This window comes from Dipodomys merriami, unplaced genomic scaffold (genome assembly GCF_024711535.1).
Source record: "Dipodomys merriami isolate MVZ:Mamm:240054 unplaced genomic scaffold, mDipMer1.0.p SCAF_65, whole genome shotgun sequence".
NCBI classification, from domain to species: Eukaryota; Metazoa; Chordata; class Mammalia; order Rodentia; family Heteromyidae; genus Dipodomys; species Dipodomys merriami.
Window position 1 is genome coordinate 1,538,824 of NW_027206235.1, and position 133,350 is coordinate 1,672,173.

Sequence of the window (133,350 nt, forward strand, 5' to 3'; positions counted from 1 at the left end):
AGGGTGAGAGTGAGGCTGAGGATTAGATTTAGGTTTAGGGTTTGGCTTATGTTTAGGTTTAGGATTAGGTTTAGGGTTAGGGTTATGGTGAATGTTAGTTTTAGAGTTACGGTTAGGGTTTGGCTTAGGGTTAGGCTGAGGGTGAGGGTGGGGGTGAGGATTAAGGTTAATGTTAGGGTTAGGATTATTTTTAGTATTATGGTTAGAGTTAAGTTTGTGGTGAGGATGAGGCTGAGGGTGAGGGTTATGGTTATGGTTAGGGTTAGTGTTATTGTTAGGTTTAGAGTTAGAGTTACTTTGAGGTTTTGGGTGAGGGTGAGGGTTAGGGTTAGGGATAGGTTTAGGTATAGGATTAGGGGTAGGGAGAGGGTGAGTGTATGGGTTAGGTTTAGGGTTAGGGTCAGGATTAGGGTTAGGGTGAGGGTTCGGTTTAGTGTTTGGGGTAGGGTGAGGATGAGGCTGAGGCTTAGGGTTAGGTTTAGTGTTAGGGTTAGGGTTAGGGTTAGAGTTACAGTGAGGGTTATGGTTAGGGTTAGGGTTAGGGTTAGGGTTAGGGTTAGGGTGAGAGTGGGTGTGTGTATTAGGGTTAGGGTTAGGATTAGGGTTATTGTTTGTGGTATGGTTAGAGTTAAGTTAGTGGTGAGGGTTAGGCTGAGGTTGCGGTTTATGGTTATGGTTAGGGTTGGGGTTAGTGTTATTGTTATAGTTAGGGTTAGAGTTACGGTGAGGTTGAGGATGGGGGTGAGGGTTATGGTTAGGTTGAGGTTTAGGGAGAGGTTTAGCGTTAGGGTTAGGGTTAGGGTGAGGGTCAGTGTGACGTTTAGGGTTAGAGTTAGCGTTAAGGGGAGGCTTAGGATGAGGATTAGGGTTAGGATTAGTGTTAGGGTTAGGGTGAGTGTGAAGTTTAGGTTGAGGTTTAGGGATAGGGCTAGGTTTAGGATTAGGGTTAGGGTGAGGGTGAGTGTGGGGGTGAGCATTAGGGTTAGGGTGATGGTTGAGTTAGGGTTAGTGTTATTGTTAGGGTTAGGGTTAGATTTACGGTGAGGGTGAGGGTGCGGATGAGGGTTAAGTTTAGGGTTATAATGGGGTTTAGTGTTAGGGTTAGGGTTAGAGTGAGGGTGAGGTTTAGGGTTAGATATACGGATAGGGGGAGGGTAGGGTGAGGGTGAGTGTGATGGTTAGGGTTAGGGTTACGTTTAGGTTTGGGGTTATGCTGAGGTTTAGGGTTAGTGTGAGAGTTAGGATTCGGATTAAGTTTATGGTTAGGGTGAGTGATAGGGTTAGGGTTAGGGGGAGGGTGAGAGTTAGGCTTAGGGTTAGGGTTAGGTTGAGGGTGAAGTTTAGGGTTAGAGTTAGGGTTATGGAGAGGTTAAGGGTTAGGGTTAGTGTTAGGTTTAGGGTGAGGGTGAGGTTTAGGTTGAGGTTTAGTGATAGGGTTAGGTTTAGGATTAGGGTTACTGTTAGGGTGAATGTGAGGGTTAGGGTGAAGTTTAGAGTTAGGCTGAGATTGAGGTTGAGGGTGAGGGTTAGGTTTAGGTTGAGAGCTAGGGTTAGGGTTATGGGGAGGTTTTGGATGAGCTTTAAGGTTAGGATTAGGTTTAGGGTGAGGGCTAGGTTGAGGGTGAGGTTTAGGGTTAGGTTTAAGGTGAGGGTTAGGATGAGGTTTAGGATTAGGATTAGGGTTAGGATTAGGGCTAGGGTGAGGGTTAGGGTGAGGGTTAGGTTTAGGGTTAGGGTTAGGTTTAGTATTAGGGTTAGGGTGAGGGTGAGTGTGAGGCTTAGGGTGAGGATTAGGCTTAAGGTTAGGGTGAGGGTTAAGTTTAGGGATTGGGCAAAGGTGAGTGTGAGGATGAGGATTAGGGTGAGGTTTAGGGTTAGGGTTAGGGTTAGGTTTAAGTTTAGGTTTAGGATTAGGGTTAGGCTGAGAGTGAGTGTAAGGGTTAGGTTGAGGGTTAGGCTTAGGCTTATGGTTAGGCTGAAGGTGAGGGTGGGGGTGAGGATTAGGGGTAGGGTGATGGTTCCGTTTAGGGTTAGTGTTACTTTTATCGTTAGGTTTAGAGTTACAGTGAGGGTGAGGGTGCGGGTGAGGGTTAGGGTTAGGGTGAGGTTTAGGGTTTGGGTTAGGGTTAGAGTTAGGTTTAGGGTGAAGGTGAGGTTTAGGGTTAAAATAACGGTTCGGGTGAGGGTTAGGTTGAGGTTTGGGGTTAGTGTTAGTGTTAAGATTAGGTTTACGCTGAGAGTTAGGGGGAGGGTTAGGGTTAGGATTAGAGTTAGGGTGAGGGTGAGTGTGTGTGTTAGGGTTAGGTTTAGTGTTAGGCTTAGGGTTAGGCTGAGGGTGAGGTTGAGGGTGAGGGTTAGGATTAGGGTGAGGGTTAGGGTTCGGGTTAAGTTTAGTTTTAGAGTGAGGGTTAGGGTAAGGGTTATGGTGAGGGTGAGGGTTAGGGTTAGGTTGACGGTTAGGTTTAGGTTTAGGGTAAGGGTGAGGATGAGTGTTAGGCTTATGGTGAGGGTTAGGATGAGGCTTAGTTTTAGGATTAGGGTTATGGTGAGGGCTATTGTGAGGGTGAGGTTTAGGGTTAGCGTTAGGGGTAAGGTGAGGATGAGTGTGAGGTTTAGGGTTAGGGTTAGGGTTAGGGTGAGGCTGAGGTTGAAGTTTAGGTTTAGGGTTAGTGTTACATTTATGGTTAGGGTGATGATAAGGGTAAACCTTTGAGTTAAGCTGAGGGTGATGTTTTCGGTAAGGTTGAGGGTTAGGGTTCGGGTGAGGGTTAGTGTTAGGGTTAGTGTGATGGTGAGGGTTAGATTGAGGATTTGTGTTAGGGTTAGTGTGAGGTTTAGGGTGAGGATGAGGGTTAGGGTTAGGGTTAGGGTAAGGGTGAGGATGAGGTTTAGGATTAGATATAGGGTTAGGGTGAGGGTTAGGGTGAGGGTTAGGTTTATGGTTAGTGTTAGGATTAGGTTGAGGGTGAGGATTAGGTTGAGGTTTAGGGTTAGGGTTAGGGTTAGGGTTAGTGTGAGGGATAGTGTTAGGGTTAGTCTTAGTTTTAGGGGGATGGTAATTGTTAGGGTAAGGGTATGGGTTAGGCTGAGGGTTATGGTTAGGATGACGGTTAGGATTAGGGTTAGGGTTACTGTTAGGGTTAAGTTTAGGGTCATGGTTGTGGTGAGGGTGAGGGTGAGGGTTAGGGTTAGGGTGAGGTTTAGGGTTTGGATTAGGGTTAGAGTGAGGGTGAGGTTTAGGGTTAGGGTTAGGGGTAGGGTGAGGGTCAGGTTGAGGGTTAGGGTTAGGGTTAGGTTTAGGTGAGAATTAGGGAGAGGGTTAGGATTAGGGTTAGGTTTAGGGATAGGGTTAGGGTTAGGGTGAGGGTGACAGTGGGGTTGAGTATTAGGGTTAGGGTGATGGTTTGGTTTAGGGTTAGTGTTATTCTTAGGGTTAGGGTTAGAGTTATGGTGAGGGTGAGGGTGTGGGTGAGGGTTAGGTTTAGGGTTAGGGTGGGGTTTAGGGTTAGTGTTAGGTTTAGGGTGAGGGTGAGGTTTAAGGTTAAATATAGGGTTAGGGGAATGGTTAGGGTGAGGGTTAGGGTTAGGGTAAATGTTAGGGTTAGGCTTAGGGTGAGGGTTAGATTGAGGATTAGGTTTAGGGTTACTGTGAGTTTTAGGGTGAGGTTTAGGGTTAGGTTTAGGTTTAGAGTTAGGGTGAGGATTAGGTTTAGGGTTAGAGTTAGGGTAAAATGGAGGGTTAGGGTGAGGTTTAGGGTTAGTGTTAGTGTTAGGTTTACGGTGAGGGTGAGGGTTAGGTTGAGGTTTAGGAATAAGGTTAGGTTTAGTATTAGGGTTAGGGTGAGGGCTAGGGTGAGGGTGAGGTTTAGCTTAGGATTAGGGTGAGGTTTAATGTTAGGGTTAGTGTTAGGGTGAGGGTGAGATTTAGAGGTAGCTTCAACTTTAGGCTGAGGTTGAGGGTTAGGGTTAGTGTTAGTGTTAGAGTTAGGGTTAGGTTGAGGGTTAGGTTGAGGTTGAGGTTTAGGCTTAGGGTTACTATTAGGATTAGGGTAAGGTTTAGGGTGAGTTTTACAGTTACGGTTAGGGTTAGGCTTAGCCTTAGGGTTAGGCTGAGGGTGAGGGTGAGGGTAAGGGTTAGAGTTAGGGTTCGGGTTAGGGTTAGGGTTTGGGTGAGAATTAGGGTTCGGTTAAGTTCAGAGTTAGGGTGAGGGTTAGGGTTAGGTTGAGGTTTAGGGTTAGGGTTCGAGTGATGGTTAGGGTTAGGGTTGGTGTGCGGGCTAGGATGAGGATTAGGGTTAAGATTAGGGTAAGTGTGAGGTCTAGGATGAGGGTGAGGGTTAGGGTTAGTGTTAGGTTAAGGTTTAGGGTTAGGGTTATGGTTAGGTTGAGGATTAGGGTTACAGTGAGGGTGAGGGTTAGGGTTAGGGTGAGGGTTAGGATTAGGGTGAGGGTTAGGGTTAGGATTAGGTTTAAGGTGAGGGTGAGTGTTAGGATTAGTGTTAGGGTTATGGTTAGGTTTAGGGTTAGGATTAGTGTTATTGTTAGGGTTAGGGTTAGAGTTATCATGATGGTTAAGTTGAGGGTGAGGGTGAGGATTAGGGTTAGCTTTAGGGTGAGGTTTAGGGTTATAGATAGGATTAGGTTTAGGGTGAGGGTGAAGTTTAGCGTTAGATTTAGGGTTAGTTGGAGGGTTAAGTTGAGGGTTAGTGTTAGTGTTAGGGTTAGGGTTAAGGGTAGGTTGAAGGTTAGGTTGAGGTTTAGGGTTATGGTTAGGGTTAGGGTTAGGATTAGGATTAGGTTGAGTGTGAGTGTGAGGGTTAGGGTTAATCTTAGGCTTAGGCTTAAGGTTAGGCTGAGGGTCAGGGTGGGGTTGAGGATTAGGCTTATGGTGATGGTTAGGGTTAGTGTGAGGGTTAGGATGAGGGTTAGGGTTAGGATTAGGTTTCAGGTGAAGGCTAGGGTGAGTGTGAGGGATAGGGTAAGGTTTAGGCTTAGGCTGAGCGTGAGGGTTAGGGTTAGGGTTAGTGTTAGGGTGATGGTTAGGTTTACTCTTAGGGTGAGGGTTAGGATGGGACTTAGGGTTAGGGTGAGGGTTAGGGTGAGGATGATGGTAATGGTAAATGTGAGGTTTAGGCTGAGGGTGAGGTTTAAGATAAGGGTGAAGTTTAGTTTTAGGTTTAGGGTTAGGATAAGGGTTAGGGTGAGCTTTAGATTGAGGATTAGGTTTAAGGTTAGTGTGAGCTTTAGGGTGAGGATGAGGGTTAGGTTTAGGGTGAGAGTGAGGGTTAGAATTAGGGTTAGGGTGAGTGCTAGGGTGAGGGTGAGGGTTAGGTTTAGGGTTAGGGTTAGGGTGAGGTTTAGAATTAGGGTGAGGTTTAAGGTTAGAGTGAGGGTTATTGTTAGGGTTAGGGTTAATGTAAGGGTGAGGATAAGTGTTAAGGTGAGGTTTAGGGTTCGGATGATGGTTATGTTTATGGTGAAGGTTAGGCTTAGGTTTAGGTTTATTGTTAGGGTTAGGGTTACTGTTACGGTTACGGTGAGAGTGTGAGTGAGGGTTAGGGTTAGGCTTAGGGTGAGGTTTAGTGTTAGGGTTAGAGTTAGTGTTAGCATGAGGGTGAGGTTTAGGTGTAGAGCTAGGGTTAAGGTGAGGGTTAGGGTTAGGGTTATGGTTATTGTGCGGGTTAGGGTCGGGGTGACGTTAACGGTAAAGTTGAGGGTTAGGCTGAGGGTGAGGGTTACGGTAAGAGTGAGGGTTAGGGTTAGGGTGAGAGTTAGTGTTAGGGTTAGGGTGAGGGTTAGTGTTAGGGTTAGGGTGAGGGTGAGGGTTAGATTGAGGATTAGTATTAGGGTTAGTGTGAGGTTTAGGGTGAGGATGAGGGTTAGGGTTATTGTTAGGTTTAGTGTTAATGTGAGGGTAAGTGTTAGGGTGAGGGTTAGGGTAAGGGCGAGTGTAATGGTTAGTGTGAGGGTTAGGGTTAGATTTAGGGATAGGGTGAGTGTGATATTTACGGTTAGAGTTAGAGTTAGTGTTAGGGTTAGGGTTAGGGTGAGGGTTAGGTATAGGGTTAGGGTTAGGCTTAGGCTTAGGCCGAGCATGAGCGTGAGGTTTAGAGTTAGGGTTAGGGTGAGGGTTAGGGTTAGGTTGAGGGTTAGGATGAGGTTTAGGGTTAGGATTAGGGTTGGGTGAGGCTAGGGTGAGGGTTAGGGTGAGTGTTAGGGTTAGGAAATGGGTTAGGTTTAGGATTAGGGTTAGGGTGAGGGTGATTGTTAGGGTTAGGGTTAGGGTTAGGGTTAGCCTGAGAGTTAGGGTGAGGGTTAGGGTGTGGGTTAGGATTAGGGTTTGGGTTAAGGTGAGGGTGAGGCTGAGCATTAGGCTTACTTTTAGGGTTAGGGTTAGGCTTAGGTTGAGGTTTTAGGTTAAATATAGTGTTAGGGCGACGGTTTGGGTAAGGGTTAGGCATAGGGTTAGTATTACGGTTAAGGTGAGGGTGAGGGTTAGGTTGAGGTTTAGGGTTAGGGTTAAGTTTAGGGTTAGTTTGAGGGTTAGTGTTAATGTAGGGTTAGTGTTAGGGTGAGGGTAAGTGTTAGGGTGAGGGTTAGAGTTAATGTGAGGGTTGGGTGAGGGTGAGGTTTAGTGATAGAGTTAGGTTTAGGGTGAGGTTTAGGTTGAGGTTTAGGGTTAGGGTGTTAGGGTTAGGGTTAGGGTGAGAATTAGGGGGATTGTTAGGGTTAGGGTTAGGGTTAGCGTTAGCGTTAGGGTGTGGTTGAGGTTTAGTGTTAGAATTAGGGTTAGGATGAGGCTGAGGGTGAGGGTTAGTTTTAGGGTTAGGGTTAGGGCGAGGGTTAGGGTGAGGGTTAGGGTGAGGGTTAGTGTTAAGGCTAGGATTAGTATTTGGATTAGGGTTAGGGTTAGGGTGAGTGTGAGGGTTAGGGTTAGGCTTAGGGTTAACCTTAGGTTTAGGCTGAGAGTGAGGGTGAGGGTGAGGGTTAGGTTTAGCCTGAGAGTTAAGGTTAGGGTTACGGTGAGTTTTAGTTTTAGGGTTAGGGTTAGAGATAGCTTTAGGGTGAGCATGAGATTTAGGGGTAGATTTAGGGTTGGGGTTAGGGTTATTTTAGGGTTAGGTTTAGGGTTAGTTTTAGAGTTAGAGTTGCAGTTAGGGTTAGGGTGAGCGTGAGGTTTACAATTAGAGTTAGGGTTAGTGTTAGGGTTAGGGTTAGTGTGAGGGTTAGGGTTAGGATTAGGCTAAGGCTTATGCTTAGGCTAAGGCCGAGCATGAGGGTGAGGGCTAGGGTGAGTGTTATGGTGAGGGTTAGGTTTAGGCATACGGTTAGGGTTAGGATTCGGATTAGGGTGAGGGTGAGTGTGAGGTTAGGGTTAGGGTTAGGCTTAGGGATAGGGTTAGGTTTAGAATTAGGGTTAGGGTTAGGGTTATGGTGAGGGTTATGGTTAGGGTTAGGGCTAGGCTTATTGTAAGGATTATGGTTAGGGTTAAGTTTGCGGTGAGGGTGAGGCTGAGGGTTCGGGTTAGGATTAGTATTATTTTTGGGGATAGGCTTAGAGTTACAGTGAGGTTGAGTGTGAGGGTGTGGGTTAGGGTTAGGCTGACGTTTAGGTTGAGGTTTAGGGCTAGGGTTAGGGGTAGTTTGAGGGTGAGGTTTAGGGTTAGAGTTAGGGTTAGGGGGATTGTTAGGGTGAGGTTTTGGGTTAGGGTTAAGTTTAGGATTAGGGTAAGGCTGAGGGTGAGTGTGAGGATTAGCGTGAGCGTTAGTGTGAGGGTAAGTGATAGGGTGAGGGTTAGGGTTAGGGTGATGGTGAGGGTGACGTTTAGGGTTAGAGTTACAGTTAGGGTGAGTGTTAGGGTGAGGTTTAGGGTTATGGTTAGTGTTACGGTTAGGGTTAGGGTGAGAGTTAGGGGGAGGGTTAGGGTTAGGGTTAGGGTTAGTATTAGGGTTAAGCTGAGGGTGAGGTTTAGGGTTAGAATTAGGGTTAGGGTTAGGCTGAGTTTGAGGGTGAAGGTTAGGGTTAGGGTTAGGGTTAGGATTAAGGTTAGGGACAGGGTGAGTGTGAGGGTTAGGATTAGGGTTAGGGTTAGCCTTAGGTTTTGGCTGAGGGTGAGGGTGCGGGTGAGGGTTAGGCTTAGGCTTAGGCTTAGGGTTAGGCTGAGAGTGAGGTTGAGGGAGAGGGTTAGGGTTAGGATTAGGGTGAGATTTAGTGTTAGGGTTAATGTGGGGGTGATGGTAAGTGTAAAGTTGAGAGTTAGGCTTAGGGTGCGGGTTAAGTGTCAGGGTTAATGTTAGGGTGAGGTTTAGGGTTAGGGTGTGGGTGAGGTTGAGGGTTAGATTGAGGATTAGTGTTAGGGTTACTGTGAGGTTTAGGGTGAGGATGAGGGTTAAGGTTTAGGGTGAGGGCTAGGGAGAGGGTGAGGTTTAGGGTTAGTGGTAGGGTGAGGTTTAGGGTTTGGGTGATGACTAGGGTTAGTGTGAGGGTTAGTGTTAGGGTTAGGGTTAGTGTTAAGGTGAGGGTAAGTGTTAGGGTGAGTGTTAGGTTTAGGGTGAGGGTTATGGTTAGGGCGAGGGTTAGGGTTAGAGTTAGGGTTATTGTTAGCGTTAGGGTTAGGGTTATGGTTACTGTGAGGGTGATGGTGAGGTTTAGGGTTATGGTTCGGATGAGGCTTAGAGATAGGGTTTGGGTTAGGGTTAGGGTCAGGTGAGGTTTAGGGTTAGAGTTAGGGTTAGGGTCAGGCTGACGGTGAGGGTTACGTTAGAATTAATGTTTGGTTTAGGCTTAAGGTGAGGGTTAGGTTGAGGGTGAGGGTTAGGGTTAGGATTAGGATTAGGATTAGGATTAAGGTTAGGTTTAGGGTGAGTGTGAATGTTAGGGTTAGGGTACGGGTTAGGCTTAGGGTTAGGCTGAGGGTGAGCGTGAGGGTGAGGGTTAGGGTTAGGGTGAGGTTTAGGGTTAGGTTTAGGGTGAGTGTGATGGTTAGGGTTAGGGTTAGGGTTAGGATTAGGGTTAGGCTTAAGTTTAGGCTGAGGGTGAGGGTGAGGGTTAGGGTTAGGGCAAGGGTTAGGATTAGGGTTATGGAGAGGGATAAGATGAGGGTTAGGGTTAGGATTAGGGTTAGGGTGAGGGCTATGATGAGGGTTAGGGTTAAGGTGAGGTTTAGAGTTTGGGTTAGGGATAGGGTTATGGTGAGGGTGAGGTTTAGGGTTAGAGTTAGGGTTAAGTTGAGGCTTAGGGTCAGGTTAGATTTAGGGTAAGGATTAGGATTAGGGTAAGGGATAGGGTGAGTGTGAGGTTTAGGGTAACATTTAGGGTTAGGCTTAGGGTTACGTTGAGGGTGAGGGTGAGGCTTAGGGTTAGGGTGAGGATTAGGGTTAGGGTTAGGGTGAGAGTTAGGGTTCAGTTTAAGTTTAGGGTTAGGGTGAGTGTTAGGGTTAGGGTTATGTTTAGCGTGAGGGTGAGGGTTAGGGATCGGGTTAGGTTTAGGGTGAGGTTAGGGTTAGGATTAGTGTGAGGGTTAGTGTTAGGGTGAGGATTAGTGTTAGGGTCAGGGTAAGTGTTAGGGTGAGGGTTTGGGTTAGGGTGAGGCTGAGGGTGAGGGCGAGGCTGAGGGTTAGGGTGAGGGTGAGGGTGAGGGTTATGGTTATGGTGAGGGTTAGCATTAGTGTTAGGGTTATTGTTAGGGTTAGGTTTAGAGTTACGGTTATGGTGAGGGTGAGGGTGATGTTTAGGGTTAGGTTTAGGGTGAGGTTTAGGGATTGGGTTACTGTTAGAGTTAGGTTTAGGGTGAGGGTTAGGTTTAGATTTAGAGTTAGGGTTAGGGTGAGAGGTTGAGGTTTAGGGTTAGGGTTAGTGTTAGTGTTAGGTTTAGGGTGTGAGTTAGGGGGAGAGTTAGGGTAAGGGTTAGGGTTATTGTTAGATTTAGGGTGAGGGTGAGTGTGTGTGTTAGGGTTAGGTTTAGTGTTAGGGTTAAGGTTAGGGTGAGGGTTTGATTGAGCATTAGGTTTAAGGTTAGGGTTAGTGTGAGGTTTAGGGTGAGGATTAGGGCTAGGGCTAGGGAGATGGGGAGGTTTAGATTTAGGGTTAGTGTGAGGGCTAGGGAGAGGGTGAGGTTTAGAGTTAGGGTTAGGGTTAGGGTGAGGTTTAGGATTAGAGTGAGGGTTAGGGTTAGTGTTAGGGTTAGGGTTAGTGTTAGGGTTAGTGTTAGGGTGAGGGTAAGTGTTAGGTTGAGGGTGATGTTTAGGGTGAGGGTTATGGTTAGGGTGAGGGTTAGGGTTAGGTTTAGGGTTATTTTTAGTTTTACGGTTATGGTTACAGTGAGGGTGAGTGTGAGCGTTAAGGAAAGGGTGAGGCTGAGGTTTAGTGATAGGGTAAGTGTTAGAGTTAGGTTTAGGGTGAGGGTGAGGTTTAGGTGTAGAGTTAGGGTTAGGGAGAGGGTTGGGGTTAGGGTGAGGTTTAGGGTGCAGGTGACGGTAAGGGTAAAGGTGAGGGTTAGGCTGAGGGTGAGGGTTACGGTAAGTGTGAGGGTTACAGTTATGGTGAGGGTTAGGTTTAGGGTTAGGGTGAGGGTGAGGTTTAGATTGAGGATTAGTGTTAGGGTTAGTGTGAGGTTAGGGTGAGGATGGGTGAGGTAAATGTTAGGGTGAGGGTTATGGTTACGGTGATGGTTAGGGTTAGGGTTTGCGTTATTGTTAGGGTTAGGGTTATGTTTACGGTTAGGGTGAGGGTGAGGGTGAGGGTTAGGGTTAGGGTTAGGATGAGGTTTAGGTTTAGGGTTAGGGTTAGACTGAGGGTTATGGTGAGGGTGAGATTTAGGGTTAGAGTTAGGGTTAAGGTTAGGGTTAGGGATATGGTTAGGGTTAGGGTTAGGTTTAGGCTTAGGCTTAGGCTTAGGCTTAGGCTGAGCATGAGGGGGAGGGTTAGGGTTCGGGTTAGGGTTCGGGTTAGGGTTAGGTTTAGTGTGAGTGTTAGGATGAGGTTTAGGGTTAGGATTAGGTTTAGGGTGAGATCTTGGGTGAGGGTTAGGGTGAGGGTTAGGGTTAGGGATAGGGTTAGGTTTAGGATTTGGGGTAGGATAAGGGTGAGGGTGAGGGTTAGGCTAAGGGTTATGGTTAGGCTTAGGGTTAGGGTGAGGGTTAGGGTTAGGGTTTGGATTAGGGTGAGGCTGAGGATTAGGTTTAGTTTTAGTGTTTGGTTTAGGGGTAGTGTTAGTGTTAGTGTTAGTGTTAGTGTTAGGGTTAGGGTTACAGGGAGGGTTAGAGTTAGGGTTAGGGTTAGGGTTACGGTTAGGCTGAGTGTGAGAGTGAGGGTCAGTAATAGGCGTAGTGTTAAGGTTAGGGTTAGGGTTATTTTTAGTGTTATGGTTAGGGTTAAGTTTTCAGTGAACGTGAGGCTGAGGGTGAGGGTTATGTTTAGGGATAGGTTTAAGGTTAGAGTTATTGTTAGGGACAGGGTTAGTGTTATGGTGTGGTTGAGGGTGAGGTTGAGGGTTAGGGTTAGGGTGTTTTAGGGTTAGGGTGAGGGTGAGGTTTAGGGTTAGAGTTAGGGTTTGGGGTAGGGTAAGGGTGAGATTTAGGGTTACGGTTAGTGTTTGGGTTAGGGTGAGGGTGAGGGTTAAGGTGAGATTAAGGGACAGGTTTAGGTTTAGGTTTAGGGTTGGGTGAGCGTGAGTTTGAGGCTGATGGTGAGGGTGGGGGTGAGGATTAGGGTTAGGGTGATGGTTAGGGTTAGGCTTAGTGTTATTTTTAGGGTTAGGGTTAGAGTTACGGTGAGAGTGAGAGTGCGAGTCAGGGTTAATGTTAGGGTTAGGGTGGGGTTTAGGGTTAAGGCTAGGGTTAGAGTTAGGTTGAGGGTGAGGTTCAGGGCTAGATATAGGATTAGGGGAAGGTTAGGGTGAGGGTTAGGGTTAGGGTTTGTGTTAGGGTTAGGGTGAGGGTGAGGGTTAGGATTACGGTTAGGGTTAGGGTGAGGTTTAGGGTTAGGTTTAGGGTTAGGTTTAGAGTTATTGTGAGGGTGAGGGTGCGGGTGAGTATGAGGGTTAGGGTTAGGTTTCTGGTAAGGCTTGTGGATAGGCTTAGGGTTTGGCTGAGGGTGAGGGTGAGTATGACAGTTAGGGTTAGGGTTAGGGTTTCAGATAGGGTTATAGGGAGTGTTAGGATGAGGGTTAGGGTTAGGATTAGGGTTAGGGTGAGGGCTAGGGTGAGGGTGAGGTTAAGGGTTAGGGTTAGGGTGAGGTTTAGGTTTAGGGTTAGGGTTAGGTTTAGGGTGAGGGTGATTTTTAGGGTTAGAGTTAGGGTTAAGGTGAGGCTGAGGTTGAGGGTTAGGGTTAGGGTTAGGATTCGGATTAGGGTAAGGTTAGGGTGAGTGTGAGGGTTAGGGTTAGGTTTAGGCTTAGGTTTTCACTGATGGTGAGGGTGAGGGTGATAGTTAGGGTTAGGGTGAGGGTTAGCGTTAGGGTTAGGGTGAGAGTTAGGGTTCAGGTTAAGTTTAGGGTTAAGTTGAGGGTTAGGGTTAGTGTTAAGTTGAGCGTGACAATTAGGGTTAGGTTGAGGGTTAGGTTTAGGGTTAGGGTTAGGGTGAGGTTTAGGGTTAGGGTTTGGGTGAGGCTTAGGATGAGGATTAGGGTTAGGATTAGAGTTAGGGTGAGGGCTCGGGTGAGGATGAGGGTTAGGTTTAGTGTTAGTGTGAGGTTTAGGTTTAGGTTTAGGGTTAGGTTGAGGGTTAGGATGAGGGTTAGGGGTAGGTTAAGTGTGAGGGTTAGGGTAAGGGTGAGGGTTAGAGTTAGGATCAGGGTTAGTGTGAGGTTGAGGATTATGATTAGGGTTAGGGTTAGTGTTATTGTTAGGGTTAGTGTTAGGTTTAAGGTTAAGGTGAAGGTGAGGGTTAGAGTTAGGATTAGGGTGAGGTTTTCAGTGTTACGCTTGGGCTTAGAGTTAGGGTTAGGGTGAGGTTATTGTTTGGGTTAGTGTGAGGGTTAGTGTTATGGTTACGGTATGGGTTACAATGAGGGTTATGGTTACAGTTAGGGTTAGGATTAGGGTTAGGGTTATTGTTATGGTTAGGTTTACTGTTACGGTTAGGGTGAGGGTGAGTGTGAGGGTTAGGCTTAGGGTTAGGGTTAGGCTTAGGGTTAGGGTGAGGGTTAGGGTTAGGATTAGGGTTAGGGTTAGGGTGAGGTTTAGGGTTTGGGTTACTTTAGAGTTAGGTTTAGGGTGAAGGTGTGGTTTTGGGTTAGATTTAGGGTTAAGGTGAGGGTTAGGGTGGGGGTTAGGGTGAGGGTTAGGATTAGGGTTAGGGTTAAGGTGGGGGTGACCATAAGGGTAAAGGTGAGGGTTAGGCCTAGGGTGAGGGTTAAGGTAAGGGTAAGGGTTAGGGTTAGGTGAGGGTTAGGGTTAGGGATAGGCTGAGGCTGAGTGTTAGATTGAGGATTAGTGTTAGGGTTAGTGTGAGATTTAAGGTGAGGGTGAGGGTTAGGTTTAGGGTTAGGGCTAGGGTGAATGTGAGGATTAGGATTAGTGATATGGTGAGGTTAGGGTTAGGGTGAGGGTTATGGTTAGGGTTAGGGTGAGTGTTTGTGTTAGGGTTAGGTTTAGGGTTAGGCTTAGGGTTAGGCTGAGGGTGAGGTTGACGGTGAGGGTTAGGGTTAGGGTGAGTGTTAGGGTTAGGGTTAGATGGGGGGTTACGATGAGGGTTAGGGTTAGGATTAGGTTTAGGTTAAGGGCTAGGGTGAGGGTGAGGTTTAGAGTGAGGTTTCGGTTGACGTTTAGGTTTAGGGTTAGGGTAAGGGTTACGGTGAGGGAGAGATTTAGGGTTAGAGTTAGGGTTAGGGTGAGATTGAGGGTGAGGGTTAGGGTTAGGCTTAGTGTTAGGGTTACGGTTGAGGTTAGGGTGAGGGTTAAGGTGAGATTGAGGGTTAGTGTTAGGGTTAGGATTAATGTTAGGGTTAGGTTTAGGGTTAGTGTTAGTTTTAGGGTTAGAGTTAGGTATAGGCTTAGGGTTAGACTGAGGGTGAGGGTGAGTGTGAGGGTTAGTGTTAGGGTTAGGGTTAGGGTGAGGTTTAGGGTTAGGGTTAGGGTTTGGTTTAGAGTTATGGTGAGGGTGAGGGTGCAGGTGAGTTTGAGGGTTAAGGTTAGGTTTCAGGTAAGGCTTGTGATTAGGCTTAGGGTTAGGCTGAGTGTGAGGGTGAGTGTGAGGGTTAGGGATAGGGTGAGGGTTTCGGATAGGGTTATAGGGAGGGTTAGGATGAGGGTTAGGGTTAGGATTAGGGTTAGGGTGAGGGCTAGGGTGAGGGTGAGGTTTAGGGTTATGGTTAGGGTGAGGTTAGGTTTAGGGTTAGGGTTAGGGTTAGGGTGAGTGTGGGGTTTAGGGTTAGAGTTAGGGATAAGGTGAGGCGGAGGTTGAGGGTTAGGGTTAGGGTTAGGATTAGGATTAAGGTAAGGGTAAGGTGAGTGTGAGGGTTAGGGTTAGGGTGAGGGTTAGGGTTAGGGTTAAGGTGAAAGTTAGGGTTCAGGTAATGTTTAGGGTTAGGGTGAGGGTTAGAGTTAGTGTTAAGTAGAGAGTGAGGATTAGGGTTAGGTTGAGTGTTAGGTTTAGGGTTAGGTTTAGGGTGAGGTTTAGGGTTTGGGTTAGGGTGAGTTTTAGGATGAGAAGTAGGGTTAGGATGAGGTATAGGTTGAGGTTGAGGGTTAGGTTTAGTGTTAGGGTGACTTTTAGTGTTAGGTTTAGGCCTTAGGGTGAGGGTTAGAATGAGGTTTAGGGTTAGAATAAGTGTGAGCGTTAGGGTTAACTTGAGGTTTAGGTTTAGGATTAGCGTTAGTGTGGGTTTGAGGATTATGATTAGGGTTAGGTTTAGGGTTATTGTTAGGGATAGGGTTAGGGTTATGATTATGGTGAGGTCGAGGTTTAGGGTTAGGGTTAGGGTGAGGTTTTTATTATTATGGTTAGGGTTAGAGTTAGATTTAGCGTGAGGTTCGGGTTACTGTGAGGGTTATTGTTAGGGTTAAGTTTTGGGTTATGGTGAGGGTTATGGTTATGGTTATGGTTAGGGTTAGGGTTATGATTAGGGTTGGGGTTAGGGTGAGATTTAGTAGTTTAGGGTGAGGGTGGGATTTAGGGTTAGAGTTAGGGTTAGGGGGAGGGTTAGGGTGGGGGTTAGTGTTAGGGTTCAGATTAGGCTGAGGGTTAAGGTGGGGGTCATGATAAGGTTAAATGTGAGGGTTAGGCCTAGGGTGAGGGTTAGGGTTAGGGTGAGGGCTAGGGTGAGGGTGAGGATTAGGGTTAGTGTTAGGATTAGGCTGAGGGTGAGGTTGAGGTTAAGGGTTAGGGTTAGGGTGAGTGTTAGGGTTAGGGTTAGTGGGAGGGTTAGGATGAGGGTTAGGGTTAGGATTAGGGTTAGTGTAATGGCTAGGATAAGGGTAGGTTTAGAGTTAGGGTTAGGGTCAGGTTTAGGGTTAGGGTTAGGCTAAGGGTTATGGTGAGGGTGAGGTTTAGGGTTAGAGTTAGGGTTAGGATGAGGCTGAGGGTGAGGGTTAGGGTTAGGCTTAGTGTTAGGGTTAGGGTTAGGGTGAGGGTTAAGGTGAGATTGAGGGTTAAGGTTAGGGTTAGTTTTAGGCTTAGGATTAGGCTGAGTGTGAGGGTGAAGCTGAGTGTTAGGGTTAGGTTGAGGGTTAGGGTTAGGGTTATCGGGAGGGTTAGAATGAGGGTTAGGGTTAGGATTAGGGCTAGGATGAGGGCTAGGGTGAGGGTGAGGTTTAGGGTTAGGTTTAGGTTGAGGTTTTGTGTTAGGGATAGAGGGAGTGTTAGGATGAGGGTTAGGTTTAGGATTAGGGTTATCATTAGGGCTAGTGTGAGGTTGATGGTTAGGGTAAGAGTTAGGCTTAGGCTTAGGTTTAGGCTGAGCATGTGGTTGAGGGCGAGGATTAGCTTTAGGGTTCGGTTGAGGTTTAGTGTTAGGGTTAGGGATAGAGTTCGGATTAGGGTGAGGGTGAGGTTTAGGGGTAGAGTTAGGGTTAGGATGAGGGTTAGGTTTAGGGTGAGGGTTAGGGTGGGGGTGATGGTAAGGGTAAATGTGAAATTTAGGCTGAGGGTGAGGGTTACGGTAAGGGTGAGGGTTAGGGTTAGGTTGAGGGTTAGGGTTAGGGTTAGGGTGAGGGTGAGGCTTAGATTGAGGATTAGTGTTAGGGTTAGTGTCGGGTTTAAGGTGAGAATGAGGCTTAGGGTTAGGGTGAGGGTAGGGTGAGTGTGAGGGTTAGGGTTAGTGTTAGGGTGAGGGTTAGTGTTAGGGTGATGGTTAGGGTTAGTGTTAGTGTGAGGTTTAGGGATGGGGTTAGGGTTAGGATTAATGTTAGGGTTAGGCTTAAGGTGAGGCTTAGGGTGAGGGTGAGCGTCAGGGTTAGGGTTTGATTGGGATTTGGGTTAGGTTGAGTGTGAGGGTTAGGGTTACGGATAGGGATAGGCTTAGGTTTAGGCTGAGGGTGAGGGTGAGTGTGAGGCTTAGAGTTAGGGTGAGGGATAGGGTTAGGGTGAGAGTTAGGGTTTGGGTTAAGTTTAGGGTTAGGGTGAGGGTTAGGTTAGGGGTTACAGTGAGGGTGAGGGTTAGGGTTAGGTTGAGGGTTAGGGTTAGGTTTAGGGTTTGGGTGAGGGTGAGGATTAGGGTTATGGTTATTTTTAGGATGAGGTTTAGGATGAGTGTCAGGGTTAGGATTAGGGTTAGGGTGAGGGCTAGCATTAGGGTGAGGTTTAGGGTTAAGGTTAGGGTGAGGTTTAGCGTTATAGGTTAGGTTAGGGTGAGGCTGAGTGTGAGGGTTGTGTTAGGGTTAGGTTTCGGTTGATGGTGAGTGTTAGGATTAGGGTTAGGGTTAGGGTTAGGGTTAGGTTTAAGGTAAGGATTAGTGTTAATGTTAGGGTTTGTGTTAGAGTTAAGGTGAGGTTGAGGGTGAGGGTGAGGGGGAGGGGTATGTTTATTGTTAGGGTGAGTGTTAGGTTTAGGGTTAGTGTTAGGGTGAGGGTTAGGATGACGGTTAGGGTTACGGTAAGGGTGAGGGTTAGGGTTAGGCTGAGGGTTAGGGTCAGGATTAGGGTTAATGTGAGGTTGAGGGTTAGGATTAGGGTTAGGGTTAGGGTTATTGTTAGGGTTAGGGTTACCGTTACAGTGAGGTTGAGGGTTAGGGTTAGAGTTAGGGTGAGCTTTTTCGTGTTAGGGTTAGGGTTAGAGATAGGATTAGGGTGAGGGTGAGGTTTAGGGGTAGAGTTAGGGTTAGGGTGAAGGTTAGTGTGAGGGTTAGGGTTAGGGTGAGGGTGAGGGTGATGGTTAGATTGATGATTAGTGTTAGGGTTAGTGTGAGTTTGAGGGTGAGGATGAGGTTTAGGCTTACGGTGAGGGCTAGGGTGAGGTTGAGGATTAGGTTTAGTGTTAGGGTTAGGGTGAGGGTTATGGTTAGGTTTTGGGCTAGGTTTAGGTTTAGGTTTAGTGTTACGGTTAGGGTTTGGTTTAGGGTAAGGTTAGGGTAAGGGTTTTTGTTAGGGTTATTATTAGGGTTAGGGTTAGGATGAGGTTTAGGTTTACATTTCGGTTTAGAGTTAGGATTAGTTTTAGACTGAGGTTTAGAGTTAGAGTTAGGGTGAGTGTTAGGGTTAGAGTTAGGGTTAACGTTAGTGTTAGGGTTAGGCTTAGGATTTGGCTTAGACTTAGGCCCAGCATGTGGGTGAGGGTTAGGGTAAGGGTTAGGGTGAGGGTTAGATTGAGGATTCAGTTTAGGGTTAGTGTGAGGTTTAGGGTGAGGATAAGGGTTAGGGTTAGCGTGAGGGTGAGGGATAGAATTAGGGTTAGGGTGGTTGCTAGGGTGAGGGTGAGGTTTAGGTTTAGTTTAGGGTGAGGGCTAGGGTGAGTGTTAGGGTGAGGTTTAGTGTTAGGGATAGGGTTAGGTTTAGGATTAGGTTTAGGGTGAGGGTGAGTGTGAGGGTTAGGGTGAGGGTTAGGATTAGGCTTAGGGTTAGGGTGCGAACTAGGGGTAGGGTTTGGGTTAGGGTTACAGAGAGGGTTAGGGTTAGGGATAGGGTTAGGCTTTGGGTTAAGCTGAGGGTGAGGGTGGGGTTTGGTTTAGGTTATTGTTAGTGTTATGGTGAGGGTTAAGTTTGCAGTGAGGGTGAGGCTGAGGGTGAGGGTTATGGTTAGGGTTAGGGTTTGGGTTAATGTTATTATTAGGGTTAGGGTTAGAGTTAAGGGGAGGTTGAGGGTGAGGGTGAGGGTTAGGGTTAGGGTGAGGTTTAGGGTGAGATTTAGGTTTAGGGTTAGGTTTAGTGTTAGGGTGAGGGTGAGGTTTACGGTTTGATATAGGGTTAGGGGGAGGGTTAGGAGGAGGGTTAGTTTTAGGGTTAATGTTAGGCTTAGGGTGAGGGTGAGGGTTAGGTTGAGGTTAAGGGTTAGGGTTAGAGTGAGGTTTAGTATTAGGGTTAGGGTTAGTGTTAGGGTTAGGGTAAGTGTTAGGGTGAGCGTTTGGGTTAGGGTGAGGGTTATGTTTAGGGTGAGGGTTAGGGGTAGTGTTAGGGTTATTGTTAGGGTTAGGGTTAGGGTTACGGTTACAGTGAGGGTGACAGTGAGGGTTAGGGTTAGTGTTAGGATGAAGTTTAGTGTTATGTTAGGGTTAGAATTAGGGTTAGGCTGAGACTGAGGTTTATGTTTATAGTTAGGCTTAGTGTTAGTTTTAGGTTTAGGGTGAGGGTTAGGGTTAGGCTTAGGCTTAGGCTTAGGCCGAGCATGAGGGTGAGGGTTAGGGTTAGGGTTAGAATGAGGGTTAGGGTTAGGGTTAGGTTGAGGGTTAGGATTCGGTTTAGGGTTAGGATTAGGGTTAGGATGAGGGCTAGGGTGAGGGTTAGGGTAAGGAATAGGGTTACGTTTAGGATTAGGGTTAGGTTGAGGTTGAGGGTGAGTGTGAGGATTAGGGTTAGGGTTAGTGTTATTGTTAGGGTTAGGGTCAGAGCTACGGAGAGGTTGAGGGTGCGGGTGAGGGTTAGTTTTAGGGTTAGGGTGGGGTTTAGTGTTAGGGTTAGGGTTAGTGTTAGTGTGAAGGTGAGGTTTAGGGTTAGATATAGGGTTATGGGGACGGTTAGGGTGAGGCTTAGTGTTAGTGTTAGGGTGAGGGTGAGGGTTTGGTTAAGGTTTAGGGTTAGGGTTAGGGTTAGGGTTATTGTGAGTGTTAGTGTTAAGGTTAGGGTTAATGTTTGGGTGAGGTTAAGTTTTAGGGTGAGGGTTTGCGTTAGGGTGAGGTTATGGTTTTGGTGAGTTTTAGTATTAGTGTTAGGGTTAGGGTTAGGATGAGGGTGAGGCTTAGGGTTAAAGTTAGGGTTAGAGTGAGGCTGAGGTTGAGGATGAGTGTTAGGGTTAGGGTTATTGTTAGGGTTAGGGTTAATTTGATGGTTAGGTTGAGGGTTAGGTTTAATGTTAGGGTTAGGATTAGGATTAGGCTTAGGGTTAGAATGAGTGTGAGGTTTAGGGTTAGGGTAAGAGTTATGCTTAGGGTTAGGCTGAGGGTGAGGCTTAGGTTTAGTGTTAGGGTGAGTTTTAGGGTTAGGGTTAGGGTGAGAGTTAGGTTTCCGGTTAAGTTTAGGTTTAGGGTGAGGGTTAGGGTACGGGTTAATTTGAGGGTGAGCGTTAGGTTTAGGTTGAGCTTTAAGATTAGATTAGGGTTAGGGTTAGGATTACGGTGAGGGTGAGGTTTAGGTTTAGGGTGAGGTTAAGGGTTAGGGTTAGGGTTAGGGTGAGGGTGAGGTTTAGGATTAGAGTTAGGTTTAGGGTGAGGCTGAGGGTGAGGGTTAGTGTTAGGGTTAGTGTTGGAGTTAGGGGAGGGTGAGGGTTAGGGTTAGGATTAGTATTAGGGTTAGGTTTAGGGTTAGGATGAGGGCTGGGGTGAGGTTGAGGGGTAGGGTTAGTGTTAGGGTGAGGTTTATGGGTAGTGTTAGGGTTAGGGTGAGGGTTTGGATGAGAGTTAGGATTACAGTGAGGGTGAGGGTTAGGGTTAGTTTGAGGGTTAAGGTTAGGATTAGGGTTAGGGTGAGGGTGAGTGTTAGGATTAGGGTTAGGCTTGGGTTTAGGGTTAGGATTAGTGTTATTGTTAAGGTTAGGTTTAGATTTATGGTAAGGGTGAGGGTGAGTGTGAAGGTGAACGTTAGGGTTAGGGTTAGGGTGAGGTTTATGGTTAGGGTTAGGATTAGGTTTAGGGTGAGGGTGAGGTTTAGGGTTAGATTTAGGGTGAGGGGGAGTGTTAGTTCGAAGTTAGTGTTAGGGTTAGTGTGAAGGTTAAGGTTAGGTTGATGGTTACGTTGAGGTTTTGGGTTAGGGTTATGGTTAGGGTTAGGATTAGGGTTAGGGTGAGGGTGAGTGTGAGGGTTAGGGTTAGGCTTAGGCTTAGGCTTAGGGTTAGGCTGAGGGTGAGGGTGGGGGTGAGGATTAGGGTTAGGGTGATGGTTAGGGTTAGGTTTACTGTGAGTGTTAGAATGAGGGTTAGGATTAGGATTAGGGTTAGGGTGAGGGCTAGGGTGAGGGTGAGGATTTGGGTAAGGCTTAGGCTTAGGGTTAGGCTGAGCTTGAGTTTGAGGGTGAGGGTTTCGGTTAGGGTGAGGGTTAGTATGAGGTTTAGGGTTAGGGTGTGGGTTAGGGTGAGGGTTTGGATGAGGGTTAGGGTTACAGTGAGGTTGAGGATTAGGGTTAGGTATAGGGTTAGGGTTAGTATTAGGGTTAGGGTGAGGGTGAGTGTTAAGATTAGGGTTAGGCTTAGGTTTAGGGTTAGGTTTAGGGTTAGGATTAGTGTTATTGTTAGGGTTAGGGTTAGATTTATGTTGAGGGTGAGGGTGAAGTTTAGGGTTAGAGTTAGGGTGAGGTTTATGGTTAGTGTTAGGATTAGGGTTAGGGTGAGGGTGAGGTTTAGGGTTAGATTTAGGGTTAGGGTGTGGATTAGGGTTAGGATTAGGGTGAGAGTTTGGGTTCCGCTTAAGATTAGATTTAGGGTGAGGGTGAGGGCTAGGTCGAGGTTTAGGTTTAGGGATAGTGTGATGGTTAGAGTTATGGTTAGGGTTACGGTTATGATTAGGATTAGAGTTAGGATTAAGGTTAGGGTGAGGACTAGGGTGTGGTTGAAGTTTAGTGTTAGGGTTAGGGTGAGGGTTTGGATGAGCGTTAGGGTTACAGTGAGGGTGAGGATTGGGGTTAGGTTGAGGGTTAGCATTAGGATTAGGGTTAGGTTGAGGGTGAGTGTTAGGATTAGGGTTAGGCTTAGGGTTAGGTTTAGGTTTAGGGTTATGATTAGTGTTATTGTTCGGGTTAGGGTTATATTTATGGTAAGGTGAGGGTGAGGGTGAGGGTGAAGGTTAGGTTTAGGGTTAGGGTGAGGTTTATTGTTAGGATTAGGATTAGGGTTAGGGTGAGGGTGAGATTTAGGGTTAGATTTTGGGTTAGGGGGAGTGTTAGTTCGAGGGTTAGGGTTAAGTTTAGGGTTAAGGGTAGGTTGATGATTATGTTGAGGTTTTGTGATAGGATTAGGGTTAGGGTTAGGATTAGGGTTAGGGTGAGGGTGAGTGTGAGGGTTGGGGTTAGGGTTAGCCTTAGGTTTAGGCTGAGGGTGAGGACGGGGGTGAGGATTAGGTTTAGAGTGATGGTTACGTTTCGGGTTAGGTTGAGGGTTAGACTGAGGGTTAGGGTTAGGATTAAGGTTAGGGTGAGGGCTTGGGTGAGGGTGAGGATTAGGGTAAGGCTTAGGCTTAGGGTTAGGCTGATCTTGAGTTTGAGGTGAGGGTTTCTGTTAGCGTGATGGTTAGGTTTACGGTTAGGGTGAGGGTTTGTATGAGGTTTAGGTTTAGTGTGATTATGATAGTAAGGGTAACGGAGAGGTTTTGCCTGAGCGTGAGTGTTAATTTAAGGGTGAGGGTTAGAGTTCGATTTAGGGTTAGGGTAAGGGTTAGTGTTAAGGTTAGGGTGAGGGTTAGATTGAGGATTCAGTTTAGGGTTAGTGTGAGGTTTAGGGTGAGGATAAGGGTTAGGGTTAGGGTGAGGGTGAGGGATAGAATTAGGGTTAGGCTTAGGTTTAGGGTTAGGATTAGTGTTATTGTTAGGGTTAGTTTTAGATTTATGGTAAGGGTGAGGGTGAGGGTGAGGGTGAAGGTTAGGGTTAGGGTTAGGGTGAGGTTTATGGTTAGGGTTAGGATTAGGTTTAGGGTGAGGGTGAGGTTTAGGGTTAGATTTAGGGTTAGGGGGAGTGTTAGAAGTTAGGGTTAGTGTTGGTGTTAAGGTTAAGGTTAGGTTGATTTTTATGTTGAGGTTTTGGGTTAGGGTTATGGTTAGGGTTCGGATTAGGTTTGGGGTGAGGGTGAGTTTGAGGGTTAGGGTTAGGGTTAGGCTTAGGCTTAGGGTTAGGCTGAGGGTGAGGGTGGGGGTGAGGATTAGGGTTAGGGTGATGGTTAGGGTTAGGTTTAGGGTGAGTGTTAGAATGAGGGTTAGGATTAGGATTAGGGTTAGGGTGAGGGCTAGGGTGAGGGTGAGTATTAGGGTAAGGCTTAGGCTTAGGGTTAGGCTGAGCTTGAGTTTGAGGGTGAGGGTTTCGGTTAGGGTGAGGGTTAGTATGAGGTTTAGGGTTAGGGTGTGGGTTAGGTGAGGGTTTGGATGAGGGTTAGGGTTACAGTGAGGTTGAGGATTAGGGTTAGGTATAGGGTTAGGGTTAGGATTAGGGTTAGGGTGAGGGTGAGTGTTAGGATTAGGGTTAGGCTTAGGATTAGGGTTAGGTTTAGGGTTAGGATTAGTGTTATTGTTAGGGTTAGGGTTAGATTTATGTTGAGGGTGAGGGTGAAGTTTAGGGTTAGAGTTAGGGTGAGGTTTATGGTTAGTGTTAGGATTAGGGTTAGGGTGAGGGTGAGGTTTAGGGTTAGATTTAGGGTTAGGGTGAGGATTAGGGTTAGGATTTGGGTGAGAGTTTGGGTTCAGCTTAAGTTTAGATTTATGGTGAGGGTTAGGGTTAGGTTGAGGGTTAGGTTTAGGGACAGTGTGATGGTTAGAGTTAGGGTTAGGGTTAGGGTTAGTATTAGGATTAGAGTTAGGATTAAGGTTAGGGTGAGGACTAGGGTGTGGTTGAGGGTTTGTGTTAGGGTTAGGGTGAGGGTTTGGATGAGGGTTAGGGTTACAGTGAGGGTGAGGATTAGGGTTAGGTTGAGGGTTAGCGTTAGGATTAGTGTTAGGTTGAGGGTGAGTGTTAGGATTAGGGTTAGGCTTAGTTTAGGTTTAGGTTTAGGGTTAGGATTAGTGTTATTGTTAGGGTTAGGGTTAGATTTATGGTAAGGTGAGGGTGAGGGTGAGGGTGAAGGTTAGGTTTAGGGTTAGGGTGAGGTTTATTGTTAGGATTAGGATTAGGTTTAGGGTGAGGGTGAGGTTTAGGGTTAGATTTTGGGTTAGGGGGAGTGTTAGTTCGATGGTTAGGGTTACGGTTACGGTTAAGGCTAGGTTGATGTTTATGTTGAGGTTTTGTGATAGGATTAGGGTTAGGGTTAGGATTAGGGTTAGGGTGAGGGTGAGTGTGAGAGTTAGGGTTAGGATTAGGCTTAGGCTTAGGGTTAGGCTGAGGGTGAGGGCGGGGGTGAGGATTATGGTTACAGTGATGGTTACGTTTCGGGTTAGGTTGAGGGTTAGAATGAGGGTTAGGGTTAGGATTAAGGTTAGGGTGAGGGCTTGGGTAGGGTGAGGATTAGGGTAAGGCTTAGGCTTAGGGTTAGGCTGAGCTTGAGGTTGAGGGTGAGGGTGTTGGTTAGGGTGATGGTTAGGTTTACGGTTAGGGTGAGGGTTTGTATGAGGTTTAGGGTTAGGGTGATTATGATGGTAAGGGTAAAGTTGAGGTTTTGGCTGAGCGTGAGTGTTAATTTAAGGGTGAGGGTTAGGGTTAGGTTTAGGGTTAGTGTAAGGGTTAGTGTTAGGGTTAGGGTGAGGGTTAGATTGAGGATTCAGTTTAGGGTTAGTGTGAGGTTTAGGGTGAGGATGAGGGTTAGTGTTAGGGTGAGGGTGAGGGATAGAATTAGGGTTAGGCGTAAGTTTAGGGTTAGGATTAGTGTTATTGTTATGGTTAGTTTTAGATTTATGGTAAGGGTGAGGGTGAGGGTGAGGGTGAAGGTTAGGGTTAGGGTTAGGGTGAGGTTTATGGTTAGGGTTAGGATTAAGTTTATGGTGAGGGTGAGGTTTAGGGTTAGATTTAGGGTTAGCGGGAGTGGTAGTTCGAAGTTAGGGTTAGGGTTAGTGTTAAGGTTAAGGTTAGGTTGATGGTTATGTTGAGGTTTTGGGTTAGGGTTATGGTTAGGGTTAGGATTAGGTTTAGGGTGAGTGTGAATGTGAGGGTTAGGGTTAGGCTTAGGCTTAGGGTTAGGCTGAGGGTGAGGGTGGGGGTGAGGATTAGGGTTAGGGTGATGGTTAGGGTTAGGGTTAGGTTGAGGGTTAGAATGAGGGTTAGGATTAGGATTAGGGTTAGGGTGTGGGCTAGGGTGAGGGTGAGGATTAGGGTAAGGCTTAGGCTTAGGGTTAGGCTGAGCTTGAGTTTGAGGGTGAGGGTTTCGGTTAGGGTGAGGGTTAGTATGAGGTTTAGGGTTAGGGTGTGGGTTAGGGTGAGGGTTTGGATGAGGGTTAGGGTTACAGTGAGGTTGAGGATTAGGGTTAGGTATAGGATTAGGGTTAGGATTAGGGTTAAGGTGAGGGTGAGTGTTAGGATTAGCGTTAGGCTTAGGTTTAGGGTTAGGTATAGGGTTAGGATTAGTGTTATTGTTGGGGTTAGGGTTAGATTTATGGTGAGTGTGAGGGTGACGTTTAGAGTTAGAGTTAGGGTGAGGTTTATGGTTAGTGTTAGGATTAGGGTTAGGGTGAGGGTGTGGTTTAGGGTTAGATTTAGTGTTAGGGTGAGTATTAGGGTTAGGATTTGGGTGAGAGTTTGTCTTTCGCTTAAGTTTAGGGTTAGGGTGAGGGTTAGGGTTAGGTTGAGGGTTAGGTTTAGGGATAGTGTGATGGTTAGATTTAGGGTTAGTGTTAGGGTTAGGATGAGGATTAGAGTTAGGATTAATGTTAGGGTGAGGACTAGGGTGAGGTTGAGGGTTAGTGTTAATGTTAGGGTGAGGGTTTGGATGAGTGTTAGGGTTACAGTGAGGGTGAGGATTAGGGTTAGGTTGAGGGTTAGCGTTAGGATTAGTGTTAGGTTGAGGGTGAGTGTTAGGATTAGGGTTAGGCTTAGGGTTAGGTTTAGGTTTAGGGTTAGGATTAGTGTTACTGTTAGGGTTAGGGTTAGATTTATGGTAAGGTGAGGGTAAGGGTGAGGGTGAAGGTTAGTGTTAGGGTTAGGGTGAGGTTTATGGTTAGGGTTAGGATTAGGGTTGGGGTGAGCGTGAGGTTTAGGTTTAGATTTTGGGTTAGGGGGAGTGTTAGTTCGAGGGTTAGGGTTAGGGTTAGGGTTAGGGTTAAGGTTATTTTGATGGTTATGTTGAGGTTTTGGGTTAGGATTAGGGTAAGTGTGAGTGTGAGTGTGAGTGTTAGGGTTAGGCTTAGGCTTAGGCTTAGGGTTAGGCCGAGGATGAGGGCGGGGGTAAGGATTAGGGTTACAGTGATGGTTAGGGTTAGGGTTAGGTTGAGGGTTAGAATGAGGGTTAGGGTTAGTATTAAGGTTAGGGTGAGGGCTTGGGTGAGGGTGAGGATTAGGGTAAGGCTTAGGCTTAGGGTTAGGCTGATCTTGAGGTTGAGGGTGAGATTTCGGTTAGGGTGATGGTTAGGTTTAAGGTTAGGGTGTGGGTTTGTATGATTTTTAGGGTTAGGGTGATTATGATGGTAAGGGTAAAGGAGAGGTTTTGGCTGAGCATGAGTGTTAAGATAAGGGTGAGGGTGAGGGTTAGGTTTAGGGTTAACGTAAGGGTTAGTGTTAGGGTTAGGGTGAGGGTTAGATTGAGGATTCAGTTTAGGGTTAGTGTGAGGTTTAGGGTTAGGATTAGGGTGAGGGTGAGGGATAGAATTAGGGTTTGGCTTAGGTTTAGGGTTAGGATTAGTGTTATTGTTAGGGTTAGGTTTAGATTTATGGTAAGTGTTAAGGTGAGGGTGAGGGTGAAGGTTAGGGTTAGGGTTAGGGTGAGGTTTATGCTTAGGGTTAGGATTAGGTTTAGGGTGAGGGTGAGGTTATGGGTTAGATTTAGGGTTAGGGGGAGTGGTAGTTAGAGGTTAGGGTTAGGGTTAGTTTTAAGGTTAAGGTTAGGTTGATTTTTATGTTGAGGTTTTGGATTAGGGTTATGCTTAGGGTTAAGATTAGGGTTAGGGTGAGGGTGAGTGTGAGGGTTAAGGTTAGGCTTAGGCTTAGGCTTAGGGTTAGGCTGAGGGTGAAGGTGGGGGTGAGGATTAGGGTTAGGGTGATGGTTAGGGTTAGGGTGAGGGTTAGAATGAGGGTTAGGATTAGGATTAGGGTTAGGGTGAGGGCTAGGGTGAGGGTGAGGATTAGGGTAAGGCTTAGGCTTAGGGTTAGGCTGAGTTTGAGGTTGAGGTTGAGGGTTTCGGTTAGGGGGAGGGTTAATATGAGTTATAGGGTTAGGGTGTGGGTTAGGGTGAGGGTTTGGATGAGGGTTAGGGTTACAATGAGGTTGAATGTTAGGCTTAGGTATAGGGTTAGCGTTAGGATTAGGGTTAGGGTGAGGGTGAGTGTTAGGATTAGGGTTAGGCTTAGGTTTAGGGTTAGGTTTAGGGTTAGGATTAGTGTTATTGTTAGGGTTAGGGTTAGATTTATGGTAAGGGTGAGGGTGAGGTTGAGGGTGAAGTTTAGGGTTAGAGTTAGGGTGAGGTTTATGGTTAGTGTTAGGATTAGGGTTAGGGTGAGGGTGAGGTTTAGGGTTAGATTTAGGGTTAGGGTGAGAATTATGGTTAGGATTAGGGTGAGAGTTTGGGTTTTGCTTAAGTTTAGTATTAGGGGGAGGGTTAGGGTTAGGTTGAGGGTTAGGTTTAGGTATACTGTGATGGTTAGAGTTAGGATTAGGGTTAGGGTTAGGATGAGGATTAGAGTTAGGATTAATTTTAGGGTGAGGACTAGGGTGAGGTTGAGCATTAGTGTTAGGGTTAGGGTGAGGATTTGGATGAGGGTTAGGGTTACAGTGAGGGTGAGGATTAGGGTTAGGTTGAGGGTTAGCATTAGGATTAGGGTTAGGTTGAGGGTGAGTGTTAGGATTAGGGTTAGGCTTAGGGTTAGGTTTAGGTTTAGGGTTAGCATTAGTGTTATTGTTAGGTTTAGGGTTAGATTTATGGTAAGGTGAGGGTGAGGGTGAGGGTGAGGTTAGGGTTAGGGTTAGGGTGAGGTTTATGGTTAGGGTTAGGATTAAGGTTAGGGTGAGGGTGAGGTTTAGGGTTAGATTTTGGGTTAGGTTGAGTGTTAGTTCGAGGGTTAGGGTTAGGGTTAGGGTTAGGGTTAGGGTTAAGGGTAGGTTGATGGTTATGTTGAGGTTTTGGGTTAGGATTAGGGTTAGGGTTAGGATTAGGGTTGGGGTGAGGGTGAGTATGAGGTTTATGGTTAGGGTTAGGCTTAGGCTTAGGGTTAGGCTGAGGGTGAGGGCAGGGATGAGGATTAGGGTTACAGTGATGGTTAGTGTTAGGGTTAGGTTGAGGGTTAGAATGTGGGTTAGGGTTAGGATTAAGATTAGGGTGAGGGCTTGGGTGAGGGTGTGGTTTAGGGTAAGGCTTAAGCTTAGGGTTAGGCTGAGCTTGAGTTTGAGGGTGAGGGTTTCGGTTAGGGTGATGGTTAGGTTTACGGTTAGGGTGAGGGTTTGTATGAGGTTTAGGGTTAGGGTGTGGGTTAGGGTAATTATGATGGTAAGGGTAAAGGAGAGGTTTTGGCTGAGGGTGAGTGTTAAGATAAGGGTGAGGGTTAGGGTTATTTTTCGGGTTAGGATAATGGTTAGTGTTAGGGTTAGGGTGAGGGTTAGATTGAGGATTCAGTTTAGGGTTAGTGTGTGGTTTAGGGTGAGGATGAGGGTTAGGGTTAGGGTGAGGGTGAGGGATAGAATTAGGGTTAGGTTGAGGGCTAGGGTGAGGGTGAGGTTTAGGTTTAGGGTTAGGGTGAGGGCTAGGGTGAGTGTTAGGGTGAGGTTTATTGTTAGGGATAGGTTTAGGATTAGGTTTAGGGTGAGGCTGAGTGTGAGGGTTAGGGTTAGGGTTAGGATTAGGCTTAGGGTTAGGGTGCGGACTAGGGGTACGGTTTGGGTTAGGGTTACGGTGAGTGTTAGGGTTAGGGATAGGGTTAGGCTTTGGGTTAAGCTGAGGGTGAGGGTGGGTTTGGTTTAGGTTATTGTTAGTGTTATGGTTAGGGTTAAGTTTGCAGTGAGGGTTAGGCTGAGGGTGAGGGTTATGGTTATGGTTATGGTTTGGGTTAATGTTTTTATTAGGGTTAGGGTTAAAGTTATGGTGAGATTGAGGGTGAGGGTGAGGGTTAGGATTAGGGTGAGATTTAGGTTTAGGGTTAGGTTTAGTGTTAGGGTGAGGGTGAGGTTTAGGGTTTGATATAGGGTTAGGGAGAGGGTTAGGTTGAGCGTTAGGGTTAGGGTTAATGTTAAACTTAGGGTGAGGATGAAGGTTAGGTTGAGTTTAAGGGTTAGGGTTAGTGTGAGGGTTAGTATTAGGGTTAGGGTTAGTGTTAGGGTTAGGGTTAGTGTTAGGGTGAGCGTTTGGGTTAGGGTGAGGGTTATGTTTAGAGTGATGGTTAGGGGTGGGTTAAGGGTTATTGTTAGGGTTAGGATTAGGGTTACGATTACATTGAGGGTGAGAGTGAGGGTTTGGGTTAGGGTTAGGATGAGATTTAGTGTTATGTTAGGGTTAGAATTAGGGTTAGGTTGAGACTGAGGTTTATGTTTACAGTTAGGCTTAGTGTTAGTTTTAGGTTTAGGGTGAGGGTTAGGGTTAGGCTTAGGCTTCGGCTTAGGCTTAGGCCGAGCATGAGGTTGAGGGTGAGGGTTAGGATGAGGTTTAGGGTTAGGATTAGGGTTAGGGTTAGGTCTAGAGTGAGGGTGAGGTTGAGGGTTAGGGTTATTGATAGAGTCAGGTTTAGGATTAAGGTTAGGGTGAGGTTGAGTGTGAGGGTTAGGGTTAGGGTTAGGATTAGGCTTAGGGTTAGGGTGAGGGTTAAGATTAGGGTTTGTGTTATGGTGAGGGTGAGGCTGAGCATTAGGCTTTGGTTTAGGGTTAGATTTAAGGTAAGGTTTAGGATTAGGGTTATGGTTCCGGTGAGGTTTTGGGTTAGAGTAAGGGTTAGGCTTAGGGTTAGGCTGAGGTTGAGGGTCGGGGTGAGGGTGAGGGTTATGGTTAGTGTTAGGGTGAGGGTTAGGATGAGGGTTAGGGTTAGGATTAGGGTGAGGGTAAGGTTTAGGTTTAGGGTGAGGTTTAGGTTTAATGTTAGGGTTAGGGTGAGGGTGAGGTTTAAGATTAGAGTTAGGTCTCGGGTGAGGCTGAGGGTGAGGGTTAGGGTTAGGGTTAGTGTTAGAGTTAGGGTTAGGGTGAGGTTTAATGTGAGGATGAGGGTTAGGCTTAGGTTTACGAGTAGGATTACGGTAAGGGTTAGGGTGAATGTAAGGATTAGGGTGAGTGTGAGGGTTAGGGTTAGGGTTAGGCTTCGACTTAGGTTTAGGCTGAGGGTGAGGGTTAGGGTTAGGGTGATGGTTAGGGTTAGGGTTAGGGTGAGGGTTAGGCTGAGTTTGAGGGTTAAGCTCAGGTTTAGGATTAGGTTAAGATTTAGGGTGAGTGTGAGGGTTAGGGTTAAGGGTAGGCTTCGATTTAGGGTTAGACTGAGGGTGAGGGTGAGGGTGAGGTTTAGGGTTAGGGTGAGGGTTAGGGTTAGGTTTAGAGTGATAGTTTGGGTTCGGGTTAAGTTCAGGGTTAGGGTGAGTGTTAGGGTTAGGTTAAGGGTTAGGGTTAGGGATAGTGTGATGGTTAGGGTGAGGGTTAGGTTTAGGATGAGGATTAGGGTTATGTTTAGGGTTAGGATGAGGGCTAGGGTGAGGATGAAGGTTATAGGGTTAGTGTTAGGTTGAGGTTTATGGTTAGCGTTAGGGTTAGGGTGAGGGTTTGGATGAGAGTTAGGATTACAGTGAGGGTGAGGGTTAGGGTTAGTTTGAGGGTTAGGGTTAGTATTAGGGTTAGGGTGAGGGTGAGTGTTAGGATTAGGGTTAGGCTTAGGTTTAGGGTTAGGATTAGTGTTATTGTTAGGGTTAGGTTTAGATTTATGGTAAGGGTGAGGCTGAGTGTGAGGGTGAATGTTAGGGTTAGGGTTAGGGTGAGGTTTATGTTTAGGGTTAGGATTAGGTTTAGGGTGAGGGTGAGTGTGAGGGTTAGGGTTAGGGTTAGGCTTTGGCTTAGGGTTAGGCTGAGGGTGAGGGTGGGGGTGAGGAATAGGGTTAGGGTGATGGTTAGGTTTAGGGTTAGAGTGAGGGTTAGGATTAGGATTAGGGTTAGGGTGAGGGCTAGGGTGAGGGTGAGGATTAGGGTAAGGCTTAGGCTTCGGGTTAGGCTGAGCTTGAGGTTGAGGGTGAGGGTTTCGGTTAGGGTGAGGGTTAGTTGAGCTTTAGGGTTAGGGTGTGGGTTAGGGTGAAGTTTTAGATGAGGATTAGAGTTACAGTGAGTTTGAGGATTAGGGTTAGGTATAGGGTTAGGGTTAGGATTAGGGTTAGGGTGAGTGTGAGTGTTAGGATTAGGGTTAGGCTTAGGTTTAGGGTTAGGTTTAGTGTTATTGTTAGGGTTAGGGTTAGCTTTATGGTGAGGGTTAGGGTGAAGTTTAGTGTTAGAGTTAGGGTGAGGTTTATGGTTAGTGTTAAGATTAGGGTTAGAGTGAGGGTGAGGTTTAGGTTTAGATTTAGGCTTAGGGTGAGAATTAGGGTTAGGATTATTGTGAGAGTTTGGGTTCCGCTTATGTTTAGGGTCAGCGTGAGGGTTAGGGTTAAGTTGAGGGTTAGGTTTAGGGATAGTGTGATGGTCAGAGTTAGGGTTAGGGTTAGGGTTAGGATGAGGATTAGAATTAGGATTTAGGTTAGGGTGAGGAATAGGGTGAGTTTGAGGGTTAGTATTAGGGTTAGGGTGAGGGTTTGGATGAGGGTTAGGGTTACAGTGAGGGTGAGGATTAGGGTTAGGTTGAGGGTTAGCGTTAGGATTAGGGTTAGGTTGAGGGTGAGTGTTAGGATTAGGGTTAGGCTTAGGGTTAGGGTTAGGTTTAGGGTTAGCATTAGTGTTATTGTTAGGATTAGGGTTAGATTTATGGTAAGGTGAGGGTGAGGGTGAGGGTGAAGGTTAGGGTTAGGGTTAGGGTGAGGTTTATGGTTAGGGTTAGGATTAGGGTTAGGGTGAGGGTCAGGTTTAGGCTTAGATTTTGGGTTAGGGGGAGTGTTAGTTCGAGGGTTAGGGTTAGGGTTAGGGCTAGGGTTAAGGTTAGGTTGATGGTTATGTTGAGGTTTTGGGTTTGGATTAGTGTTAGGGTTAAGATTAGGGTGTAGGTTAGGGTGATTATGATGGTAAGGGTAAAGGAGAGGTTTTGGCTGGGGGTGAGTGTTAAGATAAGGGTGAGTGTTAGGGTTATTTTTCGGGTTAGGGTAAGGGTTAGTGTTAGGGTTAGGGTGAGGGTAAGATTGAGGATTCGGTTTAGGGTTAGTGTGAGGTTTAGGGTGAGGATGAGGGTTAGGGTTAGGGTGAGGTGAGGGATAGAATTAGGGTTAGGGTGAGGGCTAGGTTGAGGATGAGATTTAGGTTTCAGGTTAGGGTGACGGCAAGCGTGAGTGTTAGGTTGAGGTTTAGTGTTAGCGATAGGGTTAGGTTTAGGATTAGGGTTAGGGTGAGGGTGAGTGTGAGGGTTTGGGTTAGGGTTAGGATTAGGCTTAGGGTTAGGGTGAGGATTATTGTTAGGGTTTGGATCAGGGTGAGGTTTAGGTTAGGTTTAGGGTTAGGATTATGGTGACTGTGAGATTTAGTGTTAGATATAGAGTTAGGGGTAAAGTTAGGGTGAGGGTTAGGTTGAGGGTTAGGGTTAGGGTGAGAGTTAGGTTTAGTATTAAGGTTAGGGTGAGGTTGAGTGTGAGGGTTAGGGTTAGGGTTAGGATTAGGCTTAGTGTTAGGGTGAGGGTTAAGATTAGGGTTTGAGTTATGATGAGGGTGAGGCTGAGGATTAGGGTTTGGTTTAGGGTTAGATTTCGCGTTAGGTTTAGGGTTAGGTTTAGGGTTATGGTGAGGGTTAGTGTTAGGGTTAGGGTTAGGCTGAGGGTGAGGGTGCGGGTGAGGGTGGGAGTGAGGGTTAGGGTTAGGGTTAGGGTTAGGTTTAGGGTTATTGTTAGTGTTATAGTAAGAGTTAAGTTTGCAGTGAGGGTGAGGCTGAGGTTGAGGGTTATGGTTATGGTTAGGGTTAGGGTTAGTGTTAGTGTTATTGTTAGGGTTAGGGTTAGAGTTACTGTGAGGTTGAGGGTGAGGGTGATAGTTTAGAGTTAGGGTGAGGTTTAGGGTGAGGTTTAGGGTTAGGTTTAGGCTGAGGGTGAGGTTTAGGGTTAGAGTTAGGGTTAGGGGGATGCTTATGGTGAGGTTTAGCGTTATGGTTAGTGTTAAGATTAGGGTGAGGGTGAGGGTTAGGATGAGGTTTAGGGATAGGATTAGGGTTAGGATTAGGGTTAGGGTGAGGGTGAGTGTAAGGGTTAGGGTGAGGGTTAGGCTTAGGCTTAGGGTTAGGATGAGGCTAAAAGTGGGGGTGAGGATTAGGGGTAGGGTGATGGTTAGGGTTAGGATTAGTCTTATTGTTAGAGTTAGGGTTAGAGTTCCGGTGAGGGTGAGGGTGCAGGTGAGGGTTAGGTTTAGGGTTAGTGTGAGGGTTAGTGCTTGGGTTAGGATTAGTTTTAGGGTCATGGTAAGTTTTAGGGTGAGGTTTTGGGTTAGTGTGAGGGTTATGGTTAGGGTTAGGGTCAGGTTTAGGGTTTGGGTTAGAGTTAGGTTTAGGGTGAGAGGTAGGGGGACGTTTAGGGTTAGGGTTAGGGTTAGGATTAGGGTTAGGTTGAGGGTGAGTGTGTGTGTTAGGGTTAGGTTTAGGATTAGGCTTAGGTTTAGGCTCAGGGTGAGGTTGAGGATGAAGTTTAGGGTTGGGGTGAGCATTAAGGTTCGGGTTACGTTTAGGTTTAGGGTGAGGGTTAGGGTAAAGGTTATGGTGAGGGAGAGGGTTAGGATTAGTTTGAAGGTTCGGGTTAGGGTGAGGGTGAGGATTAGCATTAGGTTTAGGGTGAGAGTTAGGATGAGGGTTAGTTTTAGGATTAGGGTTAGAGTGAGGGCTATTTTGAGTGTGAGATTTAGGCTTAGGGTTAGTGTGACGTTTAGGGTTAAGGTAAGGGTTAGGGTTAGGGTGAGGTTGAGGTTTAGGGTTAGAGTTAGTGTTACGGTTAGGCTGAGTTTGAGCATTAGGATTAGGGTTAGAGTTAGATTTAGGGTTAGGGTGAGGGTGAGGTTTAGGCTTAGGGTTAGGCTTAGGGTTAGCATTAGGATTAGGGTAAGCTTTCGGGTAAGTCTGAGGGTTAGGGTTAGGGTTAAGGTTAGGTTTAGGGTTAGGCTGAGTGTGAGCATGAAGGTGAGAGTTAGGGTTAGGGTGAGGTTTAGGGTTAGGGTTAGGGTGAGTGTTAAGGTTAGGTTGAAGGTTAGGTTTAGGGTTATGGTGAGGGTTAGGGTTAGGGTTAGGGTGAGGGTTAGGTTGAGGATTAGGGTTAGGATTAGGGTTAGGGTGAGGGCTAGGGTGAGGGTGAGTATTGGGGTTAGTATAAGTGTGAGGTTTAGGGTTAGGGTTAGGGAAAGGGTGAGGGTTAGGATGAGGGTTAGGGTTATGGTGACATGAGGGTTAGTGTTAGGGTGGGGCTTAGGGTTAGAATTAGGGTTAGGTTGATGCTGAGGTTTAGGATTAGTGTTATGGTTAGGGTTAGGTTTAGGGTTACGATTAGTGTTATTGTTAGGGTTAGGGTTAGATTTACTGTGAGAGTGAGGGTGAGGGTGAGAGTGAGAGTTAGGTTTAGGGTGAGGTTTAGGGTTAGGGTTAGGATTAGTGTTAAGGTGAGGGTGAGGTTTAAGGTTAGATGTAGGTTTAGGGGGAAGATTAGATCGATGGTTAGTGTTAGGGTTAGTATTAGGGTTAAGGTTAGGGTGAGGGTTAGGTTGAGGTTTAGGGTTAGGTTTAGGGTTAGGGTTAGGGTGAATGTGAGTTTAAGGGTTAGGGTTAGGGTTAGGCTTAGGCTTAGGGTTAGGCTGAGGTTGAGGGTGGGGGTGAAGATTAGGGTTATGGTGATGGTTAGGATTAGGGTTAGGGTGAGGGCTAGGATGAGGGTGAGGGTTAGTGTAAGGCTTAGGCTTAGGGTTAGGCTGAGCGTGAGGTTTTGGGTGAGGGTTAGGGTTAGGGTGATGGTTAAATTTACGGTTAGGGTGAGGGTTAGGGTGAGGTTTAGGGTAAGGTTGAGGGTAAGGGTGAGGATGATGGTAAGGGTAAAAGTGAAGTTTACGCTGATGGTTAGGGTTAAAATAAGTCTGAGAGTTAGGGTTAGGATTAGGTTTAGGAAAAGGGTTAGGTTTTGGCTTAGGGTGAGGGTTAGATAGAGGATTAGGGTTAGGGTTAGTGTGAGGTTTAGGGTGAGGATGAGCGTATGGATTAGGGTGAGGGTGAGGGTTAGAGTTAGGGTTAGGGTGAAGGCTAGTGTGAGGGTGAGGGTTACGGTGAGGGTGAGGTTTAGGGTTAGATATAGGGTTAGCGAGAGGTTTAGGGTTAGAGTCAGTGTTAGGGTTAGGGTGAGGGTGAGGGTTAGGTTGAGGTTAAGGTTTAGGGTTATGGTTAGGGTTATTGTGAGTGTTAGTGTTAGGGTTAGAGTTAGTGTTTAGGTGAGGGTAAGTGTTTGGGTGTGGGTTTGTTTTAGGGTGAGTGTTATTGTTAGGGTGAGGGTTAGGGTTATGGTTAGGGTTATTGTTAGAGTTAGGGTTACGGTTACGGTTACAGTGAGGGTCAGAGTGAAGTTTAGGGTTACGGTTAGGATAAGGTTTATGGTTAGGGTCAGGGTTAGAATAAAGGTTAGGCTGAGAGTGAGGTTTAGGTTTAGAGTTAGGTTTAGTGTTAGTTTTAGGGTTAGGGTGAGGGTTAGGGTTAGGCTTAGGCTTAGGCTTAGGCTTAGGCTGAGCATGGGGTTGAGGGTGAGGGTTAGGATGAGGTTTAGGGTTAGCATTAGGGTTAGTGTTAGGGCTAGGATGAGTGTTAGGTTCAGGTTAGAGTTAGGGATAGGGTTCGTTTTAGGATTAAGGTTAGGTTGAGGTTGAATGTGAGGATTAGGGTTAGGTTTAGGATTAAGCTTAGGGTTAGGGTGAGGGTTAAGGTTAGTGTTTGGGTTAGGGTGAGGATTAGGGTTTGGTTTAGGGTTAGGTTTAGGTTTAGGGTTAGGGTTAGGGTGACGGTAAGGGTTAGGCTTAGGCTTAGGTTTAGGGTTAGAGGTATGGTTAGGGGGACTGTTAGGTTGCGGTTTAGGGTTAGGGTTAGTGTTAGGTTAGGGTGATTTGTGAGGGTTAGGTTGAAGTTTAGGGATAGGGTTAGGTTTAGGATTAGGGTTAGGGTGAGGGTGAGTTGAGGGTTAGGTTGAGGTTTAGGCTTAGGCTTCGGGTTAGGCTGAGGGTGAGGGTGGGGGTGAGGATTAGGGTTAGGGTGATGGTTTTGTTTAGGGTTAGTGGTATTGTTAGGGTTAGGGTTAGATTTCCGGTGAGGGTGAGGGTGCGGGTTAGGGTTAAGGTTAGGGTTATTGTTAGGGTTAGGTTTAGGGTTAGCCTGAGGGTTAGCCTGAGGCTGATGTTGAGGGTGAGGTTTATGGTTAGGGTGAGAGTTAGGCTTAGGGTTAGGGTGATGTTTAGGGTTAGTGTGAGGGTTAGTGTTAGGGTTAGGGTGAGTGATAGGTTGAGGGTAAATGTTAGGCTGAGGCTTATGGTAAGGGTGAGGGTCAGGGTTAGGGTTAGAGTTATTGTTAGGATTAAGTTTAAGGTTATGGTTAAAGTGAGGGTGAGGATGAGGGTTAGGTTTAGTGTTAGGATGAGGTTTAGGTTTAGGGTTAGGGTTAGAGTTAGGGTTAGGGTGAGAGTGAGGTTTAGCGTTCGAGTTAGGGTTAGTGTTAGCATTAGGGTTTGGGTGAGAGTTAGTGTTAGGACTAGGCTTAGGCTTAGGCTTAGGCTTAGGCCCAGCTTGAGGGTGATGGTTAGGGTTAGGGTGAGGGGGAGGTTTAGTTTAGGCTTAGTGTTAGGATTAGGTTGAGGTTAAGGTTTAGGGTGAGGGTTAAGGTTAGGTTAGGGTGAGGGTTAAGATGAGGGTTAGGGTTTCAGTGAGAGTGAGGGTTAAGGTTAGGGCGAGGGTTCGGGTTAGGGTTATGGTTAGGGTGAGGGTGATGGTTAGTATTAGGGTTAGGGTTATTGTAAATGTTATGGTTAGGGTTACGTTTCCAGTGAGGGTGAGGCTGAGAGTGAAGTTTAGGGTTAGGGTAAGGGTTAGTTTTTGGGTTAGGATTAGTGGTAATGTTAGGGTTAGGGTTAGACTTACGATTTGGGTGAGGGTGAGGTTGAGGGTGAGGGTTATTGTTAGGGTTAGAGTGAGGCATAGGGTAAGGGTTAGGGTTAGGGTTAGATTGGGGATTAGGGTTAGGTTAGTGTGAGGTTTAGGGTGAGGATGAGGGTTAGGGTGAGGATTAGGGTTAGAGTTAGGATTAGGTTGAGGGCTAGCGTGAGGGTGAGTGTTAGGGTTAGGGTTAAGTTTATGGTGAGGTTTAGGGTGAGGGTTAGGTTTAGGTTTAGGGGGAGGCTTAGGTTTAGTGTGAGGGTTTCTGTTAGGGTGAGAGTGAGGGTGAGGGTAAGGGTTATGGTGAGGGTTAGGGTAATGGTGAGGGTTAGGGTTAGCATTAGGGATAGGTTTAGGGATAGGCTGAGGTTGAGGGTGAGGGTGAGGGTCAGGTTTAGGGTTAGGGTTATGGTTAGGGTGAGGTCTAGGGTGAGGGTGAGGGTTAGGGTGAAGGTGAGGGTGAGGGTGAGGGTCTTGGTTAGGTAATGGTTAGGGTTAGGGTGAGGATTAGTTGAGGGTTATGGTAAGGGTGAGCTTGAGGTTTAGGGTGTGGGTGAGCGTTAGGATTAGGGTGAAGGTTCGGGTGATGGTGAGTGTTAGGGTGAGGTAGAAGGTTAGGGTTAGGGCTAGGTGAGTGTTAGTGTTAGGCTTAGGATTATGTTGAGGTTTAGGATTAGGTTTACGGTTAGGGTGAGGTTTAGGGTGAGGGTGAGGGTTAAGGTTAGGGTTAGGTTTGTGGTGTGGATAAGTGATAGCAGGAGGGTTAGGGTGAATGTTAGACTTAGCATTAGGGTTAGGGTGAGGGTGAGGGTGAGGATTAGGGTGAGTTTTAGGGTTAGGGTGAGGGTTATGGTTAGGCTTAGCGTGAGGGTGACGGTTAGAGTTAGAGTTACGGTGAGGATTTGGTTAAGTGTGAGGTTTAGGGTAAGGATGATGTTAAGTGTTAGGATGAGGGTTAGGGTGAGGGTGAGGGTTAGGGTTAAGGTTTGGGTTAGGGTGAGGGTTAGGGTGAGGGTTAAGGTTAGGGTTATGCTTAGGGTTAGGGTGAGGGTTAGGCTGAGGATTAGGGTTATGAATAGGGTGAGGGTTAGGGTGAGGGTGAGGGTTAGGTTTCGGGTTAGGGTCAGGGTGAGTTTGAGGTTTATGGTTAGAGATAGGTTTAGGGTGAGGGTTAGGGTGAGGGTTAGGTTTAGGGTTAGTGTTAGGGTTAATGGTTGGGTAAGCGTTAGGGTGAGGGTTAGGGTTAGGGATAGTGTTAGGTTTAGGATTAGGTTTAGGGTTAGGGTGAGTGTGAGGGTTAGGGTTTGGATAAGATTTAGGCTTAAGGTTAGTCTGAGGTAGAGTGTAAGTGTGAGGGTTAGGGTTAGGGTGCGGGTTAGGGTTAGGGTTAGGTTTAGAGTTAGCCTTAAGTTGAGGTTTCGTGTTAGGGTTATGGTTAGTGCGAGGGTTAATTTTAGGGTTATGGTGTTGCTTAGGGTTAGTCTTAGGATTAGGCTTATGAATAGGCTGAGGGTGAGGGTGGGAGTGAGGATTAGGTTTAGGGTTAGGGTTAGGGTTAGGGTTATTGGTAGTTTTATGGTTAGGGTAAATTTTGTGGTGAGGTTGAGGTTGAGGGTGAGGGTTAGGTTTAGGGTGAGGTTTAGGGTGAGGTTTAGGGTTAGGTTTAATTTTAGGTTGAGATTGAGTGTGAGAGTTAGGATTAGGGTTAGGGTTAGTCTTAGGGATAGGGTGAGGATTAATGTTAGGGTTTGGTTTAGGGTGAGGTTGAGGCTGAGGATTAGGGTGAGTTTTAGTGTTAGGTTTAGGTTTAGGGTTAGGATTAGGGTTAGGCTGAGGGTGAGGGTGGGGGTGAGGATTAGGATTAGGGTTAGGGTTAAAATTAGGGTTATTGTTAGTGTTATGGTTTGGGTTTAGTTTGCGGTGAGGGCGAGCCTGAGGTTGAGGGTTATGGTTAGGGTTAGGCTTAGTCTTGGGGTTAGGCTGAGGGTGAGTATGGTGGTGAGGAATAGGTTTTGGGTGATGAATAGTTTTAGGGTTAGGTTGAGGGTGAGGATGAGTCTTAGCATTAGGATTAGGTTTAGGGTGAGAGCTAGGGTGAGGGTGAGGGTTAGGGTTAGGGTTAGGCTTAGGGTTAGGCTTAGGGTGAGGGTGAGGGTGAGGGTTTGGGTTAGTGTGATGGATAGGGTTAGGTTTAGGGTGAGTGTTAGGATCTGGTTTAGGGTTAGGGTGAGTGTTAGCATGAGTGTGACGGTAATAATAAAGTTGAGGGTTAGGCTGAGGGTGAGTGGTCCCCTAAGGGTGAGGGTTAGGATTAGGTTGAGGTTAGGGTAAGGGTTAGGATGAGGGTTAGGGTGAGGGTGAGGGTTAGATTGAGGATCAGGGTTGGGGTTTGTGTGAGGTTTAGGGTGAGGATGAGGGTTTGGGTTAGGGTGAGGGTTAGGGTTAGAATTAGGGTTAGGGTGAGGGCTAGGGTGAGGCTGAGGGTTAGGGTTAGGGTTAAGGTGAGGTTTAGGTTTCGGGTGAGAGTTAGGGTTACTGTGAGTATTAGTGTTAGAGTTAGGATTAGTGTTAGGGTGAGTGTAAGTGTTAGGGTGAGGGTTAGGGTTAGGGTGAGTTTTATGGTTAGGGTGAGGGTTAGGGTTATGTTTAGGGTGATTGTTAAGTTTTGAGTTAGGGTTACGTTGAGGGTGAGCGTCAGGGTTAGGGTTAGGGTGAGGTTTAGGTTTAGGTTTAGGGTTAGAGTTAGGGTGAGGGTGAGGGTGATGTTTATGTTTACAGTTAGGATTCAAGTGAGGGTGAGGATGAGGGTTAGGGTTAGGGTTAGTTTTAGGTTTAGGGTTAGGGTGAGGTTTAGGGTTAGGGTTATGGTTAGGATTAGGGTTAGGGTGAGGGTTAGGGTTAGGGTTAGCATGAGGGTTAAGAAGAGGGTTAGTTTTAGGATTATGGTTATGGTGAGGGCTAGGGTGAGGGTGAAGTTTAGGGTTGGGTTTAGGGTGAGGTTTAGGGTTAGGGTTAAGTTTAGGGTCAGTGTGAGTTTGAGGTTTAGTGTTAGAGATAGGGTTAGGTTGAGGGTTAGGGTGATTGTTAGTGTTAGGGTTAGCGTTAGGGTTAGGGTGAGGTTTAGGGTGAGGTTGTGTGTTAGGGTTGGGGTTAGGATTAGGATTAGGGTCAGGGAGAGGGTGAGTGTGAGGGTTAGAGTTAGGGTTAGGCTTAGGGTTAGCCTCAGGGTGAGGGTGAGGGTGAGTGTTAGGGTTAGGGTGAGGCTTATGGTTAGGGTTAGTGTGAGAGTTAGGGTTCGAGTTTAGGGTTAGGGTGAGGGTTAGGTTGAGGGTGTTAGTAATGTTAAAGTGAGGGTTAGGCTGAGGGTGAGGGCTACGGTAAGGGGGAGGGTTAGGGTTAGGGTGAGGGATAGGGTAAGGGTTAGGGTTAGGTTTAGGGTGAGGGTGAGGGTTAGATTGAGGATTAGTGTTAGGTTTAGTGTGAGGTTTAGGGTTTCGCTGAGGGGTAGGATTAGTGTGAGCGTTAGTGTTACGGTGAGGGTAAGTGTTAGGGCGAGGTTTAGGTTTAGGGTGAGGGTTATGATTATGGTGAGGCTTAGGATTAGGGTTAGGGTTATTGTTAGGGTTAGGGTTACAGTTACGGTGAGGGTGATCGTGAGGGTGAGGGTGAGGTTTAATGCTAGGGTTAGGGTGAGATTTTGGGTTAGGGTTAGTGTTAGAGTTAGGGTTAGGGTGAAGGTCAGGTTTAGGGTTAGTGTTAGTGTTAGGGTGATGGTTAGTGTGAGGGTTAGGGTGAGGGTTAGGGTCAGGGTTAGGGTTAGGGTGAGGGTTAGATTGATGGTAAGGGTTAGGGCTCGGGTTTCTTTTAGGATTAAGGTTAGTGTGAGGGTGAGTGTGATGGTTAGGGATAGGGTTAGGTTTAGGCTTAGGGTTAGGCTGAGGGTGAGTGTGAAGGTGAGGACTAGGGTTAGGGTGCCAGTTAGGGTTAGGGTTAGGGTTAGAATTAGCCTTAAGGTGAGGTTTATGGTTAGGGTTAGGTTTAGGATTCTGGTGAGTATGAGGGTTAGAGTTAGCTTGAGTGTTAGGCTGAGGGGTAGGGTTAGAGTTAGGGTGAGGGTTAGGGTTAATGTGAGTTTTAGGGTTATGGTTAGGGTTAGGGTTAGGTTGAGGGTTAGGTTGAGGTTTAGGGTTTGTGTTAGGGTAAGGGTGAGGGGGAGGTTTAGGGGGAGGTTTAGGTCAGGCTTAGTGTTAGGATTAGGGTGAGGTAAAGGGTTAGGGTGAGGGTTATGTTTAGGTTAGGGTGAGGGTTAAGATGAGGGTTAGGGCGAGTGTTAAGGTTAAGATTATGGTTAGGGTGAGGGTGATGGTTAGGATTAGGGTTAGGGTTATTGTAAATATTATGGTTAGGGTTATATTTCCAGTCAGGGTGAGGCTGAGAGTGAAGGTTAGGGTTAGGGTAACGGTTAGTTTTAGGGTTAGGATTAGTGGTAATGTTAGGGTTAGGGTTAGACTTACGATTTGGGTGAGGGTGAGGGTGAGGGTTAGGGTGATTTTGAGGGTGAGGGTAAGGGTTAGGGTGAGAGTGAGGTTTAGGGTTAGGGTTATGGTTAGTGTGAGGTCTAGGGTGAGAGTGAGGTAATGGTTAGGGTTAGGGTGAGGATTAGCTGAGGGTTAGGGTAAGGGTGAGCTTGAGGTTTAGGGTGTGTGTGAGCGTTAGGGTTAGGGTGAGGGTTCGGGTGATGGTGATGGTTAGGGTGAGGTAGAAGGTTAGGGTTAGGTTTAGGTGAGGGTTAGTGTTAGGGTTAGGGTTAGGGTGAGGGTTAGGATTAGGTTTAGGGTTAGGGTGAGGTAAAGGGTGAGGGTGAGGAGTTAGGTTAGGGTTAGGTTTGTGGTATGGATAAGTGATAGAATGAGGGTTAGGGTGAGTGTTAGACTTAGCATTAGAGTTATGGTGAGGATTAGGGTGAGTTTTAGTGTTAGGGTGAGGGTTAGGGTTAGGCTTAGCGTGAGGGTGACGGTGAGGGTGACGGTTAGGGTTAGAGTTACGGTGAGGATTCGGTTATGTGTGAGGTTTAGGGTGAGGATGAGGTTAAGGGTTAGTATGAGGGTTAGGGTGAGGTTGAGGGTTAGGGTTAAGGTTTGGGTTAGGGTGAGGGTTAGGGTGAGGGTTAGGGTTAGGGTTATGCTTAGGGTTAGGGTGAGGGTTAGGCTGAGAGTTAGGGTTATGATTAGGGTGAGGGTTAGGGTGAGGGTGAGGGTTAGGGTTGTTATTAGTGTTAGGGTCAGATTTAGGGTTACTGTGAGTTTTTGGGTGAGGGTTAGGTTGAGGCTTAGAGTTATGGTTAAGATGAGGGTTAGGGTAAGGGGTAGGGTTACGGTTAGAGTGAGGGTTAGGTTTATTGTGAGAGTTTGGGTTAGGGTTAGAGTTAGGATTAGTGTGAGGGTAAGAATTAGGTGACTGTTAGGGTGAGGGTGAGGTTTAGCATTAGTGATAGTGATAGGATTAGTGTAAAGCTGAGGGTGAGGGTGAGGTTTAGGGTTAGGGTTAGGGTGAGGGCTTGGGTGAGGGTTAGGTTAAGGTTAAGGGTTAGGGTGAGAGTTATGGTAATGGTAAACTTGAGGGTTAGCCTGAGGGTGAGGGTTAAGATAAGGGTGAGGTTTAGGGTTAGGGTGAGGGTTAGGTTAAGGGTTCGGGTTACGGTTATGGTGAGGGTAAGATTGATGATTAGGGTTAGGGTTAGTGTGAGGTTTAGGGTGAGGTTGAGGGTTAGGGTTAGGGTGAGGGTTAGCGTTAGAATTAGGATTAGGGTGAGGGCTAGGATGAGGGTGAGGTTGAGGTTAGGGTTAGGGTTAAGATTTAGGGTTACTGTGAGGGTTAGGGTTAGTGTGCGGGTTAGTGTTAGAGTTAGGGTTAGTGTTAGGGTGAGGGTAAGTGTTAGGGTGAGTGTTTGGGTTAGGGTGAGGATTATGCTTAGGTTGAGGGTTTGGTTTAGGGTTAGGGTTATTGTTAGGGTTAGGATTAGGAATAGGGTTAGGGTGAGGGTGAGTGTGTGGGTTTGGGTTAGGTTTAGGTTTAGGCTTAAGGTTAGGCTGAGGGTGAGGTTGAGGCTGAGGGTTAGGTTTAGGTTGATGGTTAGGGTTAGGGTTAGGGTGAGGGTTAGGATGAGGGTTAGAGTTGGGATTAGTGTTTTGGTGAGGGCTACGGTGAAGGTGAGGTTTAGGGTTATGTTTAGGGTGAGGTTTAGTTTTAGGGTTAGGGTTAGGGTTAGGGTTAAGGTGAGGCTGAGGCTTAGGTTTAGAGATTGGGTTAGGGTGAGGGTTAGGCTTAGGGTTAATGTTGGGTTTACGTTTAGGGTGAGGGTTAGGGTTAGGATGAGGGTTAGGGTTAGGGCTTGGAGTAGGATTAGTGTTATGGTGAAGGTGAGTGTGAGTGTGAGGGTTAGGGTTAGGCTAAGGGTTAGGCTTAGGTTTAGGCTGAGGTTGAGGGTGAGGGTTAAGGTGAGGGTGAGGGTGAGGTTTAGGGTTAGATTTAGGGTTAGTGTGAGGGTTAGTGTTAGGATTGGTGTTAGGGTTAGGGTTAGGGTGAGGGTTAGGGTCAGGGTTATGGTTAGGGATCAGGTTAGATTTAGGATTAGGGTTAGTGTGAGTATGAGTGTGAGGATTAGTGTTAGGGTTAGGCTGAGGGTGAGGGTGAGGGTTAGGGTTAGGGTGAGGGTTAGGGTTAGGGTTAGGGTGAGGGTTAGGATGAGGGTTAGAGTTAGGATTAGGGTTTGGGTGAGGGCTAGGGTGAAGGTGAGGTTTAGGGTTATGTTTAGGGTGAGGTTTAGGGTTAGGGTTAGGATTAGGTTTAGGGTTAAGGTGAGGGTGAGGTTTAGGTTTAGAGTTAGGGTTAGGGTGAGGGTAAGGTTTAGGGTTAATGTTCAGTTTAGGGTTAGGGTGAGGGTTAGGGTTAGGGTGAGGGTTAGGGTTAGGGCTGGGAGTAGGATTAGTGTTAAATTGTGGGTGAGTGTGAGTGTGAGGGTTCGGGTTAGGGTTAGGGTGAGGTTTAGGATTAGAGTTAGGGTTAGTATGAGGGTTAGTGTTAGGATTTGTGGTAGGGTTAGGTTTAGGGTGAAGGTTAGGGTGAGCATTATGTTTAGGGATCGGGTTAGATTTAGGATTAGGTTTAGCGTGAGTGTGAGTGTGAGGATTAGTGTTAGGGTAGGTTTAGGGTTAGGCTGAGGGTGAGGGTGAGGGTTAGGGTTAGGGTGAGGGTTAGGGTTAGGGATAGGGTGAGGGTTAGGATGAGGTATAGTGTTAGGATTAAGGTTATGGTGAGGGCTATGGTGAGGGTTAAGGTTAGGGTTAGGTTTAAGGTGAGGATTAGGGTTCAGGTTAGGTTTAGGACTAGTGTTAGGGTGTGGGCTAGGGTGAGGGTGAGGGTTAGGGTTAGGGTTAGTCTTAGTCTTAGGGTTAGGCTGAGGGTGAGGGTGGGGGTGAGGAATAGGGTTTGGGTGATTGTTAGGGTTAGGGTTAGGGTGAGGGTTAGGATGAGGGTTAGGGTTAGGATTAGGTTTAGCGTGAGGGCTAGGGTGAGGGTGAGGATTAGGCTTAGGCTTAGGCTTAGGCTTAGGGTTAGGCTGAGGATGAGGGTGTAGGGGTGAGGAATAGGTTTTGGGTGATCGTTAGGGTTAGGTTTAGGGTGAGGGTTAGGATGAGGGTTAGGGTTAGGATAAGTTTTAGGGTGAGGGCTACGGTGAGGGTGAGGGTGAGGGTGAGTGATAGGGTTAGGCTGATGGATAGTGTTAGGTTTAGGGCAAGTGTTAGGATGAGTGTTAGGGTTAGGGTGAGGGTTAGGGTGAGCATGACGGTATCATTAAAGGTGAGGTTTAGGCGGAGGGTGAGTGTTCCCCTAAGGGTGAGTGTTAGGATTAGGGTGAGGGTTAGCATCAGGTTTAGGGTGAGGGTTAGGGTGAGGGTGAGTGTTAGATTGAGGATTAGGGTTAGGGTTAGTGTGAGGTTTAGGCTGAGGATGAAGTTGAGGGTTAGGGTGAGGGTTATGGTTAGAATTAGGATTAGAGTGAGTGCTAGGCTGAGGGTTAGGGTTAGGGTTAGGGTGAGTGTGAGGTTTCGGGTTAGGGTGAGAGTTAGGGTTACTGTGAGGGTTAGTGTTTGAGTTAGGGTTAGGGTAAGGGTTAGGGTAAGTGTTAGGTTGAGAGTTAGGGTTAGGGTGAGTGTTATGTTTAGTGTGAGGGTTAGGGTTAGGTTTAGGGTTATTGTTAGGTTTAGGTTTAGTGTTACAGTGAGGGTGAGGGTGAGGGTTAGGGTTAGGGTGAGGTTTAGGGTTAGGGTTAGTGTTTTAGTTAGGGTTAGGGTGAGGGTGAATTTTAGGGTTAGAGTTATGGTTAGGGTGAGGGTTAGGATGAGGATTAGGGTTATGATTAGGGTTAGGGTGAGGGCTAGGGTGACGGTGAGGTTTAGGGTTTGTGTTAGGGTGAGTTTTAGGGTTAGGGTTAGGGTGAGCTTTTGGACGAGGGTTAGGGTTTCAGTGAGGGTGAGGGTTAGGGTTAGTTTGAGTGTTAGGGTTAGGATTAGGATTAGGGTGAGGGAGAGTGTTAGCATTAGGGTTAGGCTTAGGGTTAGGGTTAGGTTTAGGGTTAGGATTAGTGTTATTGTTTGGGTTAGGGTTAGAGTTACTGTGAGGGTGAGGGTGAGTTTGAGGGTGAGGGTTAAGATGAGGTTTAGGGTTTCAGTGTGGGTGAGGGTTAAAGTTAGGGTGAGGGTTAGGGTTAGGATTAAGGTTAGGTTGAAGGTGATGGTTAGGATTAGGGTTAGGGTTATTGTAAATGTTATGTTTAGGGTTACATTTGCAGTGAGGGTGAAGCTGAGGGTGAAGGTTAGGGTTAGGGTAAGGGTTAGTTTTAGGGTTAGGATTAGTGTTAATATTAGGGTTAGGGTTAGATTTACGGTTTGGGTGAGGGTGAGGGTGAGGGTTAGGGTTAGGGTTAGGGTGAAGTTTAGAGTTAGGGTTAGGATTAGGGATAGGGTGAGGGAGAGGTTTAGGACTTGAGTTAGGTTGAGGGGGAGGGTAAGGGTGAGTGTTAGGTTTAGGGTTAGTGTTAGGGTTAGCGTTAGGTTTAGGGTGAGGGTAGGGTTGAGGTTTAGGTTTAGGGTTAGGTTTAGGGTGAGGATTAGGGTTAGGGTGAGGGTGAGGGTGGGGGTCAGGATTAGGGTTACAGTGATGGTTAGTGTTAGCATTAGGTTGAGGGTTAGAATGAGGGTTAGGGTTTCGATTAAGGTTAGGGCTCGGGCTCTGGTGAGAGTGATGTTAGTTCGAGGTTTTGGGTTAGGGTTAGTGTTAGGGTTAAGGGTAGGTTGATGGTTATGTTGAGGTTTTGGGTAGGGTTAGGGTTAGGGTTAGGCTTAGGCTTAGGGTTAGGCTGAGGGTGAGGGCGGGGGTGAGGATTAGGGTTACGGTGATGCTTTGGGTTAGGGTTAGGTTGAGGGTTAGAATGAGGGTTAGGGTTAGGATTAAGGTTAGGGTGAGGGCTCGGGTGAGGGTGAGGATTAGGGTAAGGCTTAGGCTTAGGGTTAGGCTGAGCTTGAGGTTGAGGTTGAGGGTTCCGGTTAGGGTGATGGTTAGGTTTACAGTTAGGGTGAGGGTTTGTATGAGGTTTAGGGTTAGGGTTTGGGTTAGGGTGATTATGATGGTAAGGGTAAAGGAGAGGTTTTGGCTGAGGGTGAGTGTTAAGATAAGGGTGAGGGTTAGGTTTAGGTTTAGGGTTAGAGTAAAGGTTAGTGTTAGGGTTACGGTGAGGGTTAGATTGAGGATTCCGTTTAGGGTTAGTGTGAGGTTTAGGGTGAGGATGAGGGTTAGGGTTAGGGTGAGGGTGAGGGATAGAATTAGGGTTAGGGTGAGGGCTAGGGTAAGGATGAGGTTTAGGTTTTGGGTTAGGTTGAGAGCTAGGGTGAGTGATAGGGTGAGGTTTAGTGTTAGGGATAAGGTTAGGTTTAGGATTAGGTTTAGGGTTACGGTTAGGATTAGGCTTAAGGTTAGGGTTAGGATTAGGCTTAGGGTTAGGCTGAGGACTCAGGGTAGGTTTTGGGTTAGGGTTATGGTGAGGGTTGGGGTTAGGGATAGGGTTAGGCGTAGGGTTAGGCTGACGGTGAGGGTGGGGGTGAGGATTAGGGTTAAGGTTAGGGTTTGGTTTAGGTTATTGTTAATGTTATGGTTAGGGTTAATTTTGCAGTAAGGGTAGGCTGAGGGTGAGGGTTATGGTTAGGATTAGTGTTTGGGTTAATGTTATTGTTAGGGTTAGGGTTAGGGTTAGAGTTACGGTGAGGTTGAGGGTGAGGGTGAGGTCAGTGTTAGGGTGAGGTTTAGAGTGAGGTTTAGGGTTAGGGTTAGGGTGAGGGTGAGGTTTAGGGTTTGATATAGGGTTAGGGGGAGGGTTAGGATTAGGGTTAATGTTAGGCTTAGGGTGAGGGTGAGGGTTAGGTTGAGGTTAAGGTTTAGGGTTAATGTAAGGGTTAGTGTTAGGGTTAGGGTTAGTGTTAGGGTTAGTGTAAGTGTTAGGTTGAGCGTTTGGGTTAGGGTGAGTGTTATGGTTAGGGTGAGGGATAGGGGTAGGGTTAGGGTTATTGTTAGGTTTAAGGTTGGAGTTACGGTTACAGTGAGGGTGAGAGTGAGGGTTAGGGTTAGGGTTAGGATGAGGTTTAGTGTTATGTTATTGTTAGAATTAGGGTTAGGGTGAGACTGAGGTTTATGTTTACAGTTAGGCTTAGTGTTAGTTTTAGGTTTAGGGTGAGGGTTAGGGTAAGGCTTAGGCTTTGGCTTAGGCTTAGGCTGAGCATGAGGTTGAGGGTGAGGGTTAGGATGAGGTTTAGGGTTAGGATTAGGGATAGGGATAGGGATAGGGTGAGGGTTAAATTGCGGGTTAGGGTTAGGGATCAATTCAGGTTTAGGATTAAGTTTAGGGTGAGGTTTAGTGTAAGGGTTAGGGTAAGTGTTAGGATTAGGCTTAGGGTTAGGGTGAGGGTTAAGTTTAGGGTTTGTGTTATGGTGAGGGTGAGGCTGAGGATTAGGGTTTGGTTTAGGGTTAGATTTAGGGTTAGGTTTAGGTTTAGGCTAAGAGTTACGGTGAGGGTTAGGGTTAGGGTTAGGGTTAGGCTGAGGGTGATGTTGGGGGTGAGGGTGAGGATTAGGGTTAGTGTTAGGGTGAGGGTTAGGATGAGGGTTAGGGTTAGGATTAGGGTGATGGTGAGATTTAGGGTTAGGGTGAGGTCTAGGGTGAGGTTGAGGGTTAGGGTTAGTGTTATGGTGAGGTTTAGGGTTTGGGTTAGGGTGAGGGTGAGGGTTTGAATGAGGGTTAGGATTACTGTGAGTGTGAGCGTTAGGGTTAGGTTGAGGGTTAGGGTTAGGATTAGGGTTAGGGTGAGGGTGAGTGTTAGGATTAGGGTTAGGCTTAGGTTTAGGGTTAGGATTAGTGTTATTGTTAGGGTTAGGGTTAGATTTATGGTAAGGGTGAGGTTGAGGGTGAATCTTAGGGTTAGGGTTAGCTTGAGGTTTATGGTTAGGGTTAGGATTAGGTTTAGGGTGAGGGTGAGGTATAGTGTTAGATTTAGGGTTAAGGGGAGTGTTAGTTCGAGGTTAGGGTTAGGTTTAGTGTTAGGGTTAAGGTTAGGTTGATGGTTACGTTGAGGTTTTGGGTTAGGGTTAGGGTTAGTGTTATGATTTGGGTTGGGTGAGGGTGAGTGTGAGGTTTAGGGTTAGGGTTAGGCTTAGACTTATGGTTAGGCTGAGGGTGAGGGTGGGGGTGAGGATTAGGGTTAGGGTGATGGTTAGGGTTAGGGTTGGGGTGAGGGTTAGAATGAGGGTTAGGATTAGGATTAGGGTTAGGGTGAGGGCTAGGGTGAGGGTTTCGGTTAGGGTGAGGCTTAGTATGAGGTTTAGGGTTAGGGTGTGGTTTAGGGTGATTATGATGGTAAGGGTAAAGGAGAGGTTTTGGCTGCGGGTAAGTGTTAAGATAAGGGTGAGTTTTAGGGTTATTTTTCGTGTTAGGTTAAGGGATAGTGTTAGTGTTAGGGTGAGGGTTAGATTGAGGATTCGGTTTAGGATTAGTGTGATTTTTAGGGTGAGGATGAGGATTAGGGTTAGGGTGAGGATGAGGTTTAGGTTTAGGGTTAGGCTGAGGGCTATGGTGAGTGTTAGGGTGAGGTTTAGTGTTAGGGATAGGGTTAGGTTTAGGATTAGGTTTAGGGTGAGGGTGAGTGTGAGAGTTAGGGCTAGGGTTAGGATTAGGCTTAGGGTTAGGGTGAGGATTAGTGTTAGGGTTTGGGTTAGGGTGAGGGTGAGGCTGAGGATTAGGGTTAGGTTTAGGATTAGGGTTAGGTTTAGGGTTAGGGTTAGGTTTAGACAGGGTTAGGGTTAGGGTTAGGGTTATGTTGAGGGTTATGATTAGGGATAGGGTTAGGCTTAGGGTTAGGCTGAGGGTGAGGATTATGGTTAGGGTTAGGGTTTGATTTAGGTTATTTTTAGTGTTATGGTTAGGGTTAAGTTTGCGGTGAGGGTGAGGCTGCGGGTGAGGGTTATTGTTAGGGTTAGAGTTAATGTTATTGTTAGGGTTAGGGTTAAAGTTACGGTGACGTTGAGGGTAAGGGTGAGCATTAGTGTTAGGGTGAGGTTTACGGTGAGTTTTAGGGTTAGGTTTAGGGTTAGGGTTAGGGTGAGGTTGAGATTTAGTTTTAGATGTAGGGTTAGGGGAAAGGTTAGGGTGAGGGTTATGGTTAGGGTAAGTATTAGGCTTAGGGTAAGGGTGAATGTTAGGTTGAGGTTAAGTGTTAGGGTTAAGGATAGTGTTAGTGTGAGGGTTAGTGTTAGGGTTAGGGTTATTGTTATGGTTAGCGTAAGTGTTAGGTTGAGGGTTTGGGATAGGGTCAGGTCATGGTTAGGGTGAGGGTTAGGGTTAGGTTTAGGGTTATTGTTAGGGTTAGGGTTAGAGTTACGGTTAAAGTGAGGGAGAGAGTGAGGGTTAGGGTTAGGGTAAGGATGAGGTTTAGGGTTATGTTAGGGTTAGAATTAGGGTTAGGGTGAGAGTGAGGTTTAAGTTTAGAGTTAGGCTTTGTGTTAGTTTTAGGCTTAGAGTGAGGGTTAGGGTTAGGTTTACGCTTAGGCTTAGGCTTAGGCCGAGCATGAGGTTGAGGGTGAGGGTTAGGATGAGGTTTAGGATAAGGATTAGGTTTAGGGTTAGGGCTAGGTTGAGGGTTAGGTTGAGGGTTAGGGTTAGGGTGAGAGTTAGGTTTAGTATTAAGGTTAGGGTGAGGTTGAGTGTGAGGTTTAGGGTTAGAGTTAGGATTAGGCTTAGGGTTAGGATGAGGGTTAAGATTAGGGTTTGTGTTATGGTGAGGGTGAGGCTGAGGATTAGGGTTTGGTTTAGGGTTAGATTTAGGATTAGGTTTAGGGTTAGGGTTAGGGTAATGGTGAGGGTTAGGGTTAGGGTTAGGTTTAGGCTTAGGGTTAGGCTGAGGGTGAGTGTGGGGGTGAGGATTAGGGTTAGGGTTAGGTTTAGGGTTATTGTTAGCGTCATGGTTAGGGTTAAGTTTGCGGTGAGGGTGAGGCTTAGGTTGAGGGTTATGGTTATGGTTAGGGTTAGGGTTAGTTTTAGTGTTATTGTTAGGGTTAGAGTTACTGTGAGGTTGAGGGTGAGGGTGAGGGTTTAGGGTTAGGGTGAGGTTTAGGGTGAGGTTTAGGGTTAGGTTTAGGGTTAGGGTGAGGGTGAGTTTTAGGGTTAGAGTTAGGGTTGCGGGAGGGTTAGGGTGAGTGTTAGGGTTCGGGTGAGCGTGAGGGTTAGGATGAGGTTTAGAGATAGGTTTAGGGTTAGGATTAGGTTAGGGTGAGGCTGAATGTAAGGGATAGGGTGAGGGTTAGGGTTAGGCTTAGGGTTAGGATGAGGGTGAGGGTGGGGTTGAGGATTAGGGTTAGGGTGACGGTTAGGGTTAGGATTAGTGTTATTGTTAGAGATAGTGTTAGAGTTCCAATGAGGGTGAGGTTGCGGGTGAGGGTTAGGTTTAGAGTTAGTGTGAGGGTTAGTGTTAGGGTCATGGTAAGTGTTAGGGTGAGGGTTTGAGTTAGTGTGAGGGTTATGGTTAGGGTTAGGGTGAGTTTTTGGGTTTGGGTTAGAGTTAGGTTTAGGGTGAGAGGTAGGGGGAGGTTTAGGGTTAGGGTTAGGTTTAGGATTAGGGTTAGGGTGAGGGTGAGTGTGTGTGTTACGGTTACATTTAGGATTAGGCTTAGGTTTAGGCTGAGGGTGAGGGTGAGGGTGAGAGTTAGGGTTAGGGTGAGTGTTAAGGTTAGGTTGAGGGTTAGGTTTAGGGTTATGGTGGGGGTTAGTGTTAGGGTTAGGGTGAGGGTTAGAATGAGGATTAGGGTTAGGATTAGAGTTAGGGTGAGAACTAGGGTGAAGGTGAGTATTAGAGTTACTGTTAGTGTGAGGGTTAGGGTTAGGGTTAGGGAAAGCGTGAGTTAGGGTTATGGTGACATGGGGGTTAGTGTTACAGTGGGGCTTAGGGTTAGAATTAGCGTTAGGGTAATGGTGAGCTTCGGATTACTGTTAGGGTTAGAGTTAGGTTTAGGGTAAAGATTAGTGTTATTGTTAGGGTTAGGGTTAGATTTACTGTGAGAGTGAGGGTGAGGGTGGGGGTGAGAGTTAGATTTAGGGTGAGGTTTAGGTTTAGGGTTAGGATTAGTGTTAGGGTGAGGGTGAGGTTTAAGTTTAGATGTAGGGTTAGGGGGAAGGTTAGATCGAGCGTTAGGGGTAGTGTTAGTGTTAGGGTTAAGGTTAGGGTGAAAGTTAGGTTGAGGTTTAGGGTTAGGGTTAGGGTTAGGTTTAGGGTGAGGGTGACTGTGAGAGTTAGGGTTAGGGTTAGGCTTAGGCTTAGGGTTAGGCTGAGGTTGGGGGTCAGTATTAGGGTTATGGTGATGGTTAGGATTAGGGTTAGGTTGAGGGCTAGGGTGAGGATGAGGGTTAGGTTAAGGCTTAGGCATATGCTTAGGGTTAGGCTGAGCATGAGGTTTTGTGTGAGGGTTAGGGTTAGGGTGATGGTTAAGTTTACGGATAGCGTGAGGGTTAGGATGAGTTTTAGGGTTAGGGTGAGGGTAAGGGTGAGGATGATGGTAAGGGTAAAAATGAAGTTTACACTGAGGGTTAGGGTTAAGATAAGGCTGAGGGTTAGGGTTAGGTTTAGGGTTAGGTAAGAGTTAGGCTTAGGGTGAGGGTTAGATTGAGAATTAGTGTTAGGGTTAGTGTTTTGGGTTAGGGTGAGGATGAGAGTCTGGGTTAGGGTGAGGGTGAGGGTTAGAATTAGGGTTAGGGTGAGGGCTAGGGTGAGGGTGAGGGTGAGGGTGAGGTTTAGGGTTAGATTAGGGTTAGGGAGAGGGTTAGGGGTAGGGCTATGGTTAGGGTCAGTGTTAGGGTTAGGGTTAGGGTGAGGGTTAGGTTGAGGTTAAGGTTTAGGGTTACTGTTAGGGTTAATGTGAGTGTTAGTGTTAGGGTTAGAGTTAGTGTTAGGGTTAGGGTAAGTGTTAGGGTGAGGGTGAGGGCTTGGTTTAAGGTGAGGGTTATAGTTAGGGTGAGGGTTAGGGTTAGGGTTAGGGTTATTGTTAGGGTTAGGGTTAAGGTTACGGTTACAGTGAGGGTTAGAGTGAGGTTTAGGGTTACGGTTAGGATGAGGTTTAGGGTTAGGGTTAGGGTTAGAATTAGGGTTAGGGTGAGAGTGAGGTTTAGGTTTAGAGTGAGTGTTAGTGTTAATTTTAGGGTTAGGGTGAGGGTTAGGGTTAGGCTTAGGCTTAGGCTTAGGCTTAGGCCGAGCATGAGGTTGAGGGTGAGGGTTAAGATGAGGTTTAGGGTTAGGATTAGGGTTAGGGTTATGGCTAGGGTGAGGGTTAGGTTGAGGGTTAGGGTTAGGGATAGGGTTAGATTTAGGATTAAGATTAGGTTGAGGTTGAATGTGAGGGTTAGGGTTAGGTTTAGGATTAAGCTTAGGGTTAGGGTGAGGGTTAAGGTTAGGGTTTGCATTAGGGTGAGGGTGAGGCTGAGGATTAGGGTTTGGTTTAGGGTTAGGTTTAGGTTTAGGTTTAGGTTGAGGGTCAGGGTTAGGGTAACGGTGACGGTTAGGGTTAGGTTTAGGCTTAAGAATAGGGTTAGAGTTATGGTTAGGGGGACTGTTAGGTTGAGGTTTAGGGTTAGGGTTAGTGTTAGGGTTAGTGTGATTGTGAGGGTTAGGTTGAGGTTTAGGGATAGGGTTAGGTTTAGGATTAGGTTTAGGGTGAGGGTGAGTGTGAGGGTTAGTTTGAGGATTAGGCTTAGTCTTCTGGTTAGGCTGAGGGTGCGGGTCAGGGTTAGGGTTAGGGTTAGGGTGGGGTTTAGGGTTAGGGTTAGGGTAAGGATTTGGGTGAGGGTGAGATTTAGTGTAAGATATAGGGTTAGGGGGAGGGTTAGGGTGAGGGTTAGGGTTAGGGTTAGTGTTAGGGTTAGGGTGAGGTTGAGGGTTAGGTTGAGGTTTAGGGTTAGGTTAGGGTTAGTTTGAGGGTTATTGTTAGGGTTAGGGTTAGTGTTAGTGGGAGGATAAGTGTTAGGGTAAGTGTTTAGGTTGGGGTGAGGGTTATGGTTAGGGTGAGTGTTAGGATTAAGGTTAGAGTTATTGTTAGTGTTAGGTTTAGGGTTAGGCTTAGGGTTAGCCTGAGGGTGATGTTGAGGGTGAGGTTTATGGTTAGGGTGAGGGTTAGGCTTAGGGTTAGGGTGATGGTTAGGGTTAGTGTGAGGGTTAGTGTTAGGATTAGGGTGTTAGGTTAAGGGTAAATGTTAGGGTGAGGCTTATAGTAAGGGTGAGGGTTAGGGTTAGGGTTAGAGTTATTGTTAGGGTTAAGTTTAAGGTTATGTTTAATGTGAGGGTGAAGGTGAGGGTTAGGTTTAGTGTTAAGATGAGGTTTAGGGTTAGGGTTAGAGTTAGGGTTAGTGTGAGAGTGAGGTTTAGGGTTAGAGTTATGGTTAGTGTTAGGGTTAGGGTTAGGGTGAGGGTTAGGGTTAGGACTAGACTTAGGCTTAGGCCTAGGCCCAGCTTGACGGTTAGGGTTAGGGTTAGGGTTAGGGTGAGGGTGAGGGTTAGGGTGAAGGTTAGGATGAGGTTTAGCGGTAGGATTAGGGTTAGAGTTCGGGTTAGGGTGAAGGTCAGGTTTAGGATTAGTGTTAGGGTTAGGGTGATGTTTAGGGTGAGGGTTAGGGTTAGGGTTAGTGTTAGGGTTAGGTTTAGGGTGAGGGTTGGGTTGAGGGTAAGGATTAGGGATAGGATTAGGTTTAGGATTATGGTTAGTGTGAGGGTGAGTGTGAGGGTTAGGGTTAGCGTTAGGTTTAGGCTTAGGGTTAGGCTGAGGGTGAGGGTGAAGGTGAGGATTAGGGTTAGGGTGCTGGTTAGGCTTAGGGTTAGGGTTAGAATTAGCCTTAAGGTGAGGTTTAGGGTTAGGGTTAGGTTTAGGTTTCTGCTGAGGGTGAGGGTTAGAGGCAACTTGAGGGTTAGGGTGAGGGGTAGGGTTAGGGTTAGGGTGAGTGTTAGGGTTAATGTGAGGTTTATGGTTGGGTTTAGGGTTAGGGTTAGGTTGAGGGTTAATTTGAGGGTTAGGGTTTGTGTTAGGTTTAGGGGGAGAGGGAGGTTTAGGTTAGGCTTAGTGTTAGGATTAGGGTGAGGTTAAGGGTTAGGGTGAGGATTAAGGTTAGGTTAGGGTGAGGGTTAAGATGAAGGTTAGGGTTTCAGTGAGAGTGAGGGTAAGGCTAGGGCGAGGGTTAGGATTAGGGTTATGGTTAGGGTGAGGGTGATGGTTAGGATTAGGGTTAGGGTTATTGTAAATGTTATGGTTAGGGTTACGTTTCCAGTGAGGGTGAGGCTGAGAGTGAAGTTTAGGGTTAGGGTAAGGGTTAGTTTTAGGGTTAGGATTAGAGGTAATGTTAGGGTTAGGGTTAGACTTAGGATTTGGGTGAGGGTGAGGGTGAGGGTCAGGGTTAGGGTTAGGGTAAGGGTTAGGGTTAGGGTTAGATTGGGGATTAGCGTTAGGGTTAGTGTGAGGTTTAGGGTGAGGATGAGGTTTAGGGTGAGGGTTAGGGTTAGAATTAGGATTAGGTTGAGGGCTAGCGTTAGGGTGAGGGTTAGGGTTAGGGTTAAGTTTAGGGTGAGGTTTAGGGTGAGGGGTAGGTTTAGGTTTAGGGTGAGGGTTAGGATTAGTGTGAGGGTTACGGTTAGGGTGAGAGTGAGGGTGAGGCTAAGGGTTATGGTGAGGGTTAGGGTGAGGGTGCGGGTTAGGGTTAGGTTGAGGTTTAGGGTGATAGTTAGTTTTAGGGTTAGGGTTAGTGTTAGTGTTAGGGTTAGGGTGAGGGTTAGGTTGAGGGTAAGGGTTAGGGCTTGGGTTAGTTTTAGGTTTATGGTTAGGGTGAGGGTGAATGTGAGGGTTAGGGTTAGGGTTAGGGTTGGGCTTAGCGTTAGGCTGAGGGTGAGGGTGAAGGTGAGGATTAGTGTTAGGTTGCCGGTTAGGGTTAGGGTTAGGGTTAGAATTAGCCTTAAGGTGAGGTTTAGGGTTAGGGTTAGGTTTAGGGTTCTGGTGAGGGTGAGGGTTAGACTTAGCTTGAGGTTTAGAATGAGGGGTAGGGTTTGGGTTAGGGTGAGGGTTAGGGTTAATGTGAGGTTTAGGGTAGGGTTAGGTTTAGGGTTAGGTTGAGTGTTAGTTTGAGGGTTAGGGTTTGTGTTAGGGTTAGGGTGAGGGGGAGGTTTAGGGGTAGGTTTAGGTCAGGCTTAGTGTTAGGATTAGGGTGAGGTAAAGGGTTAGGGTGAGGGTTAAGGTTAGGTTAGGGTGAGGGTTAGGGTTTCAGTGAGAGTGAGGGTTAAGGTTAGGGCGAGAGTTAGGGTTAGGATTATGGTTAGCGTGAGGGTGATGGTTAGGATTAGGGTTAGGGTTATTGTAAATGTAATGGTTAGGGTTACATTTGCAGTGAGGGTGAGGCTGAGAGTGAAGGTTTGGGTTAGTGTAAGGGTTAGTTTTAGGGTTAGGATTAGTGGTAATGTTAGGGTTAGGGTTAGACTTACGATTTGGGTGAGAGTGAGGTTGAGGGTTAGTGTTAGTGTTAGGATGAGTTTTAGGGTTAGGGTTAGGATTAGGGATAGGGTGAGGTTGAGGTTTAGGGTTAGACTTAGGTTGAGGGGCAGGTTTAGGGTGAGGGTTAGGGTTAGGGTTAGTGTTAGGGTTAGGGTTAGGATTAGGCTTAGGCTTAGGGTTTGGCTGAGGTGAGGGTGGGTGTGAGGATTACGCTTAGGGTGATGGTTAACCTTAGGGTTAGGGTGAGGGTTAGGATGAGGGTTAGGGTTAGGATTAGGTTTAGGGTGAGGGCTATGGTGAGGGGAGGGTTGAGGATAGGGTTAGGCTTAGGCATAGGTTTAGTCTGAGGATTATGGTGAGGGTGAGGGTTAGGGTCATGATGATGGATAGGTTTAGGGTTAGGGTGAGGGTTAGGATGAGGGTTCGGGTTAGGGTGAGGGTTACGATGAGCGTGATGGTAAGAGTAAAGTTGAGGGTTAGGCTAAGGGTGAGAGTTAGGGTAAGGGTGAGGGTTAGGGTTAGGGTGAGGGTTAGTGTAAGTGTTAGGGTTAGGGTTAGATTGGGGATTAGGGTTAGGGTTAGTGTGAGGTTTAGGGGGAGGATATGGGTTAGGTTGAGGGTTAGGGTTAGAATTAGGGTTAGGGAGAGGGCTAGCGTGAGGGTGAGGGTTAGGGTTAGCGTTAAGTTTATGGGGAGGTTTAGGGTGAGGGGTAGGTTTAGGTTTAGGGTGAGTGTTAGGTTTAGTGTGAGGGTTATGGTTAGGGTGAGAGTGAGGGTGAGGTTAAGGGTTATGATGAGGGTTAGGGTAATGGTGAGGGTTAGGGTTAGGATTAGGAATAGGGTTAGGGATAGGTTGAGGTTGAGGGTGAGGGTGAGGGTGAGGTTTAGGGTTAGGATTATGGTTAGGGTGAGGTTTAGGGTGAGGATGAGTGTTAGGGTGAAGGTGAGGGTGAGGGTGAGGGTCTAGGTTAGGTAATTTTTAGGGTTAGGGTGAGGATTAGTTGAGGTTTATGGTAAGGGTCAGCTTGAGGTTTAGGGTGTGGGTGAGCGTTAGGATTGGGGTGAAGGTTTGGGTGATGGTGAGGGTTAGGGTGAGGTAGAAGTTTAGGTTTAGGGTTAGGTGAGGGTTAGTGTTAGGGTTAGGATTAGGGTGAGGGTTAGGATTAGGTTTAGGGTTAGGGTCAGGGTTAGGGTGAGGTTGAGGGTTAAGGTTAGGGTTAGGTTTGTGGTGTGGATAAGTGACAGCATGAGGGTTAGGGTGAATGTTAGACTTAGCATTAGGGTTAGGGTGAGGGTGAGGGTGAGGATTAGGGTGAGTTTTAGGGTTAGGGTGAGGGTTAGGGTTAGGCTTAGCGTGAGGGTGACGGTTAGGGTTAGAGTTACGGTGAGGATTCGGTTAAGTATGAGGTTTCGGGTGAGGATGAGGTTAAGTGTTAGGATGAGGGTTAGGGTGAGGGTGAGGGTTAGGGTTAAGGTTTGGGTTAGGCTGAGGTTTAGGGTTATGATTAGGGTGAGTGTTAGAGTGAGGGTTAGTGTTAGGGTTGTTATAAGGGTTAGGATCAGATTTAGGGTGACGGTGAGGCTTTAGGTGAGGGTTAGGTTGAGGGTTAGAGTTAGGGTTAAGGTGAGGTTTAGGGTAAGGGGTAGGGTTACGGTTAGGGTGAGGGTTAGGTTTATTGTGAGAGTTAGGTTTAGGGTTAGGGTTAGGATTAGTGTGAGGGTAAGAATTAGGGTCATGGCTAGGCTCACCCTCACGGTGAGGTTTAGGGTTAGTAATAGTGATATTATTAGTGTAAATCTGAGGGTGAGGGTGATGTTTAGGGTTAGGGTTAGGGTGAGGGCTTGGGTGAGGGTTAGGGTAAGGTTGAGGGTTAGGGTGAGAGTGATGGTAAGGGTAAAGTTGAGGCTTAGGCTGAGGGTGAGGGTTAAGATAAGGGTGAGGGTAAGGGTTAGGGTGAGGGTTAGGATAAGGGTTCGGGTTACGCTTAGGGTGAGGGTTAGATTGAGGATTAGGGTTAGGGTTAGTGTGAGGTTTAGGGTGAGATTGAGGGTTACCGTTAGGTTTAGGGTTAGGGTTAGAAATAGGGTGAGGGTGAGGACTAAGATGAGGGTGAGGTTTAGGTTAGGGTTAGGGTTAAGGTTAGGGTGAGTTTTAGGGTTACTGTGAGGGTTAGGGTTAGTGTGAGGGTTAGGGTTAGAGTTAGGGTTAGTGTTAGGTTGAGGGTAAGTGTTAGGGTGAGGTTTTGGTTTAGGGTGAGGGTTATGTTTCGGTTGAGGGTTAGGTTTATTGTTTAGTGTTAGGGTTATTGTTAGGGTTAGGATTAGGATTAGGGTTAGGGTGAGGATGAGGGTGGGGGTGAGGAATAGGTTTTGGGTGATGGTTAAGGTTAGGGTTAGGGTGAGGGTTAGGATGAGGGTTGGAGTCAGGATAAGTTTTAGGGTGAGAGCTTGGGTGAGGGTGAGGGTTAGGGTTAGGGTTCAGCTTAGGCATAGGTTTAGGCTGAGGGTGAGGGTGAGTGTGAGTGATAGGGTTAGGGTGATGGATCGGGTTAGGGTTAGGGTGAGTGTTAGGATGAGTGTAAGGGTTAGGGTGAGCATGACGGTAACAGTAAAGGTGAGGTTTAGGCTGAGGGTGAGTGTTCCGTTAAGGGTGAGGATAAGGATTAATGTGAGGGTTAGCATAAGGGTTAGGGTGAGGGTGCGGGTTAGGGTGAGGGTCAGGGTTAGATTGAGGATTAGGGTTAGGGTTAGGGTGATGTTTATGGTGAGGATGATGGTTAGGGTTAGGGTGAGGGTTATGGTTAGAATTAGGGTGAGAGTGAGGGGTAAGGTTTGGTTGAGGGTTAGAGTTAGGGTTAGGGTTAGGGTGAGGTTTAGGATTAGGGTGAGAGTTAGGGTTACTGTGAGGGTTAGTGTTAGAGTTAGGGTTAGGGTAAGGTTTAGGGTAAGTGTTAGGGTGAGGGTTAGGGTTAGGGTGAGTGTTATGTTTAGGGTGAGAGTTAGGGTTAGGTTTAGGGTTATTGTTAGGTTTAGGGTTAGGGTAACAGTGAGGGTGAGGGTGAGGGTTAGGGTTAGGGTGAGGTTTAGGGTTAGGGTTAGGGTTTTAGTTAGGGTTAGGTTTAGGGTGAGTTTTACGTTAGAGTTAGGGTTAGGGTGAGGGTTAGGATGAGGATTAGGGTTATGCTTAGGGTTAGGGTGAGGGCTAGGGTGAAGGTGAGGGTTAGGGTTAGTGTTAGGGTGAGTTTTAGGGTTAGGGTTAGGGTTAGGGTGAGCTTTTGGATGAGGGTTAGGGTTACAGTGAGGGTGAGGGTTAGGGTTAGTTTGAGTGTTAGGGTTAGGATTAGGATTAGGGTGAGGGTGAGTGTTAGCATTAGGGTTAGGCTTAGGGTTAGGGTGAGTTTTAGGGTTAGTATTAGTGTTAATGTTAGGGTTAGGGTTAGATTTACGGTTTGGGTGAGGGGGAGGGGGAGGGTTAGGGTTAGGGTAGGGTGAGGTTTAGAGTTAGGGTTAGGATTAGGGATAGGGTGAGGGAGAGGTTTAGGGTTAGAGATAAGTTGAGGGGGAGGGTAAGGCTGAGTGTTAGGGTTAGGGTTAGTGTTAGGGTTAACGTTAGGTTTAGGGTGAGGGTAAGGTTGAGGTTTAGGGTTAGGGTTAGGTTTTGGGTTAGGATTATGTTTAGGGTGAGGGTGAGTGTGAGAGTTAGGGTTAGGATTAGGCTTAGGCTTAGGGTTAGTCTGAGGGTGAGGGTGGGTGTGAGGATTAGGCTTAGGGTGATGTTTAACATTAGGATTAGGGTGAGGGTTAGGATGAGGGTTTGGGTTAGGATTAGGGTTAGGGTGAGGGTGAGGGTTAAGGTTAGGGTTAGGTTTGTTCTGTGGATAAGTGATAGCATGGGGGTTAGGGTGAGTGTTAGACTTAGCATTAGAGTTATGGTGAGGATTAGGGTGAGTTTTAGGGTTAGGGTGAGGGTTAGGGTTAGGCTTAGCGTGAGGGTGACGGTGAGGGTGACGGTTAGATTTAGAGATACGGTGAGGATTCGGTTAAGTGTGAGGTTTAGGGTGAGGATGAGGTTAAGTGTTAGGATGAGGGTTAGGGTGAGGGTGAGGCTTAGGGTTAAGGTTTGGGTTAGGGTGAGGGTTAGGCTGAGGGTTAGGGTTATGATTAGGGTGAGGGTTAGGGTCAGGGTTAGGGTGAGGGTGAAGGTTAGGGTTCGGGTGAGGATTAGGGTTGTTATTAGGGTTAGGGTCAGATTTACGGTGACGGTGAGGTTTTGGGTGAGGGTTAGGGTGAGGGTTAGATTTAGGGTTAAGATGAGGTTTAGGGTAAGGTTTAGGGTTACGGTTAGGGTGAGGGTTAAGTTTAGTGTGAGAGTTAGGGTTAGGGTTACGATTAGTGTGAGGGTAAGAATTAGCTGACTGTTAGGATGAGGGTGACGTTAAGGGTTAGGAATAGTGATAGGATTAGTGTAAATCTGAGGGTGAGGGTGAGGTTTAGGGTTACGATTAGGGTGAGGGCTTGGGTGAGGGTTAGGGTAAGGTTGAGGGTTAGGGTGAGAGTGATGGTAAGGGTAAAGGTGAGGGTTAGGCTGAGGGTGAGGGTTAGGCTGAGGGTGAGGGTTAAGTTAAGGGTGAGGGTTAGGGTTAGGGTGAGGGTTAGGTTAAGGTTTCGGGTTACAGTTAGGTTTAGGGTAAGATTGAGGATTAGGGTTATGGTTAGTGTGAGGTTTAGGGTGAGGTTGAGGGTGAGTGTTAGGGTTAGAATTAGGGTTAGGGTGAGGGCTAGGATGAGGGTGAGGTTTAAGTTAGGGTTAGGGTTAAGGTTCGGATGAGGTTTAGGGTTACTGTGAGGGTTAAGGTTAGTGTGAACATTAGGGTGATGGTTAGGGTTAGTGTTAGGTCAGGGTAAGTGTTAGGGTGAGGGTTTGGGTTAGGGTGAGTGATATATTTAAGGTGAGGGTTAGCTTTAGAGTTAGGGTTATTGTTAGGGTTAGGATTAGGATTAGGATTAGGGATAGGGTGAGGGTGAGTGTGGGTTAGGTTTAGGTTTAGGTTTAGGCTTAAGGTTAGGCTGAGGGTGAGGTTGAGGCTGAGGGCTAGAGTTAGGGTGATCGTTAGGGTTAGGGTTAGGGTGAGGGTTAGGATGAGTGTTAGAGTTAGGATTAGGGAGTGGGTGAGGGCTAGGGTGAAGGTGAGGTTTAGGGTTATGTTTAGGGTGAGGTTTAGGGTTAGGGTTAGGGTTAGGCTTAGGGTTAAGTTGAGGGTGAGGTTTAGGTTTAGAGTTACGGTTAGGGTGAGGGTTAGGGTTAGGGTTAGTGTTAGGTTTAGGATTATTGTGAGGGTTAGGGTTAGGATGATGGTTAGGGTTAGGGCTGGGATTAGGATTAGTGTTAGGGTGAGGGTGAGTGTGAGTGTGAGGGTTAGGGTTAGGGTCAGGCTTAGATTTAGGCTGAGGTTGACGGTCAGGGTTAAGGTGAGGGTGAGGGTAAGGTTTAGGGTTAGAGTTAGGGTTATTGTGAGGGTTAGTGTTAGGATTGGTGTTAGGGTTAGTGTTAGGGTGAGGTTTAGGGTGAGGGTTATGTTTAGGGAGCGGGTTAGATTTATGATTAGGGTTAGCTTGAGTGTGAGTGTGAGGGTTAGTGTTTGGGTTAGGTTTAGGTTTAGGCTGAGTGTGGGGGTGAGGGTTAGGGTTAGGTTGAGGTTTAGGGTTAGGGTTAGGGTGAGGGTTAGGATGAGGTATAGCGTTAGGATTAGGGTTAGGGTTAGGGTTAAGGTGAGGGTTAATGTTAGGGTTAGGGTGAGGGTTAGGGTTATTGTTAGTGTTATGGTTAGGGTTAAGTTTGTGGTTAGGGTGAGGCTGAAGGTGGGTATTAGGGTTAGGATTAGGATTAGGGTTAGATTTAGGGTTAGGATTAGTGTTATTGTTAAGGTTAGGGTCAGAGTTATGGTGAGGGTGAGGGTGAGGGTGAGGGTTGGGTTAGGGTTAGGATGAGGTTTAGGGTTAGGGTTAGGGTAGCGTGATGGTTAGGGTTAGTGTGAGGGTTAGTGTTTGGGTTAGTGTTATTGTTAGGGTAAGGTAAGTATTAGGGTGAGGGTAAGGGTTAGGTTGAGGGTTAGGGTTAGAATGAGGGTTAGGGTTAGGGTTAGGGTTATTGTTAGGGTAAGGGATGTGTTAGGGTGAGGGTAAGGGTTAAGGTGAGGGTTAGAGTTAGAATGAGGCTTAGGGTTAGGGTTAGTGTTATTTTTAGGTTTAGGGTTAGGATTAGGGATAGGGTGAGGGGTAGGGTGAGGATGAGGGTTAGAATTAGGATTAGGATTAGGCTTAGGTTTAGAATGAGGCTGAGTGTGAGGTTGAGGGTTAGGGTTAGCGTGATGGTTAGGGTTATGTTTAGGGTGAGGTTTAGAATGATTGTTAGGGGTAGCGTGAGGGTTAGGGTGAGGGTGACAGTAAGGGTAAAGGTGAGGGTTAGGGTTAGGGTGCGAGTTAGGGTGAGGATTATGGTTAGGGTTAGGGTGAGGGTGAGGTTTAAATTGAGTATCAGTGTTAGGGTTAGTGTGAGGTTTAGGGTAAGGATGAGGGTTAGGGTTAGTGTGAGGGCTATGGTGAGTTTGAGGATTAGGTTTAGGGTTATGTTGAGGTTTAGGGTTAAGGTGATGGTTAGGGTTAGTGTGACGGTTAGTGTTAGTATTAGGGTTAGTTTTAGGGTGAGGGTTAGAATTAGGGTGAGGTTTATGTTTAGCGTTAGTGTTAGCGTTAGGGTTGGGTTATTATTAGGGTTAGGGTTACTGTTACGGTGAGGGTGATGGTTAGGGTTAGGGTTAGGGTTAGGGTTAGGGTAAGGGTTAGGGTTAGATTGGGGATTAGGGTAAGGGTTAGTGTGAGGTTTAGGGTGAGGATGAGGTTTAGGGTGAGGGTTAGGGTTAGAATTAGTATTAGGTTGAGGGCTAACGTGAGGGTGAGGGTTAGGGTTAGGGTTAAGTTTATGGTGAGGTTTAGGGTGAGGGGTAGGTTTAGGTTTAGTGTGAGGTTTAGGATTAGTGTGAGGGTTAAGGTTAGGGTGAGAGTGAGGGTGAGGCTAAGGGTTATGGTGAGGGTTATGGTGAGGGTGAGGGTTAGGGTTAGGATTAGGGATAGGGTTAGGGATAGGCTGAGGTAGAGGGTGTGGGTGAGGGTGAGGTTTAGGGTTAGGGATATGGTTAAGGTGAGAGTGAGGGTTCGGCTCTTCGTTAGGTAATGGTTAGGGTTAGGGTGAGGATTAGTTGAGGGTTAGGGTAATGGTGAGCTTGAGGTTTAGGGTGTGGGTGAGCGTTAGGGTTAGGATGAGGGTTCGGGTGAGGTAGAAGGTTAGGGTTAGGGTTAGGTGAGTGTTATTTTTAGGGTTAGGGTGAGGGTGAGGGTTAGGATTGGGTTTAGGGTTAGGGTGAGGTTTAGGGTGAGGGTGAGGGTTAAGGTTACGGTTAGGTTTGTGGTGTGGATAAGTGATAGCATGAGCTTTAGTGTGAGTGTTAGACTTAACATTAGGGTTAGGGAGAGGGTTAGGGTTAGGCTTAGCGTGAGGGTGACGGTGAGGGTGACGGTTAGGGTTAGAGTTACGGTGGGGATTCAGTTAAGTGTGAGGATTAGGGTGAGGATGAGGGTAAGTGTTAGGATGAGGTTTAGGGTGAGGGTTAGGCTAAAGGTTAGGGTTATGATTAGGGTGAGTTTTAGGGTGAGGGTTAGGGTGAGGGTTAGGGTGAGGGTGAGGGTTAGGGCTGTTATTAGGGTTAAGGTCAGATTTAGGGTGACAGTGAGGTTTTGGGTGAGGATTAGGTTGAGGGTTAGTGGTAGGGTTAAGGTGAGGGTTAGGGTAAGGGGTAGGGTTACGGTTGTGTGAGGGTTAGGTTTATTGTGAGAGTTAGGTTTAGGGTTAGGGTTAGGATTAGTGTGAGGGTAAGAATTAGGGTCATGGCTAGGGTGAGGGTGAGGTTTAGGGTTAGGAATAGTGATAGGATTAGTGTAAATCTGAGGGTGTGGGTGAGGTTTAGGGTTAGGGTTAGGGTGAGTGCTTTGGTTAGTGTTAGGTTAAGGTTGAGGGTTAGGGTGAGAGTGATGGTAAGGGTAAAGGTGAGGGTTAGGCTGAGGGTGAGGTTTAAGATAAGGGTGAGGGTTAGGGTTAGGGTGAGCGTTAGGTTATGGGTTCGGGTTACGGTTAGGGTGAGGGTTAGATTGAGGATTAGGGTTAGGGTTAGTGTGAGGTTTAGGGTGAGGTTGAGGGATAGATTTAGGTTGAGGGTTAGGGTTAGAATTAAGGTTAAGGTGAGGGCTAGGGTGAGGGTGATGTTTAGGTTAGGGTTAGGGTTAAGGTTAGGGAGAGGTTTAGGGTTACAGTGAGCTTCAGTGTGAGTGTGAGGGTTACTGTTAGGGTGAGGGTAAGTGTTAGAGTTAGGGTTTGGGTTAGGGTGAGGTTTATGTTTAGTTTAAGGGTTAGGTTTAGGGTTAGGGTTATTTTTAGGTTTAGGATTAGGATTAGGGTTAGGGTGAGGGTGAGTGTGTGGGTTAGGTTTAGGTTTAGGTTTAGGGTTAAATTTAGGCTGAGGGTGAGGTTGAGGCTGAGGGTTAGGGTTAGGGTGATGGTTATGTTTAGGGTTAGGGTGAGGGTTAGGATGAGGGTTTGAGTTAGGATTAGGGTTTGGGTGAGGGCTAGGGTGAAGGTAAGTTTTGGGGTTATATTTTGGGTGAGTTATAGGGTTAGGGTTAAGGTTAGGGTTAGGGTTAAGGTGAGGGTGAGGGATAGGTTTAGAATTAGGGTTAGGGTGAGGGTTAGGGTTAGAGTTAGTGTTAGGTTTAGGGTTAGGGTGAGGGCTAGGGTTAGAGTGAGTTTTAGGGTTAGGCCTGGGATTAGGATAAGTGTTTTTGTGAGGGTGAGTGTGATTTTGAGGTTTAGGGTTAGGGTTAGGATGCGGTTTAGGGTTAGGGTTAGTGTTAGTGTTAGGGTGAGGGCTTGGTTTAGGTTGAGGTTTATTGTCAGGGTGAGGGTTAGGATTAGGGTTAAGGTTAGGGTTAGTGTTATTGTTAGGGTTAAGGTTAGAGTTACTGTGAGGATGAGGGTGAGGGTGAGTGTGAAAGTTAGGGTTAGGGTTAGCCTTAGTCTTAGGTTTAGGCCGAGCGTGAGGGTGAGGTTAAGGGTTAGGATTAGGGTGATTGTTAGAGTTTAAGGGTTAGGGTGAGGGTTAGGGTGAGGTTTAGTTTTAGGATTAGGGCTAAGGTGAGGGCTAGGGTGAGGGTGAGGGTTAGGGTTAGCGTTAGGGTGACGTTTAGGGTTAGCGTTAAGTTTAGTGTTAGGGTGAGTGTTAGTGTGAGGGTTACGGTGAGGGTGAGGGTTAGGGTTTGGGTGAGGGTTACAGTTAGGGTTAGGGTGAGAGTGAGGGTTAGATTAGGGTTAGGGTTAGGATTATTGTTAGTGTTATGGTTAGGTTTAAGTTTATGGTGAGGGTGAGGCTCAGGGTGACGGTTAGGGTTAGGGTTAGGGTGAGGTTTAGGTTAGGGTTAAGGTTAGGGTTAGGGTGAGGGTTTGGGTTAGGGTTAGGGTTACGGTGAGGGTGAGGGTGAGGGTTAGTGTTAGGGTTAGTGTCACTGTTAGGTTTAGGTTTAGAGTCACAGTGAGGGTGAGGGTAAAGGTTAGGGTTAGGGTGAGGTTTAGGGTTAGGGTGAAGGTGAGGGTGAGGTTTAGGGTTAGAGTTAGGGTTAGGTTGAGTGTTAGGGTTAGGGTTAGTGTTAGGGTTAGGGTTAGGGTGAGGGTTAGGATGAGGGTTAGGGTTAGGGTTAGGTTTAGGATTAGGGTTAATGTTAGGGTGAGTGATTGTGTTAGGTTTAGGGATAGGGTTAAGGCTTAGCGTTAACCTGAGGGTGAGGGTTAGGGTGAGGGTTAGGGTTAGGTTACGGTGACTGTGAGGGTTAGGGTTAGGGTTAGTTTCAGGGTTAGGTTTAGGGTTAGGGTTATTGTTAGTGTTATGGTTAAGGTTAAGTTTACGGTTAGGGTGAGGCTGACGTTGAGGGTTTGGTTTAGGGTTAGGGTGAGGTTTAGGGTTACGGTTAGGGTTAGGGTGATGGTTAGGGTTAGTGTTATTGTTAGGGTTAAGGTTAGAGTTACGGTGAGGGTGAGGGTTAGATTTAGGTTTAGGGTGAGGGTTAGGGTGAGGGTGAGGGTGAAGTTTAGGGTTAGAGTTAGAGTTAGGGGGAGGGTTAGGGGCAGGGTTAGGTTGATGTTTAGGGTTAGTGTTAGGGTTGGGTTTAGGATTCGGGTTATGATTAGGCTGAGTGTGAGGGTTAGGGTCAGGATTAGGCTTAGGCTTAGGGTTAGGCTGAGGGTGAGGGTGGGGTTGAGGATTAGGTTAAGGGTGATGGTGAGGGTTAGGGTTAGGTTTAGGGTTAGGATTAGGGTTAGGATGATGTCTAGGGTGAGGGTGAGGGTTAGGGTTAGGGTTAGGCTTAGGGTTACGGTCAGGGTTAGGGTTAGGATGAGGGTTAGGCTTAGGGTGAGGGTTAGGGTGAGGGTGCAGGTAAGGGTAAAGGTGAGAGTTAGGCTGAGAGTGAGGATTAAGTTAAGGGTGAGGGTTAGGGTTAGGGTGTGGGTTAGGGTTAGGGTTAATTTGAGGGTGAGGTTTATATTGAGGATTAGTTTTAGGGTTAGTGTGAGGTTTAGGATGAGGATGAGGGTTAGGTTTAGGGTGAGGGCTAGGGTGAGGGTGAGGGTTAGGGTTAGTGTGAGTGCTAGTGTTAGGGTTAGATTTAGTGTTAGGTTGAATTTAAGTGTTAGGGTGAGGGTTAGTGTTAGCGTGAGTGTTATATTTAGAATGAGGGTTAGGTTTAGGGTTAGGGTTACTGTTAGGGTTAGGATTAGTTTTACTGTTGAGTGTGAGGTTTAGTGTTAGGTTGAGGGTTAGGTTTATGTTTAGTGTTAGGGTTAGTGTTAGGGTTAGGGTGAGGGTGAGGTTTATGGTTAGAGTTAGCTTTTGTGTTAGGGTTAGGGTTAGGTTGAGGGTTAGTGTGAGGGTTAGGTTTAGGCTTAAGCTTAGGCTTAGGGTTAGCCTTAGGCCGAGCATGAGGGTGAGGGTTAGGGTTAGGGTTAGGGTGAGGGTTAGTATGAGGTTTAGGGTTAGGACTAGGGTTAGGGTGAGCGCTAGGTTGAGGGTTACTGTGAGGGTTAGGGTAAGGTTTAGGATTAGGTGTAGGTTGAGGGTGAGTGTGAGGGTTAGGTTTAGGGTTAGGCTTAGGTTTAGGGTGAGGGTTAGGGTTAGGACTTGGTTTAGGGTGAGGGGGAGTGTTAGGGTTAGTGTGAGTGCTAGTTTTAGGGTTAGGGTGAATTTATGTGTTAGGGTGAGGGTTAGGTTTTGGGTGAGTGTTATGGTTAGTATGAGGGTTAGGGTTAGGGTTACTGTTAGGATTAGGATTAGGTTTACTGTTAAGGTGAGTGTGAGGTTTAGGGTTAGGGTGAGGGTTAGGTTTATGTTTAGGGTTAGGGTTAGAGTTAGGGTTAGCGTGAGGGTGAGGTTTAGGGTTAGAGTTAGCTTTTGTGTTAGGGTTAGTGTTAGGGTGAGGGTTAGTGTGAAGGTTAGGTTTAGGCTTAAGCTTAGGCTTAGGGTTAGGCTTAGGCCCGAGCATGAGGGTGAAGGTTAGGGTTAGGGTTAGGGTGAGGGTTAGGGTTAGGGTGAGGGTTAGGGTTAGGGTTAGGGTGAGGGTTAGGATGAGTTTTAGGGTTAGGATTAGGGTTAGTGTGAGCGCTAGTTTTAGGGTTACTGTGAGGGTCAGGTTTAGGTTTAGGATTAGGTGTAGGTTGGGGGTGAGTGTGAGGGTTAGGGTTAGGGTTAGGGTTAGGCTTAGGGTTAGGGTGAGGGTTAGGGTTAGGGTTTGGTTTAGGGTGAGGGGGAGGGTTAGGGTTAGGGTTTGGTTTAGGGTGAGGGGGAGGGTTAGGGTTAGGGTTAGGGTGAGGGTGAGGGTGAGGGTTAGGGTTAGGGTTAGTGTGAGTGTTAGGGTTATGTTGAGGGTTATGGTTAGGGTGAGTGTTAGGGCTCGGGTTAGATTTAGGGTGAGGACTAGGGTGAGGGTGAGGTTTAGGATTAGGGTGAGGGTGAGGTTTAGGGTTAGTGTTAGGTTGAGGTTTAGGGTTATGGTTAGGGTTAGGGAGAGTGTGAGTTTTAGGTTTAGAGTTAGGGTTATGGTGAGGGTTAGGGTGAGGTTTAGGGTTAGTGTGAGGGTTAGGAGTAGGGGTAGGGTGAGAGTTAGCGTTAGGGTGAGTGGTAGGGTTAGGGTTAGGGTTAAAGTATGTGCTAGGGTGAGTGTTAAGTTTAGGGTTAGCTTGATGTTGAGGGTTAGTGTTAGTGTTAGATTTAGGTTTAGGGTTGGGCTTAGGGTTAGGATTAGGGTTAAGGTGATGGTGAGTGTGAGGGTTAGAGTTAGTGTTAGCCTTAGGGTTAGGCTGAGTCTGAGGCTGAGGGTGAGGTTTAGGATTAGAGTGAGGGTTAGTGTGAGTGTTAGTGTTAGGATTAGGGTTAGGATATATGCTAGGGTGAGGGTTAGGTTTAGGGTTAGGGTCAGTGTTAGGGTTAGGGTGAAGGTTTGGATTAGAGTTAGAGTTACGGTTAGGATGAGGTTTAGGGTTAGGTTTATGGTTAGGGTTATTCTTAGGTTTAGGTTTAGGGTTAAGGTTAAGGTAAGGCTGACCGTGAGCGTGATGTTGAGAGTCAGGTTTAGGGTTAGGATGAATTTTAGAGGTAGAGTTAGGGTTAGGGTTAGGGTGATTGTGAGGGTTAGTGATAGGGTTGGGTGAGGTTTAGGATTAGGGATAGGTTAGGGTTTGGGTGAGTGTGAGGGTTAGGGGTAGAGTTTGGGTGAGGGTGAGGGTTAGGTTTGGGGTGAGTGTTAGGTTGAGGTTTAGGTTAAGGCTTAGGGTTAGGGTTAGGATTAGGGTTAGGGTGAGGGTAAGTGTGAGGGTTAGGGTTAGGGTTAGTCTTTGGCTGAGGGTTAGGCTGAGGGTGAGGGTGGGGTTGAGGATTAGGTTTAGAGTGATGGTTCAGGTTATCGTTAGTTTGAGGGTTAGGATGCGGGTTAGGGTTAGGATTAGATTTAGGGTGAGGGCTAGATTGAGGGTGAGGTTTAGGGTTAGTGATAGGGTGAGGTTTAGGGTTAGGGTTAGGTTGAGGTTGAGGTTTAGGGTTAGAGTTAGGGTTAGGATTAGGATTAGGGTAAGGGTTAGTTTGAGTGTGAGGGTTAGGGTTAGGTTTAGGGTTCGGCTTAGGGTTACACTGAGGGTGAGGTTGAGGGTGAGGGTTAGGTTTTGAGTGAGGGTTAGGGTTATGTTTAGGGTGAGAGTTAGGGTTCAGGTTAAGTTTAGGGTTAGGGTGAGGGTTAGGGTTAGGGTTACGTTGAGCTTGAGGGTTAGGTTTAGTTTGAGCATTAGGGTTAGGTATAGGGTTAGGGTGAGGGCTAGGGTGAGGGTGAGCGTTAGGGTTAGTGTTAGGGTGAGGTTTCGGGTTAGGGTTAGTTTTAGGGTGAGGGTGAGAATGAGGGTTAGGGTTATGGTAAGGTGATGGTTAGGGTGAAGTGGAGGGTTATTGTTACTGTTAGTGTTAGGGTGAGGGTAAGTGTTAGCGTAAGGTTTAGGTTTAGGGTGACGTTTACATCAGGCTTTGGGTTAGGGTTAGGGGGAGGGGGAGCTTTAGGATTAGAGTTACGGTTATGGTGAATGTTAGGGTTAGGGTTAGGTTTAGGGATAGGGTGAGGTTTATGGTTTGGTTTAGGGTTAGAGTTAGGCTTAGGGAGAGGGTGAGATTTAGGGTTAGGGTGAGGGTTAGGTTTAGGCTTAGTGTTAGGGTTAGGGTGAGGGTGAGAGTTAGGGGGAGGGTTAGGATTAGGGTTAGGGTTAGGGTGAGGATTAGGGTTAGGGTAAGGGTGAGTGTGTGTGTTAGGGTTAGGTTTAGGGTTAGGCTTAAAGTTAGGCTGAGGGTGAGGTTGAAGGTGAGGGTTAGGGTTAGGTTTAGTGTTAGGGTTAGGGTGAGGGTGAGGGTGAGGGATAGGGTTAGGGTTAGGATTAGGATTAGGGTTATTGTTAGGATTAGTGTGAGGGTTAGGTTTAGGGTAATTGTTAGGCTTAGGGTTAGGCTGAGGGTGAGGTTGAGGGTGAGGGTTAGGGTTTGGGTGAGGGTTAGGATTAGGGTTAGGGTGAGGTTTAGTGTTAGGGTTAGGGTTAGAGTTAGGGGTAGTGATTAGTGTTAGGGTTCGGTTGAGTGTTAGGGGGAGGGTTAGGGTTAGGCTTAGTGTTAGGGTTAGGGTGAGGGTGAGGTTTAGGGTTAGAGAGGATTAGTGTTCAGGTTAGGGTTAGGTGAGGGTTCAGGTTAGGCTTAGGCTTAGACTTAAACTAAGGCAGAGCATGAGGTTGAGGCTTAGAGTTAGGGTCAGGGTGAGGGTTAGGGTTTGTGTGAGGGTGTGGGTGAGGGTGAGGGTTAGTGTTAGGCTTAGTGTGAGTGTTAGGGTTAGGGTGAGGGTTAGTGTTAGGGTGAGGGTTAGTGTTAGCGTTATGCTTAAGCTTAGTCTTAGGGTAAGGCTGAAGGTTAGCGTGAGGGTGAGTGTGAGTGTTAGGGTTAGGGTTAGGGTTAGGCATAGTTATAGGCTGAGGGGAGGTTAAGGGTGAGGTTTAGGGTTAGGGTGAGGGTGAGGTTTAGGCTTAGAGTTTGTGTTAAGGTGAGGGTTAGTGTGAGGGTTAGTGTTAGGGTTAGTGTTTGGGTTAGGTTTAGCATGAGTTTTAGGGTGAGGTTTATGGTTAGGGATAGGGTTAGGTGTAGAATTAAGGTTTGGGTGAGGATGAGTGTGATGGTTAGGGTTCTGTTAATGTTAGGGTTAAGCTTGAGGGTTAGGCTGAGTGTGAGGGTGAGGGTTAGAGTTAGGGTGAGGGTGAGGGTTAGGATGAGGGTTAGGTTTAGGATTAGGGTTAGTGTGAGGGCTAATGTGAGGGGGAGGATTAGGGTTAGGGTTAAGTTTAGGAATAGGTTGAGGGATAGCATTAGGGCTTGGTTTAAGGTTAGGGTTAGTGTTAGGGTTAGGGTGAGGGTTAGCATGAGGGTTCCGGTTAGGATTAGGTTTAGGATGAGGGCTAGGGTGAGCGTGAGGATTAGGGATAGGGTTAGGGTGAGGTTTATTGTTCGGGTTAGGTTTAGATTTAGGCTGAGGATTAGGGTTAGGGTTATGGTAAGGGTCAGGGTTAGGTCTAGTTTGAGGGTTAGAATTAGGTTTAGGGTTAGGGTGAGGGTTAGGGTTAGGGTTAGGGTGAGGGTTAGGATCAGGTTTAGGGTTACAATTAGGGTAAGGGTGAGGGCTAGGGTGATTGTGAGGGTTATTGTTAGGGTTAGGGTGAGGTTTAGGGTTAATGTTAAGCGTAGGGTTAGGGTGAGGGTTAAGGTTCGGGTATGGGTGAGGGTGAGGCTTAGGTTTGGGGTGAGGGTTAGGGTGAGAACTAAGGTAAGGGTGAGGTTTAGGGTTAGGGTTAGGTTTAGGGTGAGGGTTAGGTTGAGGTTTAGGTTTAGGGTTAGGGTTAGGGTTAGGATTAGGGTTAGGGTGAGGGTGAGTGTGAGGGTTAGGGATAGGGTTAGGCTTATGCTTAGGCTTAGGGTTAGGCTGAGGGTGAGGGTGAGGATTAGGATGAGGATTAGGCTTAGAGTCCTGGTTTAGTTTATGGTTAGGTTTAGTTTTAGGATGAGGGTTAGGGTTAGGATTAGGGTTAGGGTGAGGGCTAGGGTGAGTGTGAGGTTTAGGGATAGGTTTAGGCTTAAACTTAGGGTTAGGCTGAGGTTGAAGGTGAGGGTGAGGGTTAGGGTTAGGTTTAGGGTGATGGTTAGGGTTATGGTTAGGGTGAGGGTTAGGATAAGGGTTAGGGTTAGGGTGAGGTTTAGGATGAGGGTGACAATAAGAATAAAGGTGAGGGTTAGGCTGAGGGTGAAGGTTAAGGTAAGGGTGAGGTTTCGGGTTATGGTTAATGTGAGGGACAGGGTTAGATTGAGGATTATTGTTAGGGTTAGTGTGAGGTTTAGTGTGAGGATGAGGGTTAGGGTTAGGGTGATGGCTAAGTTGAAGTTGAGGGTTAGAGTTAGGGTTAGGGTGAGGTTTAGGTTTAAGGTGATGGTTAGCATTAGTGTGAGGGTTAGTGTTACGGTTAGTGTTAGTGTTAGGGTGAGGGTATGTGTTAGAGTAAGGTTTAGGTTTAGGGTAGGGTTTAGGATTATGGTTAGGGTTAGGGTTAGGGTGAGGGTGAGGTTAAGGGTTAGAGTTAGGGTTAGGGTGACGGTTAGGATTAGGGTTAGGGTTAATGTTAGGGTAAGGGTTAGGGTGAGGTTTACTGTGGGGGTGAGGATTAGTGATAGGGTTAGGTTTAGGATTAGGGTTAAAGTGAGGGTGAGTGTGAAGGTAAGGGTTAGGGTTAGGGTTAAGATTAGAGTTAGGGTGATGGTGAGGATGAGGGTTAGTGTTAGGGCGAGGGTTACGGTTAGAGTTAGGTTTAGGCTGAGGGTGATTTTGAGGGTGAGGGTTAGGATTAGGGTTAGACTTAGGGTTAGGCTGAGGGTGAGGTTGAGGGTGAGAAAGTTAAGGTTAGGGTGAGGGTTAGGCTTAGGATTATGGGGAGGTTTAGGATGAGGTTTAGGGTTAGGATTAGGGTTAAGGTGAGGGCTAGGCTGAGGGTGAAGTTGAGTTTTAGGGTTAGGTTGAGGTTTAGGTTTAAGTTTAGGGTTAGGGTGAGGGTCAGGGTGACGTTTATTGTTAGGGTTAGGGTGAATCTGAGGGTGTGGGTTAGGTTTAGGTTTAATGTTAGGGTTAGGGTTAAGGTGAGGGTTCAGGTGAGGGATCGTGTTAAGGTTTGGATTAGGGTTAGGATTAGGGTTAGGGTTAGGGTGAGTGTGAGGGTTAGGGTTAGGCTTAGGCTTAGGTTGAGGGTGAGGGTGAGGGTGAGGCTTAGGGTTAGGTTGAGTGTTAGAGCTATGTTTAGGGTGAGAGTTAGGGTTCAGGTTAAGTTTAGGGTTAGGGTGTAAGTTAGGGTAAGGGCTACGGTGAGGGTGACGGTTGGGGTTATGTTGAGGGTTAGGGTTAGGTTTAGGGTGAGGGTGAGGGTTATGGTTAGGATTAGTGTTAGGGTGAGGGTTAGCAGGAGGGTTAGTGTTAGGATTCGGGTTAGGATGAGGGCTAGGGTGAGGGTGAGGTTTAGGGTTAGGGTGAGGGTGAGGTTTAGGGATAGAATTGGGGTAAGGCTGAGGGTGAGGTGAGGGTTAGGGTTAGAGTTAGCATTAGAGTTAGCATTAGGTTGAGGGTTAGGTTGAGGGTGAGGGTTAGGCTTAGGGTTAGGATTAGGATTAGGGTAAGGGTTAGGGTGAGTGTGAGGGTTAGTGTTAGGGTTAGGGTTAGGCTTAGGTTTAGGCTGAGGGTGAGGTTTAGGGTTAGGGTGAGGGTTAGAGTTAGGGTTAGGGTGTGTGTTAGGGTTCGGGTTACGTTTAGTGTGACGATGAGTGTTAGGATGAGGTTGAGGGTTAGGGTTAGGTTTAGAGTTAGGATGAGAGTTAGGGTTAGGGTTGGGGTGAGGGGTAGGATGAGGATTAGGGTTAAAATTAGGGTTAGGGTGAGGGCTAGGGTGAGGGAGAGGGTTAGGGTTAGTTTTAGCAAGAGGTTTAAGGTTCGGGTTAGTGTTAGGGTGAGGGTTACGATTAGGGTTACGGTCACGGTGAGGGTGAGGGTTAGGGTTACGGTGAGGGTGAGGGTTAGGGTTAGGGTGAGGGTTAGGGTGAGGGTGAGTTTTTGGATTAGGGTTAGGGTTAAGGTTAGGGTTAGGTTTAGGGTTAGGATTAGTGTTATTGTTAGGGATAGGGTTAGAGTTACTGTGAGGGTGAGGGTGAGGGTGAGGGTTAGGGTTAGGGTTAGGGTGAGGTTTAGGGTAAGGGTGAGGGTGAGGTTTATAGTTAGATTTAGGGTTAGGGGGAGGGTTAGGTCGAAGGTTAAGGTTAGGCTTAGTGTTAGGGTTAAGGTTAGGGTGAGGGTTATGTTGAGGTTTAGGGTTAGTCTTAGGGTTAGGTTTAGGATTAGGGTTAGGTTTAGAGTTACGGTGAGGTTGAAGTTGAGGGTGAGTGTTAGGGTTAGGGTGAGGTTTAGGGTTAGGGTTAGGATTAGGGTTAGGGTGAGGGTGGGGTTGAGGTTTAGGCTTAGGGTTAGGGTTAGGGTTAGGATTAGTGTTAAGGTGAGGGTGAGTGTTAGGGTTAGTGATAGGTTTAGGCTTAGGCCTAGCGTTAGGCTGAGGGTAAGGGTGGGGGTGAGGATTAGGGCTAGGGTGATGGTTAAGGTTAGGGTTAACCTTAAGGTTAAGGTTAAGGTTAACCACAAACTAAAGTTTGTGTGTTAGGGTTAGGGTTAGTGTTACGGTCAAGGCTAGGGTGAGGGTTAGGGTAAGGCTTGGTATTAGGCTTAGGCTTAGTCTGTGTGTTTGTTTGAGGTTGAGGGTTAGGTTTAGGGTGATGCTTAGGTTGACGGTTAGAATGAGGTTTAGGATTAGTGTGAGGGTTAGGGTGAGGATTATGTTAATGTTAAAGGTGAGGTTTAGGCTAAGGGTGATGGTTAAGATAAGGGTTTGAGTTAGGGTTATGTTTAGGGTTCAGGTAAGGGTTAGGGTTAGGGTGAGGGTGAGGGTTAGAATTAGGGTGAGGTCTAGGGTGAGGGTGAGGGTTAGGTTTAGGGTTAGGGTTAGGGTGAGGTTTAGGGTTAGGGTGAGGGTTATGGTTAGGGTGAGGTTTAGGGTTTGGGTTACGTTTATTGTTGGGTTAGGGTTACTGTTACAGTTACAGTGAAGGTGAGGGTGAGGGTTAGGGTTAGGTTTAGAGTTAGGGTTAGGGTGAGGGTTAGGTTGAGGGTTGGGGTTAGGGTTAGTGTTAGGGTTAGGCTTAGTGTGAGAGTTAGGGGGACGTTCAGGGTTATAGGGTTAGGGTTAGGATTAGAGTTAGGGCGAGGGTGAGTGTGTGTGTTAGGGTTTGATTTTGGTTTAGTTTTAGGTTTAGGGTTAGTGTGAGGTTTTGGATGAAGGTTAGGGTTACAATGAGGGTGAGGGTGAGGGTTAGTGTGAGGGTTAGGGTTAGGATTAGGGTAGGGTGAGGGTGAGTCTTAGGATTAGGGTTAGGATTAGGGTTAAGGTTAGGTTTCGGGTTAGAATTAGTGTTATTGTTAGGGTTAGAGTTAGAGTTATGGTGAGGGTGACGGTAAGGTTGAGGCTTAGGTTTCGGGTTAGGCTTAGGATTAGGCTGAGGCTGAGGGTGAGGGTGAAGGTGAGGGTTAGGGTGAGGGTTAGGCTTAGGGTTAGGGTGAGAGTTGGGGTTCGGGTTAAGTTTAGGTTTAGGGTGAGCGTTAGGGTAAGGGTTACAGTGAGGGTGAGGGTTAGGTTTAGGGTTAGTGTTATGGTGAGGGATATGATGAGGTTTAGGTTTATGATTAGGGTTAGGGTGAGGATCAGGATGAGGGTGAGGTTTAGGGTTGGGGTTAGGGTGAGGTTTAGGGTTAGGGTTAGGGTGAGGGTGAGCTATATGTTTAGAGTTAGGGTTAGGGTGAGGCTGTTTGTGAGGTTTACGGTTAGGGTTAATGTTCGAGTTAGGGTTAGGGTGAAGGTTAGAGTGAGGGTGAGGGTTAGGCTTAGGGTTAGGATTAGGATTAGGGTAAGGGATAGGGTGAGTGTGAGGGTTAGGTTTAGGCTTAGGCTTAGGGTTAGGCTGAGGTTGAGGATGAGGTGTAGGGTTAGGGTTAGGTTGAGGTTTAAGGTTACGTTTAGGGTGAGAGTTAGGGTTCGGGTTAAGTTTAGGGTTAGGGTGAGGGTTACAGTTAGGTTTAGTGTTAGGCTGAGGTTTAGGTTTAGGGTTAGGGTTAGGGTGAGGGTTTGGATGAGGGTTAGAGTTATGGTGAGGGTGAGGGTTAGGGTTAGGCTGAGTGTTAGGGTTAGGATTAGGGTTAGGGTTAAGGTTAGGTTTAGCTTTAGCTTTAGGATTAGTGTTATTGTTAGGGTAATGGTTAGAGTTACGGTGAGGGTGACGGTGAGGGTAAGGTTGAGGGTTAGGTTTAGGGTGAGGGTTAGGGTTAGGGTTAGGATAAGGTTTAGGGGGAGGGTGAGGTTTAGGGTTAGATTTAGGGTTAGGGGGAGGGTTAGTTTGTGGGTTAGGGTTAGGGTGAGTGTTAGGGTTAAGGTTAGGGTGAGTGTTAGGTTGAGGTTAAGTGTTAGGGTTAGGGTTAGGATTAGGCTTAGGTTGAGAGTGACTGTGAGGGTAAGGTTTAGGGTTAGGCTTAGGCTTAGGGTTAGGCTGAGTGTGAGGGTGGGTGTGAGGATTAGGGTTAGGGTGATGGATAGGGTGTGGTTTAGGGTTTGGGTTAGGGTTAGAATTAGGTTTAGGGTTAGGGTGAGGTTTAGGGTTAGAGTTATGGTTAAGGTGAGGGTTAGGTTGAGGGTTAGGTTTAGGGTTAGGGTGAGACTTAGGGGGATGGTTAGGGTTAGGGATACGTTTAGGATTAGGGTTAGGGTGAGGGTGAGTGTGTGGGTTAGGGTTAGGTTTAGGGTTAGGCTGAGGGTGAGGGTTAGGGTTAGGGTGAGGTTTAGGCTTAAGTTTAGGGTTAGGGTGAGAGTTAGGGTGCGGATGAGGGTTAGGGTTAGCGTGAGTGTTAGGGTTAGAATTAGGGTTAGGGTGAGGGTTCTGTTAAGTTTAGGGATAGGTTGAGGTTTAGGGTTATGGTGAGGTTTAGGTTTAGTGCGAGGTTTAGTGTTAAGGTGAGGGTAAGTGTTAGGGTGAGGTTTAGGGTTAGGGTGAGGGTTATGGTTAGGGTGAGGTTTAGGGTTAGGATTAGGTTTATTGTTAGGGTTAGGGTTAGGGATACGGTTATGGTGAGGGTTAGTGTGAGGGTAATGTTTAGGGTTAGGATTAGTGTGAGGTTTAGGGTTACGGTTAGGGTTAGATTTAGGGTTAGGTTGAAGTTGAGGTTTAGGGTTACAGTTAGGTTTAGGATGAGGGTTATGATGAAGTTTAGGGTTAGTGTTAGGGTTAGGGTTAGGGTGAGGTTTAGGGTGAGGGTTAGGGTTAGTGATAAGGTTAGGATTAGGTTTAGGGTTTGGATGAGGGTGAGTGTGAAGGCTAGGTTTAGTGTTAGGTTTAGGCTTAGGGTTAGGCTGAGGGTGAGGGTGAAGGTGAGGGTTAGGGTTAGGGTGCGGGTTAGGGTTAGGTTTACGGTTAGAGTTAGCCTTAAGGTGAGGTTTAGGGTTCTGGTAATGGTGAGGGTTAGAGTTAGCATCAGGGTTAGGGTGAGGGTTTGGGTTAGGGTTAGGGTGAGTGTTAGGGTTAATGTGAGGTTTAGGGTTAGGGTTACGGTTAGGGTGAGGGTAAGGTTGAGGGTTAAGGTGAGTGTTAGGTTGACGGTGAGGGTGAGTTTTAGGGTTGGGGTTAGGTTTAGAGTGAGGGTTAAGGTGAGGGGTAGTGTTAGGTTTAGGGTGAGGATTAGGGATAGTGTGAGGGTTAGGGTTTGAGTGAGGGTAAGGGTCAGGTGAGGTTTAGGGTTAGGGTGAGGGTTAGCATTAGGGTTAGGGTCAGGGTTAATATTAGGTTGGAAGTTAGGGTTGGGGTGAGGGTTAGGGTGAGTGTTAGGGTTAAGGTAAGTGATACGGTTAGGGTTAGGGTGAGGGTTATGTTTAGGGTGATGTGTAGAATGAGGTTGAGGGTTAGGGTGAGGGTGACAGTGAAGGTTAAGGTATGGATGTGGGTTAGTGTTAGGGTGAGGGTTAATGTTACGGTGAGGGTTATGGTGAGGGTGAGGATAAGGGTTAGGTTTATGGTGAGGGTTAGGGTTAGAGTTAGGGTGAGGGGTAGGGTGAGGGGTAGTGTTAGAGTTAAGATTAGGTTTAGTGTGAGGGTTAGAGTTAGGGTGAGGATAAGGTAAGTGTGAGGGTTGGAGTGAGGGTGAGGGTTAGGGATACTGTTAGTGTGAGGGTTAGGGTTACGGTTATGGTGAAGTTTAGGGTTAGGGTTATGTTTATTTTAACAGTGAGTGTTTGAGTTAGGATGAGTGTTCTTGAGAGTGTGAGAGTCAGGGTTTGGGTGAGGTTTAGGGTTAGCGTGAGTGTTAGGGTGACGGTGAGGTTGAGGGTTAGGGTTGGGGTTAGGGTTAGAGTGAGGGGTACAGTGAGGTGTAGGGTTAGGGTTAGGGTGAGGATTAGGTTTACTGTGAGTGTTAGGGTTAGGGTGAGGTTCAGGGTTACACTGAGGGTTCCAGTTAGGATTAGGCTTAATGTTAGGATGAGGGTAAGGGTTAGGTTGAAGGTTAGGGTTAGAGTGAGGGTTAGGGTTAATGTGAGGGTTAGGGTTAGGGTGAGGGTTAGGGTTAGGGTGATGTTTAGGGTGAGGTTGAGGGTTAGTGTGAGTGTGAGGGTGACGGTTCCGATGAGTGTTTGGGTTAGGTTTAGGTTGAGGTTGAGGTTGAGGGTGAAGCTTAAGGTTAGTTTTAGAGTAAGAGTTAGTGTGAGGGTTTGGGATTGGCTTAGGCTTAGGCTGAGGGTGAGGGTGAGGGTTAGGGTTAGGGTTAGGGTTAGGGTTAGTGTTAGGGTTATGTTGAGGCTTAGGGTTAGGTTAGAGGTTATGGTTAGGGTGAGGGTTAGGGTTAGGGATAGGTTTAGGTTGAGGATGAGGGTGAGGGTTAGGGTTAGGATTATGGTTAGGATGAGCCTGAGGGTGAGGGTGAGGGTGAGGTTTAGGGTTAGGGTTAGGGTTAGGCTAAGGGTTAGTGTGAGCGTTAGGTTTACGGTGATGTTTAGGTTGAGGGTGAGGTTTAGGGTGAGGTTGAGGGTGAGGTTTCGGTTGATGGTTTGGGTTAGGGTTAAGGTTAGGGTGAAGGTGAGGGTGAGGGTTAGGTTTAGGGTTAGGGTTAGGCTTAGGGTGAGGGTGATTGTGAGGGTTAGGGTTAGGGTTATGGTTAGACTTAGGTTTAAGCTGAGGGTGAGGTGAATTTGATGGTTAGGGTTAGGGTGTCTGTGAGCAGTAGGGTTAGGGTTAGGGATAGGATGAGGGTTAGATGAGGGTGAGGGTTAGGGTTAGGGTGAGTGTTAGGCTTAGGGTTAGGGTGAGGGTGAGGGTGGGGGTGAGTATTAGGCTTAGAGTGATGGTTAGCATTAGGGTTAGGGTGAGGGTTAGGATGAGGGTTAGGTTTAGGAGTAGGGTTAGGGTGAGGACTAGGGTGAAAGTGAGGGTTAGGGTTAGGGTTAGGGTTAGGCATAGGTTTAGGCTGAGGGTGATGGTGAGGGTAAGGGGTAGTTTTATGGTGATAGATATGGTTAGGTTTAGGGTGAGGGTTAGGATGAGGGTTCGGGTTAGGCTGACGGTTAGTATAAGCCTTAGGGTTACAGTAAGGGTGAGGGTTAGGTTTAGGTTGAGGGTTAGTGTAAGGGTTAGGGTTATGGTTAGATTGAGGATTAGGGTTAGGGGTAGTGTGAGGTTTAGGGTGATGATGAGGGTTAGGGTGAGGGCTAGCGTGAGGGTGAGGGTTAGGGTTAGGGTTAAGTTTAGGTTGAAGGTTAAGGTGAGCTGTAGGTTTAGGTTTAGGGTGAGTGTTAGGTTTAGTGTGAGGGTTACGGTTAGGGTGAGGGTGAGGGTGAGGGTAAGGGTTATGGTGAGGGTTAGGGTGAGGGTGAGGGTTAGGGTGAGGGTGAGCGTTAGGATTAGGTTTAGGGTTAGGGTGAGGTTTAGGGTGAGGGTGAGGGTTAAGTTTAGGGTTAGGTTTGTGGTGTGGGTAAGGGATAGCGTGAGGGTTAGGGTGAGTGTTACAGTTAGCATTAGGGTTAGGGTGAGGGTTAGGTTTAGGGTTAGTGTGAGGGTGCAGGTGAGAGTGAGTTTTAAGGTCAGGATTAGGGTGAGGTTTAGGGTTAGGGTGAGGGTTAAGTTTAGGGTTAGCGTGAGGGTGACGGTGAGGGTGACGATTAGGTTTAGAGTTAGGGTTAGAGTTAGGGCTAGGGTGAGGGTTAGTTTTAGGATTAGAGTTAGTGTTAGTGTTATTGTTAGGTTAAGTGTGAGGGTTAGGGTTAGTCTTAGGCTTAGGCTTAGGCTTAGGCGGAGCATGAGGGTGAGGGTTAGGGTTAGGATTAGGGTTAGGGTGAGGGCTAGGGTTAGTGTTAGGGTGAGGGTTAGTGTTAGGGATAGGGTTAGATTTAGGATCCGGGATAGGGTGAGGGAGAGTGTGAGCTTTAGGATTAGGGTTAGGCTTAGACTTAGGGTTAGGGTGAGGGTTAGGGTTAGGATTTGGGTTAGGATGAGGGTGTGGCTGAGGATTAGGGTTAGGTTTAGGATTAGGGTTAGGGTTACGATTAGGGTTAGGGTTAGGTTGAGGGTTAGGGTTAGGCCTAGTGTTAGGCTTAGGTTTAGGCTGAGGGTGAGGGTGGGGGTGAGGATTAGGGTTAGGGTTAGGGTTAAAATTAGGGTTATTGTTAGTGTTTTGGTTTGGGTTAAGTTTGCGGTGAGGGTGAGAATGAGGGTGAGGGTTATGGTTAGGGTTAGGCTGAGGGTGAGGGTGGGGGTGAGGAATAGGTTTTGGGTGATGGTTAGTGTTAGGGTTAGGGTGAGTGATAGGATGAGGGTTAGGGTTAGGATTAGGTTTAGGCTGAGGGCTAGGGTGAGGGTGAGGGTTAGGTTTAGGGTTAGGCTTAGTCCTAGGGTTAGGCTGAGTGTGAGGGTGAGGGTTAGCGTTAGGGTGATGGACAGGGTTAGGTTTAGGGTGAGTGTTAGGATGAGTGTTAGGGTTAGGATTAGGGTTAGGATGAGCGTGACGGTAAGAGTAATGGTGAGGGTTAGGCTGAGGGTGAGTGTTCCCCTAGGGTGAGTGTTAGGATTAGGGTGAGGGTTTGGGTAAGGGTTAGGGTGAGGGTTAGGGTAATGTTGAGGGTTTGATTGAGGATTAGTGTTAGGGTTAGTGTGAGTTTAGCGTGAGGATGAGGTTTAGGATTAGGGTGAGGGTTAGGGTTAGAATAGGGTTAGAGTGAGGGCTAGTGTGAGGCTGACGGTTAGGATTAGGGTGAGTTTTAGGGTTAGGGTGAGAGTTAGGGTTAGTGTGATGGTTAGTGTTATAATGAGCAATAGTGTTAGGGTGAGGGTAAGTGTTAGGGAGAGGGTTAGGATTCGGATGAAGGTTTTGGTTAGGGTGAGGGTTAGGGTTAGTTTGAGGGTTATGTTTAGGGTCAGGGTAAGGGTTAGGGTGAGGGTTAGGGTTAGGGTGAGGGTTATGTTTAGGGTGAGGGTCAGGGTTACGGTGAGGGTTTGAGTGAGGGTTAGGGTTAGGGAGAGGTTTAGGGTTACCGTTAGAGTTAGGGTTAGGGTAAGGTTGAGGTTTAGGGTGACAGTTAGGGTTCAGGTGAGGGTTAGGATGAGGGTTAGGGTTAGGGTTAATTTTATGTTTAGGGTTAGTGTGAGATTTAGGGTTAGGGTTATGGTTAGGATTAGGGTTAGGTTGACGATGAGTGAGTGGGTTAGGGTTAGGTTTAGGGTTAGGCTTAGGGTTAGTCTGAGAGTTAGGTTGAGGGTAAGGGTTAGGGTTAGGGTGAGGGTTAGGGTTAGGGTGAGGGTGAGATTTAGGATGAGGGTTAGGTTTAGGATTAGGGTTAGGGTGAGGGTGAGGTTTAGGGTTAGTGTTAGGGTGATGATTAGGGTTAGGGTTAGGGTCAGTGTGAGTTTGAGGTTTAGATTTAGAGATAGGGTTAGGGTGAGGGTTAGGCTGAGGGTTATTGTTAGGGCTGGTGTTAGGGTTAGAGTTAGTGTGAGGGTTAGGCTGCGGATGTGTGTTAGGGTTAGGGTGAGGGTTAGGTTTAGGATTAGGGTTAGGGTGAGGGCTGGGGTGAGGGTGAAGTTTAGGATTAGGGTTAGGGAGAGGGTGAGTGTGACGGTTAGGGTTAGGGTTAGGTTTAGGCTTAGGGTTAGGCTGAGGGTGAGGGTGAAGATGAGGGTTAGTGTTAGGTGAGTGTTAGGGTTAGGGTCAGGGTGAGAGTTAGGGTTCGGATTAAGTTTATGGTTAATGTGTGGGTTAGTTTGAGGGTGTCGTTAAGGTTAAAGGTGAGGGTTAGTCTGGGGGCGAGTGTTACAGTAAGGGTGAGGGTTAGGGTTAGGGTGAGTGTTAGGGTGAGGATGAGGGTTAGGGTTAGGGTGAGGGTTAGAGTTAGAATTAGGGTTAGGGTGAGGGTTAGGGTTAGGGTTAGGGTTAGGGTGATATTTAGGGTTATGGTGAGGGTTATGTTTAGTGTGAGGGTTAGTGTTAGGGAGAGGGTATATGTTAGGGTGAGGTTTAGCGTTAGGCCGAGGGTTATGGTTAGGGTGAGGTTTAGGGTTAGGGTTAGGGTTAGTTTTATGTTTATGGTGATGTTGAGGGTGAGGGTGAGGTTTAGAGTTAGGGTTAGGGTATGATTTAGGGTTAAGGTTAGGGTTAGATTTAGGGTTAGGGTGAAGTTGAGGTTTAGGGTTAGAGTTAGGGTAAGGGTGAGTGTTAGGGTTAGGGTTAGTGTTAGGGTTAGGCTTAGGGTGAGGGTTAGGTTTACGGATAGGGCAAGTTTAGGATTAGGGTTAAGGTGAGGGTGAGTGTGAGGGTTAGGGTTAGTGTTAGGGTTAGGCTTAGAGTTAGGCTGAGGTTGAGGGTGAAGGTGAGGGTTTGGGTTAGGGTGCGGGTTAGGGATAGGTTTAGGGTTAGAGTTAGCCTTAAGGTGAGGTTTATGGTTAGGTTTAGGGTTCTGGTAATGGCGAGTGTTAGAGTTAGCATCAGGGTTAGTGTGAGGGTTTGGGTTAGGGTTAGGGTGAGTGTTAGGGTAAATGTGAGGTTTATGTTTATGGTGAGGGTGAGGGTTAGGGTAAGGGTTATGGTGAGGGTTAGGTTGAGGGTGGGGGTTAGGGTTATGATTAGGTTTAGGGTTAGGGTGAGGTTTAGGTTGAGGGTGAGGGTTCAGGTTAGGGTTAGGTTTGTGGTGTGGGTAAATGATAGTATGAGGGTTAGGGTGAGTGTTAGAGTTAGCATTAGGGTTAGGGTGAGGGTTAGGTGAGGGTTGGGTTTAGGGTTTGGGTGAGGGTGAGGGTGAGAGTGCTGTTTAAGGTGAGGATTAGGGTGAGTTTTAGGGTTAGGGTGAGGGTTAGGGTTATGGTTAGCGTGAGGGTGATGGTGAGGGTGACGGTTAGGGTTAGAGTTATGGTGAGGGTTCGATTAAGTGTGAGGTTTAGGGAGAGGATGAGGTTAAGTGTTAGTGTGAGGGTTAGGATGCGTGTGAGGGTTAGGGTTAGGGTTTGGGTTAGGGTGAGGGTTAGTGTGAGGGTTAGGGTTAGGGTTATGCTTAGGGTTAGTTTGAGGGTTAGGCAGAGGGTTAGGATTAGGATTAGGTTGAGGGTTAGGTTGAGGGTTAGGATGAGGGTGAGGGTTAGTGTTAGGGTGAGGGTTACGGTTATTATTAGGGTTAGGGATAGGTTTAGGGTGACGGTGAGGTTTAGGGTGAGGGTTAGGGTGAGGGTTAGAGTTAGGGTTAATGTGAGTGTTAGGATTAGGGGTAGGGTTATGGATAGGGTTAGGGTTAGGATTAGTGTGAGGTTAAGAATTAGGGTGACGGTTAGGGTGAGGGTGAGGTTTATGGTTAGGAATAGTGATAGGGTTAGTGTTACGCTGAGGGTGAGGGTGAGGGTGAGGGTTGGGTTTAGGGTTGGGTGAGGGCTATGGTGAGGGTTAGGGTATGGGGGAGGGTCAGTGTGAGGGTGATTGTAAGGGTATAGCTGAGGGTTAGGCTGAGGGTGAGAGTTAAGATAAGGGTGAGGGTTAGGGTTAGGGTGAGGGTTAGGTTAAGGGTTAGGGATAGGGTGAGGGTTAGATTGAGGATTAGGGTTAGGGTTAGTGTGAGGTTTGGGGTGAGGATGAGGGTTATGATTAGGTTGAGGGTTAGGTTTAGAATTGAGGTTACAGTGAGGGCTAGGGTGAGGGTGAAGTTTAGCTTTAGGATTAGGGTGAGGTTTAGGGTTAAGGTGAGTATTATGGTTAGTGTGAGGGTTAGTGGTAGAGTTAGGGTTAGTGTTAGGGTGAGGGGAAGTGTTAGGGTGAGGGTGAGGGTTAGGGTGAGGGTTATGTTTGGGGTGAGGGTTAGTGTTAGGGTTAGGTTATGATTAGGGTTAGGGTTAGGGTGAGGTTGAGTGTGTGGGTTAGGGTTAGGTTTAGGTTTAGGTTTAGGGTTAGGCTGAGGGTGAGGTTGAGCTTGAGGATTAGGGTTAGTGTGATGGTTAGGGTTAGGGTTAGGGTGAGGGTTAGGATGAGGGTTAGGATGAAGGTGAGGTTTAGGGTTATGTTTAGGGTGAGGTTTATGGTTAGGGTTAGGGTTAGGGTTAGGTTGAGTTTGAGGTTTAGGTTTAGAGTTAGGGTTAGGGTGACGGTTAGTGTTAGGGTTAGTGTTAGGTTTAGGGTTAGGGTGAGTGTTAGGGTTAGGGTTAGGGTTATGGTGAGGGTGAGGTTTAGGGTTATGGTGAGGCTTAGGGTTAGTATGAGGGTTAGTGTTAGGGTGAGGGTAAGTATTAGGGTGAGGGTTAGGATTAGGTTTAGGTTTAGGGTGAGGTTTAGGGTGAGGGTGAGTTTTAAGATTAGGGATAGGTTTGTGGTGTGGGTAAGTGATAGCATGAGGGTTTTGGTGAGGGTTAGAGTTAGCATTAGGGTTAGGGTGAGGGTGCAGGTCAGAGTGAGGGTTAGGGTGAGGATTAGGATGAGGTTTAGGGTTAGGGTGAGGGTTAGGGTTAGGCTGAGTGTTAGTATTAGGGTTATCCTTAGGGTTAGGGTGAGGGTTAGGCTGAGGGTTAGGCTTAGGATTAGGGTGAAGGTTAGGGTGAGGGTTAGGGTGAGGGTGAGAGTTAGAGTGAGGGTGAGGGTTAGGATTATTATTAGGGTTAGAATCACGTTTAGGGTGACGGTGAGGTTTAGGGTGAGGATTGTGGTGAGGTTTAGGGTTAGGGTTAAGGTGAGTGTTAGGATAAGGGGTAGGGTTATGGTTATGGTAAGGGTTAGGTTTACTGTGATAGTTAGGTTTAGGGTTAGGGTTAGGATTAATGTGATGGTAAGAATTAGGGTGATGGTTAGGGTGAGGGTGATGTTTACGGTTAGGAATAGTGATAGGGTTAGTGTTACTTGAGGGTGAGTGTGAGGGTTAGGGTTAGGTTTAGGTTTGGGCTAAGGTGAGGGTTAGGGATAGGGTGAAGTTAGGGTGAGGGTGATGGTAAGGGTAAAGGTGAGGGTTAGGCTGAGGGTGAGGTTTAATATAAGCGTGAGGTTTAGTGTTAGGGTGAGGGTTAGGGTAAGGTTTCGGGTTAGGGTTAGGGTAAGGGTTAGATTGATTATTAGGGTTAGGGTTAATGTGAGGTTTAGGGTGAGGATGAGGGTTAGGGTTAGGGTGAGGGTGAGGGTTAGAGTTAGGGTTAGGGTGAGGGCTAGGGTGAGGGTGAGGGTTAGAGATAGGGTTAGGTTTAGGGTGAGGTTTAGGATTAGGGTGAGGGTTAGGGTTAGAATTAGGGTTAGGGTTAGCATGAGGGCTAGGGTGAGGTTTAGGGTTAGGTTTAGGGTTAGGGTGAGGTTTAGGTTTAGGTTGAGGGTGAGGTTAAGTTTTAGGGTGAGGGTTAGGGTTAGGGTGAGGGTTAGGGTGAGGATAAGGTTGAGGGTTAGTGTGAGTGTTAGGGTGACGGTGAGGGTGAGTATTAGGGTTGGGATTAGAGTTAGAATGAGGGGTAGGGTGAGGGGTAGGGTTAAGTTTAGGGTGAGGGTTAGGTTTACTGTGAGGGTTAGCGTTAAGGTGAGGTTTAGTGTTAATGTGAGGGTTCAAGTTAGGGTTAGGCTTAGTGTTAGGGTGAGGGTAAGGGTTATGTTGAGGGTTAGGGTTAGGGTGAAGGTTAGGGTTAATGTGAGGGTTAAGTTTAGGGTGTGGGTTAGGGTGAGGGTTTTGGTTAGGTTGATGTTTAGGGTGAGGGTGAGGGTTAGGGTGAGGGTGAAGGTGAAGTTTGGGTTGAGTGTTTGGGTTAGGGTTAGGATGAGGTTGAGGGTGAGGGTGAGGCTTAGGGTTAGTTTTAGGGTAAGGTTGAGTGTGAGGGTTAGGGATAGGGTTAGTCTTAGCCTGAGGGTGAGGGTGAGGGTGAGGTTTAGGGTTAGGGTTAGGGTTAGCGGTAGGGATATGGTGAAGGTTAGGGTTAGGTTGGAGGTTACGGTTAGGGTGAGGGTTAGTGTTAGGGATAGGTTCAGGATGAGGGTGAGGGTGAGGGTTAGGTTTAGGAATAAGGTTATGGTGAGCCTGAGGGTGAGTGTTAGGGTGAGGATTATGGTTACGGTAGGGTTAGGCTAAGGGTTAGAGTGAGGGTTAGGTTTAGGGTGATGTTTAGGTTGAGGGTGAGGGTTTGGGTGAGGTTGAGGGTGAGGTTTCGGTTGAGGGTTTGGGTTAGGGTGAGGGTGAGGGTTAGGTTTAGAGTTAGGGTTAGGCTTAGGGTGAGGGTGATTGTGAGGGTTAGGGTTAGGGTTATTTTTAGGATTAGGTTTAAGCTGAGGGTGAGTGTGAGGGATAGGGTTAGGGTGAGTGTGAGCATTAGGTTTAGGGTTAGGGATAGGCTGAGGGTTAGATGAGGGTGAGGCTTAGGGTTAGGGCGAGTGTTAGGCGTAGGGTTAGTGTGAGGGTTAGGGATAGTTTGATGGTTAGGGTGAGGGTGAGGGTGAGCATGACTGTTAGGGTGCAGGTGAGGTTTAGGGTTAGGTTTAGGCTTAGGGTGAGGGTTTAGTGTTAGGGTTAGGATGATGATTAGGATGAGGGGTAGGGTTAGTGTTAGGGTTAAGTTTAGAGTTAGGGTGAGTGTGCGGGTGAGTGTGAGGGTTAGGTTTAGGTTTAGGGTTATGCTTAGGGTTAGTTTTAGGGTTAGGCTGAGTGTGAGGGTTAGGTTTAGGGTGAGAGTTAGTGTTAGGGTTATGGTGAGGGTTAGATTGAGGGTAGGGTTAGGATTAGGGTTAGGGTGAGGGCTAGGGTGAGGGTTACATTTAGGGTGAGGGTTAAGGTGAGGTTTAGGGTTAGGGTTAAGTTTAGGGTCAGGTTGTGGGTGAGTTTTAGTGTAAGAGTTAGGGTTAATTTGAGGCTGAGGGTGAGGGTTAGTGTTAGGGTTAGGAATAGGTTTAGAGTAAGGTTTAGGGTGAGTGTGATGGTTAGCGTAAGGTTTAGGGTTAGGCTTAGGGTTACACTGAGGGTGAGTTTTAGTGTTAGGGTGAGGTTTAGGGTTAGGATTAGGGTGAGAGTTAGTGTTCAGGTTATGTTTAGGGTTAGGGTGAGGGTTAGGGTTAGGGTTAAGTTGAGCTGAGGGTTAGGGTTAGGTTGAGGTTTAGAGTTAGGCTTAGGATTAGGGTGAGGTTTAGGGTTAGGGTTAGGGTGAGGTTTAGGATGAGGATTAGGGTTGGGATTAGGGTTAGGATGAGGGCTAGGTTGAGGGTGAGGGTTAGGGTTAGTGTTAAGGTGAGGTTTAGGTTTAGGGTGAGGGTTAGGATGAGGGTTAGTGTTATGGTAAGGGTGAGGATTAGGTTTAGGGTGAGGGTGAGAGTTAGGATTAGGGTTAGGGTTAGGGTTATTGTTAGGGTTAGGGTTAGGGTTACGGTTACTGAGAGGGTGAGGTTGAGGGTTAGTGTTAGTTTTAGGGTGAGGTTTTTAGTGTTAGGGTTAGGGTGAGACTTAGGGTTAGGGTTAGTGTGAAAGTTAGTGTTAGGGTTAGGTTTAGGGTGAGGCTTAGGATGAGGGTTAAGGTTAGGGTTAGTGTTAGAGTTAGAGTTAGAGTCTGGGTGAAAATTAGGGTTCGGGTTAGGTTTAGGTCTAAGGTGAGGTTTAGGGTTAGGGTTACGGTTAGCGTGAGTGTTAGGTTTAGGTAGAGGGTTAGGGTTAGGCTTAGGATTAGGGTGAGGGTTAGGGTTAGGATAAGGGTGAGGGTTAGGATGAGGATTAGGGTTAGGATTAGTGTTATGGTGAGGTCTAGGGTGAGGGTGAGGGTTAATGTTAGTGTTTGGGTGAGGTTTAGGGTTAGGGTTATGGTTTGGGTGAGGGTTAGGATGAGTGTTAGTTTTACAGTGAGGGGGAGGTTTACGGTTAGGTTGAGGGTTAGGGTTAGGATTTGGGTTAGGGTGAGGGTTAGTTTTAGGTTTACATTTATGGTTTGGGGGAGATTTTATGTCCAGGGTTAGGGTTAGGGTTAGTGTTAGGGTTAAGGTTAGGTTGCAGGTTAGGTTGAGGTTTAGGATTGGGGTTAGGTTTAGAGTTAGGATTATGTTTAGGGTGAGGGTGAGTGTGAGGGTTAGGGTTAGGGTTAAGCTTAGGCTTAGGGTTAGGTTGAGCGTGAGGTTCGGGGTGAGGATTAGGTTTAGGGTTATGGTTAGGGTTAGGGTTAGTGTGAGGTTTAGGATGAGGGTTAGGGTTAGGATTAGGGTTAGGGTGAGTGCTAGGGTGAAGGTGAGGTTTAGGGTAAGGTTTAAGCTTAGGCTTAGGGTTAGGCTGACTGTGAGGTTGAGGGTGAGGGTTAGGGTTAGTGTGATCGTTAGGTTTACGGTTATGGTGAATGTTAGGATGAGGTTTAGGTTTAGGGTGAGGTTTAGAGTGAGGATGATGTTAAGTGTAAAGATGAGGTTTAGGCTGAGGGTGAGGGTTAAGATAATGTTGAGGGTTATGGTTAGGTTTAGTGTTAGGTTAAGGGTTAGTGTTAGATTTAGGTTTAGGTTTAGATTGAGGATTAGTGTTACGGTTACGGTTAGTGTGAGGTTTATGGTGAGGATGAGGGTTAGGGTTATGGTGAGGGTGAGGGTTAGAGTTAGGGTTAAGGTGAGGTTTAGGATTAGGTTGAGGGTTTGTATTAGTGTGAGGGTTAGGGTTAGGGTTAGGGTGAGGGTAAGTGTTAGTGTGAGGGTAAGTTTAGGGTCAGGGTTATGGTTGGGGGAAGGTGAGGGTTAGGTTTAGCGTTAGGGTGAGGTTTAGTGTTAGCGTTAGGGTTGGAATTAGGATTAAGTTGAGAGTGAGGTTTAGGGGTTGAGTTAGTATTGGGGTGAGGGTTAAGTTTAGGGTGAGGGTTAGGGTGAGGGTTAGGGTGGGTGTGATGCTAAGGGTAAAGGTGAGGATTAGGCTGAGGGTGAGGGTTATGGTAAGGGTGAGGGTTAGGATTAGGGTTAGGTTGAGGGTGAGAGTTAGATTGAGTATTAAAGTTAGGGTTAGTGTGAGGTTTAGGGTGAGGATGAGGGTTAGGGTCCGGGTGAGGGCTAGGGTGAGGTTGAGGGTTAGGGTTAGTATTAGGGTGAGGTTTAGGGTTAGGGTGATGTTTGGGTTAGTGTGAGCGTTAGTGTTAGCATTTCCGTTAGTGTTAGGGTGAGGTTAAGTTTTAGGGTGAGAGTTAGGATTAGGGTGAGGTTTATGGTTAGTGTGAGGTTGAGAGTTCGGGTTAGGGTTAGGATGAGGTTCAGTTTAGGGTTAGGGTTTGAGTTAGGGTTATGGTGAGGGTGAGATTTAGGGTTAGAATTAGGGGTAGTGTTAGGGTTTGGGTTAGGGTGAGGGTTAGGATTAGGGGTAGGATTAGGCTTAGGCTTAGGCTTAGGCCGAGCATGAGGGTAAGTGTTAGGGTTCAGATTAGGGTTCAGATTAGGGTTAGGGTTAGGGTGAGTGTTAGGATGAGGTTTAAGGTTAGGATTAGGTTTAGGGTGAGGGCTAGCGTTAGGGTTAGGGTGAGGTTTAGTGTTAGGGATAGGGTTAGGTTTAGGATTTGCGTTACGGTGAGGGTGAGTTGAGGGTTAGGGTTAGGGTTAGGGTTAGGGGCAGGGTGATTGTTAGTGTTATGGTTACGGTTAAGTTGTGGTGAGGGTGAGGCTGAGGGTGAGGGTTATGGTTAGGGTTAGGGTTAGGGTTAGTGTTAGGGTTAGTGTTATTGTTAGGGTTAGGGTTAGGGGGGATGGTTAGTGTGAGGTTTAGGGTTAGGGTTAGTGTTAGGGTTAGGGTGAGGGTGAGGTTTAGGTTGAGGTTTAGGTTTAGGGTTAGGGAGGTTTAGGGTTAGAGATATGGTGAGGGTGAGGGTGCGGGTGAGTGTGAGGGTTAGGGTTCGGGTTAGCATTAGGCTGAGGGTTAGGCAGAGGGTGATGGTGAGGGTGAGGTTTAGGGTTAGGGATAGGATGAGGTTTAGGTTTAGGGTTAGTTTTAGAGTTAGAGTTACTGTTAGGGTTAGTGTTAGGGTGAGGTTTATGGTAAGGGTTCGTTTTATGGTCAGGGTGAGGGTTAGATTGAGGATTAGTGTTAGGGTTAGTGTGAGGTTTAGTGTGAGGATGAGGATTAGGGTTAGGCTGAGGGTGAGGGTTAAGATAAGGGTGAGTGTTAGGGTTAGGGTGAGGGTTAGGCTAATGTTTCGGGATATTGTTAGGGTGAGGGTTAAATTGACGATTAGGGTTAGGGTTAATGTGAGTTTTAAGGTGAGAATGAGGATTAAGGTTAGGGTGAGGGTGAGGGTTATAATTAGTGCTAGGGTTAGAGCTAGGGTGAGGGAGAGGGTTAGGGTTAGCCTTAGGGTTAGGCTGAGGGTGAGGTTGGGGGTGAGGAATAGGTTTTGGGTGATGGTTAGGGTTAGGGTTAGGGTGAGGGTTAGGATGAGGGTTAAGGTTAATATTAGGCTTAGGAATAGGGTTAGGGTAAGGGCTAGGGTGAGGGTGAGGTTTAATGTTAGGGTTAGGGTGAGGTTTAGGGTTACATTTAGGGTTTGGGTTAGGGTGAGGGTAAGGTTTAGTGTTAGAGTTAGTTTTAGGGTGAGGCTGAGGGTGAGGGTTAGGGTTAAAGTTAGGGTAAGGAATAGGGTTATGGTGAGCCTGAGGGTGAGGTTTAGGGTGAGGATTATGGTTACGGTAGGGTTAGGCTAAGGGTTAGAGTGAGGGTTAGGTTTAGGGTGATGTTTAGGTTGAGGGTGAGGGTTTGGGTGAGGTTGAGGGTGAGGTTTCGGTTGAGGGTTTGGGTTAGGGTGAGGGTGAGGGTGAGGGTGAGGGTTAGGTTTAGAGTTAGGGTAGGCTTAGGGTGAGGGTGATTGTGAGGGTTAGGGTTAGGGTTATTTTTAGGATTAGGTTTAAGCTGAGGGTGAGTGTGAGGGTTAGGGTTAGGGTGAGTGTGAGCATTAGGTTTAGGGTTAGGGATAGGCTGAGGGTTAGATGAGGGTGAGGCTTAGGGTTAGGGCGAGTGTTAGGCGTAGGGTTAGTGTGAGGGTTAGGGTGAGGTTTAGAGTTAGGGTAAGGGTGAGGGTGAGCGTGACTGTTAGGGTGCAGGTGAGGTTTAGGGTTAGGTTTAGGCTTAGGGTGAGGGTTTAGTGTTAGGGTTAGGATGATGATTAGGATGAGGGGTAGGGTTAGGGTCAGGGTGAGGTTCAGGGTAAGATTAAGGGTTAACGTTAGGGTTTGGGTTAGGATGAGGTTTAAGGTGAGGGTTAGGGTTAGGTTTAGGGTTAAGGTGAGGGTTATGGTGAGGGTAAGTTTTAGGGTGCGGGTTAGGGTGAGTGTGAGTATAGGGTTAGGCTTATGGAGTGGTTTAGGGTTAGATTTAGGATGAAGGTGAGGGTGAGAGTGTGGGTTAAGGATTAATTTTAGGGTTAGGGTTAGTGTTATTGTTAGGGTTAGGGTTACGATTACAGTGAGGTTGCTGGTGAGGTTAGGTGTAGCGTTAGGGTTAGCGTTAGGGTGAAGTTTATGGTGAGGGTAAGTGTTGGGGTGAGGGTTAGGGTTAGGGTGAGGTTAAGGGTTAGGGTTAGGGTTAGGGTGAGGGTTAGGGTTAGCATTAGGGTTAGGTTGAGGACTAGGGTGAGGGATAAGGTTAGGTTAGGGTGAGGGTTAGGGTTAGAGTGAGAATTAGGGTGAGGGTAAGAATAAGGGTAAGGGTGAGGGTTAGGGTGAGTTTGAGAGTTACGGTAAGAGTGAAGGTTATGATGAGCGTGAGGTTTAGGGTCAGGGTTACGATTAGGGTGAGGGTGAGATTGAGGGTTAGGGTGAGGGTAAGGGTTAGGGTTAGGGTGATGGTAAGATAAGGTTGAGGGTTAGGATTAGGTTTAGGGTGAGGATTAGAGTGAGTGTGAGGTTTAGGGTTAGGGTTAGTGTTAGGGTGAGGGTAAGTGTTAGGGTTTTGTATACGTTTACGGTGAGGGTGAGGGTTAGGTTTAGGGTGAGGGTGAGGGTTAGGATAAAGTTTAGGGTTAGGGTTATTTTTAGGGTTATGTTTAGGTTTATGATTACGTTGAGGGTGAGGGTTAGGGTTAGGGTGAGGTTTAGGACTAGGGTTAGTTTTAGGGTTAGGGTTAGCATGAGGTTTAGGGTGAGTGGTAGGGTTAAGGTTAGGGTGAGTGTTAGGGTTAGTTTGAGGGTTATGGTTAGGCATAGGGTGAGGGTTAGGATGACGTTTAGGGTGAGGGTAAGGTTTAGGGTGAGGTTTAGAATGAGTGTGAGGTTTAGGGTTAGGGTTACTGTTAGGGTGAGGGTAAGTGTTAGGGTTAGGTTTAGGTTTACGGTGAGGGAGAGGGTTAGGTTTAGGGTTAGGGTTAGGGTTAGGGTGAGTGTGAGGGTTAGGATAAAGTTTAGGGTTAGGGTTATTTTTAGAGTTATGTTTAGGTTTATGGTTATGTTGAGGGTGAGGGTTAAGGTTATGGTGAGGTTTAGGATTAGGGTTAGGTTTAGGGTTAGGGTTAGGATGAGGTTTAGGATGAGTGGTAGGGTTAAGGTTAGGGTGAGGGTTAGGGTTAGGGTTAAGGTTAGGGTGAGGGTTAGGGTTAGTGTTAGAGTTAGGGTTAGGGTTAGGATGAGGGTTTCGGGTTAGGATTATGGTTAGGGTTAGTTTGAGAATTTCGGTGAGGGTTATGATTAGGGTTAGGGTAAGGGTTAGCGTGAGGGTGAGGGTTAGGGTTAGGATTAAAGTTAGAGTTAGAGTTAAGGCTAGGTTATGGTGAGGGTGAGGTTTAGGTTTAGGTTTAGGTTTATCATGTGGGTGAGTGATAGCGTGAGGGTTAGGGTGAGTGTTAGAGTTAGAATTAGGGTTAGGGTGAAGGTTATGGTGAGGGTTAGGTTTAGTGTGAGTGTTAGGTTTAGGGTTAGGTTTAGGATTAGTGTGAAGGTAAGAATTAGGGTGACGGTTAGGGTGAGGGTGAGGTTTAGGGTTAGGATTTGGGTTATCGTTAGTGTTACGCTGAGGGTAATGGTGAGGGTGAGGGTGAGGGTGAGTTTTAGGGTTAGGGTTAGGGTGAGGGCTATGATGAGGGTTAGGGTTAGGGTGAGGGTGAGGGTTAGGCTGAGGGTTAGGGTTAGTGTTAGTGTTAGGGTTAGGGTTAGTTTGAGGGTGGTATGAGGGTGAGGTTAGGGTGAGGGTTAGGGTTAGGGTTAAAATTAGGGTTAGGGTTAGGGTTAGGGGTAGGGTTTCGATTATGGTGAGTATTAGGGTTAATGTGTGGGTTAGGGTTAGGGTGAGGATAAAGTAAGGGTTAGGGTTATGGTGAGGGTGAGGTTTATGGTTACTGTTAGAGTGAGGGTTCGGGTTAGGTTTAGTGTTAAGGTAAGGGTGAGGGTGAGGGTTAGGTTTAGGCTTAGGGTTAAGGAGAGGGTGAGGGTGAGTGTGAGGTTTAAGGTTAGGTTTAAGGGTAGGCTGAATGTTAGCCTTAGAGTGGAGGTTAGGATTAGGGTTAGGGTGAGGGTTAGGTTTTGGGTTAGGCTGAGGGTGAGGGTTAGGATTAGGGTGAGGTTTAGGGTGAGGGTTAGGGGGAGAGGGAGGGTTAGGTTTAGAGTGATGCTTAGGGTTAGGATTAGGGTTAGGGTCAGGGTTAGGGTGACTGTGATGTTTAGGGTGAGGTTTAGAGTGAGGGTTATGTTTAGGGTTAAGGTGAGGGTTTGGGTAAGGGGTCAGGTTACGGTTAGGGTGAGGGTTAGGTTTAGTGTGAGAGTAAAGGTTAGGGTTAGGGTTAGGATTAGTGTGCGGGAAAGAATTAGGGTGATGGTTATGGTGAGGGTGAGGTTTAGGTTTAGGAATAGGGATAGGTTTAGTGTTACTCTGAGGATGAGGATGAGGGTGAGGGTGAGCGTTAGGTTTAGGGTTAGGGTGAGGGCTAGGGTTAGGGTGAGGGCTAGGGTTAGGGTGAGGGTAAGGGTTAGGTTTAGTTTGAGGGTGGTGTGAGGGTGAGGTTTAGGGTGAGGCTTTGGGTTAGGGTGAGGGCTAGGTTGAGGGTGAACATTAGGGTTATGATGAGGGTTAGCGTTAGGTTTAGGGTGAGGGTTAGGTTTAGTGTGAGGTTTACGGTTAAGGTTAGGTTGAGGTTGAGGGTAAGGTATATGGTGAGGGTTCAGGTGAGGGTGAAGGTTAGGGTTATGATTAGAGATAGGGTTAGGTTTAGGCTGAGGGTGAGAGTGAGGGTGCGGGTGAGGTTTACGATTAGGGTTAGGGTGAGGGTGAGGGTGAGGGTTAGGGTTAGGGTTACAGTGAGTTCGAGGGTTAGGTTTAGGGTGAGGTTTAGGGTTAGGGTTAGGGTTAAGGTGTGGGTTTGAATTAGGATTAGAGTTAGGGATAGGGTTATTTTTAGGGTTAGGGTTAGGGTTAGGGTTAGGTTTTGGGTGAGTTTGAGGGTTACCGTTAGGTTTAGGTTTAGGGTTATGGTTAGGATTAGCGTGAGGGTGAGGGTGTGGGTTAGGGTTAGGGTTAATGTGAGGGTTAGGGTTCGTGTCAGGGTTAGGGTGAGGGTGAGGGTGAGGGTGAGGTTGAGGGTGAGTGTTAGGGTTAGTATGAGGTTTAGGGTTAGAGTAAAGGTTAGGGTTAGGTTGAGGGTTTGGCTTAGGTTTAGGGTTAGGATGAGGGTTAGGCTGAGGGGTATGGTTAGGTTTAGGGTGAGGATTAGGGTTAGTGTGAAGGTTAGGTTTAGGGTTAGGGTGACGTTAAGGATTAGGGTGAGGGTTAGCGTTAGGTTTAGGTTTAGGGTAACAGTTAGTGTTAGGGTTACTGTGAGGGTGAGGTTTAGGTTTAGGGTGAGGGTTAGGGTGAGAGCTAGTGTGAGGGTGAGGGTTAGGGTAAGGTTTAGGCTTAGGCATAGGGTTAGGATGAGGGTGATAGTGATGGTGGGGCTTAAGGTTATGGTGATGGATAGGGTTAGGTTTAGGGTGAGGGTTAGGATGAGGGTTCGGGTTAGGGTGAGGGTTAGGATGAGAGTGAGGGTAAGAGCAAAGGTGAGGGTGAGGCTGAGGGTGAGGGTTACGGTAAGGGTGAGGGTTAGGGCTAGGGTGAGTGTTAGGGTAAGGTTTAGGGTTAGGGTTAGATAGAGGATTAGGGTTAGGGATACTGTGAGGTTTAGGTTGAGGATGAGGTTTAGGGTTAGAATTAGGGTTAGGGTGAGGGCTAGCGTGAGGGTGAGGGTTAGGGTTAGGGTTAAGTTTAAGGTGAGGGTTAGGGTGAAGAGTAGGGTTAGGATTAGGGTTAGGGTTAATGTTATGGTTAGGGTTAGGGTTAGGGTTATGGTGAGGGTGAGGGTTAGGATTAGGTTTAGGGTTCCTGTTATTGTTAAGGTTAGGGTTACGGTTACGGTGAGGCTGAGGATTAGGGTTAGGGTTAGGGTTAGGATGCGGTTTTTAATGTTAGCGTTAGGGTTAGATTTGGGGTTAGGGTGAGGGTTAGGGTTAGGGTTAGGGGGAGGGTTAGGATGAGGATTAGGAATAGGGTTAGAGTAAGGGCTAGGGTGAGGGTGAGGTTTAGGGTTAGGGTTAGGGTGAGGTTTAGGGTTACGTTTAGGGTTTGGGTTAGGGTGAGGGTAAGGTTTAGTGTTAGAGTTAGTTTTAGGGTGAGGCTGAGGGTGAGGGTTAGGGTTAAGGTTAGTGTTAGGGTTAGGGTGAGGGTGAGGGTGAGGGTGAGGTTTAGGGTGAGGGTGAGGTTTAGGCTTAGGGTTAGGATTAGGATTACGGTAAAGGTTAGGGTGAGTGTGAGGGTTAGGGTTAGGGTTAGGCTAAGGCTTAGAATTAGACTGAGGGTGAAGGTGAGGGTGTAGTTTAGGGTTAGGGTGAGGGTGAGGTTTAGTTTTAGAGTTAAGTGAAGGGTGAGGCTGAGGTTGAAGGTGAGGGTTAGGGTTAGTGTTAGGGTAAGGTTTAGGGTTAGGCTTAGGGTGAGGGTTAGGATGAGGGTTAGGATTACGGTCAAGGTGAGGGTTAGGGGTAGAGTCAAGGTTAGGGTTAGGATTAGGGTTAGGGTGAGGGTTAGGGTTAGTGTGAGGGTGAGGTTTAGGATAAGGGTTAGGATTACGGTTAGGGTGAGGACTAGTATGAGGGTGAGGTTTAGGGTTAGGGTTAGTGTGAGGTTTAGGGTTATGGTTAGGTTTAGGGTGAGGGTGAGATTTAGGGTTAGAGTTAGGGTAAGGGTGAGGCTGAGGTTGAGGGTTAGGGTTAAGGTTAGTGTTATTGTTAGGGTTAGGGTGAGGTTTAGGGTGATGGTGAGGGTTAGTCTTAGGGTTAGGATTAGGATTAGGGTAAGGGTTAGGGTGAGTGTGAGGGTTAGGGTTAGGGTTCAGCTTACGGTTAGGCTGAGGGTGAGGGTTAGGTTTAGAGTGAGGGTAAGGGATAGGGTTAGGGTGAGAGTTAGGGTTCGGGTAAGTTTAGGATTAGGGTGAAGGTTACGGTTAGGGCTACGGTGAGTGTGAGGGTTAGGGTTAGGTTGAGGTTTAGCGTTATGGTTAGGGTGAGGGTTAGGGTTAGGGTTAGGGTGAGGGTTAGGATGAGTATTAGGTTTACGATTAGGGTTAGGGTGAGGGCTAGGGTTAGGATTAGGTTTAGTGTTAGGGTAAGGTTTAGGGCTAGGTTTAGTGTTAGGGTGAGGGTTAGGATGAGGGTTAGGGTTATGGTGAGGGTGTGGATTACATTAGGGTGAGGGTTACGGTTAAGATTAGGGTTAGGGTCAGGGTGAGTGTTAGCATTAGGTTTGGGGTTAGGGCTAGGGTTAGGTTTAGGGTTAGGATTAGTGTTATTTTTAGGGTTAGCATTTGAGTTATGGTGAGGATGACGTTGAGGGTGAAGGGGTAGGGTTAGGGTTAGGGTTAGGTTGAGGGTTAGGGTTAGGATTAGGGTTAGGGTGAGGGTAAGTTTTAGGGTTATATTTAGTGTTAGTTGGAGGGTTAGGTCGAGGGTTGGGGTTAGGATTAATGTTAGGGTTAGGCTTAAGGTGAGGGTTAGGTTGAGGGTGAGGGTTAGGGTTATGATTAGGATTAGGATTAGGGTTAGGTTTAGGGTGAGGGTGAGGGTTAAGGTTAGGATTAGGATTAGGATTAGGGTTCGGCTGAGGGTGAGGGTGAGGGTGAGTTTTAGGGTTAGAGAGAGGTTTAGGTTTAGGGTTAGGGTTAGGGTGTGGTTGAGGTTTAGGTTTAGAGTTCTGGTTAAGGTGAGGCTGAGGGTGAGGGTTAGAGTTAGGGTTAGGATTAGGATTAGGGTAAGGGTTAGGGTGAGTGTGAGGGTTAGGGTTAGGTTTAGGGTTCGGGTTAGGGTTACACTGAGGTTGAGGATGAGGGTGAGGGTTACGGTTTGAGTGAGTGTTAGGGTTCTGTTTAGGGTGAGATTTAGGGTTCTGGATAAGTTTAAGGTTAGGGTGAGGGTTAGGGTTAGGGTTACGTTTTTCTTGAGGGTTAGGGTTAGGTTGAGGGTTAGGTTTAGGTTTAGGGTGAGGTTTAGGTTTAGGGTTAGGGTGAGGGTTATGATGAGGATTAGGGTTAGGATTAGGGTTAGGATGAGGGCTACGGTGAGGGTGAGTGTTAGGGTTAGTGTTAGGGTGAGGTTTAGGGTTAGGGTTAGGTTTAGGCTGAGGGTTAGGATGAGGGTTAGGGTTACGGTAAGGGTAATGGTTAGGGTTAAGGTGATGGTTAGGGTTAGTATTAGAGTTAGGGTGAGGGTGAGGGTTAGGATGAGGGTTAGGGTTAATGTTATGGTTAGGGTTAGGTTAACGTTTAAGGTTAGGGTGAGAGTGAGGGTTAGGATTAGGGTTAGGGTTAATGTTATTGTTAGGGTTAGGGTTACAGTTACGGTGAGGGTGAGGATGAGGGTTAGGGTTAGGGTTAGAGTGAGGTTTTTAGTGTTAGTGTTAGGATTAGAATTAGGGTTAGGGTGAGGGTTAGCATTAGGGTTAGGGGGAGGGTTAGGATGAGGATTAGGGATAGGATTAGGGTTAGGGTAAGCCTAGGGTGAGGATGAGTTTTAGGGTTAGGGTTAGGGTGAGGTTTAGGGTTAGGTTTAGGGTTTGGGTTAGGGTGAGGTTAAGGTATAGTGTTAGAGTTAGGTTTAGGGTGAGGCTGAGGGTGAGGGTTAGGGTTAAGATTAGTGTTAGGGTTCGGGTGAGGGTGAGGGTTAGTGTTAGGGTTAGGCTTAGGCTTACGATTAGACTGATGGTGAAGGTGAGGGTGAAGTTTAGGGTTAGGATGAATGTTAGGGTTAGGCTTAGGGTTAGGATTAGTATTAGGGTAAGGGTTATGGTGAGCGTGAGGTTTAGTTTTAGAGTTAGGGTAAGGGTGAGGCTGAGGTTGAATTTGAGGGTTAGGGTTAGTGTTAGGGTAAGGTTTAGGGTTAGGCTTAGGGTGAGTGTTAGGATGAGGGTTAGGGTTAAGGTCAGGGTGAGGGTTAGGGGTAGAGTGATGGTTAGGGTTAGGATTAGGGTTAGGGTGAGGGTTAGGGTGAGTGTTAGGGTGAGGGTTAGGAGGAGGGTTAGGATTAGGGTTAGGGTGAGGCCTAGGGTGAGGGTGAGGTTTAGGGTTAGGGTTACTGTGAGGTTTAGGGTTAGGGTTACGTTTAGGTTGAGGGTGAGATTTAGGGTTAGAGTTAGGTAAGGGTGAGGCTGAGATTGAGGGTTAGGGTTAAGATTAGTGTTATTGTTAGGGTTAAGGTGAGTTTTAGGGTGATGGTGATGGTTTGGATTAGGGTTAGGATTAGGATTAGGGTAAGGGTTAGGGTGAGTGTGAGGGTTAAGGTTAGGGTTAGGGTTTGGCTTAGGGTTAGGCTGAGGGTGGGGTTAGGGTTAGGCTGAGGTTAAGGGTTACGGTTAGGGTGAGGGTTAGGGTAAGGTTTAGGGTGAGGGTTAGGATAAGTATTAGGGTTATGATTAGGGTTAGGGTGAGGGCTAGGTTGAGGATTAGGTTTAGTGTTAGGGTAAGGTTTAGGGTTAGGTTTAGGGTTAGGGTGAGGGTTAGGATGAGGGTTAGGGTTATGTTGAGGTTCAGGGTTACATTAAAGTGAGGGTTAGGGTTAGGATTAAGGTTAGGGTGAGGGTGAGTGTTAGCATTAGGATTAGGGTTAGGGTTAGGGTTAGGTTTAGGGTTAGGATTAGTGTTATTTTTAGGGTTAGCATTTGAGTTATGGTGAGGGTGACGGTGAGGGTGAGGGTTAGGGTTAGGGTTAGGGTGAGGTTTAGGGTTAGGGTTAGGATTAGGGTTAGGGTGAGGGTGAGGTTTAGGGTTATTTTTATGGTTTGTTGGAGGGTTAGGTCGAGGGTTGGGGTTAGGATTAATGTTAGGGTTAGGCTTAAGGTGAGGGTTAGGTTGAGGGTGAGGGTTAGGGTTAGGGTTAGGATTAGGATTAGGGTTAGGGTTAGGGTGAGTGTGAGGGTTAGGGTTAGGGTAAGGATTAGGCTTAGAGTTCGGCTGAGGGTAAGGGTGAGGGTGAGTTTTAGGGTTAGAGTGAGGTTTTGGTTTAGGGTTAGGATTAGTGTGAGTGTTAGGGTTACGGATAGGATTAGGGTTAGGCTGAGGGTGATGGTGTGGGTGAGGATTAGGTTTACCATGAGGGTTAGGGTTAGGGTTATGGGGAGGGTTAAGATGAGGGTTAGTGTTAGGATTAGGGTTAGGGTGAGGACTAGGGTGAGGGTGAGGTTTAGGGTTAGGGTTAGGGTGAGGTTTAGGGTTAGGGTTAGGGTGAGGATGAGCTTTAGAGTTAGAGTTTGGGTTAAGGTGAGGCTGAGGGTGAGGGTTAGAGTTAGGGTTAGGATTAGGATTAGGGTAAGTGTTAGGGTGAGTGTGAGGGTTAGGGTTAGGATTAGGGCTCTGCTTAGGGTTACACTGAAGTTGAGGGTGAGGGTGAGGTTTAGGGTTTGGGTGAGGGTTAGGGTTAGTTTTAGGGTGAGAGTTAGGGTTAAGGTTAAGTTTAGGGTTAGGGTGAGGTATAGGGTTAGGGTTAGGGTGAGGTTTAGGGTTAAGGTTAGTTTGAGAGTTAGGGTTAGGTTTAGGGTTAGGGTGAGGTTTAGGATTAGGGTTAGGGTGATGGTTAGGATGAGGATTAGGGTTAGGATTGGGGTTAGCATGAGGGCTCGGGTGAGGGTGAGGTTTAGGGTTAGTGTTAGGGTGAGGTTTCGGGTTAGGTTTAGGTTTAGGGTGAGGGTTCGGATGAGCGTCGGTTTACTGTAAAGGTGATGGTTAGGGTTAAGTTGAGGGTTAGGGTTAGGATTAGGGTTAGAGTAAGGGTTAGTATTAGGGTTAGGGTTAATGTTATTGTTAGGGTTAGGGTTATGGTTATGGTGAGGATGAGGGAAGGGATAGGATTAGTGTTAGGGTTAATGTTATTGTTGGGGTTAGAGTTATGGTTACGGTGAGGGTGAGGATGATGGTTAGGGTTAGGGTGAGGTTTTTAGTGTTATGGTTAGGGTTAGAATTAGGGTTAGGGTGAGGGTTAGGGTTACGGTTAGGGGGAATGTTAGGATGAGGATTAGGGATAGGATTAGGGTTAGGGTAAGAGTTAGGGTGAGGGTGAGGTTTAGGGTTAGGGTTAGGGTGAGATTTAGGGTTATGTTTAAGTTTTGGGTTAGGGTGAGGGTAAGGTTTAGTGTTAGAGTTAGTTTTAGGGTGAGGCTGAGGGTAAGGATTAGGGTTAGGGTTAGTGTTAGGGATAGGGTGAGGGTGAGGGTGAGGGTGAGGGTTAGGCTTAGGTTTAGGATTGGGATTATTGTAAAGGTTAGGGTGAGTGTGAGCGTTAGTGTTATGGTTAGGCTTAGGCTTAGGATTACACTGAAGATGAAGGTGATTGTGAAGTTTAGGGTTAGGGTGAATGTTAGGGTTAGGCTTAGTGTTAGGATTAGGATTAGGGTAAGGGTTAGGGTGAGGGTGAGTTTTGGGGTAAGGCTTAGGCTTAGGCTTAGGCTTAGGCTGAGCATGAGTCTGAGGGTAGGGTTAAGGTTAGGTTTAGGGTGAGGTTCAGTGTTAGGGTTAGGGTTAGAGTTAGGAGTAGAGGGTGAGGTTTAGGGGTAGAGTTAAGTTTAGGGTGAGGGTTAGGTTTAGGGTGAGGCTTAGGGATAATATTAGGGTTAGGTTGAGGGTGAGGTTTAGGGTTAGGGTTAGGGTTAGTCTGAGGGTTAGGGTTATGGTTAGGGTTAGTGTTAGTGTGAGGGTAATTGTTAGGGTGAGGGAATGGTTTAGGTTGAGGGTTACGGTTAGGGTGAGGGTTTGGATTAGGGTTAGGGTTATTTATACGGTTAGTTTCAGGTTTAAGGTTACTGTGAGGGTGAGGGTTAGGGTTAGGGTTAGGGTGAGGTTTAGGGTTTGTGTTAGGGTTAGAGTTAGGGTTAAGGTGAGGGTGAGGGTTAGGGTTAGGGTTAGGCTTAGGCTTAGGGTAAGGCTGAGTGTGAGGGTGCGGGTGAGGATTAGGTTTAGGTGATGGTTAGGGTTAAGGTTAGGGTGGGGTTTAGGGTTACGGTTAGGGTTTGGGTTAGGGTGAGGGTGAGGTTTAGGGTTAGATATAGAGTTAGGGGGAGCATTAGGGTATGGGTTAGGGTTAGGGTTAAGTTTAGAGTTAGGGTGAGTGTGCGGGTGAGTGTGAGGGTTAGGTTTAGGTTTAGGGGTAGGCTTAGGGTTAGGCTGAGTGTGAGGGTTAGGTTTAGGGTGAGAGTTAGTGTTAGGGTTATGGTGAGGGTTAGATTGAGGGTAGGGTTAGGATTAGGGTTAGGGTGAGGGCTAGGGTGAGGGTTACATTTAGGGTGAGGGTTAAGGTGAGGTTTAGGGTTAGGGTTAAGTTTAGGGTCAGGTTGTGGGTGAGTTTTAGGGTAAGAGTTAGGGTTAATTTGAGGCTGAGGGTGAGGGTTAGTGTTAGGGTTAGGAATAGGATTAGAGTAAGGTTTAGGGTGAGTGTGATGGTTAGCGTAAGGTTTAGGGTTAGGCTTAGGGTTACACTGAGGGTGAGTTTTAGTGTTAGGGTGAGGTTTAGGGTTAGGATTAGGGTGAGAGTTAGTGTTCAGGTTATGTTTAGGGTTAGGGTGAGGGTTAGGGTTAGGGTTAAGTTGAGCTGAGGGTTAGGGTTAGGTTGAGGTTTAGAGTTAGGCTTAGGATTAGGGTGAGGTTTAGGGTTAGGGTTAGGGTGAGGTTTAGGATGAGGATTAGGGTTAGGATTAGGGTTAGGATGAGGGCTAGGTTGAGGGTGAGGGTTAGGGTTAGTGTTAAGGTGAGGTTTAGGTTTAGGGTGAGGGTTAGGATGAGGGTTAGTGTTATGGTAAGGGTGAGGATTAGGTTTAGGGTGAGGGTGAGAGTTAGGATTAGGGTTAGGGTTAGGGTTATTGTTAGGGTTAGGGTTAGGGTTACGGTTACTGAGAGGGTGAGGTTGAGGGTTAGTGTTAGTTTTAGGGTGAGGTTTTTAGTGTTAGGGTTAGGGTGAGACTTAGGGTTAGGGTTAGTGTGAGAGTTAGTGTTAGGGTTAGGTTTAGGGTGAGGCTGAGGATGAGGGTTAAGGTTAGGGTTCGTGTTAGAGTTAGAGTTAGTGTCTGGGTGAGAATTAGGGTTCGGGTTAGGTTTAAGTTTAAGGTGAGGTTTAGGGTAAGGGTTATGGTTAGCGTGAGTGTTAGGTTTAGGTTGAGGGTTAGGGTTAGGCTTAGGATTAGGGTGAGGGTTAGGGTTAGGATTAGGGTGAGGGTTAGGATGAGAATTAGGGTTAGGATTAGTGTTATGGTGAGGGCTAGGGTGAGGGTGAGGGTTAATGTTAGTGTTTGGGTGAGGTTTAGGGTTAGGGTTATGGTTTGGGTGAGGGTTAAGATGAGTGTTAGATTTACAGTGAGGGTGAGGGTTAGGGTTAGTTTGATCGTTAGGTTTACGGTTATGGTGAGTGTTAGGATGAGGTTTAGGTTTAGGGTGAGGTTTAGGGTGAGGATGATGTTAAGTGTAAAGATGAGGTTTAGGCTGAGGGTGTGTGTTAAGATAATGTTGAGGGTTATGGTTAGGTTTAGGATTAGGGTAAGCGTTAGTGTTAGATTTAGGTTTAGGGTTAGATTGAGGATTTGGGTTAGGGTTAGGGTTAGTGTGAGGTTTATGGTGAGGATGAGGGTTAGGGTTATGGTGAGCGTGAGGGTTAGAGTTAGGGTTAAGGTGACGTTTAGGATTAGGTTGAGGGTTTGGATTAGTGTGAGGGTTAGGGTTAGGGTTAGGTTTTGGATTAGTGTGAGGGTTAGGGTTAGGGTTAGGGTGAGGGTAAGTGTTAGTGTGAGGGTTAGGTTTAGCGTTAGGGTGAGGTTTAGTGTTAGCATTAGGGTTGGAATTAGGATTAAGTTGAGGGTAAGGTTTAGGGGTTGAGTTAGTATTGGGGTGAGGGTTAAGTTTAGGGTGAGGGTTAGGGTGAGGTTTAGGTTGGGTGTGATGCTAAGGGTAAAGGTGAGGATTAGGCTGAGGGTGAGGGTTATGGTAAGGGTGAGGGTTAGGATTAGGGTTAGGTTGAGGGTGAGAGTTTGATTGAGTATTAGATTTGGGGTTAGTGTGAGGTTTAGGGTGAGGATGAGGGTTAGGGTCCGGGTGAGGGCTAGGGTGAGGTTGAGGGTTAGGGTTAGTATTAGGGTGAGGTTTAGGGTTAGGGTGATGTTTGGGTTAGTGTGAGCGTTAGTGTTAGCATTGCCGTTAGTGTTAGGGTGAGGTTAAGTTTTAGGGTGAGAGTTAGGATTAGGGTGAGGTTTATGGTTAGTGTGAGGTTGAGAGTTCGGGTTAGGGTTAGGATGAGGTTCAGTTTAGGGTTAGGGTTTGAGTTAGGGTTATGGTGAGGATGAGATTTAGGGTTAGAATTAGGGGTAGTGTTAGGGTTTGGGTTAGGGTGAGGGTTAGGATTAGGAGTAGGATTAGGCTTAGGCTTAGGCTTAGGCCGAGCATGAGGGTAAGTGTTAGGGTTCGGATTAGGGTTAGGGTTAGGGTGAGTGTTAGGATGAGGTTTAAGGTTAGGATTAGGTTTAGGGTGAGGGCTAGCGTTAGGGTTAGGGTGAGGTTTAGTGTTAGGGATAGGGTTAGGTTTAGGATTTGCGTTACGGTGAGGGTGAGTTGAGGGTTAGGGTTAGGGTTAGGGTTAGGGGCAGGGTGATTGTTAGTGTTATGGTTACGGTTAAGTTGTGGTGAGGGTGAGGCTGAGGGTGAGGGTTATGGTTATGGTTAGGGTTAGGGTTAGTGTTAGGGTTAGTGTTATTGTTAGGGTTAGGGTTAGGGGGGATGGTTAGTGTGAGGTTAAGGGTTAGGGTTAGTGTTAGGGTTAGGGTGAGTGTGAGGTTTAGGTTGATGTTTAGGTTTAGGGTTAGGGAGAGGTTTAGTGTTAGAGATATGGTGAGGGTGAGGGTGCGGGTGAGTGTGAGGGTTAGGGTTCGGGTTAGCATTAGGCTGAGGGTTAGGCAGAGGGTGATGGTGAGGGTGAGGTTTAGGGTAAGGGATAGGATGAGGTTTAGGTTTAGGGTTAGTTTTAGAGTTAGAGTTACTGTTAGGGTTATTGTTAGGGTGAGGTTTAGGGTAAGGGTTCGGGTTAAGGTCAGGGTGAGGGTTAGATTGAGGATTAGTGTTAGGGTTAGTGTGAGGTTTAGGGTGAGGATGAGGATTAAGGTTAGGGTGAGGGTGAGGGTTATAATTAGGGCTAGGGTGAGAGCTAGGGTGAGGGAGAGGGTTAGGGTTAGCCTTAGGGTTAGGCTGAGGGTGAGGTTGGGGGTGAGGAATAGGTTTTGGGTGATGGTTAGGGTTAGGGTTAGGGTGAGGGTTAGGATGAGGGTTAAGGTTAATATTAGGCTTAGGCTTAGGTTTAGGCTGAGGTTGAGGGTGAGGGTGAGAGTTATGTTTAGGGTGATGGACTGGGTCTGGGTTAGGGTGAGTGTTAGGATGACAGTTAGGGTTAGAATGAGGATTAGGGTGAGCGTCTCGTTAAGAATAAAGGTGAGGCTTAGGCTGAGGGTCAGTGTTCCCCTAAGGGTGAGGGTTTGGTTTAGGGTGAGGGTTAGGGTAAGGGTTAGGGTGAGGGTTAGGATGAGGGTGAGGGTTAGATTGAGCATTATTGTTAGGGTTAGTTTGAGGTTTAGGGCGAGGATGAGGGTTAGGGTTAGGTTGAGGGTTAGGATTAGAATTAGGGTTAGGGTGAGGGCTAGGGCGAGGCTAAGTTTTAGAGTTAGGTTTAGGGTGAGGTTTAGGGTTAGGGTGAGAGTTAGGGTTACTGTGAGGTTTAGTGTTAGATTTAGGGTTATTGTTAGTGTGAGGGTAATTGTTAGGGTGGGGTTTAGGGTTAGGGTGAGGGTTGTGGTTAGGGTGAGGGTTAGGGTTAGAATGAAGGTTTTGGTTAGGGTGAGGATTAGGGTTATGGTGAGGGTGAGGTTGAGGTTTAGGGTTAGAGTGAGGTTTAGGGTAAGGGTTAGGGTTAGAGTTAGGTTTAGGGTTAGAGTTAGGGTTAGGGTGAAGGTGAGGTTTAGGGTTAGAGTTAGGGATCAGGTGAGGGTTAGGTTTAGGGTTAGTTTTAGGTTTAAGGTTAGGGTGAGGTTTATTGTTAGGCTTATGGTTAAGATTAGGGTTAGGGTGAGGGTGAGTGTGTTAGTTAGGGTTAGGTTTAGGGTTTGGCTTATGGTTAGGCTGAGGGTTAGGTTGACGGTGAGGTTTAGGGTTAGGGTGAGAGTTAGGGTTAGGATTAGGTTTAGGGTGAGGGCTAGGGTGAGGGTGAGGTTTAGGGTTAGTGTTAGGGTGAGGTTTAGGGTTAGGGTTAGGGTTAGGATCAGTTTGAGTTTGAGGTTTAGGTTTAGAGATTAGTGTTAGGTTGCGGTTTACGGTGAGAGTTAGGTTTAGGGTTAGTGTTAGGGTTAGGGTGAGGGTAAGGAAGAGGTATTGGGTTAGGGTTAGGGTGAGGTTTATGTTTAGGATTAGGGTTAGGGTGTGGGATAGTGTGAGTGTGAAGTTTAGGATTAGGGTTATGGTGAGGGTTAGGGTGAGGGTTTGTGTTAGGGTTAGGTTTAGGGTTAGAATTAGGGTTAGAGTGAGGGTTAGGATTAGGGATAGGTTTAGGTTTAGGGTTATGTTGAGGTTTAGGGATAGTGTGAGGTTTAGTGTTAGGGTGAGGTAAGTGTTAGGTTGAGGTTTAGTGTTAGGTTGAGGGTTTTGTTTAGGGTGAGGTTTAGGGGTAGCGTTAGGGTTATTGTCAGTGTTAGGGTTATGGTTATGGTGAGAATGAGGATGAGGTTGAGGTTGAGGGTTAGGTTTAGAATTAAGGTTAGGTTGAGTGCTAGGGTGAGGGTGAAGTTTAGGGTTAGGGTTAGGGTGAGGTTTAGGGTTAGGGTGACGGTTAGGGTTTGTGTGAGTGTTAGTGTTAGGGTGAGGTTAAGTGTTAGCTTGAGGGTAAGTGTTAGGGTGAGGGTTAGGATTAGGGTGAGGTTTATGTTTGGGGTGAGGGTTAGTTTTAGGGTTAGGGTTATTGTTAGGTTTAGGATTAGGATTAGGGTTAGTGTGAGGGTGAGGTTTAGGGTTAGGGTGAGGTTTAGGGTTAGGGTTAGGGTTAGGTGAGGTTGAGGTTTAGGTTTAGATTTAGTGTTAGTGTGAGGGTTAGGGTTAGCGTTAGTGTTATGTTTAGGGTTAGGGTTAGAGTTAGGCTTAGGTTTAAGCTGAGGGTGAGGGTGCGGTTTAGGGTTAGGGTGAGGGTGAGGTTTAGGGTTAGAGTTAGGGTTAGGGTGAGGGTTAGGGTTAGGGCTGGGATTAAGTTTAGCGTTAGGGGGAGGGTGAGTGTGAGGATTAGTGTTAGGGTTAGAGTTAGGCTTAGGTTTAAGCTGAGGGTGAGGGTGAGGTTTAGGGTTAGGTTGAGGGTGAGGATTAGGGTTAGAGTTAGGGTTAGGGTGAGGGTTACTGTGAAGTTAGTGTTAGGTTTAGGTTTAGCATTAGGTTTAGGGTGAGGGTGAGTGTGAGGGTTAGGATAAGGATTAGGCTTACGTTTAGGGTAAGGTTGAGGGTGATGGTTGGGGAGAGGATTAGGCTTAGGGTGATGTTTAGCCTTAGGGTGAGGGTGAGGGTTAGGGTTAGTGTTAGGGTTAGGATTCGGGTTAGGGTGAGGGCTAGGGTGAGGGTGAGGGTCAGGGTTAGGGTTAGGCTTAGGCTTAGGGTTAGGCTGAGGGTGAGGGTGAGGGTTAGGGTTAGTATGAGGTTTTGGGTTAGGTTTAGGGTGAGGGTTAGGATGAGGTATAGGGTTAGGATTCGGGTTAGGTTGAGGGCTAGGTTGACGGTTAAGTTTAGGGTTAGGTTTATTGTGAGGTTTAGGGTTCGGTTAGGTTTAGTGTTAGGGTGAGGGTTAGGGTTAGAGTTACTGTATGGATGAGGGTTAGGGTTAGGTTGAGGGTTAGGGTTAGGTTTAGTGTGAGGTTTAGGGTTAGATTTAGGGTGAGGGTTAGGTTGAGGGTTATCGTTTGGATTAGGGTTAGGGTGCGGGCTAGGTTGATGGTGAGGTTTAGGGTTAGGGTTAGGCTTAGGTTTAGGTTTAGGCTGAAGGGTAGAGTGGGGGTGAGGAATAGGTTTTGGGTGATGGTTAGGGTTAGGGTTAGGGTGAGGATTAAGATGAGGGTTAGTGTTAGGATTAGGTTTAGTGTGAATGCTAGGGTGAGGGTGAGGGTTAGGGTTAGGTTTAGGGTTAGGCTGAGGGAGAGGGTGAAGGTAAGGTTTAAGTTTAGGGAAAGGGTTAGACTTAGAGTTAGGGTATGGGTTAGGGTTAGGGTTGGAGTTAGCCTTAAGGTGAGGTTTATGGTTAGGGATATGGTTAGGTTTCTTCAAAGTTGAGGATTAGAGTTAGCATGAGGGTTAGGCTGAGGGGTAGGTTTAGTGTTAGGGTGAGAGTTAGGGTTAATGTGAGGTTTAGGGTTAGGTTTAGGGTTAAGGTTAGGGTGAGGGTTAGGTTGATCGTTAGGTTTTGGGTTACAGTTAGGGTGAGGGTGAGGGTTATTGTGAGTTTTAATTTAGGCTTAGTGTTAGGATTAGGGTGAGGTTAAGGGTTAGGGTGAGGGTTAGGTTTAGGGTGAGGGTGAGGCTTAAGATGATGGTGAGGGTTACAGTGAGGGTCAGGGTTAGGTTTAGGGTTAGGGTTAGGGTTAGGATTAGGGTTAGGATGAGGGTGATGGTTAAGATCAGGGTTAGGATCATTGTAAGTGTTATGGTTAGGGTTACATTTGCAATTAGGGTGAGGCTGAGTGTGAAGGTTAGCTTTAGTGTTAGGGTTAGTTTTAGGGTTAGGATTAGTGTTAATGTTAGGGTTAGGGTTAGAGTTACGGTTTGGGTGAGGGTGAGGGTGACAGTTAGGGTTAGGGTTAGTGTGAGGTTTAGGGATAAGGTTAGGATTAGGGATAGGGTGTGGGTGAGGTTTAGAGTTAGAGTTACGTTGAGGGTGAGGGTTATGGTGACTGTTAGGGTTAGTGTTAGTGTTAGGGTTAGTGTTAGGGTTAGGGTGAGGTTTAGGTTGAGGTTTAGGTTTAGGATTAGGTTTAGGGTGAGGGTGAGTGTGAGGGTTAGGATAAGGATTAGGCTTAGGCTTAGGGTAAGGTTGAGGGTGATAGTTGGGGAGAGGATTAGGCTTAGGGTGACGTTTAGCCTTAGGGTGAGGGTGAGGATTAGGGTTAGGGTTAGGGTTAGGATTAGGGTTAGGGTGAGGGCTAGGGTGAAGGTGAGGGATAGGGTGAGGGTTAGGCTTAGGCATAGGGTTAGGATGAGGGTGATGGTGAGGGTGGGGGTTAGGGTTATAGTGATGGATTAGGTTAGGTTTAGGGTGAGGGTTAGGATGAGAATGACGGTAAGAGTAAAGGTGAGGGTTAGCTTGAGGTTGAGGGTTAGGGTTAGGGTTAGGGTTAGGGTTAGACTGACGATTTGGGTTAGGGCTAGTGTGAGGTTTAGGGTGAGGATGAGGGTTAGGGTTAGAATTAGGGTTAGGGTGAGGGCTAGTGTGAGGGTGAGATTTAGGGTTAGGGTTATGTTTAGGGTGAGGGGTAGGGTTAGGTTTAGAGTGAGGGTTAGGTTTAGTGTGAGGGTTACGATTAGGGTGAGGGTGAGGGTGGGGGTAAGGGTTATGGTGAGGGTTAGGGAGAGGGTGAGGGTTAGGGTTAGGATTAGGGATAGGGTTAGGTTTAGGCTGAAGGTGAGCGTGAGGGTGAGGGTAAGGTTTAGGTTTAGGGTTATGTTTATGGTTAGGGTGAGGTCTAGGGTGAGGGGGAGTGTTAAGGTGAAGTTGAGGTTTAGGCTGAGGGTGTTGGTTAGGTAATGGTTAGGGTTAGGGTGAGGATTAGGTGAGGTTTAGGGTGAGGGTGAGCTTTAGCGTTATGGTGTGGGTGAGGGTTAGGGTTAGGGTGAGGGTTCGGGAAATGGTTAGGGTTAGGGTGAAGTTGAAGGTTAGGATTAGGGGTAGGTGAGGGTTAGGGTTAGGGTTAGGGATAGGGTGAGGGTGAGGGTTAGGATTAGGTTTAGGGTTAGGGTGAGGTTTAATGTGAGGGTGAGGTTTAAGGTTAGGCTTAGGTTTGGGGTGTGGGTAAGTGATAGCATGAGGGTTAGGGTGAGTTTTAGAGTTAGCATTAGGGTTAGGGTGAGGGTTAGGGTGAGGGTTAGGGTGAGGGTGAGTGTGAGAGTGAGCGTTAGGGTGAGGATTAGGGTGAGTTTTAGGGTTAGGGTGAGGGTTAGGTTAAGGGTGAGTGTTAGGGTGAGGGTTAGGTTTACGGTTATGCTTAGGGTTAGGGTGAGGTTTCGGGTTAGGATTAGGGTGAGGGTTAGGGTGATGGTTAGGGTGAGGGTGAGGGTTAGGGGTGGGGTGAGGGTTATGTTTCTTATTATGGTTAGGGTCAGGTTTAAGATGATGGTGAGGTTTAGGGTGAGGGTTGGGGTGAGTGTTAGGGTTAGGGTTAAGATGAGGGTTATGATAAGGGTTAGGGTTACGGTTAGGGTGAGGGTTAGGTTTAGTGTGAGAGTTAGGATTAGGGTTAGGTTTAGGATTAGTGTGAGGGTAAGAATTACGGTGATGATTAGGGTGAGGGTGAGGTTTAGGGTTAGGAATAGTGATAGGGTTAGTGTTACACTGAGGGCGAGCGTGAGGGTGAGGGTTAGGGTTAGGGTTAGTGTTAGGGTGAGGGCTAGGGTGAGGGTTAGGGTTAGGGTGAGCATTAGGTTGAGGGTGATGGTAATTGTAAATGTGAGGGTTAGGCGGAGGGTGAGGGTTAAGATAAGGGTGAGGTTTAGGGTTAGGGTGAGGGTTAGGGTAAGGTTTCGGGTTAGGGTTAGGGTGAGGATTAGATTGAGGTTTAGGTTTAGGGTTAATGTGAGGTTTAGGGTGAGGATGAGGGTTAGGATTCGGTGGAGGGTTAGGGTTAGAATTAGGGTTAGGGTGAGGACTAGGGTGAGGTTTAGGGTAAGGGTTAGGGTTAGGGTGAGGTTTAGGGTTAGGGTGACGGTGAGGTTATGGTTCAGGGTCAGGGTTAGGCTGAGGGTGAGTTTTAGGGTTAGGGTTAGGGTTAGGGTGAGGGGAAGGGTGAGGGTTAGGATGAGTGTTAGGGTGACGGTGAGGGTTAGGGTTAGGATTGGGGTCAGGATTAGGCTGAGGGTTAGGGTGAGGGGTAGGGTTAGGGTAAGGGTGGAGATTAGGGACAGTGTGAGTGTTAGGGTTAGAGTGAGGTTAAGGGTTAGGTTCAGGGTTAGGCTTAGGGTGAGGGTTAGCGTTAGGGTTAGGGTGAGGGTTAGTGTTAGGTTGGAGGTTAGGGTGAGGGTTAGGGTGGGTGTTAGGGTTCTGGTGAGAGAGAGGATTAGGGTTAGGGTGAGGGTTATGGTTAGGGTGATGTGTAGAATGAGGCTGAGGGTTAGGATGAGGGTGAGTGTGAGGGTTAGGGTATGGGTGAGGGTTAAGGTGAGGGTGAGGGTTACAGTAACAGTGAGGGTTAGGGTGAGGGTGAGGTTAAGTATTAGGATTAGGGTGAAGGTTAGGGTTACGGTTATGGTGAGGGTTAGGGTTAGGGTTATGTTTAGGGTGAGGGTGAGTGTTAGAGTTAGGATGAGGGTTTTGGAAAGTATGAGGGTTAGGTTTTCCGTGAGGGTTAGGGTTAGGGTTAGTGTTAGGGTTAGGGTGAGGATAAGGTAAGGGTGAGGGTGAGGGTTAGGGTTACTCTTAGTGTGAGGTTTAGGGTTACGGTTATGGTGAGGGTTAGGGTTAGGGTTATGTTTAGGGTGAGGGTGAGTGTTAGAGTGAGGATGAGGTTTTTGGAGAGTGTGAGGGTTAGGGTTGCGGTGAGGGTTAGGGTTAGGGTGAGTGTTAGGGTGACGGTGAGGGTGAGGTTTAGGGTTGATGTTAGGGTTAGAGTGAGGGGTAGAGTGAGGTTAGGGTTATGGTTAGGGTGAGGGTTAGGGTTACTGTGAGGGTTATGGTTAGGGTGAGGTTTAGGGTTACTGTGAGGGTTCAAGTTAGGGTTAGCCTTAGTGTTATGGTGAGGGTAAGGGTTAGGTTGAGGGTTAGGGTTAGGGTGAGGGTTAGGGTTAATGTCAGGGTTAAGGTTAGGGTTAGTGTTAGGGTGAGGGTGAGGGTTAAGATTAGCTTTAGGGTTAGGGTTATTGTTAGGGTTAGAGTGAGGGTTACAGTTCAGTTTAGGGTGAGGGTGAAGGTGAGGGATATGGTTACGGTTAGGGTGAGGTTTAGGGTTAGGGTTAGGGTTAGGGTTAGTGTTAGGAGGAAGTTTATGGTGAGGGGTAGTGTTAGGGATAGGGTGAGGGGTAGGGTTTTGGTTAGGGTTAAGGTGAGGGTTCGGCTTAGGGTGAGGTTTAGGGTTAGGGTTAGTGTTAGGGTGAGGGATGGGTTAGCAATAGGATTAGTGTGAGGGCTAAGGTGAGGGTGAGGGTTAGGGTTAGGGTGAGGGTCACAGTTAGGGTTAGGGTTAGGCTGAGGGTTAGGTCAGAGTTAGAGTTAGGGTTAGGGTAAGGTTTAGCGTTAGGGTGAGGTTTAGGTTTAGGATTAGTGTTAGAGTTATGGATAGGTTTAGGGTGAGGCTTTCGAATTAGGGTTAGGGTTAGGGTTAGGTAGAAGGTTAAGGTAAGGGTGACGGTTAGGGTTAGTTTTAGGTTTATCGTGTGGGTAAGTGACAGTGTGCGAATTAGGGTGAGTGTTAGAGTTAGCATTAGGGTTAGAGTGAAGTTTAGGGTGAGGGATATGGGTAGGGTTAAGGTGAGCTTGAGGGTGAGGGTTAGGGTTAGGGTTAGGGTGGGTTTTAGGGTTAGGGTGAGGGTTAGGGTTAGTGTTAGCGTGAGGGTAAGGGTAAGGGTGAGGGTGACGGTTAGGGTTAGAGTTAGGCTTAGGGTTAGGTTTAGTGTGAGGTTTAGGGTGAGGATGAGGTTAAGGCTTATTGTGAGGTAAGGGTGAGGGTTAGGGTTAGTGTTAGGGTGAGGGTTAGGGATAGGGTTAGGGTTAGGGATAGGGATAGGGTTATGGTGAAGGTTAGGGTAATGGGTATGGTTATGTTAGGGTGAGGGTCAGGTTTAGTGTAAGTATTAGGGTTACGGTTAGGTTTAGGATTAGTGTGAAGGTAAGAATTAGGGTGACGGTTAGGGTGAGGGTGAGGTTTAGGGTTAGGATTAGGGTTATGGTTAGTGTTATGCTGAGGGTGATGGTGAGGGTGAGGGTGAGTGTGAGTTTTAGGGTTAGGGTTACGTTGAGGGTTATGGTTAGGGTTAATTTGAGGGTGGTATGAGGGTGAGGTTTAGGGTGAGGGAAAGGGTTATGGTGAGGGCCTGGGTGAGTGTGAGGTTTAGGGTTAGGGTGAGGGTTTGAGTTAGGTTTAGTGTGAGGGTTATGGTGAGTGGTAGGGTTAGGTTTAGGGTGAGGTTAGGTTTAGTGTGAGGGTTATGGTTAGGGTTAGGGTGAGGGTGAGGTAAGGGTTATGGTGAGGGTTAGGGTGAGGGCAAGGGTTAGGGATAGGAATAGGGATAGTGTTAGGGTTAGGCTGAGGGTGAGGATGAGGGTGCGGGTGAATTTTAGGGTTAGGGTTACGGTTAGGGTGAGGGCTAGGGTGAGGGTGAGGGTTAGGGTGAAGGTGAGTGTAAGGGTGAGGGTCTTGGTTAGGTAATGTTAGGGTTAGGGTGAGGATTAGGTGAGGGTTAGGGTGAGGGTGCAGGTTCAGGTGATGGTGAGGGTTAGGATGAGGTTGAGGTTTAGTAACCCTAACCGGGTTAGGTGAGGGTTAGGGTTAGGGTTAGGGTTTTGTTTAGGTGAGGGTTAGGGTTAGGCTTAAAGTTAGGGTAAGAGTTAGGGTTAGGGGTAGGTTATGGTTAGGGTGAGTATTAGGTTTCATGTGAGGGTTAGGGTTAGGGTGAGGATAAAGTAAGGGTGAGAGTTAGGGTGAGGGTGAGGTTTAGGGTTACTATTAAAGTGAGGGTTAGGCTTAGGTTTAGTGTTAAGGGGAGGGTTAGGATGACGGTTAGGGTTAGGCTTAGGGTTAAGGAGAGGGTGAGTGTGAGCGTGAGGCTTAGGGTGAACGTTAGGGTTAGGGTGGAGGTTAGTATTAGGGTTAGGGTGAGGGTTTGGGTTAGTCTTAGGGTTACGGAGAGGGTGAGGGTGACCGTGAGGGTTAGGGTTAGGGTTAGGGTTAGGGTGAACGTTAGGGTTAGGGTGGAGGTTGGTATTAGGGTTAGTTTGAGGTTTAGGGTGAGAGTTAGGCTGAGGGTGAGGGTTAGGGTTAGGGTTAGCATTAGGGTTAGGGTCAGGTTTAGGGTGACTGTGAGGTTTAGGGTGAGGTATAGGGTTAGGGTTAAGGTGACAGTTAGGTTAAGGTGTAGGGTTACAGTTAGGGTGAAGGTTAGGTTTAGTGTGAGAGTTAGGGATTAGGGATAGGGTTAGGTTTAGGGTGAGGGTTAGGGTAAGGGGTAGGGTTATGATTAGGGTGAGGGTTAGGTTTAGTGTGAGAGTTAGGGTTAGGGTTAGGGTTAGGATTAGTGTGAAGGTAAGAATTAGGGTGACGGTTAGTGTGAGGGTGAGCTTTAGGGTTAGGATTAGGGTTATGGTTAGTGTTATGCTGAGGGTGATGGTGAGGGTGAGGGTGAGTGTGAGTTTTAGGGATAGGGTTAGGGTGAGGGTTAGGGTGAGGGTTAGGTTTAGGGTGAGGGAGAGGGTGAGGTTGAGGGTGAGTGTTAGGGTTAGGAGAAGGTTTAGGGTTAGGGTTAAGCTTAGGGTTAGGGTGAGATTTTGGGTTAGGTTTAGGTGTAGGATGAGGGTTAGGCTGAGGGGTAGGTGTAGGGTTAGGTGAGGGTTAGGGTTAGTGTGAGGGTTAGGGTGAGGGTGAGTGTTAGGGTTAGGCGGAGGGTAGGGGTTAGGGTGAGGGTTAGATTGATGGTGAGGTTTATGGTTAGCATTAGTGTTAGGGTGAGGGTTAGGTTTAGGGTTAGGGATAGGGTGAGTATTAGGGTTAGGATTAGTGTTAGGGTGAGCATTAGGCTGAGGGGTAGGGTTAGGGTTAGGCTTAGTCTTAGGGTTAGGCTTAGGGTGAGGGTGGGGTTGAGGATTAGGGTTAGGGTGATGGTTAGGGTTAGGGTTAGGGTGAGGGTTCAGATGAGGGTTAGGGTGAGGGTAAGGTTTAAGGTGAGGGTTAGGGTGAGGGTGAGGGTTATGTTTACCATTAGGGTTAGGGTAAGAGTTAGCGTGAGGGTTAGGTTTAGGTTTAGGGTTAGGGTGAGTGTGAGGGTGAGGGTTAGGTTCAGGGTTCGGGTGAGGGTTAGGTTTAGTGTTAGGGTTAGGTTGTGGGTTATGGCTAGGGTTAGTGTGAAGGTGAGGGTGAGGGTTAGGGTGTGGGTGAGGTTGAGGTTTAGGGTTAGGAATAGGGTGGGGCTGAGTGTGAGTGTGAGGTTTAGGGTGAGGAATAGGGATAGGGTGATGGTGAGTGTTAGGGTGAGGTTTAGTGGTAGGTTAGGGTTAGTGTTAGAGTTAGTGTTAGAGTTAGAGTTAGGGTGATGGTTAGTATGAGGGTTAGTTTAAGGTTAAGGGTGAGGGTTAGGGTTAGGGTTAGTGTTAGGAGGAAGTTTAGGGTGAGGGGTAGGGTTAGGTTTAGGGTGAGGATTAGGGTTATTGTGACTGTTAGGGTAAGGGTTAGGGTTAGGGTTAGGTTGAGGGTTAGGGTTAAGGTGAGAGTGAAGGTTAGGGTGAGGTTTAGCGTTAGTGTTAGGGTTAGGGTGAGGGTTAGAGTTAGGGTGGAGTTTGGGATTAGTATTAGGGTTATGGTTAGGGTGAGGCTTAGTGTTAGGGTTAGGGTTAGTGTTAGGAGGAAGTTTAGGGTGAGGGTTAGTGTTAGGTTGAGGGATAGGCTTAGCAATAGTGTTAGTGTGAGGGCTAAGGTGATGGTGAGGTTTAGGGTTAGGGTTAGGTTTAGCGTGAGGGTTAGGCTTAGGCTGAGGGTAGGGTTATTGGGAGCATTGGTGTTAGGGTTAGGCTTAGTGTTAGGGTGAGGGTAAGGGTTAGGCTGAGGTTTAGGTATAGGGTGAAGGTTAGGGTTAGGGTGAGGGTCAGGGTTAGTGTTAGGGTTAGGCTGAGGGTTAGGTGAGGGTTAGGGTTAGGGTTAGGGTAAGGGTTAGCGTTAGGGTTAGGGTTAGGGTTAGGATTAGTGTTAGAGTTAGGGTGAGGGTTAGGGTGAGGGTTTCAGGTTTGGGTTAGGGTTAGGTTGAGGGTTACGGTGAGGGTGAGGATTAGGATTAGGTTTAGGTTTATCATGTTGGTATGTGATCGTGTGCGGTTAGGGTGAGTGTTAGATTTAGCATTAGGGATAGAGTGAAGGTTAGGGTTAGTGTTAGGGTTAGGGTTAAGGTGAGCTTGAGGGTGAGGGTTAGGGTTAGGGTTATGATGAATTTTAGGTTTAGGGTGAGGGTTAGGGTTAGTGTTAGTGTGAGGTTAAGGGTGAGGGTGACGGTTAGGTTTAGAGTAAGGGTGAGGATTAGGTTTAGTGTGAGGTTTAGGGTGAGGATGAGGTTAAGGCTTTGGGTGAGGTTTAGGGTAAGGTTGAGTGTTAGGGTTAGGGTTAGCGTGAGGGAGAGGGTTAGGGTGAGTGTTAGGGTTAGGATAGGGTTAGGTTTAGGATGAGGGTTAGGGTAAGGGGTAGGGTTATGTTTAGGGTGAGGGTTAGGTTTAGTGTGAGTGTTGGGGTTAGGATTAGGGTTAGGATTAGTGTGAAGGTAAGAATTAGGGTGACGGTTAGGGTGAGGGTGAGGTTTAGGGTTAGGATTAGGGTTATGGTTAGTGTTATGCTGAGGGTGATGTTGAGGGTGAGGGTGAGTGTGAGTTTTAGGGTTAGGGTAAGGGTGAGGGTTAGGGTGAGGGTTAGGTTTAGGGTGAGGGATAGGGTGAGGGTGAGGTTGAGGGTGAGTGTTAGGGTTAGGAGAAGGTTTAGGGTTAGGGTTAATCTTAGGGTTAGGGTGAGATTTTGGGTTAGGTTTAGGTGTAGGATGAGGGTTAGGCTGAGGGGTAGGTGTAGGGTTAGGTGAGGGTTAGGGTTAGTGTGAGGGTTAGGTTTAGGGTTAGGTTGAGGGTAAGGATTAGTGTGAGGGTTAGGGTGAGGGTGAGTGTTAGGGTTAGGCGGAGGGTAGGGGTTAGGGTGAGGGTTAGATTGTTGGTGAGGTTTATGGTTAGCATTAGTGTTAGTGTTAGGGTGAGGGTTAGGGTTAGGATTAGGGATAGGGTGAGTATTAGGGTTAGGATTAGTGTTAGGGTGAGCATTAGGCTTGAGAGGTAGGGTTAGGGTTAGGCTTAGTCTTAGGGTTAGGCTTAGGGTGAGGGTGGGGTTGAGGATTAGGGTTAGGGTGATGGTTAGGGTTAGGGTTAGGGTGAGGGTTCAGATGAGGGTTAGGGTGAGGGTAAGGTTTAAGGTGAGGGTTAGGGTGAGGGTGAGGGTTATGTTTACCATTAGGGTTAGGGTTAGAGTTAGCGTGAGGGTTAGGTTTAGGGTTAGGGTTAGGGTGAGTGTGAGGGTGAGGGTTAGGTTTAGGGTTCGGGTGAGGGTTAGGTTTAGCGTTAGGGTTAGGTTGTGGGTTAGGGTTAGGGTTAGTGTGAGGGTGAGGGTGAGGGTTAGGGTGTGGGTGAGGGTGAGATTTAGGGTTAGGAATAGGGTGGGGCTGAGTGTGAGTGTGAGGTTTAGGGTGAGGAATAGGGATAGGGTGAGGGTGAGTGTTAGGGTGAGGTTTAGTGGTAGGTTAGGTGAGTGTTAGAGTTAGGGTGATGGTTAGTATGAGGGTTAGTTTAAGGTTAAGGGTGAGGGTTAGGGTGAGGGTTAGGGTTAGGATTAGGTTAGGGTGAGGGTGAGGGTGAGCATTTGCGTTAGCGTTAGGGTTAGGGATAGGTTTAGGGTTAGGGTGAGTTTTAGGATGAGGGTTAGGGTTAGGGTTTACGTGAGGGTTAGGGTCAGGGTGAGGGTAAGGGTTAGGGTTAGATTTACGGTGAGAGTAATGGTTAGCATGAGGTTTTCGGTGAGTGTGAGGGTTAACGTTAGCATTAGGGTTAGGGTGAGGTTTAGGGTGAGGGTTAGGGTTAGCTTTATGGTTAGGGTGAGGTGAGGGTGAGGGTGATTGTGAGGTTTATGGTTAGGGTGAGAGATAGGTTTAGGGTGAGGGTTAGGCTTTGGGTTAAGTTGCAGATATGCGTGAGGGTGACAGTGAGGCTTAGGGTGAGGGTGAGTGTGAGTGTGGGGGTTATGCTTAGAGTTAGGGTTAGGGTTAGGGTTAGTGTGAGGGTGAAGGTGAGGGTTAGGCTTAAGAGTAGGTTTAGGTTTAAATTTAGGCTGAGGGTGAGCGTGTCGGAGAGGGTAACGGTTAGGCTTAGGATTAGGGTTGGTGTGAGGGTTAGGGTGAGGGTAAGGTTAAAGGTTAGGGTGAGGGTGAGGGTTAGGGTTAGGGTTAGGGTGAGGATTAGGGTTAGGGTGAGGTTAGAGTTAGGGTGAGGTTTATTGTTAGTGTGAGGGTTAGTGTTAGTGTTAGGTTGAGGGTAAAGTTTAGGTTGAGGGTTATGGATAGGGTTAGGTTTAGGGTGAGGTTTCGGGTTAGGGTGAAGGTTAGGGTCAGGGTGAGTGTTAGGGTTAGCATTATGGTTAGGGTGAGGGTTAGTGTGAGGGTTAGCGTAAGGTTAGTGTGAGGGTTAGGTTTAGGGTGAGGGTTAGGTTGAGGGTGAGAGTAATGTTAAGTGTGAGGGTTAGGGTTATGGTGAGGATTATGGTAAGCTTGTGGGTTAGGGTGAGGGTTAGGTTTAGGTTTAGAGTAAGGGTGAGGGTTAGGGTGAGTGTTAGGTTTGGGGTTAGGGTTAGGGTGAGGGTGAGATTGAGTGTTGGGAATAGGGTGAGGGTTAGGTTTAGGGTGAGGGTTAGGATTAGGATTAGGTTTAGGGTGAGGCCTAGGGTGAGGGTGAGGGTTAGGGTTAGGGATAGGGTTAGGTTGAGGGTTAGGGTTAGGCTGAGGATTAGGGATAGTGTAATGGCTAGTTTTAGGGTTAGGGTTAGTGTTAGGGTGAGCGTAAGTTTTAGGGTTAGGTTTAGGGTTACGGTGAGGTTGAGGGTTAGGTTAAGGGTGAGGGTTAGGGTTAGGGTGAGGGTGAAGGTGAGGGTTAGGATAAGGGTTAGGGTTAGGGTTATTTTTAGGTTTAGGGTTAGGTTTATGGTTATGTTGAGGGTGAGGGTGAGGGTGAGGGTTAGGGTTAGTGTGAGGTTTAGAGTTAGGGTTACGTTTAGGGTTAGGGTTAGGATGAGGTTTAGGGTGAGGGGTAGGGTTAAGGTTAGGGTGAGGGTTAGGGTTAGTGTGAAGGTTAGGGTTTGGGTTAGGATTAGGTTACGTTGAGGGTTAGGTTTTAGATTAGGGTTAGGGTGAGAGTGAGGGTTAGGGTGAGGTTAAGGGTTAGATTAGATTTAGGGTTAGGGTGAGGGTAAGGGTTAGGATGAGGGTTAGGCTTAGGGTCAGGTTTAGGTTGAGGTTGATGTTTAGGGTTAGTGTTAGGTTGAGGTGAAGGTTTAGGGTGAGGTTTAGGGTGAGGGTGAGTGTTAGGGTTAGCATTAGGGTTAGGGTGTGGTTTAGTGTGAGTGTTTTGTTTAGTTTAGGGTGAGGTTTTGGGTTAGTGTGAGGGTTAGGGTGAGGGTAAGGTAAGGGTATGGGTGAGGTGTTTGGTGAGCGTGAGGGTTACGGAAAGTGAGAGGGTTAGCGTTAGGGTGAGGGTTAGAGTTAGGGTTAGGAAAAGGGTTAGTGTGAGGGATAAGGTGAGGGTGAGGATTAGGGTTAGGTTTAGGTTTAGGTTGAGGGTTAGGTTTAGGCTGAAGGTTAGGGTTAGTGTGAGTGTTGGTGTTAGGTTTAGGCTTAGTATTAGGGTGAGGGTAAGGTTTAGGGTGAGGGTTAGGTTTAGGGTGAGTGTTAGGGTTAGGGTGAGGGTGAGGGTTAGGTTTAGGGTGAGGGTAAGTTTTAACATAAGGTCTAGGTTTAGGGTTATTGAAGGTTTTGTTGAGGTTTAGTATTAGTGTTAGTGTAAGGGTTAGGGTTAGGGTTAGTGTGAGGATTAGGTTGAGGGTTAGCTTGACGTTTAGGGTTAGTGTGAGGGTTAGGGTTAGGCTGAGGGTGAGGGTTAAGGTGAGAGTTAGGGTTAGGATTAGGGTTAGGGAGAGGTTTTGGGTTTGGTTTAGGGTTAGGATGATGGTTAGGGTGAGGGGTAAGTTTAGGTTTAGGGTGAGGTTAGATTTATTGTGAGGGTTAGCGTTAGGTTTAGGTTTAGGGTGAGGGTGAGGATATGGTTTAGGGTGCGGGTTAGGGTGAGGGTTAGGGTTAGGGATAAGGTTAGGTTTAGGGTGACTGTTAGCTTGAGGGTTTGGTTTAGGTTTAGGGATAAGGTTTCGGATGAGGGTTCGGGCTCAGTTTAGGGTTAGGTTAAGGGTTTCGTGTTTGGGTTACTGTTAGGGTTAGAGTGAGGTTTATGGTGAGGGTGAGGTTATGTTTAGGCTTATGGTGTGTTTAAGTGATAGCGTGAGGGTTAGAGTGAGTGTTAGAGTTATTAGTAGGGTTTGGGTGAGGGTGAGGGAGAGGGTTAGGGTTTGGGTTAGCGTGAGGGTGAGGGTGAGGGTGACGGTTAGGGTTAGAGTTAGGGTGAGGGTTAGGTTTAGTGTGAGGTTTAGAGTGAGGATGAGGTTAAGGGTTAGGGTGAGGGTTAAGGTAAAGGTGAGGGTTAGGGTTAGGTTTAGTGTTAGGGTGAGGGTTAGGGTTAAGTTTAGGGTTAGGGTGACGGGGAGGTTTAGGGTTAGGTTTAGGGTGAGTGATAAGGTGCGGGTTAGGGTTAGGGTGAGGGTTAGGGATAGGGTGAGGGTTAGGGTTAGGGTTAGTTTGTGGGTGGTGTAAGGGTGAGGTTTAGGATGATGTTTAGGATTAGGATGAGGGCTAGGGTGAGGGTTAGGGTTAGCGTTAGGGTGAGGGTTAGGGTTAGGTTTAGGTTGATGTTTGGGGTGAGGGGTAGGGTTAGATTTAGGGTGAGGGTTAGGTTTAGTGAGAGCGTTATGGTTAGGCTTAGGGTGAGGGTGGCGGTAAGGTTTATGGTGAGTGTTATGTTGGGGTTGATGGTTAGGGTTAGGATTAGGGGTAGGGTTAGGGTAAGGCTGAGCATGAATGTGAGAGTGCGGGTGAGGTTTACGGGTAGGGTTACGTTTTGGGTGAGGGCTGGGGTGAGGGTGAGGGTTAGGGTGAAGGATAGGGTGAGGGTGAGAGAGAGGGCCTTTGTTAGATAATGGTTAGGGTTAGGGTGAGGATTAAGTGAGGGTGAGGGTGAGGGTGAGCTTTAGGGATAGGGTGTGGGTGCGTGTTAGGTTTAGGGTGGGGGTTCAGGTGATGTTGAGTGTTAGGGTAAGGTTGAGATTTAGGGTTACATGAGGGTTAGGTTTAGGGTTAGAGTTAGAGTTTAGGATGAGGGTTTGGGTGAGGGATACTGTTAAGGTTAGGGTGAGCATTAGGGTTAATGTGAGGGTTAGGGTTAGGGTGAGGTTCATGTTAGAGTGACGGTTCAGGTGAGAGTTAGGGTTAGGGTTACTGTTAGTGTGAGGGTTAGGGTTAGCTTTAGTGTTAAGTTGAGGGTGAGGGTGAGGGTTAGGGTTAGGCTTAGGGTTAAGGTGAGGGTGAGGGTGAGGATGAGGGTTAGCTTGAGGGTTAGGGTTAAGGTGAGGGTTAGGTTTACGATTAGGGTTATTGTTAGGATTAGGTTTAGGGTGAGGGTGAGGATGAGGGTGAGGGTGAGGGTGTGGGATAGGGTTAGGGTTAGGTTTAGGGTGAGCATGAGGGTTAGGGTTAGGGTGATGGGTAGGTTTAAGTTTAGGGTGAGGGTTAGGGTTAGTGTGAAAGTTAAGTTTATGGTTAGGGTGAGGTTTAGGCTGAGGGTTAGGGTTTGGATTAGGGTTAGGATGAGGGTGAGGGTTAGGGTGAGGTTTATGGTTAGTATAGGGTTGGGTTTATGGTGAGGGTTAGGGTGAGGGTAAGGATTAGGTTGAGGGTTAGGGTTAGCGTGAGGTTTAGGGTGAGATTGTGGGTTAGGGTTAGGGTTAGAGTGAGGTTCAGGTTTAGGGTGAGGGTTAGGGTGAGGGTGATTGTTAGGGTTAGCATTAGGGTTAGGGTGAGGTTTAGTGTGAGTGTTTTGGTTAGGTTAAGTTGAGGTTTTGGCTTAGTGTGAGGGTTAGTGTGAGGGTAAGGTAAGGGTAAGGGTGAGGTTTTTGGTGAGGGTGAGGGTTACGGAAAGGGTGAGGGTTAGGGTTAGGGTTAGGGTTAGGGATAGGAAAAGGGTTAGTGTGAGGGATAAGATGAGGGTGAGGATTTGGGTTAGGGTTAGGTTTAGGTTGAGGGTTAGGTTTAGGCTGAGGGTTAGGGTTAGTGTGAGCGTTTGTGTTAGGGTTAGGCTTAGTGTTAGGGTGAAGGTTAGGGTTAGGGTGAGGGTGAGGGTTAGGGTGAGGTTTAGGGTTAGCTTAGGGTTAGGTTTAGGGTGAGGGTTAGGGTGAGGGTAAGGATTAGGGTGAGGGTTAGGGTTACGGTGAGGTTTAGGGTGAGGTTGTGGGTTAGGGTTAAGGTTAGACTGAGGTTCAGGTTTAGGGTGAGGGTTAGGGTGAGGGTGAGTGTTAGGGTTAGCATTAGGGTTAGGGTGAGGTTTAGTGTGAGTGTTTTGATTAGGTTAGGTTGAGGTTTATGGTTAGTGTGAGGGTTAGGGTGAGGGTAAGGTAAGGGTAAGGGTGAGGTTTTTGGTGAGGGTTAGGGTTACTTAAAGGGTGAGGGTTAGGGTTAGTGATAGGAAAAGGGTTAGTGTGAGGGAAAGTTGAGTGTGAGGATTTGGGTTAGGGTTAGGATTAGGTTGAGGGTTAGGTTTAGGCTGAGGGTTAGGTTTAGTGTGAGGGTTTGTGTTAGGGTTAGGCTTAGTGTTAGGGTGAAGGTTAGGGTTAGGGTGAGTGTTAGGGTTAGGGTGAGGTTAAGGGTTAGGGTTAGGACTAGATTTAGGGTTATTGAGGATTTTGGTGATGTTTAGGGTTAGGGTTAGTGTAAGGGTTATGGTTAGGTTTAGTGTTAAGGATTAGGTTGAGGGTTAGCGTGATGGTTAGGGTTAGTGTGAGGGTAAGGGTTAGGCTGAGGGTGAGGGTGAGGTTGAGAGTGTTAGTGTTAGGGTGAGTTATGATGAGGGTGAGGGTTAGGGTTAGGATTAGTGTTAGGGATAGGTTTTGAGTTAGATTTAGGGAGAATGAGGGTTAGGGTGAGGGGTAAGTTTAGGTTTAGGGTGAGGGTTAGAGTTATTGTAAGCATCAGCGTTAGGGTTAGGGTTAGGGTGAGGGTGAGTATAAGGTTTAGGGTGAGGGTTAGGGTGAGGGTTAAGGTTTGGGATAGGGTTAGGGATAGGGTGACACTTAGCTTGTGGGTTAGGTTTAGGGTTAGGGTTAAGGTTAGGGTTAGGGTTTCGTGTTTGGGTTAGGGTTAAGTTTAGGGTGAGATTTAGGGTGAGTGTGAGGGTGAGGGTTAGGTTTAGGTTTATGGTGTGGGTAAGTGATAGCGTGAGGGTTAGGGTGAGTGTTAGAGTTACCAGCAGGGTTAGAGTGAAGGTTAGGGTGAGGGTTAGGGTTAGGGATAAGGTGAGCTTGAGGGTGATTGTTAGGGTTAGGGTTAGGGTGAGTTTTAGGGTTAGGGTGAGGGTTAGGGTTAGGGTTAGCATGAGGGTGAGGGTGAGGGTGACGGTTAGGGGTAGAGTTTGGGTGAGGTTTAGGTTTAGTGTGAGGTTTAGGGTGAGGATGAGGTTAAGGGTTAGGGTGAGGGTTAAGGTAAGGGTGAGGGTTAGGGTTAAGGTTAGTGTTAGGGAGAGGGTTAGGGTGAGGGTTAGGGTTAGGGTTAAGGTTAGGGTTTGGGTGAGGGGGAGGGTTAGGGTTCGGTTTAAGGTGAGGGCTAGTGTGGGGGTTAGGGTTAGGGTTAGGGTGAGTGTTAGGGTTACGGTACGTTTGAGGGTGGTGTGAGGGTGAAGTTTAAGATGAGGATTAGGATTAGGGTGAGGGCTAGGGTGAGGGTGAGGGTTAGCGTTAGGGTGAGGGTTAGGTTTAGGTTAGGTTGAGGTTTGGGGTGAGGGGTAGGGTTAGGTTTAGGGTGAGGGTTAGGTTTAGTGTGAGGGTTAAGGTTAGGGATATTGTGAGGGTGAGGGTAAGGGTTATGGTGAGTGTTATGATCAGGTTGAGGGTTAGGGTTAGGATTAGGGGTAGGGTAAGGTAAGGCTGAGCATGAGGGTGAGGCTGCGGGTGAGGTTTAGAGTAAGGGTTACGTTTAGGGTGAGGGCTAGGGTGATGGTGAGGGTTAGGGTGAAGTTTAGGGTGAGGTTGAGGGTGAGGGTCTTTGTTAGATAATGGTTAAGGTTAGTGTGAGGATTAGGTGAGGGTTAGGGTGAGCCTGAGGATTAGGGTGTGGGTGAGTGTTAGGGTTAGTGTGAGGGTTCGGGTGATGGTAAAGGTTAGGGTAACGTTGAAAATTAGGGTTAGGTTTAGATGAGGGTTAGGTTTAGGGTTAGGATTAGAGTTAGGCTGAGGGTTCGGGTGAGGTGTACTGTTAAGGTTAGGGTAAACATTAGGGTTAATTTGAGGGGTAGGGATAGGGTGAGGATAAAGTTCGGGTGACGGTTAGGGTGAGGGTGAGGGTTAGGGTTACTGTTAGGGTGAGGGTTAGAGTTAGCTTTAGTGTTAAGGTGAGGGTGAGGGTTTGGGTTAGTGTTAGGCTTAGGGTTAAGGTGAGGGTGATGGTGAGGATGAGGGTTAGAGTGAGGGTTAGCATTAGAGTGAGGGTTAGGTTTAGGGTTAGGGTTAGGGTTATTGTTAGGGTTAGATTTAGGGTGAGGGTGAGGATGAGGGTGGGGTGAGGGTGTGGGTTAGGGTTAGGGTTAGGTTTAGGGTGAGGGTGAGGGTTAGGGTTAGGGTTAATGTTAGGCTTAGGTTGTTACGGTTAGTGTGAGGCTTAGTGTTAGGGTTAGGGTTGGTGTTAGGGTGAGGGAAAGTATTAGGGTGAGGATTAGGGTTAGGGTGAGGGTTAGGAACAGGTTGAGGGTTAGGATTAGGGTTCTGGTTAAGGTGAGGGTGAGGGTGATGCTTAGGGTTAGGGTTAGGTTGAGGGATAGGTGAGGGTTAGGTTTAGGGTGAGGGTTAGGGTTAGGGTGAGAGTTAGCCTTAGTGTTAATTTGAGGGTGGGGTGAGGGTCAGGTTTAGGGTGTGGGTTAGGGTTAGGGTGATGGCTAGATTAGTGTGATGATTAGGGTTAGGGTGAGAGTTAGGGTTACGTTTAGGGTGAGGGATACGGTGAGGTTTAGGTTTAGGTTTAGAGTGAGGGTTAGGTTTAGTGTGAGGGTTACGGTTAGGGTTAGGTTGAGGGTGAGGGTTAGGGTTAAGGGTGAGGGTTAGGGTAATGCTGAGGGTTATGTTTAGGATTAGCTTTAGAGTTAGGTTTAGGCTGAGGGTGAGAGTGAGGGTGAGTGTGAGGTTTAGGATTAGGGTTAGGTTTAGGGTGAGGGGTAGTGTGAGGGTGAGTGTTAGGGTAAAGATGAGGGCGAGGTTGAGGGTGAGGGTCTCGGTTAGGTAGAGGTTAGGGTTAGGGTGAGGATTAGGTGAGAGTTAGGGTGAGGGTGAGGCTTAGGGTTAGGGTTAGAGAGAGGGTTATGTTAGGGGTTAAGGTTAGAATTAGGGTGAGGGTTAGGATGGGGGTGAGTGTTAGGATTAGGGTTAAAGAGAGGGTTAGGTTAGGGGTTAAGGTTAGAATTAGGGTGAGGGTTAGGGTAAAGGGTAGGGTTAGAGTTAGGGTGAGCATAAAGCTTAATGTGAGGGCTAGGGTTACTGTGAGGATAAAGTAAGGGTGAGAGTTAGGGTTACTGTTAGGGTGAGGTTTAGGGTTAGGATTAGTGTTAAGGTGAGAGTAAGGGTGAGGGTTAGGGTTAGGCTTAGGGTTAAAATGAGGGTGAGGGTGAGGGCGAGGGTTAGTGTGAGGTTTAGGGTTAGGGTGAGGGTTAGGTTTAGGGTTAGGGTTTGGGTTATTTTTAGGGTTAAGGTTAGGGTGAGGGTGAGGATAAGGTTTAGTGTGATGTTTAGGGTGATTGTGATGGTTAGGGTGAGGGTGAGGGTGAGGTTTTGGTTGAGTGTTTGGGTTAGGTTTAGGGTGAGAGTGAGTGTGAGGGTTAGGGTCAGGGTTAATATTAGGCTTAGGATTAGGCTGAGGGTGAGCGTGAGTGTGAGAGTTAGGGTTAGGGTTAGTGTGAGGCTTAGGCTTAAGGTGAGGGTGAGGGTTAGGGATAGGGTCATGGTTAGAGTGGGGGTGAGGGTGAGGCTTAGGGTGAGGGTGAGGGTGAGTGTTAGGGTGCGCGTAAGTTTTAGGGTTAGATTTAGGGTTAGGGTGAGGGTTAGGATGATGGTTAGGATGAGGGGCAGGGTTAGGGTTCTGGTGAGGTTCAGGGTTAGTTTGAGGGTGACCATTACGTTTGGGTTTAGGGTGAAGGTTAAGGTGAGGGTTAGGGATAGGTTTAGGTTTAGGCTGAGGGTTAGGGTGAGGGTAAGTTTTAGGGTGAGGGTTAGGGTGAGTGTGAGGGTTAGGTTTAGGGAGAGATTTAGGTTTATGGAGAGGATTAGGGTTCCGTTTAGGGTGAAGTTGAAGGTGATGGTGTGGGTTAGGGTAAGGATTAGGTTTAGGGTTAGGGTTAGGGTTATTGTTAGGGTTAGGGTTAGGGTTACGGTTAAGGTGAGGTTGCGGGTGAGGTGAGGTTTAGCGTTAGGGTTAGCATTAGGGTGAGGGTTTTGGTGAAGGTAAGTGTTGGGGTGAGGGTTAGGGTTAGGGTGAGGTTGAGGGTGAGGTTGAGAGTTAGGGTTAGGGTTAGGGTGAGGTTTAGGGTGAGTTTGAGGTTTAGTGTTAGGGTTAGTGTTAGGATGAGATTAAGGGTTAGGTTGAGGGTTAGCGTGAGTGTTAGGGTTAAGTTAGGGTGAGGGTTAGGGTTAGGGTGAGGTTTAGGGTTAGTGAAGGTTAGTTTTAGGGTTATGCTTAGTGTTCAGTTGAGGGTAATGTTTAGATTGAGGTTTAGGTTGCGGGTGAGGGTTAGGGTTTGTGTGAGGGTTAGGGATAGGGTGTGGATTATAGTGAGGTTTAGGGTTAGGGTGATCTTTAGGGTGAGGGTTAGGGTGAGGTTGAGGGTGAGGGTGAGGATTAAGCTTAGGGTTAGGGTGAGGGTGAGTGTGAGGTTTAGGGTTAGGGTTAGGCTTAGGCTTTGGGTTAGGCTGAGGGTGGGGTTGAGTGTGAGTGTTAGGGTTAGGGTGAGGGTTAGGGTTAGGGTTAGGGATAGGGTGATGTTTAGGGTGAGGGTTGTTGTAAGAGTAGGTGTTAGGGTTACATTAGTGTTATGGTGAGTTTAAGGGTTAGGTTGAGGATTAGCATTAGGGTGAGGGTTAGGGTTAATGTGAGGGTTAGGGTTTCGGTAAGGGTGAGGTTGAGGGTGATGGTGAGGCTTAGGGTTAGGGTGAGTGTGAGGGTGAGTGTGAGTGTTAGGGTTAGGTTTAGGCTTAGGCTGAGGGTTAGGCTGAGTGTGATGGTGAGGGTGTGGGTGAGGATTAGAGTTAGGGTGAGTTTTAGGGTTAAGGTTACCGTGAGGGTTTGGGTTAGGCTTAAGTTTAGGATGAGGGTTAGGTTGAGGGGTACGGTTATGGTTAGTGTGAGCGTTATGGTTAGCGTTAGTGTTAGGGATAGGTTTAGGGTTAGGGTGAGGTTTAGGATGAGGTTTAGGGTTACGGTAAGGGTTAGGGTTAGGGTTAGGATGAGGGTTAGGGAGAAGGTTAGGATGAGGGTTAGGGTGAGGGTTCGGTTTAGGGTTCGGGTTAGGGTTATGGTGAGGGTGGAGGTGAGGGTGAGAGTGAAGGTTAGGGTTAGAGTTAGGATGAGGGTGAGGATTAGGGTTAGGGTTAGGGTTAGGGTTAGGTTTATGCTGAGGATAAGGCTGAGGGTGTGGGTGAGAATTAGGGTTAGGTTGAGTGTTAGGGTTAGTGTTAACGTAAGAGTTTGGGTTAGGGTTAAGTTTAGGATGAGAGTTAGTTTGAGGCGTACGGTTACAGTTAGATTGAGCATTAGGGTTAGCGTTAGGGTTAGGGATAGGGTTAGGGTTAGGGTGAGGTTTAGGATGAGGGTTAGGGTTAGGGTGAGGGTTAGGGTTAGGGTTAGGGTGAAGGTTATGGTTATGGTTAGGGCTAGGGTAAGGGATAGGGTCAGTGCGAGGGTTAGGGTTAGGGTTAGATTTATGCTGAGAGTAAGGGTTAGCGTGAGGTTTAGCATGAGTGTGAGGGTTAGAGTTACATTAGGGTTAGGGTAGGTTTAGCTTGAGGGTTAGGGTTAGGTTTAGGTTTAGGGTGAAGTGAGCGTGAGGGTGATTGTGAGGTTTATTGTTAGGGTGAGGGATAGGTTTAGGGTGATGGTTAGGTTTAGGGTGAGGGTGAGCTTGAGGGTGACAGTGAGGTTTAGGGTGAGGGTGAGGGTGAGTGTGAGGGTTAGGATTAGGTTTAGGTTTAGGGTTAGGGTTAGTTTGAGGGTGAAGGTGAAGGTTAGTGTTAGGAGTAGGGTTAGGTTTAAAGTTAGGCTGAGGGTGAGCGTGAGGTTGAGGGTGATGGTTAGGGTTAGGGTTAAGTTGAGGGTTAGAGTTAGTGTGAGGGTTAAGGTGAGGGTAAGGTTAAAGGTTAGGGTGAGGGTTAGGGTTAGGGTTCGGGTGAGGTTTAGGGTTAGGGTGAGGGTGAGGGTTAGGGTGAGGTTAAGGGTGAGTTTTAGGGTGAGGGTTAGGGTTAGGGTGATGTTTAGGGTTAGGATTAGGGTTGTGGTGAATACTAGCTTGTCAGTGAGGGTTAGGGATAGGGTGAAGGTGAGGGTTAGGTTTAGGGTTAAGTTGAGGGTTTGGGTGATGTATAGGTTTAGGAGTAGTGTTAGGTTTAGAGTTAGACTGAGGATGAGGGTGAGGGTGAGGGTGACTGATAGGGTTAGGGTTAGGGTGAGGGTTAAGGTGAGGATAAGGGTGAGTGTTAGAGTGAGCGTTCGGGTTCGGGAGAGTATGAGGGTTAGGGTTTGGGTGAGGGTTAGGGTTGGGTGAGTGTTAGGATGATGGTGAGGGTGAGGGTTAGGGTTGGGTTTAGGGTCAGAGTGAGGGTTAGGGTGAGGGGTATGGTTAGGGTTAGGGTGAAGATTAGGGTTGGTGTGAAGGTTAGGGTTGGGGTGAGGTTTACGGTTACTGTGAAGGTTCATGTTAGGTTTAGACTTAGTGTTAGGGTGAGAGTAAGGGTTAGGTTGACTGTGAGGTTTATGTTGAGGTTTAGGGTTAGTATGAGGGTTAGGGCTAGGGTGAGGGTAATGGTGAGGGTTAGGGTTAGGGTGATGTTTATGGTGAGGGTGAGGGTTAGGGTGAGGGGGAGGGGGAGGGTTCAGTTGTGGGTTTGGGTGAGGGTTAGGGTGAGGTTGAGGGTGAGGGTGAGACTTAGGGTTAGGTTTAGGGTGACGGTTAATGTGAGGATTAGGGATAGGGTTATGCTTAGGTTTAGGCTTAGGCTGAGGGTGACTGTGAGCGTGAGGGTTAGGGTTAGGGTGAGGGTTAGGTTTAGGGTGAGGGTTAGGTTGAGGGTGAGTGTGAGGGTTAGGTTTAGGTTTAGGATTGCGTTTAGGGTGAGCCTGTGGGTGAGGCTGAGGGTGAGGGTTATAGTTAGGGTGAGGGTTAGGCTAAGGGTTAGGGTGAGGGTTAGGTTTAGGGTGATGTTTAGATTGAGGGTTTGGGTTAGGGTTAGGGTGAGTGTGAGGGTCAGTGAGAGTGTTAGGATTAGGTTTAGGGTTAGGTTTAGGGTGAGGGTGAGTGTGAGGTTTAGGGTTAGGGTGATTGTTAGGCTTAGGATTAAGCTGAGGGTGAGGGTGAGTGTGAGGGTTAGGGTTATCTTGAGTGTGAGCATTAGGGTTAGGTTTAGGGTGAGGGTGAGGTTGAGGGTTAGGGTGAGGGTTAGGGTTTGATTTAGGGTGAGGGTTAAATGAGGGTGACGGTTAGGGTTAGGGTGAGGGTTAGGGTTAGGTGGAGGGTGAGGAATAGCGTTAGGGTGAGGGTTAGGGTTAGGGTGATGTTTAGGGTGAGTGTGAGGGTTGGTTTGAGGGTTTGCATTAGGTTTAGGGTGAGGTTGAGGGTGAGGTTGAGGCTTAGAGTTAGGGTTAGGGTGAGGTTGACTGTGAGGGTTAGGTTTAGGGTTAGGCTTTAGGCTGAGGTTTAGGCTCAGGGTGAGAGTGAGGGTGATGGTTAGGGTTAGGGTGAGGTTTAGGTTTAGGGTTCGGGTGAGGGTTAGGGATAGTTTGAGGGTTAGGGTTCGGGTGAAAGTTAGGGTTACTGTGAGGGTTCATGTTAGGTTTAGGCTTAGTTTTAGCTTGAGGGTAAGGGTTAGGTTGAAGGTCAGGTTTAGGGTGAGGTTTAGGGTTAGTATGAGGGTTAGGGCTTGGGTGAGGTTAAGGTTGATGGTTAGGGTTAGGGTGATGTTTAGGGTGAGGGTGAGGGTTAGGGTGAGTATGAGGGTGAGGGTTCAGTTGAGGGTTTGGTTAGGTTTAGGGTGAGGTTGACACTTAGGGTTAGGTTTAGGGTGAGGTTGAGTGTGAGGTTTAGGGATAGGGTTAGGGTTAGGTTTAGGGTTAGGCTGAGGGTGACTATGAGCTTGAGGTTTAGTGTTATGGTGAGTATTAGGGTTGGGGTTAGTGTGAGGTTATTGTTCGGGTGAGTGTTAGGGTTTGGGTGAGGGTTAGCGTTAAGTTTAGGGTTAAGGTTAGGTTGGAGGTTAGGGTTAGGGTGGGGGTTAGCGTTAGTGGTAGGCTTAGGTTGAGCGTGAGGGTGAGGGTTAGGGTTAGGATTAGGTTTAAGGTGAGCCTGAGGTTGAGGGTGAAGGTTAGGGTTAGGGTGTGGGTTAGTCTAAGGGTTAGGGTGAGGGTTATGTTTAGGGTGATGTTTAGGTTGAGGGTTTGGGTTAGGGTTAGGGTGAGTGTGAGAGTGAGTGAGAGGGTTAGGATTAGTGTTAGGGTTAGGTTTAGAGTGAGGGAGAGTGTGAGGGTTAGGGTTCGGGTTATTGTTAGGCTTAGGTTTAAGCTGAGTGTGAGGGTGAGAGTGAGGGTTAGGGTTATGTTTAGGGTGAGGGTGAGGTTTAGGGTTCGGGTGAGATTTAGGGTTTGGGTTAGGGTTAGGGTTAGATGAGGGTGAGGGTTACGGTTAGGGTGAGGGTTAGGGTAAGGGTGAGGGTGAGGATTAGCGTTATGGTGAGGGTTAGGGTTCTGGTGTGGATTAGGGTGAGGGTTAGGGTGAGGGTGATGTTTAGGGTGAGTTTGAGGGATGGTTTGCGGTTTTGCATTAGGTTTAGGGTGACGTTGAGGGTGAGGGTGAGGCTTAGACTTACGGTTAGGGTGAGGGTGAGTGTGAGGATTAGGCTTAGGGTTAGTCTTAGGCTTTGGGTTAGGCTGAGGGTGGGGGTGAGTGTGAGGGTTATGGGTAGGATGAGGGTTAGGGTTAGGGTTAGGGATAGGGTGATGTTTAGGGTGACGGTTATTGTGAGATTAAATTTTAGGGTTACACTTAGTGTTAGGGTGAGTGTAATGGTTAGGTTGAGGCTTAGCATTAGGGTGAGTGTTAGGGTTAATGTGAGGGTTAGGTTTTCAGTAAGGGTGAGGTTGAGGGTGATGGTGAGGTTTAGGTTTAGGGTGAGTGTGAGGGTGAGTGTGAGTGTTAGGTTTAGGCTTAGGCTGAGGGTTAGGCTGAGTGTGATGGTGAGGGTGTGGGTGAGGCTTAGAGTTAGGGTGAGTTTTAGGGTTAAGGTTAGCGTGAGCTTTTGGGTTAGGCTTAAGTTTAGGATGAGGGTTAGATGGGGGCTACGGTTATGGTTAGTGTGAGCGTTAGGGTTAGCGTTAGGGTTAGGGATAGGTTTAGGGTTAGGGTGAGGTTTAGGATGAGGTTTAGGTTTACAGTAAGGGTTAGGGTTAGGGTTAGGATGAGGGTTAGGGAGAAGGTTAGGATGAGGGTTAGGGTGAGGTTTCAGTTTAGGGTTCGGGTTAGGGTTATGGTGAGGGTGGGGGTGAGGGTGAGAGTGAAGGTTAGGGTTAGAGTTAGGATGAGGGTGAGGATTAGGGTTAGGGTTAGGGTTAGGGTTAGGTTTATGCTGAGGATAAGGCTGAGGGTGTGGGTGAGGATTAGGGTTAGGTTGAGTGTTAGGGTTAGTGTTAACGTAAGGGTTTGGGTTAGGGTTAAGTTTAGGATGAGAGTTAGTTTGAGGCTTACGGTTACAGTTAGATTGAGCATTAGGGTTAGCGTTAGGGTTAGGGATAGGGTTAGGGTTAGGGTGAGGTTTAGGATGAGGGTTAGGGTTAGGGTGAGGGTTAGGGTGAAGGTTATGGTTATGGTTAGGGCTAGGGTAAGGGATAGGGTCAGTGCAAGGGTTAGGGTTAGGGTTAGATTTATGCTGAGAGTAAGGGTTAGCGTGAGGTTTAGCGTGAGTGTGAGGGTTAGAGTTACATTAGGGTTAGGGTAGGTTTAGCTTGAGGGTTAGGGTTAGGTTTAGGGTTAGGGTGAGGTGAGCGTGAGGGTGATTGTGAGGTTTATTGTTAGGGTGAGGGATAGGTTTAGGGTGAGGGTTAATTTTAGGGTGAGGGTGAGCATGAGGGTGACAGTGAGGCTTAGGGTGAGGGTGAGGGTGAGGGTGATGGTTAGGGTTAGGATTAAGTTGAGGGTTAGAGTTAGTGTGAGGGTTAGGGTGAGGGTAAAGTTAAAGGTTAGGGTGAGGGTTAGGGTTAGGGTGAGGTTTAGGGTTAGGGTGAGGGTGAGGGTTAGGGTGAGGGTAAGGGTGAGTGTTAGGGTGAGCGTTAGGGTTAGGGTGAGGGTTAGGGTTAGGATTAGGGTTATGGTGAATACTAGCTTGTCAGTGAGGGTTAGGGTTAGGATTAGGGTTATGGTGAATACTAGCTTGTCAGTGAGGGTTAGGGTTAGGGTGAAGGTGAGGGTTAGGTTTAGGGTTAAGTTGAGGGTTTGGGTGATGTATAGGTTTAGGAGTAGTGTTAGGTTTAGAGTTAGACTAAGGGTGAGGGTGAGGTTGAGGGTGACTGATAGGGTTAGGATTAGGGTTAGGGTTAGGGTGAGGATGAGGGTGAGAGTTAGAGTGAGGGTGAGGGTGAGGGAGAGTATGAGGGTTAGGGTTTGGGTGAGGGTTAGGGTTGGGTGAGTGTTAGGATGATGGTGAGGGTGAGGGTTAATGTTGGGTTTAGGGTCAGAGTGAGGGTTAGGGTGAGGGGTATGGTTAGGGTTAGGGTGAGGGTTAGGGTTAGTGTGAGGGTTAGGGTTAGGGTGAGGTTTACAGTTACTGTGAGGGTTCATGTTAGGTTTAGACTTAGTGTTAGGGTGAGAGTAAGGGTTAGGTTGAGGGTTAGGATTATGGTGAGGGTTAGGGTTAGGGTGATGTTTATGGTGAGGGTGAGGGTTAGGGTGAGGGGGAGGGGGAGGGTTCAGTTGTGGGTTTGGGTGAGGGTTAGGGTGAGGTTGAGGGTGAGGGTGAGACTTAGGGTTAGGTTTAGGGTGACTGTAAATGTGAGGATTATGGATAGGGTTATGCTTAGGTTTAGGGTTAGGCTGAGGGTGACTGTGAGCCTGAGGGTTAGGGTTAGGGTGAGGGTTACGGTTAGGGTGAGGGTTAGGTTGAGGGTGAGGGTGAGGGTTAGGGTTAGGATTGCGTTTAGGGTGAGCCTGTGGGTGAGGCTGAGGGTGAGGGTTAGGGTTAGGGTCAGGTTTAGGCTAATGGTTAGGGTGAGGGTTAGGTTTAGGGTAATGTTTAGGTTGAGGGTTTGGGTTAGGGTTAGGGTGAGTCTGAGGGTGAGA